Below are 144,179 nucleotides of genomic sequence, written 5' to 3'. Positions count from 1 at the left end.
CATAAAGAACTTGGCTCTTCGTGGGGAAGATATGCGATTTGTTCTAAGTGGCTAGCACAATCTATTACCTCATTGGTGTTGTCTGGTATATACACACAGCAGTCTTTTCCAATGAGAGCACAAGTCCCTCCTTTTGCCGCCAGCTCCATGTCCAATGCCTGACGGTTTTGGAGGGCCATCTGTCGGATTGCCCCTGTTTCTTTGGCCAGGGCTCTTAAACTTTCTCCATTTGCCATTATTTCAACTACTGCTTGTAACCTTAGGAGCCTTTTTGCATGGTGTATTACTCCCCCCTAATGGTATTAAGGAACTGCCAATGGCCTCTTCCCAGGTTAAGGGGCTTATGTTATTTACATACCATTGGGCATCTGTTAAGTCCCTTCTTTTTCGCCTGAAATTGCGGAGGTGTTCTCGAGGGAAGGTTCCTAGCACTCAGAATTGTGGGAAGAGTCAGGCCCAGATCCAGCCCTGTCCCATTACACACCCAACACCAATGACCTTTTCCCTCCACCACACTTATCCATTTAGATGCATTTCTTCCCACCGCTTCCCAAGTGTCATTGCTGTTCCATATTTTGTTAAACGGACGAGGCCCTCCAGTGAGGTCTGGGGACTTGAGTGGGATAGCCAGGACAGGAACACCAGTTTGAGAGTGGGCTAGGATGTGGCTGCAGACCCAGCAATTAGAAATATTAAGGGTCTGAGCTATCCATACCTGCTGCTGGTTAAAAGAATTGTCATCATGGTCTCCCCAAACCGTAAGATACCAGCAGCCGAGGAACAGGCAGAGGCACATGTTGGAGGCAAGGCTCTTCTGGTTCTGACAACCTCAACTGAGGGAACCGCAGTCACGGTTTTACGCCCACCAGGCAGTCGCTACTGCTTTTTTTTTTTTTTTTTTTTTTTTGTCGTCTGCTTCTGGCAACCCTTACGAGAGCACAGATTGTAAGGTATTGCAGACTGTTCCTCTATGTCTTCTTCTGGAATCAAAATTGACTCTGCGTTGTCCTGAGGTGATGATTGGTTCTCTGGGGATGGTGCCTTCTTACACTGTGAAGCATGTATCCACGCTGCGATGCCAGATAGTTTAACAGCCATCTGTGTAGTAAGCAGTACCTGATGAGGACCCTTCCACCGGGGCTCCAAGGCGTGTTTTCGATGATGGCACCATACGTAGACCCAATCACCTGGCTCGAGGTTGTGGCAAGCGTCGGAGGTGGGTTCCGTGGACCAGGCGGCTCGAACCTGTGAATAGAAGTGACTTACAGCTTGCATTAAGTCCCCTTGCAATACTGAAGGAGCGCACTGTGAGTCAAGTTCAAATCTGGAACGGGAGTAATGGTAGTCATAGCTCGCATAGGGCGTCCCATAACAATTTCAAAGGGACTTAATTTATGCCTTTGGGATGGAGTGGATCTCATGTCCATAAGGGCTAATGGTAAGGCTACTGGCCAGCTTAATCCTGTAGAGTTACAAATTTTAGCAAGCTTATTCTTAAGTACACCATTTCGTCTTTCAACTGCACCTGCACTCTGTGGGTGGTAGGGACAGTGCAACAGGTGTTTGATACGCAATATACGGTCCAGGTGTTGAACAAGTTGTCCAGTAAAATGTGTACCCCGATCACTGGACAGAGTAGCAGGAATTCTCTTGGCAGGCATAATATGATTTAACAAACATTTGGCAACAGACAGTGAGTCAGCCTTACGACAAGGAAAGAGAATAAACGTATCATAACAATATAAATTCATATTATTGACACTTAGGCATTTGTACAAAATCAAGTTGCCAATGCAAGAACGGTGCTTGAGGCAGACCCCAGAATCCCTGGGCCACTTTTACAGGTTTACCAGTATTATGGCTTTGGCAAATGGTACAGGCTGCACAGTGGCAGGCTGCAAAACAGCTAAAATGGGGGGCCCACCATCCTGTCTTAGTTACAGCAGAGACCATCCCCTCCTTTCCGACATGCAAAACATCGTGTAGCAGGGCGGCCAGAGACGGGTAGAGTGAAAAGGGGGCTACAAAGGCGCCAGTAGATGAGCGCCAAAAGGAATCTGGATGTAGAGAGGTCAGTGAGGGACCAGGAGGGTAAGAGGAGAGCGGAGAACAAGGGAATCAGACATTTCGACTAGGTGCACTGCAGCAGCCACAGCACGCAGGCAGGGGGGTAAGCCTTGGGCAACAGGGTCTAAAGTGGCAGAGAAATAAGCCACTGGGTGGTTCTTTTCTCCGTGCATCTGAGTGAGAACTCCAAGTGCACACCTAGATTGTTCGTGGCAGAAAAGGGTAAAAGGCTGAGAATAGTCAGGCAGCCCTAAGGCAGGGGCAGAAGCCAAACCCTGTTTGAGGGAAACAAAGGCAGAATTGGCCTAAGGGGGCCACGGCATGGGGTCAGACACAGAGAATCGAGTGAGTTCCTGGAGAGGTTTTGCAAGGGAGGCATATTGGGAAATCCGTTGTCTGCAAAATCCAGCCATGCCTAAAAGCTTCTGGACCTGGCACAGGGAGCGGGGTCGGGGAAAGCTAAGGATAGCTTGGACGCGGGTGGGAGAAAGTGCACAGGAACCCTGGGAGAGGAGAAAGCCAAGGTATGTGACAGAAGCTTGACAGAGTTGTAGTTTAGAGCGAGAAGCTTTGTGACCCTTATTTGCTAGGGCAGTAAGGAGCACTAAAGAGTCAGTTTCAGAGGCAGACAATGTAGGGGAACAGAGGAGTAGATCATCTACATATTGGACTAGTGTGGACCTGGACGGGAAAACAAGGTCAGCAAGGTCTCGGGCTAATGCTTGGGAAAAATATGACAGGCTTTCAGTATACCCCTGGGGCAATGTGGTCCATGTGTATTGTTGCCTTTTGTAAGAAAAGGCAAACAGGAACTGGGAGTCAGGGTGAACCAGGACAGAAAGAAAGCAGAGCACAAATCAACAAGTGTAAAATGAGTTGCATCTGGTGGGATAGAAGCCAGAATCTCTGAGAGAGGCAAGTTTTAATTCTGTCCACCTATGATTTGCCTCTTCCCACCACTGCATGAAACAATCAACCTCTCCTTTTGCCAATTTAGTTTTAGGTTGGCCGAGTTTGTCTTTTAAGACGTCTACTCGGTCTTTGTCCCAAGATCCTAACAGTGGCCACTGAATTTTGAGAATCTCCTGAGTTAGCCTAGACCATTTTTCCAGAAATTTACAGGAGTCCGAACCTTTCCTAAAATACATAAATTGAGCCAGCATTCCTTTACGGAACTGTCCCGACTTAGACGTCTGGTTACCCATACAGGAGGACTTTACACACCAATCACACAAGAAGGAAAGTCGGGTTCGTCAGAGCGATGCCTAGTGCTACACACAAAAGGAGCCCACAGGCTACTGCCTCAATCGCCCTTGCTTTCACAGCAAGGGTTTTACCCAAGGCGCGGTGCAGCTGCGATTGTGCAGATTTCACTCACTCAGACCATGGGGACAGGAACCCTTTGGTCAGTCGATCCCCGGACGGAGACACGCCCAGACTCAAACACACCACAGGGAGGATGGATAGACACAGAGACAAGACAGTCCTCAGCCCGGACAAAACACAGAAATAATTACCTGACCAGATTCCTGATGTCAGATCCCGGGATCCCTACCAGAACAGAGTGGGAATCAACAGGTTCGATGGCGTAGACTTCACTGTGGTCATGCACTCTTCCGTTCTGGTGGAGGACTGTTCGGGCCAAACGCCCAGGTGCCGGCTTGCCACGGCCATCCTAAGAACAGTCAGGAGTCACACGGCCCCAGTGAAGATGGTTGCCATCTCGGTGGAACCTCCAAATTGTCAAAGTCAGATTCAGGACTCACATAATTTGTCAGACCACTCTGTTTATTAGCAAAGCGCTTTGCCAGTGCACCCAGATATGTGAGTCCCTGCAAAAGCTCAAGCTAACTTATTTATACAGACAAGCCAAAGCCAAATTTAACATAAGAGACAAAAGGAAGCAGAAACTGACAAATATACATACATATCTTATTTGCATACTAACGTTTACCAATCTCCTAGCTCAGTAGGAGCTCTAAGTTAATTAGTTTGAGGACCCATTGTCTCACACTCCTTAATGTTTCTCTTCCTGACAACTACATTTCAACAAACCCTTCAAGTAGCATTTCTTTAATGAATTATAATTTCAATATAATTCATTCTACTTTCACAAAGGTGAGTAAATCCGCCAATAAGCGCAAGACCCACCAAGGTAGAGCGGGAACTTCGTCACAGCACATATAACAGTGGAACTGCTGTACTTCTCCACAGAGATTCATGTTCAAGTTAACAGGGTCTGAGTCAACTAGCTTTTGGGAACCTTGTGAATATTGTTTGTCAGATAAGTCCATATCATTTAGAAAAGAAAATCTACTTGATACTTCTTTGTACACTTCATCTCTCCTCTTCATATGAGCTTCAAGTGTATCAATTATAGCGTAGTAAGTAGATATGCGAAATTTGTCTCTAGGATTCAGTGCTGTTTCTATTGCACTGCTATCATTTGCTTGTTTTTTCCTGATTCGCTTGCGGGACTGGGCTTCTTTGTAGTAAGTATCAGGCAAGATATTTTTTTATATGTCTTCAAATCTTTTGAAATCATTCCTCAAAGGGTGTAAGTGGTCTGCTAATGATTGACAGAGGTCTGCACATGTTTTCAAATCCAATTCTTTTTCTTGGAGAGCTTGACTTGTGTGGTAAAAGTGTTGTAAAATTTCATTCCACATGGTCACCATGAATACAAACTCTAGTTCTTGCATCTTGTTTGCAATGTTTTCTGCCTCTCATATAGTGTCCCCCTTTTGTGATTGGTCTTCAGCGATACTTTCTAATGCATCCACAATCTTTGAGTAGGACTCTAGAATTGCACTTGTTGCCACTGCATGTGCCTCCCAGAGAGTATTAGAAAGAGATTTCAACACACAATCATTGCCCAAATATGTTTTAAGAACTGCCCATCAGTGTGTTGAAGCAGAGAAGAATGTATAAAGTAGCTGGACCGTTGAGAAAAACTTACTGCCACCAGACAACAATCAACAGCACTGTGGCCAACAAGATTGGGAGAGTGTGCAGCATATGGTATGAATATGGCATATTTGTTCTGTTCTAAAAGCTTCTTCTGCATTCCTTGATAACGCCCTGACATGTTGGCAGTGTTGTCATAAGATTGACCTCTGCACTTTGAGAAATCTATTTTGTAAACTTGGCACAGATAATGCAGTACTTGATCTGCCATTTCTTCAACAGTGTGGCTTTTCAAATTGAGGAATGTTATAAATCATTCAACTGGTTTTGCATCTGTGGGGGAGACATATCTTAGTACAATACTCAATTGATCAATATGTGAAAGATCAGGTGTAGAGTCGACAGATAAACTGAAGTGCCCAGCAGTACTTATTTCATCCACAATAGCTGAACGAACTTTGTCACTCGTTAGACCAATGAGTTCATCACATATTGTCTTGGCTAAGTATGATGGGTTAGCTTTGCCAGCATTCCCATATTTTGAGATATGGCCTGCTAAAAATGTGTCAAACTGAGCCACAAGCTCCAACAATCCCAAGAAATTTCCATTCTGCAATGATCCAAATGTGTCATTTGATCCCCGGAAAGGCAGACCACGTTCGGCTAATGTTTGAATAACAGCTACAACACGCTGCAAGACTTGTTGCCAGTATTCACACTCCCCTTTAATTTGTTCTTCCAATTTTTGTGTCAATCCAAAGCCCTGTCTTCGATTTAAATATGTCAACATTGAATCTCTGTGAGTAGTGCTATTTTCGTGTTGTTCAATTAAAACAGTATTCCGCCAGTCACTAAATCCATCTGCAGCAAACCGGGATGTTGAAGGTTTATATGCAAAAAGTTTGCAAACAAAACAGTACTGTGAATACAGTAGCCATTCTCAGGTGTACTTCTCACCATTCGCTTTCATGCCGAAAAATATGTTTTGTAGACAATATCTCATTTGTTTGCCATTGATAAAAGTCCGACGTGATTTCTCAAATGGCCCAGTGTGGTGTTGACAGTCATTTGGTCCACGATCTATCCAGTAAGCTACATCATCGGTACTGATATCAACCCACATACTGAGATCTTTTCTCCTATTATTTACAGCATGAGCAGATTCAGTCTCTGACACATCCACACCTTCTAGAACAATGTCTGTTTTACCACCAGGAGTAGATTCATAGATTCATAGATTCATAGATATTTAGGTCAGAAGGGACCATTATGATCATCTAGTCTGACCTCCTGCACAACGCAGGCCACAGAATTTCACCCACCACTCCTACAAAAAAAAACCTCACACCTATATCTGTGCTATTGAAGTCCTCAAATTGTAGTTTAAAGACCTCAAGGAGCAGAGAATCTTCCAGCAAGTGACCCGTGCCCCATGCTACAGAGGAAGGCGAAAAACCTCCAGGGCCTCTTCCAATCTGCCCTGGAGGAAAATTCCTTCCCGACCCCAAATATGGCGATCAGCTAAACCCTGAGCATATGGGCAAGATTCATCAGCCAGATACTACAGAAAATTCTTTCCCAGGTAACTTGGATCTTACCCCATCTAAAACCCATCACAGGCCATTGGGCCTATTTACCGTGAATATTTAATTACCAAAACCATGTTATCCCATCATACCATCTCCTCCATAAACTTATCGAGTTTAATCTTAAAGCAAGATAGATCTTTTGCCCCCACTACTTCCCTCGGAAGCCTATTCCAAAACTTCACTCCTCTGATGGTTAGAAACCTTCGTCTAATTTCTAATCTAAATTTCCTAGTGGCCAGTTTATATCCATTTGTTCTTGTGTCCACATTGGTACTGAGTTTAAATAATTCCTCTCCCTCTCTGGTATTTATCCCTCTGATATATTTATAGAGAGCAATCATATCTCCCCTCAGCCTTCTTTTAGTTAGGCTAAACAAGCCAAGCTCCCTGAGTCTCCTTTCATAAGACAAGTTTTCCATTCCTCGGATCATCCTAGTAGCCCTTCTCTGTACCTGTTCCAGTTTGAATTCATCCTTCTTAAACATGGGAGACCAGAACTGCACACAGTACTCCAGGTGAGGTCTCACCAGTGCCTTATATAACGGTACTAAAACCTCCTTATCCCTACTGGAAATACCTCTCCTGATGCATCCCAAGACGACATTAGCTTTTTTCACAGCCATATCACATTGGCAGCTCATAGTCATCCTATGATCAACCAATACTCCAAGGTCCTTTTCCTCCTCCGTTACTTCTAGTTGATGCGTCCCTAGCTTATAACTAAAATTCTTGTTATTAATCCCTAAATGCATGACCTTACACTTCTCACTATTAAATTTCATCCTATTCCTATTACTCCAGTTTACAAGGTCATCCAGATCCTCCTGTAGGGTATCCCTGTCCTTCTCTAAATTAGCAATACCTCCCAGCTTTGTATCATCTGCAAACTTTAGTAGCACACTCCCACTTTTTGTGCCCAGGTCAGTAATAAAAAGATTAAATAAGATTGGTCCCAAAACCGATCCCTGAGGAACTCCACTGGTAACCTCCCTCCAACTTGACAGTTCACCTTTCAGTAGGACCCGTTGTAGTCTCCCCTTTAACCAATTCCCTATCCACCTTTCAATATTCCTATTGATGCCCATCTTATCCAATTTAACTAATAATTCCCCATGTGGCACCGTATCAAACGCCTTACTAAAATCTAAGTAAATTAGATCCACTGCGTTTCCTTTATCTAAAAAATCTGTTACTTTCTCAAAGAAGGAGATCAGGTTGGTTTGGCACGATCTACCTTTTGTAAAACCATGTTGTATTTTGTCCCATTTACCATTGACTTCAATGTCCTTAACTACCTTCTCCTTCAAAATTTTTTCCAAGACCTTGCATACTACAGATGTCAAACTAACAGGCCTATAATTACTTGGATCACTTTTTTTCCCTTTCTTAAAAATAGGAACTATGTTAGCAATCCTCCAATCATACGGTACAACCCCTGAGTTTACAGATTCATTAAAAATTCTTGCTAATGGGCTTGCAATTTCTTGTGCCAATTCTTTTAATATTCTTGGATGAAGATTATCTGGGCCCCCCGATTTAGTCCCATTAAGCTGTTTGAGTTTCGCTTCTACCTCAGATATGGTGATGTCTACCTCCATATCCTCATTCCCATTTATCATGCTACCATTATCCCTAAGATCCTCTTTAGTCTTATTAAAGACTGAGGCAAAGTATTTGTTTAGATATTGGGCCATGCCTAGATTATCCTTGACCTCCACTCCATCCTCAGTTTTTAGCGGTCCCACTTCTTCTTTCTTTGTTTTCTTCCTATTTATATGACTATAGAACCTTTTACTATTGGTTTTAATTCCCTTTGCAAGGTCCAACTCTACTTGACTTTTAGCCTGTCTCACTTTATCCCTACATATTCTGACCTCAATAAGGTAGCTTGCCTTACTGATCCCTCCCTTCTTCCACTCCCTATATGCTTTCTGCTTTTTCTTAATTACCTCTCTAAGATGCTTGCTCATCCAGCTTGGTCTACAACTCCTGCCTATGAATTTTTTCCCCTTTCTTGGGATGCAGGCTTCCGATAGCTTCTGCAGCTTTAATTTAAAATAATCCCAGGCCTCCTCTACCTTTAAACCCATAAATTCTTCAGTCCAATCCACTTCCCTAACTAATTTCCTTAATTTTTGAAAGTCAGCCCTTTTGAAATCAAAAACCTTAGTTGCAGATTTATTTTTGTTAATCCTTCCATTCAGTTTGAACTGAATTAGCTCATGATCACTTGAGCCAAGATTATCCCCTACAACCATTTCCTCTATGAGGTCCTCATTACTCACCAAGACCAAATCTAAAATAGCATCCCCTCTAGTCGGTTCGGCAACTACTTGCTGAAGGAATCCATCAGCTATCGTATCTAGGAAAATCTGAGCCCTATTATTATTACTAGCACTCGTCCTCCAGTCTATATCTGGGAAGTTAAAGTCTCCCATGATCACACAGTTTCCATTAGTATTTACTTTATTAAAAACATTAAAAAGGGCTCTATCCATATCCAAATTAGATCCCGGCGGTCTATAGCACACCCCAAGCACTATCCCAGGGGAGGCTCTAATAGTTTTCTTCCCCAATTTAATTTTTGCCCAGACAGACTCAGTCATATCCATTTCATCGCTTCTTATTTCTTTACATTCTATCTCATCATTGATATACAGTGCTACTCCACCACCTTTACCTTTATTTCGGTCTTTCCTAAACAGCACATACCCTTCAATACCTGTAGCCCAGTCATGACTACTATTCCACCAGGTCTCTGTTATACCTATAATATCTGGTTTCACTTCCTGCACCAGTAACTCTAGTTCCTCCATTTTGTTACCTAGGCTCCTTGCATTAGTGTACAAACATCTTAATTTTTGCTGTTTAGCCTCACTCACATTCTGTACCCTATTAGGCACGGTTATTTTACTACCTGTATAACCTATTAGACTTGTATCTACACTGCCCTTCCTCCTACCTACAGCTGTATCCACTCTTACTTCATTTTCTTTCCACTCTATGCTTAATTCTGGTGTGGAGATTACCTGGACATCTCCCAACCATCTCCCCCAAATTCCTAGTTTAAAGCTCTCTTAATCAGTTGTGCCAGCCTCCATCCTAGAAGTCTATTTCCTTCCCTACTCAGATGAAGTCCATCCCGAGAGAACTGTCCTCTATCCATGAATGCCTCCCAATGGCCATACATCCCAAAGCCCTCCTTATAGCACCACTGCCTAAGCCATCTATTGATAGTCATAATCTTGTCACAGTAGGATGATCAGTTACAGTCTCTGACACATCCACATGTTCTGGAATGGTGTTTGTTTCACCAATAGAAGAAGGGTCAGTCTCTGAAACACCTACAAGTTTTGGAATGATGTCTGTGCTACTGAGAAAAGGATGTTGCTTCTGATGGATTCGCTTTGAAAAATGATGTCAGCTTTGGAAGATTTTGGAAAATTTCACTAGTTTTTTGTTTCTTTTCTTCCGCCAGTTTAGTTTTTTGTGCTCCACTCAGTTGGTTACATTTCATCCTGCCCCTTATCTCTGTTATCTGAACGTAAAAAAAAAAAATTACACAACGTACACTATTTGTATGTATATGTGTAATTTTATATATATACAGAGAGAGAGAGAGAGAGAGAGAAAACCAAATCAAGTATGTATAACTCAGAAGAATATATCAATAATAAAACAAATTTATTGCAATACATGACAGGATCTGATTTCCTCGCATTATTTCGATCTACGTTAGTAGGACGCCCCCCTGGTTTAGGTGGGGATAAGTAATAAAAAGATAACAGAAAAACGGGGGAAGAGTGTGTAGTGGAGTGTAAGAAAGTCTAACAAAGTTCTGATTTTCCCATGAGGACTACTTCAATGCTTTTTTTGAAATATCAAATATCAAATTTAAAAGAAAATATATTATTTTTTTGGTGCCTCTGCTTTGCTGGTGCCCTAAGCACGTGCTTAGTCTGCCTATTGGGTAATCTAGTCTTGGTGGTGGGGAGGAGGTCTTTAAAAGGGAGGAAAGGAGCTGGAGTGCCCTTAAGCAAGAGAATGCTGCAGGAACTCCTGAAGCCACAGAGGGAACTTCCAGCCAGGAACGCTTCACCCCAACCCTATGGGGAGTGCAGCAAACTCCCAAGGTAAGCCAGAGCACCTTAAGAAGGCCACAAAGGGCAAGGGCCCCTTGTAAATTGTAAGGAGCTGGGGCGTGGGCTGAAGACACCCAGTGTAAATAACTGGGTGTGATTAGGTTCCCCCACCATCTGGGCAAAAAGCCTCAGGGAACTTTTTCACAAGCCCCCTCTTTGATGGGTTATTCCCCACTCTGGCATGCCACCTGATATACTGGGGTCCCACTGAGCTCGCCCATTCCACCAGCCTGGGCTCCCTCACCTGTCCTGCTGAGCCAGGTCCTCAAGCCTCCTCCAGCACCCACACACAGGTAGGAACACACCCAGCTGCAGAAAGACACAGACACTGAGATCAGCTCTATGTGCGAAGACTCAACCTGGGGATTTCCCAGCACCCAAGTGCACCCCCAACCCCCGGAGCGTACACACAGAAAAACGGGGGAAGTCTTGCACTGCACTGAAAACTCAAGCTCATTCCCTCAATGTGGACGAAGATATGCACTAATAGCAAACAGATCAAAGTAGATTACTGAGCAAGCACAGAAACTAAGTTTAATACACTAAAGAAATTGGCTACAAGTAGTAATTTCTCACCCTAAAAGTGGTTTTAAGTAGGTTGCAGAGATTCTTGAAGACAAACTTCTTTTGCTTGTAGCTTAGAATTGCAGATATTCACTTCACAGGCCAAACATTTTCTAGCCTGGGTCGAGCTCTTCCCCAGTTCAGTCTTAGGTGTTTTTAGCAGTCATCTTGGGCAGGGATTCAGAGAAGAACTGATCTGATTAACTCACTCCCCAGCCTTAAATAGGATTTACATATGGCAGGAATTCTTTGTTTCCCAGTTTGACCCCCACCCCCTCCTAGTGGAAAAATACCAGCAGTCCAAGATGGTATCCAGTAGCAGGTAATGTGATCACATGACCCTGCAGTGTCAAAGCAACATCCCAGAAAGCTTCTGAGGAACCTGGGAAATTAGCATCTTCGAAGATCTATTGTTCTTCCTAATGGTTTATTAACTAACTAGCCAGACTGATTGCGTTTTGTCTGGTGGGCGTTCCCCAGGTAAAAACACTTTTGCAATTGATACATAATCAATACTCCTAACTTCAGATACAGAAATGATACATGCATACATATAGGATAATCACATTCAGTAAATCATAACCTTTCCAATGATATCTCACATGACCCATCTTGCATAAAACATATCTTAGTTATACCATATTCATATCATAACAATATCTTGATGGAGAATATGGGGTGAAGTGTCACACCCTCTTATAGGCAAATCTACTTGTCCAATTATCAGTGTATACTAGCGTGTCACCTGCTGTATTTGTAATATGCTAAAAGCAATAAAGAGGAATTCCATCCTCTCCTCCACCTAGGGTATCTTTATAAGCACAAGGAAGAGAAAGGACACTGAGGGATGGGCACTGGAAACAAAATATGCCTGGCTTAATTCCCTTTGGGAAGAATTTCACAACAGCTCTTTAGAACAGATTGCCTATAGACAAATGAGAGAAAAAAAGTTGAGTCTGTCACACCATCTTCAGGTCATGCTGCAAGACATACCTGGAACAAGACTTAAATGAGATCTGTCTTCTGCTGGCCCTCTGCATAGGAGTGAATTTCACCTTGGAGAGTTATTCTCCTCTTTCTCCAGCAATGGGAGAATATCATTCTAAAATATAGAGCTAAATGTGGAAAGTGGCTTTTTCCATACTAACAACTCCAGCCCAACCCTTGCCAAGGGACTCCTCTGTGGTGCTGAGCACCTCAGCTCCTACTGAAATAAAGACAGCTGAGAACACCCTTGAAGATTCAGGTCAATAGAATCTCCCTCTTTGAGGCTAAAGTTTTTATATCTGTGCTTAAGCTGCACACAGAAGCTTACATAATGTGCAATTGCACTGTACATTGTATGCACAATTCTAAATAAAAGGATGGAAAATTGCATGCATGCAATTACCGATTCTGTACATACAACTTGGGTGCCCATTATTGCAAAGTTATCCCTTTCAGTGCAGACCTAAAACTGAAAAAGCTAATTCCCCAAGAGTTTTCCCATAATGTGGGATGTAAATCATCCTTCCTTTTAACAGTTATGAAAACTGGAAAGAGATGAGGAAGATGACAGGTCTGGCATTTCTCTTAATTGGATCCGCTCCTTATGTTCCTGACTGACATATTCAAGTTCCACATTCGCAGCTGGCAGCTCAGACCATCCCTCACGCAGCACAAACTGTGTGGCTTCCCAACCGTCAAGAAGAACATCAGGTTTTATTTTAATTATTTTTGCATATCCGCCTTTTCTCTCTGCTGGGCCATTGCCATGAGTCTTTGCTTTGCTAATCCCAGCTTCCAACCAGTCAGCAGGCCTGTGACATTGGCAAGACCCAGGAAACAGTTTGCTATTCAAAGACTGTTTGACACTTTGTTTCCTGATGACCAGTGATGTCATGAGCACAAAGCAATGAGTGATAAACTGGCTGGCCCTAACCAAAACTGCCTCAACCCAATATTACAACAAATGCTAAGGGGCAGGTATCATGTTGGTATATTCTGAATAAGCCACAGTCTTGTGAGCTCTCATGCCTCATGCTCATTTCAACTCTTTTACTTACCTCAGATCTCAGATTATCATTAAAAAATTCTTTTTGGCTGGTTTAATGATAATTAAATAGCTGATAGAAGGGATTCTTTTGGGAGGATGTGGTCAAATAGAACAGGTTCCCATTGCCTGCCCAAATACAATGGGGATCTGCACAGACTCTGAAACTCCTGCAGGAGCTGTGGAGAGCTTTCCCCTTCTAACAGAAACAACCACATTTCCTCTTGCATTCATACTCTTATGGTGGAGAATTTTGGAAAATTTACCAACTCCATTGACATTCATGTTACTAAAATGACTGACCATGGCTGAGAGGATAGCAGAGCCGGATCATCAGATCTCTCTCACTCGAGACAATCTAGTTGGTGTCACAGGGCCACTGGAAGCACCGAAAGGCAGACTGAGAAATTGGAGACAAGGTGGCAGACCAGTGGGTGGCATAAAGTTATTTGCCTAGTTAGTGTCCCTGAGGGGTTCCTGGAGGAAAGACCATTCTGTCCTATTTTGAGACACAACTGCCTCAGCCCTAGATTTAGACATTTAATAAGTCCATTTCAAGAGCGAGAGGGCCCAGTGTACTTTTGGTTTGAGATGAAGGACAGGAATTGGCCCAGGCCAATCCAATTTCGGAATTACTCTGACAAAACTAAAATATTTCAGCCCTTCATGGGACGCTGAAGCACTATTTTCTTTCAAGACTCTTCTACTACTGAAGCCAGGAAATAACAAGATTTTAACCCTGTTTAGGTAACTGTTTAGATAATGTGAACTATACCCAGCAATCAGAAAACCTTCCTTAAGGTCTTTGCCTGCTCTGACAAAGACAAAAACATTCTGAAGCAGTTTAGCATGTTAGCCTGCTAAATCAACTAGCTGATGCTGGGCCTGAGCCAATGACTATTGAAGTAAATGTATGTCTTTCCATTGGCTTTAATGGACGTTGGGTACATATTACTTCTGGTCATTGCCAACATGCAGGAAAGTACAGTATTTTCTTCTCATGTTCTTTTTTCTTATCCATCCTTCCACTCACCTGTTCCAACCAGTTTGAGAAACAGCCCCTAAAATGTGAGACCTATGGATTTCCCTTTATTTTATTTGTAATTTTAAATGTACTCAACAGTGCGAAATGAACTGCATTCTATTAAATTCTTTTGTAACAGATCTTCAGCTTAATGCTGTAAATGGAATGTTTTACTCAGTATGGGTGTGACCTGCTGCCAGGCAGTTTACTCCTCTTCTTAGGAAATTATTTTAGAAAAGGGATTCTATTAATTTATCTCTGGAAAGAGGGTCAGATTTTCACTGATGTAGTCTGCATGTTGAGGTATTGATGGTATCTGTCATTTTGCATCACACTCATCACTGTGGTATCTGATTGCCAATCTCATCATAGTAGTTAAATATATTCTTTTCTTCGGATACATTTAATTTCTCTGCAGACAATACCAAGGTCTGAAAACTTACGGCTGGTTTCTGCTCCCATCTCTCACATTCAATAGCATCTTACTGCATGAGCAGTCTGAGTGAAGTCAATGAGACTACTCCATGAAGCAAGATGCTACTAACCGTGCCCTTAATGAAGTACATTCAGAACATAAAGCTAATATTTCTTCACTGGATATGAGCTGAGTGAAAAAATATCCAGAAATTCTTTTACTGAGGAATTGCAGGTTCATTTTCTGTTTTCTGTCATCCTATGATGTCAAAGTAACTATGGGTGTTCTTGTAGCCAAAGTTAGGGAAATATGGACAGTAGAAGAATTTTAAAATGTATATGATATAATTTTGCAGATGAAAACCTGCAAGAATATATCTGTGCATTCATCTGTCTGTCTATCTAATTTTCAAATTCCAGAAATCCCAAGTGTATTAACATTTGTTGACCTTATAAAGTTTTTCTTTAAGGTATGATATACCAGAACATTCTCCTTAATCAGGACCCCAGTTTGAGTCTTTTTGTTCTTAAAACTAGTTGGTTTGCTTGTCAAAATATTTCACTCCTTCTGCAGTTAAATATGATGTTACAGAGCTTCTCTTTTATTAGAAACTAAATCAGAAATTAGACTCAAAGGACTCACACTTGGATAGTTGCAGTCTTTGTTACAGAAAAAAAATTATCTCTAGTGATACACTAGGAGCTAAATGAGATACAGGTTTAGAATCAGATGCTGGTCTGCGTCTTTAACTTCCTCTAGGGGTGAAGATCTCTGTGCAGAGGGCCCATAAAAGCCCTATGCGCTACTTATCTCCCACATAAGCTCTCAAAATAGGATTCATGTGGGGAATAGGTTTTGTGCTGTCTCCTTGCGCAGTGGTGAAGTTCACCCCTAGAGCAGGAACCACTAACAGAGACCATGGAGAAGAGAATGTATGCCTCGTGTCATCACTTGGAGTCATGGCCAAAAGTTTTCTATATCTTCCCATTCTCTTTTCTTCTGCTTCCTTTTATGGAGTATAGTGGGAAAGGGACCAAGATAAGAAGTCTCCTGAAATCCAACACCCTCTCTCATAATCCTGATGCTATAACTAGGGCAATACCTTCATTCTCACCCAAAGAAATAAACATGGGAATGGACCAGAATGATCCTCTTCCTAAAATAAGTGATGGGCTTCCCACAAGGTGAGCAAAAAGCAACAAAAAATGAAACAAAATCCCTTGTATACCATTGAACAGTATACCATTGAACAGAATCTATAATCTATCTACCTGTATAACAATGTCAATAATAGGAAGAGCAAAATTTTTATTTACATCGTCCTGTTTTCTAATGTTGTCCCATTTGGGAAACTCCACAAAGAACGCTATCTTCTGGAATTTAGCTTTTAAAAAGGGGGGGAAAGGGTGGTATTAAATGAATCTCCTTTCTACTGGGTGGGGTTTGTCATAGATGCCTGAGCTGGTGCCTGCTTATTTGTTTGCCAATGGCTGATTAATTTCATTTTCTTTCGAGCACTATCATTCAAAACATGACAAATCCCCAGTAGCTGCCCCCTACTGCCTCAGATACTGCCACACTCTCCTCCCGAGGGTTGTGTATCCATCTACTGATGTCATACTAGAGAAGCAATGTGTGCGTTCTCCCTTCTTTCACTGCACTTTTTCTTTAATTAACTCTATACTTAAGTATAATATGTTCTTCCCACTTTTTCCATTTTTCTTCAAACTTATTTTTCAATAACGTATGATTGTTCCATCTCTAACCTCCTTTTCTCCCTCCTACTCCCTCCTGTTCTGCTTATGTTGTGTTCTTTCCCGCTTTCACCCATTTCCTTTCAATCTGTGTCATCTCCCTTGTCCTCTCCAACAAACTTTCCCTCCTTTCTCCTCTTGTCCTTCACATCTCTTCTGCACTTCCTGAATTTTAAGCTAGTTCTCTCTTTTCACCCATCTCTTCAATCTCTGTATTTTCTGTCTCCTCTCCCCACTCCCAAATCTCTCAAAAGCTCTCTTGTCTCTCAAAAGCACTACATCTGCTCACACTCACTGATACCCAGACACACCAAAATTAGTCTTCACTGCCCCAACATACACATATCTATTCACACTCTGTCCTCTCCCACATCACAGTCACTTGAAGGGTGAGTCTTGTGACTAAGCAGGGTATCAGTCCCTGCTGTCCCTTGAAGAACATCTTGGACTGGTGGATAACGGCTTTGCTAGGTGGACCTCATGAAGACATTGGAAGGAGTAGAAGACCTTGAGGCCTTTCTTAAGAAGAAGACACCACCAGTTGGGGTGATGTGGGTTGTTGGAAGAGCCTCTGATGCAGGTTCTGATGCATGAGGAGTCAAGAGTGTAATGGAATGCTAAACTGTATTATACTGTTCAGCCACTAAGTGGAACTGTGTGTAACATACCTTATTTAAGCTAACCTCAGCCATATATGTTAGAGCATTTTAGGATCTTATGAAAGACACATTTCGGGTGTAGCTCTCTGAGAAGGAGGCTCTGTAGTCAGTCCACATCTGATACAAAAGACTGACCTGCTAGTAGCAGCCTTGCAGCCTACTATATACAAGGTGTACATGACATGGTGTCAGAAGTAAACTAGTGCCAGAGGAGAACAGAAACAGAAGGAACAACAACAAAGGTTGCAAACAAAATGAACAAAGGATGATCTCATCAACCTGCCATTCTTGATTGCTCCAGAGAACTTCAGCTTTGACAAACCTTCCCAACTGACAGATTGGAAGCAGTATTTTGCAAGATTTCAAAGTGCTAAATTTCATAAAGGAACTGAAGATATACAGATAGGCTCTTTAGTTTATGCTATGGGGAATCTGGTAGAGAATATCTTTAAATCCTTTGACTTTACTGAAGACAGTCACAAAGATGACTATGAAAGGGTTCTGGCTATGTTTTATACTTTGTATCTCAGAGAAATGTGGTTGATGAAAGAGCATATTTTCACCAGAAAACTCAAGGACCCGGGGAAAATGTTGAAATTTATATCCGAGCTCTGCACACATTGGCTGAAAACTGTGATTTTGGAACAGCAAAACATAAAAATATCAGGGACAGGCTGGTTATTGGGTTAATAGATAAACATCTTTCATGGCAGCTACAGTTATAAACAGACTTACCCCTATAACAAAACAGCCTGAGGTGGTGAGACAGCAAAACATCTTGCCAAACTTGAAAAACAAGAAACTAGCCTAGAAGCTGTTAACAGATACAGCATGAGTGCTACAAGTCATTACCATAAGACCCCTGAGGCAAGGAGAGATAACACCCAGACTAAGAGGGATAAATTCCAGTCAGACACTGAAGTCTTACAGCCTAAATACACAAGATATGGAAAATTTCATAGACCAACAGATGTGTGTTTTGCCAAAGGTGCAAGATTTAATAAATGCATGAAATATGGACATTTTGCTGCTGTTTGCCACACCAAAGCAGATAGGGAGTTGGCAAATATAACAGATAATCAAGAGTCATTTTTTCTGGGATCTATCACATGTGATGACACAGAGCCCGCCTGGAGAGTAAAACTGAATATTCATGGAAAGATTATTGCATTTAAATATGACTCAGGAGCAGATGTCAAAATTATCTCAGAAGGGATTTACAATCACCTTCAACCTGTTCCAGAGCTGAAGTCACCTGACACAGCCCTGACTAGATATGGAGGTGTTCTGAATTGCATGGGCCAGTTCACCATAGAAAAAAATTGCACTCTGAATGCAAAGCTTTTGTCTTTGTATTTGATCAAAGTATCACACACCAACAGTCTTCTCCGCTGCTGCTGACAGCCTAATGAAAGTGGAAAACCTCGATGGAGTATTGGTGATATTGGACTATGAAAGATGATCCAATACAAATAACCTTAAAAGACAATGCTGAACCATACAGTTTACATACACCTCACAGGATTCCTATTTCTTACTTCATGAAGGAGAAACTGAGTTAAAAGAGAATGAAACATAACTGAGAAAATCTCTGAGTCAGCAGCATGGTGTGTACCAATGGTACCAGTTAGAAAGAAAAATGGGAAAATATGAATTTGTGTGGATCTCAAAAGACTTCATTAAGCAGCTGTGAGAAAAAAAATATCCTCCCAACTCCAGATGACTTTCTCCCCAAAGTGAAAGGAGCTACAATATTCTCCAAGTTGGAAGCCTCAAGCACATTCTGTCAAATTCCTTTAGCCAAAGAAAGTGCTAAACTGCCTACATTTATCACACCCTTTAGGAGATTTTGCTTTCAAAGATTTTCTTTTGGGATTACCAGTGCACCTGCGATTTTCCAAAAAAAAAAAAAAAAAAAGATGGTGGGACTGTTAATGAACACAAGTGGTGGTGTTGTTTTCATGGACAATATTTTGATATATGGGTATTCAACTGAAGAACACAACAAAACCCACAACAAATTCCTAAGCCTAATCAATCAGTTCCAACTGAGACTAAAAAAGAAGAGTGCATTTTCCATCTACTCCAAATTGAGTTTTTGGGACAAACAATAAACAAAGATACAATCAATCCTGAGAAAATAAAAGCAATTTCTAAACTAAATTCACAAATGTATGTACTGAGATGCATACTGGGGATGGTACATTACCTACAAGATCGGTCTACAGTGACAACTGCTGAATAAACTGGTAAAGTCCAACACGTCTTGACTATGGGGGCCAAATCAAGAAATTGCCTTCAAAAAGGTAAAAGAAATTATCTCCACATCTCCAGTTCTCAAGTACTATGATGTGGGCAACCTCACAATGGTCAGTATGAGTGCAAGTTGCTATGACCTAGGTGGGGCATTGTTGTAACAACATGGCTCTGAGCAGAAGCCATTTGCGGTTTGCTCTCACACACTTGCAGAAGCAGAAAAACTATGTGCACAGATTGCAAAGAAGTGCATGGCAAACATATGGGCATATGACAACTTTTATCTGTGTGGATTGGATTCATTTATACTTAGACCATAAACCACTTGTAACCCTCATAATCAGAAAATACCTGGATCAAGTGTAACCCACACGCCTAATAGTCAGATATCTCTTTAAGAGACCCATTGGAGGGTGGGTAGGAATGAGTTGTGTCTGAGTCATTATTGCTAGGCAAATGCACAATTAGCTCTCCACACGCACAAATTTCTGGAATTGGGTGTGGTAGTTTTGGGTATGTTCAATAGGTTCCCAGTTGCTGAACTCCGATTCCATGAGGGCAAGTAATCAGAGCAGCTGCTTCGCAAAAGGCTATGTGCACTGTGTGGACTGGGAGATGCTGAGCCCAGAAGCAGAAAGCAGGTTGTTTTCACTAACTCTGAAGCATTTTGCAGCAGGTTAATGTTATTGTTAACCTTCCAACAAGGAAATCCTGGCAGTGTTAATTACAGAAAGGGGAAATTGTGAGGGAAAAATAATTTCTTATATGTTAATTGCTTACTTGAATGTTCTTTGATTTTAGCCAACCTGGTTTAGTTAAATTCTCTCAACTAGTCTGATTCACCAGCTTTTCTCTTATTTAAATGTGATGATGGGCAAAGACTCATTTATTTGGCTATTCTCACTTTTGTATTTTTCTTATAACAGGTTTTTTTTAAATCTATATACTTAATTGAATGGAAAATTTCTACAAGCAAGTGGAGGGAAGCTGTTGCTTTTGACTCAGCAGACTGTATAGATTTGGTGATCAAAGACTAACTGAGACTCAGGTGAACTCAACCTAAGCTTTTGGGAACTCTGAGTTTCTTCTCACTGTGTTTCTGTGTGAACTGACTGGTTTAGCTTTAATTGTTTTTCTTTCTTTATGTTTATGTATAACTGTGAAGATAATGTATCTGGCTTATAAAGTAGCTATGTTATGTTGTAAAAATTAAGGTGTTATTATTTATTATGTTTCTTTATTAAAAGATTGTATAAAAGTTGGTAGTTAAGCATTAAGTTCATTCCTTTTGTTCTTTTGGATTTGATTTGTGGGGAGGTTTATCCTGTGCAATCCTGGCTGAAAATCCTCAGTGACTGAATTCTGGGTCGCCAGGTGGTTTTCTATGGGAGTTGGGTAGTTAGGCATTGGAGAAGGGCAATGAAGTAAACTCCAACGAAAAGTTACACAAGCAACGCTGAGATGACAACATTTATTGATAAAGTTAATGTGATTTAACTCAGTTGCTATGTACATTCCTGGGAAAAATATGGTAGTAGCAGACACTCTGTCAAGAAGCCCAGCATCTCACCCAGCTACCTATGAGTTCAAAGATGATGTAAAGGCATATGTGGATGCTATGGATGCATACAGACCAGTGTCAGAAAAGAGACTACACTCGCTACAAAAAGCAACCTCGCCAGACACGCAACTTCAAGAAGTTCTAAGTTACATTAGGGCCAGTTGGCCCAAGTATCTAAAGGACACCAAGGAAATGACAAGAGGCTACATGGACAATTAAGTGAGTCAAATGGACTCATGATTAAAGGTGATGGCATCGTAATTCCAAAAAACTGAGAGGACAAATACTAAACCTCATCACCTCATCCATGAAGCACATCAAGGATTAACTAAATTCTGTGAATGGGCCAGCCAGTCACTGTGGAGGCCAGACATCAGCGAGTACATAAACAATAAAGTATCTGCATTGGGAACATTGAAGAACTAACAGACCAACACACCACAAAGAACCTTTAATAAAAACACCTCTACCAGACAGACCTTGGAAGAAACTAGCTGTAGCTTTATGCTAATTCAGAAGACATCATTACCTGGCTATAGTGGACTATTTTTCCACTACTTCCACAGTGGACTACTGTGATATGTTATGTCTTTCAAGTACATTATTTCTATGTAGAAATAATGCACTTGAAAGACATGCCATATATCACAGTACATAAGAACATAAGAATGGCCATACTGGGTCAGACCAAAGGTCCACCCAGCCCAGTATCCTGTCTGCCAACAGTGGCCAATGCCAGGTGCCCCAGAGGGAGTGAACCTAACAGGTAATGATCAAGTGATCTCTCTCCCGCCATCCGTCTCCACCCTCTGACAAACAGAGGCTAGGGGCACCATTCCTTACCCATCCTGGATAATAGCCATTAATGGACTTAATCTCCATGATTTTATCTAGTTCTCTTTTAAACCCCGTTATAGTCCTAGCCTTCACAACCTCCTCAGGCAAGGAGTTCCACAGGTTGACTGTGTGCTGTGTGAAGAAGAACTTACTTTTATTTGTTTTAAACCTGCTGCCCATTAATTTCATTTGGTGGCCCCTAGTTCTTATATTATGGGAACAAGTAAATAACTTTTCCTTATTCACTTTCTCCACACCACTCATGATTTTATATACCTCTATCATATCCCCTCTTAGTCTCCTTTTTCCAAGCTGAAAAGTCCGAGTCTCTTTAATCTCTCCTCATATGGGACCCGTTCCAAACCCCTAATCATTTTAGTTGCCCTTCTGTGAACCTTTTTCTAATGCCAGTATATCTTTTTTGAGATGAGGAGACCACATCTATACACAGTATTCAAGATGTGGGAGTACCATGGATTTATATAAGGGCAATAAGATATTCTCTGTCTTATTCTCTATCCCTCTTTAAATGATTCCTAACATCCTGTTTACTTTTTTGACTATCCACGATGACTCCAAGATCTCTTTCCTGATTAGTTGTAACTAAATTAGCCCCCATCATATTGTATGTATAGCTGGGGTTATTTTTTCCAATTATCCACTTTACATTTATCCACATTAAATTTCATTTGCCATTGTGTTGCCCAGTCACTTAGTTTTGTGAGATCTTTTTGAAGTTCTTCACAGTCTGCTTTGGTCTTAACTATCCTGAGCAATTTAGTATTGTCTGCAAACTTTGCCATCTCACTGTTTACCCCTTTCTCCAGATAATTTATGAATAAGTTGAATAGGATTGGTCCTAGGACTGACCCTTGGGGAACACCATGAGTTACCCCTCTCCATTCTGAAAATTTACCATTATTCCTACCCTTTGTTCCCTGTCTTTTAACCATTTCTCAATCCATGAAAGGATCTTCCCTCTTATCCCATGACAACTTAATTTACGTAAGAGCCTTTGGTGAGGGTCCTTGTCAAAAGCTTTCTGGAAATCTAAGTACACTATGGGTATGTCTACACTACAAAATTAGATTGAATTTATAGAAGTCGATTTTTAGAAGGTGCTTTTATACAGTCGATTGTGTGTGTCACCACACTAATGCACTAAGAGCATTAAGTCGGTGGAGTACGACCACAGTACTGAGGCTAGCATTGACTTTCGGAGCATTGTACTGTGGGTAGCTATCCCAGAGTTCCCGCAGTCTCTGCCGCCCGTTGGAATTCTGGATTAAGCTCCCAGTGCCTGATGGGGCAAAAACATTGCCGTGGGTGGTTTTGGGTACCTGTCGTCAGTCGCCCCTCCCTCTGTGAAAGCAATGGCAGACAATCGTTTTGCGCCTTTTTTCCGTGCAGGTGCCATACTGCTTTTAGCAGGTGGTGCAGTAGGACTGCTAACTGTCGTCGTCGTTGTCATCCACGGCTTCCACTGCCACTCTGCTCTCCTGCTCTCCTGATGCTATGAATCCACATTGCAGGTTCTCTATATGACTGTCGTCATCCACTGCTTCTGCTGGCACTCTGCTTTCCTGGTGGTCTCGCAGGGCTGCTTCCTCTGCAACTCTGCTCAGCTACTCTTGTCTCGCCATACCATGGCAAGCATGCAGCCCACTCAGCTGTTGTGTCCTGGCAGCAGACAGTGAAGTAGGTCTGCAAAACTTGTTGTCCAACCACTGCTTCCCCTGCAACCCTGCTCTCCTACAGACACCATACCACAGCAAGCATGGAGCCCCCTCAGATCACCACGGCAGTTATGAGCATTGTAAACACGTTGCACATTATCATGCAGTATATTCAGAACCAGAACCTGAAAAAGCAGGCGAAGAGGCAATGGCAGCGTGGTGATGAGGACATGGACACAGACTTCTCTCAAAGCATGGGCCCCAGCAATTTGGCCATCCTGGTGGCAATGGGGCAGGCTCATGCCATGGAATGCTGATTCTGGGCTCGGGAAACAAGCACAGACTGGTGGGACTGCATAGTGTTGCAGGTCTGGGATGATTCCCAGTGGTTGCGAAACTTTCGCATGCGTAAGGACACTTTCATGGAACTTTGTGACTTGCTTTTCCCTGCCCTGAAGCGCCAGAATACCAAGATGAGAGCAGCCCTCACAGTTGAGAAGCAAGTGGCAATAGCCCTGTGGAGGCTTGCAATGCCAGACAGCTACTGGTCAGTCGGGAATCCATTTGGAGTGGGCAAATCTACTGTGGGGGCTGCTGTGACCCAAGTAGCCAATGCAATCACTGAGCTGCTGCTATCAAGGGTAGTGACTCTGGGAAATGTGCAGGTCATAGTGGATGGCTTTGCTGCAATGGGATTCCCTAACTGTGGTGGAGCAACCGACAGAACCCATATCCCTATCTTGGCACCGGAGCACCAAGCTGGCGAGTACATAAACCAAAAGGGGTACTTTTCAATAGTGCTGCAAGCACTGGTGGATCACAAGGGACGTTTCACCAACATCAATGTGGGATGGGTGGGAAAGGTACATGACACTCGCATCTTCAGGAACTCTGGTCTGTTTCAACAGCTGCAGCAAGGGACTTACTTTCCAGAACAGAAAATAACCGTTGGGGATATTGAAATGCCTATAGTTATCCTCAAGGACCCAACCTACCCCTTAATGCCATGGCTCATGAAGCCATACACAGGCACCCTGGACAGTAGTCAGGAGCTGTTCAACTATAGGCTGAGCAAGTGCAGAATGGTGGTAGAGTGTGCATTTGGACGTTTAAAAGCACGCTGGTGCATTTACTGACTCGGTTAGACCTCAGCGAAAATAATATTCCCATTGTTATTACTGCTTGCTGTGTGCTCCACAATATCTGTGAGAGTAAGGGAGAGATGTTTATGGTGAGGTGGGAAGTTGAGGCAAATTGCCTGGCCACTGATTACGTGCAGCCAGACACCAGGGCAGTTAGAAGAGCACAGGAGGGCGCGGTGCACATCAGAGAAGCTTTGAAAACCAGTTTCATGGCTGACCAGGCTACGGTCTGACAGTTCTGTTTGTTTCTCCATGATGAAAGCCCGCCCCCTTGGTTCACTCTACTTCCCTGTAAGCCAACTGCCCTCCCTCCCTCCTTCGATCATCACTTGCAGAGGCAATAAAGTCATTGTTGTTTCAAATTCAAGCATTCTTTATTAATTCATCACACAAAGAGGGGGATAACTGCCAAGGTAGCCCGGGAGGGATGGGGAAGGAGGGAAGCACTGGGTGGGGTGGTGGATGAGGGGAAGAGGGAAGGACAAGGCCACATATCACTTCAAAACTTATTGAATGCCAGCCTTATGTTGCTTAGGCAGTCCTCTGGGATGGAGTGGTTGGGTGCCCGGAGGACCCCCCTGCGCGTTCTTGGGCATCTGGGTGAGGAGGCTCTGAAACTTGGGGAGGAGGGCAGTCGGTTACACAGGGGCTGCAGTGCCAGTTTGTGCCTTTCCTGCACCCCAACCATATGCCAGAACATATCAGTTTGATCCTCCAGTAGCCTCAGCACTGCCTTCTTTCATCATGTTGCTGCCACCTCTCCTGTTGCTCCAGCCATCTGTCCTCGTGTTCATTTTGTGCTTTCCTGGACTCTGCCATTGTCTGCCTCCACGCATTCTGCTGGGCTCTTTCAGTTTGGATGGACTGCATGAGCTCAGAGAACATTTCATCGCAAGTGTGTTTTTTTCGCCTTCTTATCTGCGCTAGCCTCTGGGATGGAGATGCTAGTCACAGAGTTGAAACATTTGCAGCTGCATGAGGGAAAAAAGGGAGATTAAAATTGAAAAAGACACATTGGCCATTTAAAAGGAGGGGCTGATGTTTTCAGGTTAACATGCAGCACAAACCCAACTAAACCCCCCACACACACCCAATTCTCTGGGATTATCGCTTCACCCCGCTCCCCACCGCATGGCTAACAGCGGGGATGATTTCTTTTCAGCCACATGCAAACAGCCCAGCAGGAACGGCCACCTCTGATGTCCCCTGTCATAAATATAAAGGGAAGGGTAAACCCCTTTGAAATCCCTCCTGGCCAGGGGAAAGCTCCTCTCACCTGTAAAGGGTTAAGAAGCTAAAGGTAACCTCGCTGGCACCTGACCAAAATGACCAATGAGGAGACAAGATACTTTCAAAAGCTGGGAGGAGGGAGAGAAACAAAGGGTCTGTGTCTGTCTGTATGCTGGGTCTTGGCCGGGGATAGACCAGGAATGGAGTCTTAGAACTTTTAGTAAGTAATCTAGCTAGGTATGTGTTAGATTATGATTTCTTTAAATGGCTGAGAAAAGAATTGTGCTGAATAGAATAACTATTTCTGTCTGTGTATCTTTTTTGTAACTTAAGGTTTTGCCTAGAGGGGTTCTCTGTTTTTGAATCTAATTACCCTGTAAGATATCTACCATCCTGATTTTACAGGGGGGATTTCTTTATTTCTATTTACTTCTATTTTTTATTAAAAGTCTTCTTGTAAAAAACTGAATGCTTTTTCATTGTTCTCAGATCCAAGGGTTTGGGTCTGTGGTCACCTATGCAAATTGGTGAGGCTTTTTATCCAACATTTCCCAGGAAAGGGGGGGTGCAAGTGTTGGGAGGATTGTTCATGGTTCTTAAGATCCAAGGGTCTGGGTCTGTAGTCACCTAGGCAAATTGGTGAGGCTTTTTACCAAACCTTGTCCAGGAAGTGGGGTGCAAGGTTTTGGGAAGTATTTTGGGGGGAAGGACGCGTCCAAACAGCTCTTCCCCAGTAACCAGTATTAGTTTGGTGGTGGTAGCGGCCAGTCCAAGGACAACGGGTGGAATATTTTGTACCTTGGGGAAGTTTTGACCTAAGCTGGTAAAGATAAGCTTAGGATGTTTTTCATGCAGGTCCCCACATCTGTACCCTAGAGTTCAGAGTGGGGGAGGAACCTTGACATCCCCTTAGTAAAATTCCCCTATTTCAACCAGGTGACCATAAATGATATCACTCCCCTGAGGATAACACAGAGAGATAAGGAACGGATGTTGCTTGAATGCCAGCAAACACTGGGACCACACGCTGCCATGCTTTCTTATGTAATGATTCCAGACTATGTGCTACTGGCCTGCCATGGTAAAGTGTCCTGCCATGGAGGACGCAATAAGGCTGCCCTCCACAGAAACCTTTTGCAAAGGCTTTGGGAGTACCTCTAGGACAGCTTCACTGAGATGTCCCTGGAGGATTTCTGCCCCACCCCCAGACACGTTAACAGACTTTTCCAGTAGCTGTACTGGCCACGAATGCATCCCAAGTCTTCAAGGCAAATTAATCATTAAACATGCTTGCTTTTAAGCCATGTATTATATTTACAAAGGTACACTCACCAGAGGTGCCTTCTCTGCCTTCAAGGTCCAGGAGCCCAGGTTGGGATGGTATTGGATCCAGGGTGATAAACAGTTCCTGGCTGTCGGGGAGAACATTTTCATCTTCAAACTCCCCCTCCTCTTCCTCATCCCCAAAATCCTCATCCCTGTTGTGTGAGACTCCCCCCTTGCAGGAGTCCACATACAGGGGTGGGGCAGTGGTAGGGACACCCCCTAGAATTGCATGCAGCTCATCATAGAAGTGGCATGTCTGGGGCTCTGACCCCGAGCGGGCATTTGCCTCTTGGGTTTTTTGGTAGGCTTGCCTAAGCTCCTTAAGTTTCACATGGCACTGCTGCGGGTCCCTGTGATAGCCTCTGTCCTTCATGCCCTTGGAGATTTTTTTCAAATATTTTGGCATTTCGTCTTTTGGAATGGAGTTCTGATAGCACGGATTCATCTCCCCTTACAGCAATCAGCTCCAGTACCTCATGTTCGGTCCATGCTGGAGCTCTTTTGCGATTCTGGGACTCCCTGGTCACCTCTGCTGATGAGCTCTGCATGGTCACCTCTGCTGATGAGCTCGCCACACTGGCCAAACAGGAAATGAAATTCAAAAGTTTGCAGGGCTTTTCATGTCTACCTGGCCAGTGCATCCGAGTTGAGAGTGCTGTCCAGAGTGGTCACAATGGAGCACTGTAGGATAGCTCCCGGAGGCCAATACCATCGAATTGTGTCCACAGAAAATACCCAGAAAGTAGACAGTACACAGAAGCCTTAAAGGTGAAGACTGTTATGTCCCCCCTCAGTCATCTCTTCTTTAGATTAATCAAACCGATTTTTTTTTCAATCTTCCCTCATAGGTCATGTTTTCTAGCCCTTTAATCATTTTTGTTTCTCTCCTCTGGACTTTCTCCAATTTGTCCACATTTCCCTAAGTGTGGACTCAGTAGTCGAGCTGGGACCTTATCCGTGCTCAGAAGACTGGAAGAATTACTTCTCATGTCTTGCTTACAACACACCTGCTAATATATCCCAGAATGATGTTCACTTTTTTTGCAACAGTATCAGATTGTTGTTTCTTATTTAGTTTCAGAGTAGCAGCCGTGTTAGCCTGTATTCACAAAAAGAAAAGGAGTACTTGTAGCACCTTAGAGACTGACAAATTTATTAGAGCATAAGCTTTCATGAGCTACAGCTCACTTCATCGGATGCATTCAGTGGAAAATACAGTGGGGAGATTTATATACACAGAGACCATGAAACAATGGGTGTTACCATACACACTGTAAGGAGAGTGATCACTTAAGATGAGTTAATACCAGCAGGAGAGCGGGGGGAGAAAACCTTTTGTATTGATAATCAAGGTGGGCCATTTCCAGCAGTTGACAAGAACATCTGTGGAACAGTGGGCGGGGGAGGGGGGGAACATGGGGAAATAGTTTTACTTTGTGTAATGACCCATCCACTCCCAGTCTCTATTCAAGCCTAAGTTGTATCCAGTTTGTAAATTAATTCCAATTCAGCAGTCTCTCGTTGGAGTCAAGAATTATAACATTCATAAACCAGTCGGAGGACACTTCAATCTCTCTGGTCACTCGACTACAGACCTAAAAGTCGCAATATTACAACAAAAAGACTTCAAAAACAGACTCCAACGAGAGACTGCTGAATTGGAATTAATTTGCAAACTGGATACAATTAACTTAGGCTTGAATAGAGACTGGGAGTGGATGGGTCATTACACGAAGTAAAACTATGTCCTCATGTTTATTTCCCCCCCCCCACTGTTCCACAGACGTTCTTGTCAACTGCTGGAAATGGCCCACCTTGATTATCACTACAAAAGATCCCCACCCCCTACCCCCCGCTCTCCTGCTGGTATTAGCTCATCTTAAGTGATCACTCTCCTTACAGTGTGTATAACACCCATTGTTTCATGTTCTCTGTGTATATAAATCTCCCCACTGTATTTTCCACTGAATGCATCCGATGAAGTGAGCTGTAGCTCACAAAAGCTTATGCACTAATAAATTTGTTAGTCTCTAAGGTGCCACAAGTACTTCTTTTCTTTTTGCTTATTTAGTTTGTGATCCACTGTGACTCCCAGATCCTTTTCTGCAGTGCTCCTTCCTAAGCAGCCATTTTGTATTTATGCAATTGATTATTCCTTCTCAAGTATAATATTTTGCACTGGTCCTTACTGAATTTCATGCTATTTATTTCAGACCATTTCTCCAGTATATCAAGATCATTTTGAATTATATTCCTGTCCTCCAAAGTGCTTGCAACCCCTCCCAGCTTGGTATCTTCTACAAACTTTATAAGTGTGCTCTCTATGCCATTATCCAAATAATCTGTGAATATATTGAATAGAACTGGACCCAGGACAGATCTCTGTGGGACCCCACTCAATATGCCCTTCCAGCTTGACTGTGAACCATTGATAAATATTCTGTCAGTATGGTTTTCCAACTAGTTGTGTTCCCACCTTTATAGTAGGTTTGTCTAGGCAATATTTCTCTAGTTTGTCTATGAGAAGGTTATGTGAGACAGCATCAAAAGCCTTACTAAAGTAGAGATATGACATCTACTGCTTCTCCCCTATCCACAAGGCTTGTTATCTTGTCAAAGAAGTATATTAAGTTGGTCTGACATGATTTGTTCTTGACAAATCCACTTTGACTGTTACTTATCGCCTTATTATCTTCTAGGTGCTTACAAATTGATTGCTTGATTATTTGCGCCATTAACTTTCTAGGTACCAAAGTTAAGCTGACTGGTCTATAATGCCCTGGTTGTCTTTATTCCCCGTTTTTTAATAGATAGGCATTATATTTGCCCTTTTCCAGTCCTCTGGGATCTCTCCTGTACTCCACGATTTCTCAGAGATAATCACTGATGGCTCAGAGATCTCTTCAGCCAGGTCCTGGAGTATTGTAGGATGTTTATTCTAGGCCCTGTCAGCCTGAAGAATCTAACTTGTCTAAGTAATTCTTAACTTGTTCTTTCCCCATTTTAGACTCAGATCCTACCCCATTTACACTGATATTCAGTATGGGGATCTCCAATTACTGATCTCCTCTTTATTACAGCTGATCTCCTCTTTATTCCTCCTACACTAATATACTAAGTATTGTGTGTTGGGGAAGGGGTTGTGCAGCAAAGGAATAGTAGTTGTTTTAAATTACAATACTGCTTTCATTGATCAGTGGGCCCAAAGTGCACAAACTGACTTAAAATGTACCAATCACATGATTTGAAACTACTGTACCAATTAATGAAACATATCCATGGAAACAGAAAGTAAAGCAATTAGCAATTTTTCCCCATTTTTCTTAGGCTTCCTGCCACTTCTAATAGAAAACAGTCAAAGTCAGATAGCAATGGACAGAACCACATATGATATTGTATATGAGACGCTGTAAGACTTATTACAATTAAATACTTATTTGTATTTTGCTTTTAAAATATCACATAATAAAATAGACACGTACAAAGCACTCAAGTAACAACTACAAACCTTATTTTTCATTTTTAATATTAAAAAAGTCTGTTGCAGCTGTCTAACGCCAATCTCATGATAGGTTGGAGTGAAAAAAGCAGGGGAGAACTTTAAAACTTACTGTGCTTGTAACTTTATAGTTAGCAGGAGTGTACTCGCTCATGAGGTAAAAATCAGACTCCATGCCACCCAGTGATTTATTCCTTTTATCTTCATAAATATTTATATTTTATGCAAAAGTGTTACCTATGGCAAAGGATGAAGAAATCATAAAGAGTTTAGCCTTTTCTCCTTATTCAGGAATTGTGTCTAAGCAAAAATGTCAAGATCAAGCTCAAAATAAGAAACAATTGGGCAGCAAAAGTACCCTTTTAAAAGTGGCAGTTATCCTGTCACATACATTTGGATTGTACTGTTTAAAATTGTCAGAGGATGAGAGATACAAAAGAAATAAACTGGATGGTGGTCCTCTATGCATGGGAACAACCGACTCTAAATGTACTGTTCGCTTCCTTCATTTCCTCATTTTATCTCTTCACCTTGTGTTTCTATGAACTATTTTTCTCTTGCATGCTGTGGCAGCCTTAGGAGCTCAGTGGTAAATGCTGATGAGAAAATACTCATTAAAGCTCCAGATTTTGCATAGTAAATCTGGGTCCTCAATGAGGATACACTCAGGTGTGGAGAGAGGGGCCAGGCGTGGGTTGTTACATGATTACCAAGGTTTGTTCTTGCGGTGCCTGTGAATAAACAGCTGTGTCAGCTAACCATTAACCATGTAGTTGTAGTAACAAGTAAAACCTCTAATATTCTGCCATCCATCTAGGTTAGGTTCATGACATATGCACGGAAGTTAGATTAAAAACACAAATAATCTTGCTGACAGGTTGTAGCGTAACACTACTTTATTTAGTAGGATTCAGAATGATAACACGCCAGAACTGAAAACTGAAAACTTGACAAGCAGGCTGTTCCCTTAAGCATAGAGACACAACTGGCCCCACCTTGCTCAAGGCTATCTGCAAACTGACTGCTACTAGCCCCAGGGTGCATGCTGCCCTACAGCGCTCCCTAGTCCGCAAGCAGGACAAGGAAAACCCCTGAAATGTTAAAGTGATCACAGGTTTAACACAGGTTTTAATACACCACAATCTACATATGGGTTTTACCTCTCTAAGTATCCTGTCTTTATAGTTTCCAAAAGAGAGAGAGACTCATTCTATTCCTAATATTTTTTTAAAGAGGTGTGCCATAGTCTGTGTACAGTTTGGTTTACATTTGCAGGTGCAATTACTGAAATTGTGTATGCAAATGAGGTATTTTCATTTGAAAATAGCCAATTTGCATACACAATTGCAATAATTGCACATGAAAATGTATTATACCCAGAAGGTGTCACTAGTTTGGAACCTATGAACATATGACACTGAGAGGTACCACCCACAAGTAGATTGTGGTGTATTGAAAACTGTTAATTCTCAGGGGGTTTCATGTCCTACATGCAGGCAGAGGACTCTGGAGGGAACTGTGTAATCTCAATCTAGCAGCTGCAGTCAGGCTGCAGACAGACAGCCTAGAGTAAGGAGGGGTGAGTTGTGCCTTTATGATTTTTAGAGAGCAGCCTGCTTTGTATCTCTCTGTTTTACATATGCAGTTTGGGTATCTGTGGCCATGACCCTGCAAAGATTTAAGCATGTATTTAACTTAATTTTCTTTAAGGTCCACCACTGATTTCATCATTGTTTCTTTCCCCTGTTGTCTCATTCTTTTAGGGTACGTTTACACAGCAAAGAAAAACCTGCGACTGGCTCATCCCAGCTGACTCAGGCTCGAGGGGCTTGGGCTGTGGGGCTGTTTCATTGCTGTGTAGAACTCCAGGCTCAGCTGGAGGCTGAGCTCTGGGATCCTCCCACCCTACAAGGTCCTAGAGCCTGGGCTCCAGCCCGAGGTCAGAAGTCTACACAGCAATGAAACAGCCCCATAGCCCAAACCCCACAAACTTGAGTCAGCTGGCATGGGCCAGCTGTGGGGTTTTCTTTGCTGTGTAAACATACCTTAAGTGTCTATCTAACTAACACATTTTAAAATCCAAGTGTAGTCAGGGCAAGTTGTATTTTAACACACATTAGCTGGCTGAGGAGACCCGTGCACGAAGGGTTAACACTATAATCAGCTAACACATTAAAATACATCTTGTCCTATCCACACTAGGATTTTAAAATATGATGTCTAATAATTTTTAAAACCACCTTTTTATCCTAGCCTAGACAGCCCCTTCAAATTAGCCATTCCAAAAAGAAGTCTCTCTTTTTCTTCTAGATTTTATTTCACGCCAAAGAAGTTGATAAAAGGCATCATATAAGCATCTACCTTAATAATTTCTCCCATATTCTTCCCATCTGACCTCAGTTCTGAATCATCTATAGCAATTAACAGTGGCTTCCTTCCTTGTCAGTGGATATTGTTTTGAGTTAAAAATGCTGTTTTGCCAGCCCCACAGATTTATCCCCCAGCCTTGTTTTCTCCAGTTCATATACTCCAGTGTATCGTTGGGCAGCTAAAATTTCCCATTACTGCCACTCTGGACCTCTTCCATGTTTTTTCTTTGCTCGGTTATTTCACGGTTCAGTTGGTTTTGGTCACTGGGCCAAAAATATACTGCTGTCATTGGTGTAATTCGAACTTCAATTTACAATGATTCAAGGTAATTGTCAATTTCTCTTACATGGCCCTTTTCAAGAACACAGAAAATCTTCCTTACAACTAAGGTTATACTTCCATCTACATGTTTGTGCTTGTTCCCTTTAATGACTCTCAGGGTACGCCTACACTGCAGCTGGGAGTGTGCTTCCCAGTGCTGGTATACAGACATGCACTAGCTCTGCTTGAGCTAATGCGCTAAAAATAGTAGCGTGGCCAGGTATAGCATGCGCAGTGGGTTGGACTAGCTGCCCGAGACTATACCCAGAGGGTCTGGGTCCAGCAGCACTGGACGTACCCAGTAGTGTGAAATCCTGGCCCCACTGAAGTCAATTGGCGTTTTGCTAGTGATTTAATTAGAGCCAAGCTTTCATCCATATCATTGATTATTGCTGATAAGAGTTACAATATAACATCACTTTTCACCGAAGAAGTACAATGGCCTGAACCTGCAAGGTGCTGATTGCGTCTTATGAGGTGCTGAGCACTATCAGCTCCCGAGGAGGCTTAGCACATTTCAGGAGTTCAGCTTTTCTCAAGGTCAGACCCAAAAGAGTAAGAGCCAGAGTCTGCCACCTTCTCATTAAGTATTACCTTAGTCCATGGATCATTGGGACTACTCACGGAGTAAGGTACTTGGTGTGAGCATGGTTGGCAGAACCCGGGCATAAGTGCCAAATTCTGTCCTCAGGTAACCTCCGTAACCTGCTGATGGCAGAATTTGGCCCTGAAAATTGCCTGCTTTCCATGATTGCGCCACTGCTGTTTTCAGGGCAATGTTGCATTATTTTCAAGCCATGTGGCTGGTCGATTGGGTGCAGTTCTTACCTCTAAAAGGATCAAGAAGGAAATGGCAGGTTGAGAAAGTGTTTACCCTCTCTGCCAAGCAAAACAGATGTCAAATGGGAAAAACACAGAAACATCTATGGCTGCTTGTGCCTGTGTTTGATAGTGTAGGAAGGAAAGAAGGATTACCTGCAAAACGTTAATTGTGTCAGAGGTTTGCTGAAAATAATTGATTGTTTTAATTGTTAGGAACATTATCAGACTGCCTCCTGACAGCTCTTGTGATGATTAACTTTATGCTTCTGTTTGTCGAGGGCTCAGACAGACTTTATCCAGAATCCTAAAGCAACAGCTGAGGAGATTTCACTCATTTAGAACCTACTCTTCCTCCCATTGGCTTCAGTGGTAATGGAATCCAGCCCTTAGAGAATTTTAATAAATAGCCAACGTACATTTTCACCCATTTGATAAAAACACAAATGCTTCAGTATTTTGTTAATGTGATGTCAGGAAATTAACTTCCACAACCCATTCCCTTCCTCCAAGCTGTAGCTCTCTGCAGTCTGCTGGGCTGCTATTATACATAAACAGGCGGTTTATTACTTAGCTAAGTGCCATGAATATGTGGAGTCCTTGGATGTAATTTCACTTCTTCCAAAGCAAATACAAAAACATCCTGTTTAAATCAATGAAACCTAATGAAGAAGAGAACCATGCGCAATGCCCCACCATTCTAGTTGTCTTTCTCCCTAGCCCTGTTCACTGTAGAACTGGTCAGGAATTCTTTGACAAGCATTTTGTAGGAAAATGCTGATTTGTTGAACCCAAAATGTTTCACAGAGACTCTCGGTTTTGAGACTTTATCAAATCACAGGCAGGTTCCCAGTGAAACTTGCCTGGTTTCCTGGAGGGCTGCTGGGGAGCCAAGGTTCCAGCGGCTGCAGCTCCAGGGGTAACCCTGCCATGCAGACTGTCCCAGGGCTGGGGCCCCAGCGCTTCCAGGATCTGTGGCTCTGAAGTGGCTCTGCTGTGTAAACTGCCTTGGGGTTGCCACAGAGCCCTGACAGCCCCAGTTCTAATCAGGGCCTGACTTAGTGGCTTGGTGCCTGGAAGCTCTGGAAACATCAGCTTAAGATGGGACTCAGGGCTTCTAGGCTCCCGGGTGTGGAGCTAGAAGCCCTGGAAGCCCCAGCTCTAATTGGGGTCCAGCTCTGGGTTCTGTGGCAGGAACCCTGGAGGACCTGAGACCCCTGGTTCAAACTTGGGCTGTTAGGGCTTCCAGGTTCCCTGTTGTGGAGCTGGACACATGGGAGCCCTGGCTCTAGGCTCTGGAACAGGCAGCTTAGAAGCCCTGGGAACCCAGGACTTCTAAGCTATTCTATTTATCCTTCTATTTCAAGGAATCCTTGGAAGGAAGCTATCCTTCTATTTCAAGGAATCCCTGTTGAGGTTACAGGGACAAACCATCCCAATGAGTCGAAAGAATAGTAAATATGGCAGGCGACCAGCTTGGCTTAACGGTGAAATCCTAGCGGATCTTAAACATAAAAAAGAAGCTTACAAGAAGTGGAAGGTTGGACATATGACCAGGGAAAAGTATAAAAATATTGCTCAGGCATGTAGGAATGAAATCAGGAGGGCCAAATCGCACCTGGAGCTGCAGCTAGCGAGAGATGTCAAGAGTAACAAGAAGGGTTTCTTCAGGTATGTTGGCAACAAGAAGAAAGCCAAGGAAAGTGTGGGCCCCTTACTGAATGAGGGAGGCAACCTAGTGACAGAGGATGTGGAAAAAGCTAATGTACTCAATGCTTTTTTTGCCTCTGTTTTCACTGACAAGGTCAGCTCCCAGACTGCTGCGCTGGGCATCACAAAATGGGGAAGAGATGGCCAGCCCTCTGTGGAGATAGAGGTGGTTAGGGACTATTTAGAAAAGCTGGACGTGCACAAGTCCATGGGGCCGGACGAGTTGCATCCGAGAGTGCTGAAGAAATTGGCGGCTGTGATTGCAGAACCATTGGCCATTATCTTTGAAAACTCGTGGCGAACCGGGGAAGTCCCGGATGACTGGAAAAAGGCTAATGTAGTGCCAATCTTTAAAAAAGGGAAGAAGGAGGATCCTGGGAACTACAGGCCAGTCAGCCTCACCTCAGTCCCTGGAAAAATCATGGAGCAGGTCCTCAAAGAATCAATCTTGAAGTACTTGCATGAGAGGAAAGTGATCAGGAACAGCCAGCATGGATTCACCAAGGGAAGGTCATGCCTGACTAATCTAATCGCCTTTTATGATGAGATTACTGGTTCTGTGGATGAAGGGAAAGCAGTGGATGTATTGTTTCTTGACTTTAGCAAAGCTTTTGACACGGTCTCCCACAGTATTCTTGTCAGCAAGTTAAGGAAGTATGGGCTGGATGAATGCACTATAGGGTGGGTAGAAAGCTGGCTAGATTGTCGGGCTCAACGGGTAGTGATCAATGGCTCCATGTCTAGTTGGCAGCCGGTGTCAAGTGGAGTGCCCCAGGGGTCGGTCCTGGGGCCAGTTTTGTTCAATATCTTCATAAATGATCTGGAGGATGGTGTGGATTGCACTCTCAGCAAATTTGCGGACGATACTAAACTGGGAGGAGTGGTAGATACGCTGGAGGGGAGGGATAGGATACAGAAGGACCTAGACAAATTGGAGGATTGGGCCAAAAGAAATCTGATGAGGTTCAATAAGGATAAGTGCAGGGTCCTGCACTTAGGACGGAAGAATCCAATGCACCGCTACAGACTAGGGACCGAATGGCTAGGCAGCAGTTCTGCAGAAAAGGACCTAGGGGTGACAGTGGACGAGAAGCTGGATATGAGTCAGCAGTGTGCCCTTGTTGCCAAGAAGGCCAATGGCATTTTGGGATGTATAAGTAGGGGCATAGCGAGCAGATCGAGGGACGTGATCGTCCCCCTCTATTCGACATTGGTGAGGCCTCATCTGGAGTACTGTGTCCAGTTTTGGGCCCCGCACTACAAGAAGGATGTGTTTAAATTGGAGAGAGTCCAGCGAAGGGCAACAAAAATGATTAGGGGTCTAGAACACATGACTTATGAGGAGAGGCTGAGGGAGCTGGGATTGTTTAGCCTGCAGAAGAGAAGAATGAGGGGGGATTTGATAGCTGCTTTCAACTACCTGAAAGGGGGTTCCAAAGAGGATGGCTCTAGACTGTTCTCAATGGTAGCAGATGACAGAACGAGGAGTAATGGCCTCAAGTTGCAGTGGGGGAGGTTTAGATTGGATATTGGGAAAAACTTTTTCACTAAGAGGGTGGTGAAACACTGGAATGCGTTGCCTAGGGAGGTGGTGGAATCTCCTTCCTTGGAAGTTTTTAAGGTCAGGCTTGACAAAGCCCTGGCTGGGATGATTTAACTGGGAATTGGTCCTGCTTCGAGCAGGGGGTTGGACTAGATGACCTTCAGGGGTCCCTTCCAACCCTGATATTCTATGATTCTATGATTCTATGACTGTTGGAGTCTAGGCTCCCAGCTCCACCACCAGAAATTCTGAGTTTCAGCCAGGGTGTCATCTGTGAGACAACAACCTGGTAGTCTTCAGGCACATTTTACTCGTGGCCTTTCCACTATTCCAGGAAACTTTCCTGCATTACTGGTCTACCCAAAATATGACAATTGGGATTTGCTTGCCTTTCTCGGTGAGGATGAAAGCAGAATTTTCCACGGTAGAGAATCCAGCCTTCTGATCTATGCTGCCCCCAACTTCTTCCATAATCAAAATCTTCCACAAATATTACCAGTTGAGAGTAGCGGAAGAAAGGGAGAAGAGACTGCAAAAGATTTAGATACGTTTGAGAAGCACCCAGTCTCTCTGGGGCTCATCCCAAGTGAATTGAACCTCTAAACTTTTTGACATTCACATGTCAATAGTTATTTAGTCCTTTGATGTCTTTAAAATCTTCTGACATGGGAACTATGTACTGTAACACCTTTTTCTCATTTCTCACTAGTTCCCTTGAATGGCTATATGCTCCTCCTTGCTTTACATACTGTTCATTATACAGTACAGGATGCCGCATTTTAAAACCTTGTCAATTGTCAGTCAATGAAGTCTCGTGCGCACAAGAGATTCTGCTTGTTAAATGCTATCAGTTTTAATTGCAATATTTCCCATGTTGGATTTGCTTAAAACACTGACTTTGTAGTCAAGCACATGTTTGCCAGTTAAATATTCATGCTGCATTTCTGTGGCTCATCATTCCGTATATTACATGTCACTGTGACAAGTCAGCCTGCAAATTTCTTTTTTATTCTGGCTTTAAAAAAGAACCAGAAAAATAATTCTGTGACACTTTATTCCCAGAAGAGATGTGCAGGTACTAAAATAACCACTACCTGTGTCAGTCAGCAATACTTCCTGCCATATTATGATATTGTTGGGAACACTGGGGCATGGCCACTAGGTAACTCGAGGGGATGGAAGACCACGAGTGTCGATGAAGCCCCCTTGCACTAGGCCCCGGTGTCCTTGGCCCCCCCTCCTGCCTGGAGGCACTCGCAGCAGCTCTGCGTACTAGGCCCAAGTGTCCTTGGCCCCCCTGCCTGGAGGCACACACAGCAGTTATGCTGAGAATCTGCAACAGTATGTTGCAGAGTCAGACTGCCTGAAACTAAGCAAGGCCAAACAGGGGAGATATGGAAGAACAATGCTGAATAAAGCAGCTTTATGTATAGTTTAACAAATGATACAGAGAATCAGGGAACTAGCTGGGAACTGGATTGGCTGGCTATATGGATACTTGGGGCAGCTTGCTACTGGATAAGTATGCTGGGGAAAAGGATGTATAAAAGCCTGTGTAACTTCCTGCTCTGTTGTGCAGGATTTGAGATTTTATTCTCCCTGTACCTTTTTGCAGCTGCAAATAAACTTTTCTGCTTCTCCACCCCGTTGTGATTATTGGGTGCAGCACACCGGGTAACGAACCAACTCAAGCTGTTGTTCAGCCTCTCGGCAGTGGGTGCCGGCAACAGCTTTTGGCGTCCCTGGGTGGGCGACGAGGCTGCAATTTAGCCTTGCCCGGACCCCTCCTGGAGGTCGAGGATTGCGGCGAGAACCGACGCCCAGCGCGCACCGGTGAGTTCATCGGGGGCCTCGGAGGAGACGCGATTTGATCGACCCCAGAGGGCACAACGGTGCAATGCACTCATATAGTGGAGAAGCTGTTGTGGACGGCGGTGAAGAACCGGTCCCTTAGACATGGGGGAGGAGCAGCTGCAGGCCACGGTGAAGAACCAGTCCCTTGGATAAGGTAGGAACCTTTTAAAATCCGGATTATATGCTCTGTTGGAACCTGGGGACACCCAGAGTTACCCTGTAGGTATGGGACAGGGACAGAGCTCAGAGGTTAGGGCACGGTGTATGCCCCTAGAGTGCATTCTAGCAAACTGGAAGGTATTTGGTGCGGATCCGATGACTAAGAGCCAATTAAAACGATTCTGTACAGTTGACTGGCCTCAATATCAACTAGAGGACCAGGAGTGGTGGCCACCAGGAGGGTCAATTAATTACAACACGATCCTTCAGTTACTCCTGTTCTGTCAGAGAACAAGGAAAGGGAATGAACATATGTATGCGCATTTGTTTCTGACTTTATGTACTCGACCAGATATTTTACAGCACTGTAATCTGACTCCGACTGGTTCGGTAGCAGCTAATGTTAGTCCCCAGACCCCCAACCCCCACTGTAATGGCAGAGCCGGTGTCCCCTTCGGCCCCCACACTCCCACCGTATAAGGGTAGGATGCCTCGGGTTACAGAGATTGCCCCCTCGGTGGGACTCTATCCTTTGCTTACCGAGACTGTTGTGGCTTGCCCAGGGGCAGATGGACGTCAGGCTACCACTATGCAAGTTTACACCCATGTGCCATTCAATCCAATAGACTTAGCAGCTTTTAAAACACAGGCTGGGGAATTCTCAACGAACGCAAGCAGGTTTATTTCAGTCTTTGAGGGGTGCCTCAGTAGTCACAAGCCGATTGAGATGACTGTAATATCCTCCTGAGAACCCTGTTGTCTGAGGTGGAGAGGGATCAGGTTACAGCTAAGGCAAGGGGAGCGTCAGCTTTCAAGAGAAAGAAAGGAATCTATCTGTCAAGTTCCTCTCCAAATAATTGTAAGCGGCTCAGGGCATTTCTGGGTATGGCAGGCTTTTGCAGGATATGGATCCCAGAGTTTGGACTGTGGGCTAAACCCCTGTACGACTGTGTAAAAGGAGCAGATCATGACCCCTTCTACTGGACCCCAGAGGCTGATAGGGCATTTAAAATCCTGAAAAGAAAATTAATGGAAGCCCCAGCTCTGAACCTGCTGGATCTCTCTAAGCCGTTTCAGTTGTATGTATATGAACGAAGGGGGCTGGTCCTAGGAGTGCTCACACAGCTGTTAGGAGCATGGAGACGTCCCGTGGCTTATTTTTCTAAGCAATTGGATCAGGTTGCAAAGGGTTGGCCGGCATGTTTACGGGCGGTCGCAGCTACTGCCCTATTGCTTGAGGAAGCCGAGAAGCTAACATTGGGAGGGGTTATGCAAATCTATACTCCCCATACAGTCCGAGCCTTATTGGATGCAAAGGGAGGGCTTTGGCTCACCCAGGCTCGGATTGCTCGGTACCAGGCTAAGCTGTTAGAGAACTCTGAAGTCACCTTACAGCCTTGCCCCTCCCTTAACCCAGCCACCCTCTTGCCAGAAACAGAGGAACAGAAACATGACTGTTTAGAGATCATAGATGTCCAGTACTCCAGCTGTCCGGATTTAAAGGATGTACCCCTCCCAAATGCAGATTATGAGTGGTACACTGATGGTAGCAGTACTGTAATAGATGGACAAAGGAAGGCGGGTTATGCTGTTGTGACCCTCCATGACACTGTGGAAGCTGAAGGTTTGCCTGCTGGGACCTCTGCCCAGCTTGCCGAACGAATAGCCCTGACCCGTGCACTTGAACTGTCAAAAGGAAAGCGGGTCAACATTTTTACTGATTCAAAGTATGCTTTTGGTGTGCTGCATGCTCATGCTGGCCTATGGAAGCAAAGGGGAATGCTGACAGCCCAAGGCTCCCCAGTCAAGTACGGGCCCCAAATCCTCCGGCTCCTAGAAGCCGTACAACTCCCCTCAGAAGTGGCGGTGGTACATTGTAAAGCCCATCAAAGGGAGGATCAAGATGTGGCCAGAGGTAATGCTTGGGCAGATAGAGAGGCTAAGCATGCTGCCACCCTGCCATCCCCTCAAACTGAGAATGCCCATATGCATGCCCTTATCCCATCAGTAGGGGAGCTTCCAACCCCTCAGTACTCTGGGGAGGAGAGACAGCTAACTGACAAACTCAGTCTCCGGGAAAAGGAGGGATGGCTCCATTCCCCAGAAGGAAAGGTCCTCTTACCAAAGGGCCCAATCCGGCCAGTGCTTCAGAAACTACATCAAACCACTCATGCTGGCAGGGAAGCACTTATCCAGCTAATGGGAAAATACTTTATCACTTCCGGACTCCGACCCCTGGCTGCCCAGGTATAAGCGGACTGCTTAGTCTGCCAAAAGAATAACCCCCGACCGGGACATCCTGTGCCACCAGCTGCCCTAGAACCCACTCCGGGCCCCGGACAAGTGTGGCATATAGACTTTACTAAGTTTCCCCGGACCCAAGGGTTCAAATATCTCCTTGTCATAGTGGATCGGTTCAGCGGATGGCCAGAAGCCTTCCCATGCCGTAACTGCACTGCCAGAACAGTGGCCCTCAAGTTTGTTAAGGAGCTCATTCCTCGCTTTGGACTCCCCCTGTGGATGGAATCTGACAATGGGACACACTTCACGTCAAAAATCATTCAAAGCATCTCACATGCCTTACAGATCCCCTGGAAACTCCATACGCCCTGGAGACCGCAAGCCAGTGGTGTAGTGGAGCGTACCAATCAGATCCTTAAACGGCATCTCTCAAAAGTGTGCCAAGAAGCCTCACTGCGATGGCCTGATGCTTTGCCCCTCATCCTACTCCATATCCGCGTTCTCCCAAAGGGTAGATTAGGGCTCAGTCCCTTTGAAATTATGTTTGGAAGGGCATGGCCTATGAATGGCACCCCGGTTCTGTCAGGGGAATGGGAGTTGGGTAATGTTTTTTTGTCACAGTATATGTGTTCCCTGTCTGCTGTTCTCTTGTCTCTTCACAGGTATACCAAGGATTCCCAGCCTCTCCCCTTGAACTCTCCTGTTCACTCCTTACAGCCCGGTGACTCTGTGCTTCTTTGCACCTGGAAAGTCGAGCCTCTCCAGGAAAAGTGGAAAGGACCCTATACCGTCCTGCTGATCTCCCATACAGCGGCAAAGATCGAGGGACACAAGAACTGGATCCATCACTCTCGTCTGAAGGCAGTAACCGCCCCCTCGTCAGCAGAACAGTGGACCATCCAACCTGCTGACTCCTCATCTAGTGAGATCTCGGGCTAAAGCTACTGTTTAAAAGACACAAATAGCGGGCACCTTAATGCTAAAATGGGCCCACCCGGGTACTGGAGACCCTGGGTTGGGAAGACTCTGGTAACAATTAATTGGGTAACATTGTTATTCTCTGTATTGGTATTTCCACACTGTGCATATCGGGAGCATAACTCCTTAGTTTTGCTTGCGCACCATGTTGCTAATTTAACAAACCAGACTGATTGCTGGGTATGTGCTCCAACTCCACTATCCCCCAAAACGGGAATGCCCCTTGACATGCTGCCCTTGACCCTAGCAGAATTAGCCACCACCAAAGAGCAGGAAAGAACGGACTCGCCGTTCTGGAACAAGATCTCTTTACAGCAAGCCACCTATCAGGACCAGGAGTATTCAGTTGCAGTACTCACTGAGGGAGTATTATGTTTTACCTGAAACCAATCTGATCACTATGGGCATCCTGTGGGAAAGAGCTCCTGTGTTATTACACAGTGGGCTGATGGGTATTAAATAAAGACCAACAGGGGAGGCCAACAGTGTGGGTGTAATGGTTCCTCCCCTTTTAGGGAAACTCTTACAAATAATCTTACCACAAAAAAAAAGGGGGTTGGAAATGTAACTTGCTGTCCAGTTAATATCTCCAATGTAGCAAGCCAATGGTGGGTTTGTAGTGATCCCTATGGCGAGTGTAATTTGAACAGCACAATTAGAAACGCCCCCACTTGTACCCAATCAAAAAAATAAGATGCTCCCATAGAGGCATATAAATTGTTTAAAAAAGCAGCCAAAGCAGCCTTAAATATCCCAGGAATCCCCTTAAGAAACAGTCCTTACTGGGCCCTACAAAGTCACTATTTTGTATGTGGCCGAAAGGCTTACAAGGTGCTGCCAGCCAACTGGACAGGTAGCTGTTATATAGCTCATGGAGTTCCTCATCTTTCTATAACTGCCACACTGCCCAAAGGAAAGATTAAAAATGCCCGAGACACCTCTGTTGAGTCACGAGAAAAGACCCTGCAGCGACTGACTACGGCATTAGAGGGCAATATGAAGAATCCCCTCACAACCGAGAAGCTGGTAGGGTGCTCTGTACTGGGAATAGCGCCACTGTTTTCCGGGCCAGCCATGGCATGCATAGGCTGCTATATTGTAAGGCTGCAGATGGTACTTAAGAAGGTGGCCTTAAAGTTAAAAAACTCGGTTAGTAATTTAGGGTCAGCAGTAAAAACTTTAAATAAAGAGGTACAGCAGCTCAGGACGTTTTCCCTCCAAAACAGGCTGGCTTTGGACAATCTCTTGGCATCCCAAGGAGGGGTTTGTGCCCTCGTCAGGCCCCGATGTTGTGTATATGTAAATGATAGCAGTTATGAAATCTATAAAAAGGTGGTACAGGCTGAGGCCCATGCCCGAGCCGGAGCACAGGTTGCCTATACTGCCCCAGAAAACGATTGGTTGCAAACCTTGTTTTCAGGCTGGGGTTTGTCGTCTTGGCTTGGTGGTTTATTTAGCCTGCTATTGAAAATTCTCTTTCCTGTATTGCTTGTATTACTGGTATTATGCTGTGCAGTATCATGTGTCAGGGCCCTTTTGCAAAAGTTAATAAGTCATTCTCTTCAGGGCTATCACAAAGTGCTTATGCAAAGTCATATTGTAAAGAAATAAGTAGCCCAAGTGAGAAAACTCAGAGTCAAGGCTGTTGAGTGTTCTCAAAGGGGGGAGTTGTTGGGAACACTGGGGCATGGCCACTAGGTAACTCGAGGGGATGGAAGACCACGAGTGTCGATGAAGCCCCCTTGCACTAGGCCCCGGTGTCCTTGGCCCCCCCTCCTGCCTGGAGGCATTCGCAGCAGCTCTGCGTACTAGGCCCAAGTGTCCTTGGCCCCCCTGCCTGGAGGCACACACAGCAGTTATGCTGAGAATCTGCAACAGTATGTTGCAGAGTCAGACTGCCTGAAACTAAGCAAGGCCAAACAGGGGAGATATGGAAGAACAATGCTGAATAAAGCAGCTTTATGTATAGTTTAACAAATGATACAGAGAATCAGGGAACTAGCTGGGAACTGGATTGGCTGGCTATATGGATACTTGGGGCAGCTTGCTACTGGATAAGTATGCTGGGAAAAAGGATGTATAAAAGCCTGTGTAACTTCCTGCTCTGTTGTGCAGGATTTGAGATTTTATTCTCCCTGTACCTTTTTGCAGCTGCAAATAAACTTTTCTGCTTCTCCACCCCGTTGTGATTATTGGGTGCAGCACACCGGGTAACGAACCAACTCAAGCTGTTGTTCAGCCTCTCGGCACTGGGTGCCGGCAACAATATCACTGCCAGAGGTTGATATTTCTTAGACAATTACATTAAAGAGTCAGTGAGTTACAATATCTGGAAGTACAATTTTTGGAGCTAATGGAAAATACAGTGATTATTAGTGAACCTCACCCCTCTATCTTTCACATTCACACAAAGGTGCAGTAATTGCTGTTATAGGGCCTGATTCTTGGCTGGTGTAAATCAGCATCGTTCCATTAACTTCCTTAACTTGAGGTTGCAGCAATTTGTACCATCTAACATCTGGGCCATAATGTTTACATTTAACTGTTTGAAAGTACTCAGCATTACCACAGTATTATAGATATCTTCAGTATTATGGGTAAATTATGATTTAATTGGGGATTGGCCCTGCTTTGAGCAGGGGGTTGGACTAGATGACCTCCTGAGGTCCCTTCCAACCCTGATAGTCTCTGATTCTATGATAAGCTGAGTAGTATAACCAGTCGTATCACTAATCACTTTCAGATATTAAATGTCAGCGATTAATGGCAATAACTCCCCAGTAAGTGGAAGTGTATTTATCAAAGTATCTTCCCTCCCCAAGCAGGCTAGGTGCCACCATGTTCAGAGCTGCACACTTCTTCACGGGAGACAAAACAAATGGAATTTAAACAGGTCTGGCTCTATTTGCCACCTTGGATGCTCCTCCAGGCTGCTGATGGAGCTGAATTGTTCACACTATGTCCCACCATCCCACCATCAACCTCAGCCTGGTCCAGTCCACACAAGAGATCCACTTCCTGGACACTACAGTGCTAATAAACAATGGTCACATAAACACCACCCTATACCGGAAACCTACTGACCGCTATTCCTACCTGCATGCCTCCAGCTTTCACCCTGACCACACCACACGATCCATCGTCTACAGCCAAACTCTGCGATACAACCGCGTTTGCTCCAACCCCTCAGACAGAGACAAACACCTACAAGATCTCTGTCAAGCTTTCTTACAACTACAGTACCCACCTGCGGAAGTAAAGAAACAGATTGATAGAGCCAGAAGAGTTCCCAGAAGTTACCTACTACAGGACAGGCCTAACAAAGAAAATAACAGAACGCCACTAGCCGTCACCTTCAGCCCCCAACTAAAACCCCTCCAACGCATTATTAAGGATCTACAACCTATCCTAAAGGATGACCCAACATTCTCACAAATCTTGGGAGACAGGCCAGTCCTTGCCTACAGACAGCCACCCAACCTGAAGCAAATACTCACCAACAACCACATACCACACAACAGAACCACTAACCCAGGAACTTATCCTTGCAACAAAGCCCGTTGCCAATTGTGCCCACATATCTATTCAGGGTACACCATCACAGGGCCTAATAACATCAGCCACACTATCAGAGGCTCGTTCACCTGCACATCCACCAATGTGATTTATGCCATCATGTGCCAGCAATGCCCCTCTGCCATGTACATTGGTCAAACTGGACAGTCTCTACGTAAAAGAATAAATGGACACAAATCAGATGTCAAGAATTATAACATTCATAAACCAGTCAGAGAACACTTCAATCTCTCTGGTCACGCAATCACAGACATGAAGGTCGCTATCTTAAAACAAAAAAACTTCAAATCCAGACTCCAGCGAGAAACTGCTGAATTGGAATTCATTTGCAAATTGGATACTATTAATTTAGGCTTAAATAGAGACTGGGAGTGGCTAAGTCATTATACAAGGTAGCCTATTTCCTCTTGTTTTTTCCTACCCCCCCCCCCAGGTGTTCTGGTTTAACTTGGATTTAAACTTGGAGAGTGGTCAGTTTGGACGAGCTATTACCAGCAGGAGAGTGAGTCTGTGTGTGTATGGGGGTGGGTTTTTGGAGGGGGGTGAGGGAGTGAGAGAACCTGGATTTGTGCAGGAAATGGCCTAACTTCATTATCATGCACATTGTGTAAAGAGTTGTCACTTTGGATGGGCTATCACCAGCAGGAGAGTGAATTTGTGTGGGGGGGTGGAGGGTGAGAAAACCTGGATTTGTGCTGGAAATGGCCTAACCTGACGATTACTTTAGATAAGCTATTACCAGCAGGACAGTGGGGTGGGAGGAGGTATTGTTTCATATTCTCTGTGTATATATAAAGTCTGCTGCAGTTTCCACAGTATGCATCTGATGAAGTGAGCTATAGCTCACGAAAGCTCATGCTCAAATAAATTGGTTAGTCTCTAAGGTGCCACAAGTACTCCATTTCTTTTTGCGAATACAGACTAACACGGCTGTTACTCTGAAACCTGTCACTATGTAGGTGGTGATGTGTAAGTGGTTTGGGTCTTGGCTCTGCTGGGGTCTTGGAAAATTATCCATTGCTGACAACCGCTGCAGCTGCACCAGTGCTGAATACAGTTTAACTGACAGCATAGACCAGAACAAGCCATGCTCAGCACCATCTCAGAAGATGTCATTAAAGCTTGGTTTTAACCTGGGTTGAAACCTTCACTTTTAACAATAAGAAAAGGAGGACTTGTGGCACCTTAGAGACTAACCAATTTATTTGAGCATAAGCTTTCGTGAGCATCTGATGAAGTGAGCTGTAGCTCATGAAAGCTTATGCTCAAGTAAATTGGTTAGTCTCTAAGGTGCCACAAGTACTCCTTTTCTTTTTGCGAATACAGACTAACACGGCTGTTACTCTGAAACCTGTCACTTTTAACAATAATTTCTGAAATGGTGCTTTGTCCTGGTCTAGGTTGCCAGTTAAATTTTATTCATCATGGGATAGCTACACTTGCTACTAACTATCGTTAACAATGTCAAATAGTTTTCTTGGTGCAGACAAAACTTCTAAGACTCTGTCACTCCTTATGTAATACAATAAATGTGCCCCAGGAACAGCTGAGGTCAAATGAGATGTGTTTCCTCACAGTCCCTAGGTTTGAATGTTTGGGTGGCAGGATGTAGGGCCCTTCACCGTGGTATGCAACTGTTCCTGTAGTCCACAGAAGTCTTGAGTTTGCTGTCTCTTTTCTCAGGCTTTTGCCTGATAAGGAGTGGAGTCTGATTTTGTAGTGGGTAAGTGGATTTAATTGTTCAAAAAATGTTTTTAGAATTTTTTACAGCAGCCAGAAACTTGGGTCATGGATGCTTTTGTAGACTGAAAAAGTAACATATGACTTGCTACATCAAGATGTGTAGCTGCTGAATGCAAGTTACTGCTGTCTAGGACAGCACTAATTTGAAATGTTTCTTGTACAAAGTTATTCAGCTATGCAAAAGGATGACAAAGTGCAATTTCCCTCCCTTGACTTATCACACCTTCCCATGCTATGCCCTGACTCTGCCTTTCTGCATATCTATTCTAGGTGTTTGGATGTGATCATATTATGTAGCCACTTTGTTCTAGAATTTGAGCTTTCCTTGTAATAACTTGTGATTGTTGTTTTTTGGATCTGTGGCATTCTAGGCATGATCTTCAAATTGCTGATAAGATTCCTAATGGAAAAGTCTCATCACATGGGATATGTAAAACAAGACTGAACTAGATTAAAAAACAAGACTAGAAAATATATAGTTGGTATCATTTCTGCACTGGCACAAAGATGGGCTAGAGATGAGCTAATAAATATTTTTCATCTCTAATTTCTATTATTAAAGACCCAGTCACATGACCAGTGAAGTCAATGGAAGGGTTTCTATTGACTTTAATTAATCTGTATTACCAGTTCACTCCCATTATTAAATCTAGACACATGTGGGCTAGGATGCTGCAGCAATGTGTTTGTTAACTTTTAAAGAGTACAAGTTCAAAACCACTTTTTATTATCAAGATAAACCTAACCAATCTACTCTCCTCTTTTCTTACGTCAAAGGACGAAGATTCAAGACAACTGTAACATTCTTTGTGTCAGACACAGAGAAAAATCAGACACATGGAAATCAATAATTACACCAGGGATTAATTTGACTTTTTGTCTTTTATCTCTTGCTAGATACATTCATGAAAGCTTATGCTCAAATAAATTTGTTAGTCTCTAAGGTGCCACAAGTCCTCCTTTTCTTTTTGCAAATACAGATTAACACGGCTGCTACTCTGAAACCTTTCTTATCTCTGTCATTTCAGAATCATTTGAAGACCAGAATACTATACGTGTGGTGTTTCAGTTTTCACGTTAAGGAATGCTTCTCACTTAAACAGCTGAAATATATACATACTTTTGATCTTTCTGTAGTGAAACCATCATGGATCTTAAATGTTTAATCTTTCAATCACAAATATCAGCAAAAAACAAATAAAAAAAATCCTAGCAGAACTTCTTGAAACTGGGAAGAACAGAACTCTCAACAAAGTCCCCTTAAGCAGATCTAACCTATCTGTGCACCACCTAGCTAGATATTAAAAAACAATCTTAGATGGATAACTCAGGTGGCAGGATCTTCAGGGCAGGATCTGCTTCAGGTTTACCCTTCCATCCCCTTACCTCATGAGCCTCATTCTCAGTTTTAAAACAATGTAATTTTTCTGTGTTTATGTCCTCCCTGTTAGATGCTTAGTTCCTACAGCAATCCTGCTTCTAAACTCCAGAGAGAAAAGGCGAATACAGTAGATTCTGCTTAATAGCAACCTCTTGGATCCTAACGAAAAGTTTCTATTACCTGGAAGTTGCCAATATGTAGAAGGTACTGTTTTCAGGGGGGGAAACAGAGAAAAATGAGCATGGAACAATGATACATTGTACAGACCAGTAGTTGTGAAACTGTTTTATTAATCTTCAGTACTAAAGAAAAACAAATATGACACACAGTAATGGATACATTATAGTGTACCACAATGCTTAGAGCTAATTTAGGAAATTCTACAGTACTGTATAAAGAAAAAAACGCTTTTAAAACTCCCCAAAGAAAACTTACAAAACACTTGCAATGCAATATGTCGGTATGCTGAATGGTACTTTCCTTACATTAGTGCTCCTTATAAGTCACATAAATTAAAGCAGCACACGATTTTACAACAAATTAAAAAAATAAAACTAAAAAATGTTTAATAACAAAATTTGTCCAGTGTTGTCTACTTTTTACATTTAGTCACTTCCTCCTGTAAATCCTTCTCAATTTTGTGTGCAGCCTCGGAACTGTTCTCAAAGCCATGACTCTGGCATATCCTGCGAAAAATGCCCACCACACATAGCTGCTCTGTGAGACAAAGCTCTTCAGGTTCGTCATCAGATGCACTATCCTCTTGTGCTTCTTCAGCCAATTGGTGCTTTATAGCTGCTACTGTCTCCAGAAGTTCGGTATCAGAAAGCTCACCTTCCATCTCCAAATGACTGTCAGACTCAACAGCAGACTCAAATTCCTCTGCAGTTAGATTTTTCAGGCATCAGTCAGCACATTAATGCCCACACCAGGGCATCATTTTCTACTGATGACATACTCCATCTTTCTGAAGCTGTTTGGAATAGTCTGTGGGAGAACAGCAATCCATGACACTCCTTAGCAAGATGAAGTGTGTCACTCAGAGCAGTTTTTCTGGCAACATTCACCACTTGGCGGTGTGGGTCAGCATCTAGAGAGGCAATAATGTGCTCATTCAGACAAGCACAGTAGTGGCCTTTGAAGTTTTTAACAGCACCCATGTCCATTGGCTGCATGATTTAGGTTGTGTTCTGAGGCAAGAATTTTAACACAGTATGTGATAGCTCTACCTTAGCAGAATGAGCTGAGCAATTAAGAGGCACATGTGTTGGTCTTGTAGCTAAAGCTCCCTGTTCCAGTTCTTAAACCACTCTTTGAAACAGCAAACTTGTTACCCATGCATTGGCTGAGTTGCTGTGGATCTCAGGCAGCTTTGAGGGGGAAACAATGAGGGCACTTGCTCTTTCCGATCACTATAAGAGGCCGTTTGTCCATCTCTTCTGTGTTTGCACAACATAGCAGTGTGATACAGTCCACAGCTTTTTTCCCTCCTGCAAACACTTCTTTTAGCATGCCAAGGCCTCCGTCAGGAAAGCCCCAGTGGAAGACACCATCTGGTAAGCACTGAAGATGTCACTGAAGCAGCTACTGGAAGTTCAGCGTCTTGTTTCTCGACATGCTTCTTACACTGAACCATGTTGCACTGTGCTTTCCACTGACTGAGTCAGCCCAGCTGAAGGGTTAAAGTCCTTCCCCTGCTCTGCCGCCAGCTGACTCACTTTCTGTTTCAGCATCAGCCTGGAGAGTTGAGGACCTTGGCCAAGCCTAAGTTGAAACTGAAGCCACAGGGTTTCACCAATATTAGCTGTCTTTCCCTCACACTGGGGCTTGCAACCTTGGTTTGTGCTGTCCCTGTTCATCTGTAAAATGTTATGGCTGATCTTCTGAATGTGCGCAACAGACTTTGAAACACCAAAACCTCTCAGCTACTCTCACTTGCTTAGCACTGCACTCACATAGGGCCTTCAGGGCCCGAACTTTATCAGCAAGAGTGAGGCCCACGCATTTGGAAGCCATGGCACAAAGTCATGGCTCAGCTGCACATGCTCAGATGCAGGAAACTGATTACAGGTGGGACATCCCCTCTAAATCATCACTATTAAGAAGCATGCCTGTTGCTAAGATTCAAATTCCATTAACATTGATGTTAATGGGGTGGGATTGGTTCCTGGCAATATGTTGCCATTATTGCTATTATCAGGACTGTTATTCAGGGGAATCTAATGTTTTCATACTCTGAGCTCAGCTTTGCTGCTGCTTTCGCCCACCTGCCACACGTGTTGTCTGCAGTGAGGGAAAGACAGTAAAATTTAGCAATCACATCTTAGCAAAATTCACTATCTAGTGCTGACATTAAACAAGCCTGGAGTCTGGAACATGACAAAGTACAACGCTGCTTAGCTCAGTGAGGGAAAGACACTTCTTGTATACAGCAAGAGCTGTGTGAAACTTTCATAACAATGCCAGAAATCAGGCAGGCCCCTTCTGGTTTTAGGGTTTGATACAAACTCAAGACACTTGGGGAACCTACCACAAGTTAGAATTGAGTCTGGGGCAATTTGTGGTTAGAATGGAAACTATGCAAAACCATTCTAGTGGTTTTGGCATGGAATCAATCCGTGGTTTCGTATCAGCTGAGTGTTGAGATGTTGGATTAATTCAAACCCAGGACTCACACTGAGATTCAGGGAGTGCCGAGCCAGAACTCATCACATTCAAAGGAGACCCTGTGTGAACTGAGCTTCCCTCATTTCTTCTCAAACAGGAAGTGGTAATCTACTGGAGGAGGGAGTCCAAGGGAACGCAAAGAGCTAATTAAATAAAACAATGTGCTCCCAGCTGGAGATCTCAGAAGCTGAGAGAAAGAAAAGCAGTAACTTGATTTAATGATTTATGGCTAGATTAGGTGGCTGGTGTGGTGGGAAGAGAGAGAGAATAAAGAGCCTCTCCCCTTTGTACCTGCTGCCAAAGAACTGGGCAGAATTGCAGCCCCTGTTCTCAGGGGTGCACAGGAATTTTACTGTCCTATGGGAGTATGGCATCCCAAAGGGAGCATGAAGGGGAAGAGATTGGGCAGTGATAGGGCATTTCCCTCTGCACTACCTGATAGCGCTGGCCAGGCATATAGGGGTGGGAATATTATACCCCTTATAGGTGCAACAATTTGTGTGCCCCACTGCCTCCCAGAATCACTCAGTGTATATTCTGCTCACAGAGGCAAAAATGCTTCTAGTGCTTCCTCTGGGGCAATGTTCCTCTGCCCCCCGCCTCTCTTCTCTCACATACTGTTTGGTGTGTGTAGAAATAGTGTGATGTAGCCCTTGATGACTGAAATCCTAACGAGCTGACATTGGTTTCTGATGCAGGTTAAAACCCAAAGGCACGGAAAAGAAGAAGGAACAGGCGAATTCATAAATTGCTAGTGGGTAGAACCTGACTGGAGAATTGTATATGAATTTAGAAAGCCATTTTAGAACCACTCGTATCTGTTTGGGGTTTGGGATGTATCCATCTAGATTTGCACATGTGTTGCCTGGGGTTCGTTTTGAAGTGTGATTTAAATAACAATGTCATTGTTCAAATTATTAGAATGTCTAGCTTTACAGTACGTCTTGATAAGTGTCATTGATAGTCATCAAAACAAATCATCATAAGCTTAATTGACCTTAATAGGATCAGTATTAAGATTCATGTTTGGACAAAATATGTCTCCCAGAATAGTGGAACAGCATTATCTAATTCTAGCACTTGATATTTGCAATGATACTTGAATTATAGAACAGATTTTTTTGCTACATCTATATCTCTCCCAGCTTGCTCTTTAATTGACCAGTTAGGGTGAAATTCATACCTGTGCAAATACCCATACAAGGCTTAGGCACCTCTGCCGCTGCATATTGAGGTTGTATATTGAAGATTAATAGATTTTCAGTATTGCATAGAATTTGTGCTGGCCCTTTGCACAGAGAGGAATTTCATCCATTTGTGACAGCAATCCTTACACTCGCACCATGCCAGTTCTTGTGGGAGTCTGAACTAATCACACAAGAAAGGGTTGCAGGCTTCAGTTCTAAGAGTGGACTGCCTTCAGCATTTTATATTGTAAAATAAAAGTAAATTGTGCTGATCGTTTGCATAGGGGTGAATTTCACCCTGTTTACATAAAAAATAGCTTAATTCAGGTACAAAGGTTTAGGCTAATGAAATTTAAACCCCTTAAATCAGGATTTATAAAGGGAAGCCTGACTAATGACTAAGCACAATGCTGTATTTATTGGTTAATTTGTTTGTTTGCCAGTTTTAGACACTCTCATCTCCTCTTGAAATTGAATTTTTCCCCCTTTCTCATTCTGCTGCAATTTAGCAGACATTTCAGAAGAGTTTTCTTTACAGAACATCACCCAAGCGCAAGAGTCCAAGTGTGCTATTGATCGTGGCATATCCTGCTCTCCTGAAAGCCAGCAGGGGACCTGTTTTCCAAGTAGTGTTTCTAAGTTTTGGCAGAAGTATGTTATACTAAGTCCCTAACAATCCAGTTCAGAGAAATATTTACCAGACTTACTATCCAACTGGCTGCTCTAAGTGAATATTAGTATAAGCAGGGTCTAAATGAACTAAATGAGCTCTCCCGTGACAGCTAGCTGGGAGGGGGAGAGACTTCCAGGGAAAACTGTATTTACATGAACACATCCAGTCTGCTTAGATATCCAGCAGATAGAACAGTGTTGGTCAAAATAGTCAACTTTGGCTGCTGGTGGGTTACAAATCACTTTAGTACTGAATGCAGGGGTAGTGAAATGCTGTTACCAATGTTGTTGGCATTATTGTCTGAATACAGGGAAGCAGGACTGTGCTTAACCTGTCCCAAATGAGGCGGTCACCCTCAGCTCAAAGGATCTCATTAAGCCAGGGGCTCGAATGCCAGAGCCCTGTGAAAGTAAGAGAGGTGAGGACCTTCCTCAAGAGTTCCCTGGTCTTTGTTATTTTAAATACTTATTCAGAGCTAAAATCAGTTGTGGTGGGACTGCGTTTCTACCCAACCTGCTAAGTGCTAAAAATCACTCAGAGCTGAAATCACTTGTGGTAGGCCCATGTGTCTGCACAGCCTGCTAAGAGCTAAAAATCACTAAGGCTATGTCTATACTATGAAATTAGGTCAAATTTATAGAAGTCAGTTTTGTAGAAAGTGTTTTTACACAGTTGATTGTGTGTGTCCCCACACAAATGCTCTAATTGCATTTAGTCGGTGGAGTGCGTCCACAGTACCGAGGCAACTGTCAACTTCTAGAGCATTGCACTCTGGGTAGCTATCCCACAGTTCCCGCAGTCTCTGCTGCCCATTTGAATTCTGGGTAGAAATCCCAATGCCTGATGGGGAAAAAACATTGTCGTGGGTGATTCTGGGTACATATCGTCAGCCCCCCCCCCCCCATGAAAGCAATGGCAGACAATCGTTTCGCACCTTTTTTCCTGGGTTACTCATGCAGACGCCATACCACAGCAAGCATGGAGTCCACTCAGCTCACTGTCACCATATGTCTCCTGGGTGCTGGCAGACGCAGTACTGCATTGCTACACAGCAGCAGCTCATTGCGTTTTGGCAGTAGATAGTGCAGTATGACTGGTAGCCGTCGTCGCCATGCTCCAGGGGGCTCTTTTAGCCGATCTCGGTGAGGTCGTTCAGGTGCACCTGGGCAAATATGGGAGTGACTCAGCCAGGTCATTTCCCTTTTAAGTTTCATCTCATGGAGATTCAGTCCCGCTGGCAGTCGTACTGCACTGTCTGCTAATGAGCAGCCAAGAGACGACGATGGCCAGCAGTCATACTGCACAGTCTGCTACCAGCAAGATGTATAACAATAGATGAAGTGGATCAAAACAAGATATAGATGAGATTTGTTTTGTATTCATTTTCTCCTCCCTCCCTCCATGAAATCAACGGCCTGCTAAACCCAGGGTTTTGAGTTCTATCCTTAAGGGGGCCATTCTGTTTCTCCTTGATGAAAAGCCACCCATATTGTTGATTTTAATTCCCTGTAAGCCATGTTGTCAGTCACCCCTCCCTCCATCTGAGCAACGGCAGACAATCATTTTGCGCCTTTTTTCAGCGCAGACGCCATAGCACTGGGAACATGGAGCCTGCTCAGATCACCATGGCAATTATGAGCACTATAAACACTAACTGCATTATCCAGCAGGATATGCAGAACCATAACCTGCAAGAAAAGCAAAACCAGGCGAGGAGGAGGCGACTGCAGCGCGGTAATGAGAGTGATGAAGACATGGATATAGACTTCTCACAAAGTACAAGCCCCTGCAATGTGGGCATCATGGTATCAATTGGGCAGGTTCATGCTGTGGAACGCCGATACTGGGCCCAGGAAACAAGCACAGACTAGTGGGACCGCATAGTGTTGCAGGTCTGGGACGATTCCCAGTGGCTGCAAAACTTTTGCATGCATAAGGGCAATTTCATGGAACTTTGTGACTTGCTTTCCCCTTCCCTGAAGTGCAAGAATACCAAGATGAGAGAAACCCTCACACCTGAGAGGCAAGTGGCGATAGCCCTGTGGAAGCTTGCAACGCCAGACAGCTACCGGTCAGTTGGGAATCCATTTGGAGCGGGCAAATCTACTGTGGGGGTTGCATTGGCTACTGCATCACAGCAATCACTGAGCTGCTGATATCAAGGGTAGTGACTCTGGGAAATGTGCAGGTCATCTTGAATGGCTTTGCTGCAATTGGATTCCCTAACTGTGGTGGGGTGATAGACGGAACCCATATCCCTATCTTGGCACAGGAGCACCAAGGCAGTGAGTACATAAGTACAAGAGTACTTATGTACTTGGCACAGGAGCACAAGGCAGTGAGTACCCCGCAAGGGGTACTTTTCAATGGTTCTGCAAGCACTGGTGGATCACAAGGGATGTTCCACCAACATCAACGTGGGATGGCTGGGAAAGGTACATGACGCTTGCATCTTCAGGAACTCTGGTCTGTTTCAACAGCTGCAGCAAGGGACTTACTTTCCAGAACAGAAAATAACCACTGGGGATGTTGAAATGCCTATAGTTATCCTTGGTGACCCAGCCTATCCCTTAATACCATGGCTCATGAAGCCATACACAGGCACCCTGGACAGTAGTCAGGAGCTGTTCAACTATAGGCTGAGCAAGTGCAAAATGGTGGTAGAATGTGCATTTGGGCATTTAAAAGCATGCTGGTGCAGTTTACTGACTCGGTTAGATCTCAGCGAAACCAATATTCCCATTGTTATTACTGCTTGCTGTGCGCACCACAATATCTGTGAGAGTAAGGGGGAGACGTTTATGGTGGGGTGGGAGGTTAAGGCAAATCACCTGGCCACTGATTACATGCAGCCAGACACCAGGGCAGTTAGAAGAGTACAGGAGGGCATGGTGCGCATCAGAGAAGCTTTAAAAACCAGTTTCAGGAATGGCCAGGCTACGGTGTGAAAGTTCTGTTTTTTTCTCCTTGATGGAACACCACCCCCATCCCCGGGTTCACTTTACTTTCCTGTAAGCTAAGCACCCTCCCCACCCCCCTTTGATCACCGCTTGCAGAGGCAATAAAGTCATTGTTGCTTCACATTCATGCATTCTTTATTTATTCATCACACAAACAGGGGGATAACTGCCAAGATAGCCCAGGAGGGGTGGTGGAGGAGGGAAGGACAAGGCCACACAGCACTTTAAAACTTTAAAACTTATTGATATCCAGCCTTCTGTTGCTTGGGCAATCCTCTGGGGTGTAGTGGCTGGGTGGACAGAAGCCACCCCCCGCATTCTTGAGCGTCTGGGTGAGGAGGCTTTGGAACTTGGGGAGGAGGGTGGTTGGTTACACAGGGGCTGTAGCAGCAGTCTGTGCTCCTGCTGTCTTTCCTGCAGATCAGCCATATACTGGAGCATATGAGTTTGATCCTCCAGGAGCCTGAGCATTGACTCCTGCCTTCTTTCAGCAAGCTGACGCCACCTACCATCTTCAGCCCGCCACCTCTCCTTGCGGTCAGATTGTGTTTTCCTGCACTCTGAGATTGTCTGCCGCCACATATTTTGCTGTGCTTTATCAGTGTGGGAGGACAGCATAAGCTCAGAGAACATTTCATCGCGCGTGCATTTTTTTCGCCTTCTAGTTTTCGCTAGCCTCTGGGACGGAGAAACATATGTAGCTGGTGGAGGGGGAAAAACGGGAGAGTGGTAGTTAAAAAGACACATTTTAGAGAACAATGGGTAGACTCTTTCACAGTAAATCTTGCTGTTAACATTACATAGCACATGTGCTTTCATTGCAAGGTTGCATTTTGCCTCTTATTGAGGGTATGCCGGTTTGGTGTGAGAGATCACACACGCAGGGCAGAGCAACAGAATTCGGCTTGCAGGCAGCCATGATAAGCCACAGTCTTTTGGCTTCTTTAACCTTCATAACCTGTGGGAATGGTTTCAAACAGCAGCGCCCTCATTTCCCATACCAAGTAGCCGTTGGCTTGGCCATTAAAAATGTGTTGGGAATGTAAAAGGAGGGGCTGCGGTTTCCAGGTTCACGTGCAGCAGAAACCCAACTACCCCCCTACACACACACACACACACACACACACACAATTCTCTGGGATGATGGCTTGGCTTCACACCCTGCCCCTCCCACCTCACCCCCCAGCCTGGCTAACAGCGGGGAAGATTTCTGTTCAGCCACATGCAAACAACCCAGCAGGCACAGGTACCTCTGAATGTCCGCTTACTAAAACCACCCTATTTCAGCCAGGTGACCATGAATGATAGACCTCTCCTGAGGGTAACACAGAGAGATAAAGAACAGATGTTGTTTGAATGCCAGCAAACACCGGGACCATACGCTGCAATGCTTTGTTCTGCAATGCTTCCTGACTACGCGCTACTAGCCTGGTGTGGGAAAGTGTCCTACCAGGGAGGATGGAATAAGGCTGCCCTCCCCAGAAACCTTTTGCAAAGGCTTTGGGAGTACATCCAGGAGAGCTTAATGGAGATGTCCCTGGGGGATTTCCGCTCCATCCCCAGACACTTTAATAGACTTTTCCAGTAGCTGAACTGGCCGCGAATACCAGGGCAGCTTAATCATTAAACACGCTTGCTTTTAAACCATGTATAATATTTACAAAGGTACACTCAACAGAGGTCCCTTTTCCACCTTCAGGGTCCAGGAGCCCGCCTTGGGTGGGTTCAGGGGCTACTGGGTCCAGGTCCAGGGTGATAAACAGATCCTGACTGTTGGGGAAACCGGTTTCTCTGCTTCCTTGCTGTGAGCTATCTACAACCTCCTCCTCATCATCATCATCTTCCTCGCCCCCAAAACCCACTTCCGTGTTGCCTCCCACTCCTGGGACAGAGTCAAAGCACAGGGTTGGGGTAGTGGTGGCTGCACTCCCTAGAATTGCATGCAGCTCCTCATAGAAGCGGCACGTCTGGGGCTCTGAACCGGAGCGGCCATTTGCCTCTCTGGTTTTTTGGTAGGTTTGCCCGAGCTCCTTAATTTTCACGCGGCACTGCTGCGGGTTCCTGTTATAGCCTCTGTCCTTCACACCATTGGAGATTTTTTCAAATATTTTGGCATTTCGTCTTTTTGACAGAGTTCTGCCAGCATGGATTCATCTCCCCATACAGTGCTCAGATCCCATACCTCCTGTTCGGTCCATGCTGGAGCTCATCGGCGACTCTGACACTGCAGGGTCTCCTGTGATGATGAGCTCTGCATGGTGACCTGTGCAGGTGAGCTCGCCACACTGGCCAAACAGGAAATGAGATTCAAAAGTTTGCGGGCCTTTTCCTGTCTACCTGGCCAGTGCATCTGAGTTGAGAGTGCTGACCAGAGCGGTCACAACTGAGCACTCTGGGATAGCTCCCGGAGGCCAATACCATCGAATTGCGTCCACAGTACCCCAAATTTGACCCGGCAAGGCTGATTTCAATGCTAATCCCCTTGTTGGGGGGGTGGAGTAAAGAAATAGATTTTAAGAGCCCTTTAAGTCAAAAAAAAAGAGCTTCATCATGTGGCCAGGTGCAGGGTTAAATCGAGATAACGCTGCTAAATTTGACCTAAACTCGTAGTGTAGACCTAAGGCCTAAGAGACTGACCTGCAGAGGTCAGAGCAGAGACAGGTGGCAGCAGATGGTGACTAACAGGCAGCTAGCAAGAGTGGTGAGCAGGCAGCTGGCAGGCGTGGCTGGCGAGAAAAAGCAAGAGGCCCGGCCTGTGAGAGTGAGCAGGCGGCTGGCAGACACAGCAGGCAGGAGTGGAACCGTGACTGGTGGGGAAGCCATGCGGCAAGGAGCAGGGGCTGGCAGGGTGGCCATCCAGAACAAGCACTTAGATGGCGGAGCAAGCAAGGTGCTTTCTTCCCCAGGTGGGAGGTGAACTCACACATATGAACCTTTGAATCCAGAGTCCTCACTGACCAAGGACAACCACTGCGAGTGGGGTATGGTGAGCGAACAGAGAGGGGCACAGAAAAGGAACTGTTGGTTGTAGGACAGAAGAATATGAAGGAGAAGACACTGCCCCATGCACTCTGGGTGTCCTGCTCACAGTTTTATGATTATGAATCCCACTTGCAGTATTTTTCCTAATTAGTGTCAGGTGACTTCCCTCCTTTCATTAAAAGTTTATTTTCTGCACTCAGACTCTGTGCTTGCAAGTGGGGCAGTATGGCCTCTCAGAGGCACCCAGGGGTGGGGGCTTGAGCCGGTTCTGTGTTATATTGTTGGAAAGAAACCCCTAGATATTGAACCCAGCCCTGGTTGCCGCCGGCTCCACCTGGCTGAAGGGTTACATTAGCATGAATTGCACTGACATTGAAAATTGATTGTTTTGCTTTTTATGCAAACATTATTAGTGAATGACTTTATATTATTTTTTATTTAAAGAGATATCGAAAAAGAGAGGAACCATGGTCAAAACGTTTCATAGGCATTTAATGCAAGATGGGAATCCCTGTGATCATCTGTTCTGACCTCCTGAACAACACAGGCCATAGGATGATTCCTGAATGTAGCCCTGCAACTGGTGGTTACACTTATGCTAGTCTGTGTACATCACTGGTGGGCAGTCTGCGGCCCATCAGCATAATCCGCTGGCGGGCCGCCAGACAGTTTGTTTATGTTTGCATGACCGCCCACAGCTCCCAGTGGCCGCGGTTCATTGTTCCCAGCCAATGGGAGCTGCGGGAAGTAGCGTGCGCTGCAGGGACATGCTGGCTACCGCTTCTTGCAGCTCCCCTTGACCGGGAACAGTGAACTGTGGCCACTGGGAGCTGCAGGTGGCCGTGCAAATGTAAATAAATGTAAATACGGCCCGCCAGCAGATTACCCTGAGGGCCCGTATGCGGCCCACAGGCTGCAGGTTGCACACTACTGGTGTACACTGTGTAATTCAGGATTAGCTATCTGTGTATGTATGATGTCTTGTCTAAATCCTGCAAAACATGTTAATGATTCTTGTGTGTGTAATCTTTTTTTCACAGTAGGATTCCTGTTGGTTTCTTTATTGCAGGCAATAAGGTTCAAGATCTCAGCATTCTTAACAATCTTACAACGATCTTAATAATTCTCAGACTCTATGGACCTGGTATAAAACTTGTTGTTCAAACACAATGGGAGCACTTCAATAGAAAAGATGACACATGTCAAGGCTGCAAAATCAGGCCCTTTATGCTGTGGTTGTAAATGTAGGTGCAATCGCCCATGGCATCTGTATTTGAGTTAACTAAATTCTAGGGTATTTCCAGGTTCTGGCAGAAGATTTTCAAAAAGAGAGCTAATCCCCTTAATAGTTGCTGAGTAGCTTAAGTCAGGAGTCTGTTAACATCTTGTTAATTTCCCATTACTTTGAAAGATGCAGCTTTCTTTTTAAAATATTATTTTTTCTTCCCGTGGGTTGAACCACATTTTCCATGGGTCATGTAATAAGCAACCTTTCCCTAGCTCTGTAAAGCTAGTTTGTTGTTATCTGCTCAGGCTATATACACAGTGGAAGTTAGGGCTGTTTTATGAATATGTTCCTGTGCTGCCCCCGTATGGTTTAAAACTTCAGTTCAGTGCTTCCTTTGGGAACATGTAAATATGCTGAAGAAAGAAATTTACCTCAGTATAACTGAAAACCTGAAATAATCTCTCTCTCTCTCTCTCTCTCTCTGCTTCTAAAGACAATAGACCTATTTCTTCACTGCCCTGCATTGTGTGTATTCACTTATACCTGTGCAAAGTAAATGCAACATAGATCTGAATGGTAGCATTTGACATCTGGTAGTATTTTACAGCCACTTTGCACTAGTGTAAATAGCGACATAAGATGCAAAGCAGTGGAGAATCTGGTCTGTAAGATGCCTTTGTAGCGTTGTTGAGAAAAAAAATAACTTTACTGACATATAACCTGCTACAAAAGAAGCTAATCAGGACTATTGTAGACCAGCTGGGTATTTGATCATGTGAGGCTTTATCCATCTTTTCATACCATCTAAAACAATGCATCACTATTTTACTTTGGCTTTCCAGTCTCGCACAGCTGAGTGTCAGAGTGTTGTGTATCACAGAAGAGGCTTATGAAGGTTTACCCTCAGCTCCTATCTATGTCTGGCATCCAGTTGTTTTTTTCCCAAAAATCTGCCCTAAGAAACATCTGCGGGACACGGATGGATTCCTTTTGGCGCACTCTGCAAGAGAAGAATTTGGCTTATAGCTGGTATTTTCAAAAGAAGCCTTAGGGAGTTATGGGATTCGGATACCTAACTTCCTGAGGCTTCTTTGAGAATCCCAGCCACAATGTGTGTCTTCTTTATTAGGGACTATTTGAGCTGTGCTGCAAAGACACAAGTTCTACCCTGAGACAGGCACCTATGTATCTCTCAAAAGCAGCGTAACTGGGATCTGATAAAATTACAGCATCCTACCCTCTCTGCTGACTGCCAGCAAAGGTACTAATTAGCCTAGCTTCTCTAATGAGGGGTCCTTCCTTTGTACAGTATACGTATTGCAATGGCAATAGGATTTCAGTGGGACTGCTAGGTACATGTCTGAAGAACAAGAGGAGACTGGCAAAGTGCTGCATCACCACCAGGCTCTGGCCTGCTACAATGCTTCTGTCATGTACTAAATTCAAAGTAGCACTGAGCAAGGACTGGAACTGTGCTGCATTATTCCTAGCAGCATATGTGGTCTTCCTCACTGACCATTTGAGGCCTGAAACGGTACACAAAACAGTGCTGCTACTGCCATTCAATAGAGACTCCTCTTAAAGTGACGGAGGTACTGCTTGGCTCCCCACAAACCAATGCTAGAGAAAAGCATTTTTCGGTGGAGTAAAGGCAGTGGTTTAATATTACAGTGGCATGTGCATCACACGTAAGATGCAAGGGCATTCATAAGACATGAGTTCCATCAAGAGTGCTGGTATGGAATTAAAATAACATCTTAGAAATTAGATGTCAGAGACTTCTAGATGTGTACAGCTATATTAAACACAACTGGACTTGGTACTTACTGTTTTTAACACTACCTACATTATTTAAATAGGAGGGGAGTATGGGCAAAATTCTCATCTGAGATCCAGATTGTTATTCTGCTCTCCTTACAAGTGTAGGTCTCCCACTGCCATCAGAGCAGAACAGCCGTTGATTTCCACAGGCTGGTTGTGAGTGCTGAATTTTGCTCTAGATGCTGTTCCCCTCAGAACACAGTTTCAGTCTGACTTGTGGCTGTACAGGAACTGACATAGGGGAGTTAAGGCCTGCTCCTGAGATTTGCTGACCACTCTCAACCACCACTGAAGGAGCAGGCCCTTAAATAGCACATCAAACATGGCCTCTTTTGGGTGAGGTATAGGATCTGTTCTGCTGCCACTGTCACTCAGAGGAAACATACCTCCCTATTGCTACAGTCAGAACCTTTGGTCTCTTACCAAGGCTAGATAATAAATGGATTTTGCATCCCCCCTCAAAAAATGATCAATTACCTGTGAGGAGTTCATGCCTATAAAAAGGGATGATTTATCTTTCTCTGTTGACTAAGACAAGTAATTGTTAATGTACCAGGTTCTCTCTGCACCAGATAAAGTATTATACAATCATGAGTAAAATATCAGGAAATAAAACTTAAAGGGCTGTTTAATGATCAAGAGAAAAGTGACTTTTGTCCTCAGTAAATTATTGCACATCTTGGAAATGTATGACTCAACTATTTAGCCAATTTTATTTTCTTTATGGTACAATGAATATTAGTGCTAGAGCAGTTTCAAAAGGTGCAGAGTTTAGCTTTCATTGAGCTATGCAGCAAAAAGTTCAGATGATTATCCTGCATCTTGAGAATGCACAACTCGTCTGCAAAGCTCAGAAAAAAATAAATAAATAAAGCTTTCACCTTGCATTGGGTAGTTTGCAAAGTTTGCTTCAGATCCTCACTAGTACATAGGTGCCCAAAGATGAAAAGTATATGAACAATTTACTATAACAATGTTTTATAATCGCAAATGGGGTTTAGTTTCAGTAAAGAGAGAGGTTTTCATTTTATCTGACTGCATTTGCCTAGCCATGGTTAATGGTTAAAAATAAACTACAGTATTCTGAGTTTTATTAACTGTCATTCAGCACTTGGATGGGAGAGACTTACATTTCAAACACACTATTATCTTTGCCCGTTCACAGAAAGCTTCCTCTCATTACTGAGCATTCCATTAATATGACTGGACAAAAAATGCATTAAGGCCCCACTTCAGCAATACATTCAAGCATGTGTTTAACTTTAAGCATGGGCTTAAGTCCCTGCATATTCATGAGCTTTGCTGAACAAGGACCAAAGTAAAAAGAACAGAACAGGAGGACTTGTGGCACCTTAGAGACTAACAAATTTATTAGAGCATAAGCTTCATGCGCTACAGTTCACTTCATCGGATGCATGAGCTGTAGCTCACGAAAGCTTATGCTCTAATAAATTTCTTAGTCTCTAAGGTGCCACAAGTACTCTCTTTTTGCGGATACAGACTAACACGGCTGCTACTCTGATACCACTCTTCAGTATCTCTATTATAAAGTATAATGGGTTTGGATCATTACTGTAGAAACGTCAGTGCATTGTATAATGACAAGATATTATAAAATGGCATAGCTAAGATTTTCAAAACTGGACGCCTAAAGTTAGGCTTCTAGAACCTATAAAAGCGTCCTGACTTTCAAACGTCACAGTTTTGAAAATCTTGTAGAGCTGTTAGAAAATCAGAATTTCTATCCCACAGGGAATTCTGATATATTTTGACATTTGTTTTCATCCACAATCAAGATGAAAAATCAAAATACCAATTTTTCCCTCAAAAACAAACATTTTCAATTTAGAAATGTTGAAATATCTCCTTTAGAGTCATGTTGACATTAAATTGTGTCTGCCTAAGCTGCTGCATTGCCTAATGGGGAGTTGTAGTATGGCTATCTCCTGACCCAGCTCTTCCTAGGGGCCCAGGCTTTCCAGACCAGACAGACTTTCATAGATTATCTAGTTCAACCCCCTGCTCAAAGCAGGACCAATCCCCAATTTTGCCCCAGAACCCTAAATGGCCCCCTCAAATATTGAACTCACAACCCTGGGTTTAGCAGGCCAATGCTCAAACCACTGAGCTATCCCTCACCTGTGATGCACTGTGTTCCTGAGTCTCCCATGATCATTTTGGGGGCTCAGGTAGATGGCAGACTGCAGTGCATTATGGGAGATATAGCCTAGCCAAGGAGCTTGGCCCATAAAAAGGAAAGGGAACATGAGGCACCCAACTTACAATTCCCAGGAGGCACCACAGCACCTCAAGAAGATGCAGATTAATGTCAAACTGAACCAAAATTCAGCTCAACAAATGTAACTGTTTCAGTATGGGTTGATCCAACCTCAAATGAAATATTTTGTTTTGATTTTCTGGATGGAAGATTAAACAGTCTACAAAATTTGTACTTCCCAAAGAACAAATCACATTTCCCATATTTAAAAAAAAGTTAATGGAAATATCCAACCAGCTCTACTATTCTATGTGGACACAAAGGTTCAGTTGTACTTACACATGCAAATATCTCAAAGAACAGCATCCAGAGACAACTTTCAAGTATGCTACATAGAGCAAGTGACTATTGGAGCTTACCACTTATCTCAATAAAAAGTCCTCATTAAAAAAAAAGTGATAATGCAACTATATCAAAGAAACTCCTCATTCAATCTCTCTGAAAGCTTTGGTTAAAAATTGCTGGAATCTTGTGCTGGCTGTGAACTGACCATAATTATTGCTTTATTGAACCAAAGAGGCTTCAAAATTGAAATATGATGTCACCGTATATCTACGGTTAGATCTTGCCATATCAATATTGAACGCAGAGGTAATTATGAGGAGCAAAGAGCAATGCACTGATTATTCGCTTCAGTAGTTTTTCCAAGGAGGAGAAAGCCATTTGGATGATGACATTTTTACTTTGTTTTCTTGAGCAGAGGTTTGCCCTACAATTAGGAAAAGCTTTTAAGCCTAAAATGTTTTCTGCATATAACTGATTTTGTGCTGCATTTTGGGTCAGTGGCTATTGGGCTTTGTTTGGTTTCTGAAGTGAACTATATTGCAGCAAATAAAAAAAGTACTTGGAAATATATCACGCTATGCATCGCTATAGCTAGAAAAAGGCCTGAGAAATATTAGATGAGTGTGTCACCCCTAATTTATTTCGCCAAAGAGACTAAAAGAGGTAGGCAACATCAGCAAATGAGAGAATCCGTTCACAGAAACATACATAGAATCCTTCTCTCTCTGCAAAAATAGCATCTGGGGATTAAGAGGCTTCATTTTTGTGCAAAACCAAGAGAAAACAACATTGAGAGGAAATCAGGATCCTGCAAGTAGCAGCCTAAGCTCTGTTATCTCCTGGCTAGGGATGCATGACTTATCCTCAATCTCAGAACACACACACAGTGATCAAAACAAGTCACCAGAGAAAAACAAAATCTGCAACATGAGGAAGAAGCAGCTTTGTACATGTGTCTGGCAGGAAATCCATTGAGCAAAAACAGACTCCAACTCATTGGCTGGGCAGTACCAGTCTTCTGTCAGGAAAAACAACAACCTGTTCCTCAACAAGAGGTAATGCTAGCTGGACTCTGACTCAGAACAATTGCAGCCTAGCCACAAACACATGCATATGTTTTCCATAGGAGAGTTGTTATAAACAAGGAAAACAACGTAACTAAATTTAAATCAAGAAAAATGAAGTAGTGAGACAAATGTGGTTTTGCATTCAAGACAGAACAGCAATGTTCTTAATGCCCCACACCTTACATCAGAAATGATAGCTTGGACAACACTTCATTAACACTTCCAAACACAGGAGAGAAAAGAAATGAAGCCCCAAAGAGTAGACACAATGGAGAAGAGAGACTTCTGCAGGCTAGGAAAACATATCTTTAATTCACCTGTGTTGGTAACTCTTATATTCCATTCAAAACTACTCCATTGTACGGTAGTAACTGGGGCTGGGAAGTAAGCATTGTACATTTACAGATATTAGGGTTGGGAATAGGGCTGATCCAATAGTTTTTTGTGACGTTATCTGATGAAGTTAGCCCTTGTTTCCTTTCATTAGGGGTTCACTAACTCATTCTTATTGCTGAGAACATATCAGCTAAATAGTTCATTGAAGTAAATTTCATCCTCTGGGATGTTTGTGAATAATTCACATTACTTATTTACTATTTGTTGATTATTTCAAGTGTCTGATTGCTTCTGCTGCCTAATTAAAAAAAAACAAAAACACCAAACCACCACAGGAGAACACCACATGATTAGTTAATAGCAAATAGCTAATGACAGACCACTTTGTGCTAGGGGAGTTTACCCCTGCCTGAAACTCTGAGTAAACCCCACGTGAGAAAACTGCAGCTTTGCCTGTCTATACTGAAGGTTGCACTGGTGCTATTACACTCAGAACTATAATCGGTGCAAATAACCAGTGTAGACTTTGCAGTGGTTTATGATAGTTGAAAGTCTGTTTGGGTTTTTGCCTGGAGATGTTGGCAGGTATGTAATAATGAACAGAGAGTATTCTTGTTTGTACACAAATACGTTTGTATCTTAATATAGATGGAGCCTGGAAGATTGTGTGTGATTGGTTATGGAACCATATCTGGAAAAAATAGAGTTTTCTCTTCTTTAAATGTGACACAGCTCCTAGATCAGAGTCATGTGAGAGACCAGGTGGGTGAGGTAATATCTTTTACTGGACCAGTTTCTATTGGTGGAAGAAACCCCTGGGCAAAGTCCAGCAAAAGAGACACCTGGATATTGTCAAGCTTACAAAACTTGAAGGCTTGTCTCTTTCACCAACAGAAGTTGGTCCAATAAGAGATATGACCTCACCTACCTTGTCTTTCTATTACCCTGGGACCAACACAGCTGCAACAATGCCATCATGATCCGACATTTGGATGATTACATTACTGTAATTACATAACATATTCCAAAATGCAAGCATGGTGTAGACTCAGTTTTCAACCTACCTGCTTTCTGTCCACATCACCGTGCAAGTGTAACTTGTACTGAGGGCTAAGCCATTTAGCGCTCTAATACGGGTGTGTAAATCCAAGATTCTAAAGAACCCCAAATTTGGGGTTCAAAATTTCCAAGTTGCTTGGAGCCCAAAAACAACTGGACACAAAATCCAAATCCATCTCTACTGGCCATGTATGCTACAGTTTTTAATCTGCATCTTAACCTAGAAGCCAGTGATTTAAAAGTGTGGGTAGAGGCCATTTCTGATTTGAATATTGTTTTCATAGAATATCAGGATTGGAAGGGACCTCAGGAGGTCATCTAGTCCAACCCCCTGCTCAAAGCAGGACCAATCCCCAATTTTTGCCCCAAATCCCTAAATGGCCCCCTCAAGGATTGAACTCACAACCCTGGGTTTAGCAGGCCAATGCTCAAACCACTGAGCTATCCCTCCCCCTGATGGTTTTGTACCATCAGGGTCTGTGATGCAGACAAATGACAGAAATACAGATTCATTGTGGAAGTAAAACAAGGGACAATTCTACCTTCTTTCACAATGTTTATTACAATGATCATTTTAGCATATATATTGGACAGTAAGAAGAGTACAATGTACAGAAATAGCAAAGGGAGTGATTTTTCTCTTTTCCTTACTTGAGCTGCACTTTGGTTTTCACCCAGCTGAAAAAAATCCACACCTTTCCAAACTCCACAAGCCCAGAAATGCAACAGATGATGGCTCCAGCACCAGCTCAGCTTCTGTAAAACCCAACATATCCTGACACCTGCAGCCTGGAGAGTTAAAGAACTTTGTCACGGTGACTCCTTCAAACCCATCCCCATTTGGTCTGGGAGTTGCAGGATTAAATTTCAAGCCAGTCAGCCCATTTCTTCTCCATAATTAACCTCCAACATGGATCTCTTGAGCAAGGAAAGACCAATATTAATTGTAGGTTGTGGCCCCTTTCAAAATTAACTTTTGAGTTGTTTATATGCCAGTCTGCTGTGACATAAAATAAGCAAGAGTGAACCTGCAAAGTATTGTTGAGAACTTTGGATTTCTGCAAGTGCTCACAGGTACTGTAGTAAAGGGCACTTGCTACATGCCGAGTGGGGCAAGCCAGAACCAATTAGCTGTCTTCATTGCTCCTCTGAGTAACACAGCCGCTGTATGTGGTGTTTTGGGTAGCTCTTTCACAATTCATTTAAACTGTGAAAATACAAAGGGGCTTATCATGGGGCGCAGACTCACCGGCAGTGCCTCCTGCTAGTCATCTGAGGGAATTAGCTCACCAGCCCTCCGGAGCACCCTCTTCAGGCTGGCGTCTGGCCTTACTGCTGGCTCCCGTGTCCCTCCCAGGTCCCCGGTGCCCTTTTCACTGGGTGCTGCCTCCTGGCAGTACCCCACAGCTCTGGGTCTCCCCCTCCCAGGGGAACCCCCACTATCCCTACCTCACCTCAGTCGTATGCTCCTACCAGTCACCAGCTAGCCCCCGCGCCCTGGGGCAGGCTGCAGTATGAGCCACTCATCACCGGCAAGGTTGGGTTTGGACCTGCTGCCTCTGTCTAACCTTGGGCTGTCCCCTGCAACCCCAGTACCTGTTGGGCCTAATGCTAGGCCACAGCCTGGGGCTTTCCTGGCTGGAGCTCCCCAACCCTGCTCTAATCTAGGTACTCTGCTTAGGTCCCTGCAGCCAGGTCCTTCCCTCTCAGGAGAGAGAGAGAGTGCTCTTCTGCGCAGGGCTTCCCTGGCTTTTATAAGGCCCGCTGGGTCTGTTTGGGGCATGGCCCTCAGCTGCTCTGCCAATCAGCCCAGCTTTTTCCCTGCCCCAGTCCTCTCCCAGGGCTATTTTAAACCCCTCTGGGCCTAAACGGGTGTCCACCCTGCTAGAGGGCTTCATTTTTATTATTATGTTTGATGTTAGCAAATGTCTCAGGAGCAGCAGCTGAGTTAACGTACGAATGAACAAGTTTTCTGTACTAAGAAAAAAAAAACCTAATTGCCACAGATGCATTAGAGGCAAGTTTCTTTCTGCACTGCATAATTCCAGTGTTATGCATATTTCTTACTTTTAATTATAGTGTAGTATGTGTGTCTATAGACAGCTGTACACACATGTATTTTAAACCATTCAAAGATCAAACAATCTGATTGGCTGAGACAGGGTCATGTGAATAAATATAGTTTAGTACTGTTCTACTAAGCCCTTCCCCTCTGTTTGCCTCCATTAAAATAAATAATAAAATTGTTGCCTCTATTGACTTCACTAACTCAGTTCCTCGAACATTTTCTCTCCTTCACTGAGGCTAGTAACCAGCACCAGAGGTTCTTGACCATCACTTGAAGAAGGAGGAGCTTCAAAGGGTCCTGGAGCAGAGAGCCAGCTCTAGGATTGCATTATGTGGGTCGCGGGAAGTGGGTATTTTGGGGCCCCTGGAGCCCCAGCCTCCCCCTCCACCAGACTCCCCCAAAGCTCCTGCTTCAGACCCCCACAGCCTGAGTTTCCCAGAGTCCCTGCCTTCCCCCCCCATCCCCAATCCAACTCTCTGGGAGCGTCTGGTTCCCCTCCCCCTGCCCACAGTCCAGCTCTCCCAGAGCCCCTGCCTCCCCAGCAGATTCTTGCCCTCCCAGCTTGTGAGCCCCAGGCCTTTGATTAATGGAGCCATCCTGCTTCCCGGACCCAGCCGGTGCCCAGCATAGAGAGAAGCTGCGGCTGCAGTTTCGGCAGCTGGCAGAAGATGAGGGCTTGGCCGCATGCCACACGCAAAACACGAAGCAACTGGCACGCTTCACGTGGGACAATGCACAGCAGAGTGGGACCACCCAGCCAGCATCCTGCACATGCAGCAGAGAGGGACCCGAGTGCTGGCCAGGCTGCAGCACACTTCCTCCCAGCCATGTTCAGCAGTCAGGACCTGAAGTTCAGTTTTTAATAGGGGGTGGGGGGCAAAGGTCATCCCCATCCCCTATCTCCAGTGCCTATGCATTTGGCATCCTTGAAGATTTTTTTGTGGGGAGGGATGAGGGGACAAATGTCCCCTTGGTAACCCCAGCAGTGTTGGAACATATCTGAGCCCTGATGGTAGCAACTCAGCAATGGAAAGAAGCTTTAAACAGGCATAACTGTAAGGGTGAGAGACGCAAAATGAAGGTAGTTTAAAAGAAAAAATTGCAGAAAGTCGAAGAGGAAAGGCCTAGAAAGGGAGGCCTTGTTGAAGGTGGGAGAGGAAAGGAGAGAATAGATCCTCTCCTGCTCAGTTTTTGTTTGATTGTTTGTTTTAAGTTTTAAAATACATTTTAGGAGACCTATTGAATAGGAGCTTCAGAATCTATTTGTATAATATACCATATGGGGGTATGCTTGAGAGTCTGTCCAAAGAAATGTTTGGTTCTCTGTCATTTGTTGCAAGGCAGCTACACCTGCCGTGCTTGTTACGTGTACTAACTGATGGATTTAAACCAGCCACTCTACCCTCAGTGTCCATGTGGCACCAGGGCTCAATTTTAATCACTATCAGATACAATGAGAAAAACAGAATCCTTCTATGATAATTTTTCTGAGTCAGTGACCAGAACCAACTATAGTTGAATATTAGTTACATAAAGCTTAAATTCCTCTTCTCACAATGCACAGTCAACCTGTGGAACTCTTTGCCAGAGGATGTTGTGAAGGCCAAGACTATGACAGCGTTCAAAAAAAGAACTAGCTAAGTTCATGGAGGATAGGTCCATCAATGGCTATTAGCCAAGGTGGGCAGGGATGGTGTCCCTAGCCTCTGTTTTGCCAGAAGCTGGGAATGAGCGACAGGAGATGGATCACTTGACGATTACCTGTTTTGTTCATTCCCTCTGAAGCATCTGGCATTGGCCGCTGTCGGAAGACAGGATACTGGGCTAGATGGACCTTTGGTGTGACCCAGTATGGCTGTTCTTATGTTCTCTGTATGTATCTTTACCAAACTGCAAACTCCATTTCAATGTGGGGCTAGTTGCCTACTCTCTGAGTTTTACCTGCATCTTGGACTGAAATTCCAAGGTAAAGTGACAATAGATGGTCATTGCATCAGTATGGTCCTCTATTCCAATGCAAACATTCTAGTCAATCAGATAGTTCCTACTCAAAGAAATGGCTAGTGGGAGAGGCTGTTTGGCAATGATGTCACCTGGTAGGTGTCTCTGATCACCTAAGGAGGTTAAGCAGGAGGTCCTCTGATAGAGGGACTGGAAGGTTATAAAAGGGCAGAAGCTGCTCTATTTGGAATTCTTCAGCCATTTTTCACTAGTGCATGCAGAGAGGAGCTGCATGAGACAGGGGAAACCCTGCCTGAACACAGATGGTTTTCCAAAGGAAGCCTGATGCTTTTCCAAAGACATAGCACCATCTTTCTTAGATGCCGGGGGGTGCTCGACCTCCGCTCCACCCCAGCCCCAACCCCCAGCCCCACTCCACCCCTTCCCCCAAGTCGCCACCTCTGCCCACCCCTGCCCCTGCCCCTGCCCCCACTCCCTCTCCACCTCCTTCTACTCCCTCCCCTGAGCGTGCCCCGCCCTTGCTCTGCCCCTTCCCCACCAGTGCCTCCCACATGCCGCAGAACAGCTAATCACAGCAGGCAGGAAGCACTGAGAGGGAGGAGGAGGTGCTGATCAGCGGAGCCGCCGGGAGGCACTGGGGGGAAGGGGAGGGATCTTCCGGTGGGTGCTCCAGCACCGGAGCACCCACGGAATCGGTACCTATGGTCAAGAGCATTGCATTTAGGATGTTTGCTGTTTTCTAAATGATCTATACTCTCTGTGCTTTATCTGTTAGTAAAGAACAAGGGTGTTAGAATCCTGTGCAAAGTGTTTCTGTGCTATATGCAACACCTACCACGTGGCCCATTAAAAAGGAAAACCAGAGAATCACACCTTTGGGTGGAGTTCTGGGAAAGGGTATGTTTCAGCTACAGTGGGATTCTTAGGGTTCAGCACTGGTTCCAGGGCCTGGGCAAGGGATCATAAGGTTGCAGCTCTCCTGATGGGATGCTAGATAGAGAATCTGACACCCCAGAGTGGTGCCTCGGGGCCCAAAGACCAGGGCAATGCCTAGATGCTGTTCAGACTCCAGAGGGAGGTGAGGAGGCTTTAGACACCTGGGGATTCAACGGCTGAATCCCACACAGAAATCTGGTGAGCTGCCAGTGGTAGAACCTGACCCAATTAGTGACAACAGGCAAACGAGACTGACAGAAACTTATCAACTCCTTTCCCACCATTTTTCTATAAATACCATGACGCCTGCTATATGAGCAAGTTTGCATGAAAGTGCTATTGATGCTAGAGAACCCATCTGTTGCTCATTCACAGCACATACTGCCAGTGGACCCAAAATGCCACCCTCCTGTCTTTCCACAGTCTTCCGGCACACTGGATTGATAAACCTTTCCAAGGAACGTTTGTGGTTCTGCACTAACTCTGAAACGCCTTTAGATTGTACTGCTCCTGACTTTGTCTAAAATAGGGGTCTCAAACTCAAATGACCACATGAGGACTAGTACATTGGCCTCAGGGCTGCACCACTGACCCCTCCCCCCCCTGCCCCCGCTCCACCCCTTCCATGCGGCCCCACCTGGCCCCTTACCTGCCCCCATTCCAACCCCTTCCCCAAAATCCCCACCCCAACTCCGCCCCCTCCCTGCTCCCAGGGGGTGCAGGGTGTGGCAAGAGGCTCAGGGCAGAGGGTTGGGGTGCAGGAGGGGTGTGGAGTGCAGCAGGGGGCTCAGGGCAGGGGGTCGGGGTGCGGCAGGGAGTTCAGGGCAGGAAGTCGGGGTGCAGGAGGGGGCTCAGGGCAGGGGGTTTGGTTGCAGGAGGGGTTCGGGGTGGGGGTCAGGCTCCCTGCCTGCCTGTCTTGCCTCCGTACCGCTCCGGGAAGCGGCTGGGATCGGGGTGGGCCACAGGGATCTGTGTGTTGCCCTGGCCGCTCCTCCAGGTACCTCCCCTGAAGCTCCCATTGGCCGGGAACGGGGAACTGCGGCCAATGAGAGCTTCGGAGGAGGTACCGGGAGGAGCGGCCAGCGCAACACAAAGACCCCTGTGCCCCACCCTCTACCCCAGGTTCCGGCCGCTTCCTAGAGCGGTGCGGGGGCAGGGCAGGCAGGGAGCCTGCCCTGCCCCGGTGCGCGCCGGGCCGGAACCTCTCTAGGTAAAAGCTAGGGGGAGCAGGGTGACACAAGGTTTTCCTGGTTTGTCTTCTTTAGTCCCTCATTTTTATTGTCATCTTTGCTCTTCCTGGCTTTTGGTTTAATTTTGCTATCACTTGTGTCTCTCTCTGCTTCTTTTGGGCCTGATCCTGCTGAACAACATATGGCAAGTATTCAGCGCCTTCCACTACTGCTGACTTTCATTGACGCTGAAGGAGCAGTCAACCTTCCACGAAGCACATAGGTTCAAGAATGACCAGTGATTTTGGATGCTTCTATTTTTGGATGCCCAACCTGAGACCCCTATGTGCAGTGGTCACTATGACAAAGACAATCTATTGTTTAAAGGCTTGAGCTGTGCAATTCAAAATAAAGCATGGTCGTAATCCATTTTGTATGTCAAAAGCCAAACTCACCTAGAAAGTGGAATTTTAGTGGAGGAGCTTTGTGATATCCATGCAATGTATGGATGCCGGATTTGCGCAATATTGCAAGGGTTCCGTATTTTATATGGGTATACTATGGAATCCTCTTACACAATGAAGTTATTTATTTCAGAAGACACCTTCTCCATGAGGGGAGGTTCAATATAACCAGGATTGCAGTTTGCACATGGCCATGAATTGAAACACTTGTGACTTTTGTTTTACTTTGAGATCTTAGATGACAGATTTGATGTAAATGCAAGATATTACTGTCACACCTCTACTTTCATAAAGAAGTTTCTACTTTTTTAAAAAAAAATAACCTTTTATGTCACAGTCTAGAATAGTGGTGGGCAACCTGCAGCCCATGAAGGTAATGTGCTGGTGGGCTGTGAGACAGTGTTTACATGGACCATCCACAGGCATGGCCGCCCGCAACTCCCAGTGGTGATGGTTCGCCATTCCCAGCCAACAGGAGCTGCGGGAAGCAGTGGGCCGCACATCCCTGCTGCCCGCGCCACTTCCCGCAGCTCCCATTGGCTAGCAACATTGAATTGCGGCCACTGGGAGCTGTGGACGGTCAATGTAAATACTGTTTTGTGGCCTGCCGGCAGATTACCCTGACAGGCCACGTGCGGCCCGCAGTTTTCCCACCACATGTCTAGAACATTCTGTTTCCTGAAAGTGCAATTCATCTCTGTGCAACACAGGACTCTGTACCACTTACATCCTACTTAATCCCTCAAACTATGGCTTAAGTGGAACTGAGGTGGTGCATAGCCCTTGCTCTGGTGCTCTGAGTACTCCATCTGAGTGGGAGAATGCTTTCCCTCCCCACACACTAAATATGTTACTAGTCAGAGCTACTTTAATTGAGAGCAGCTGTCAGTTACTGCAGAGCACTTGTAAATTAGGCCTGGTCTACCCTAGAAAATTAAGTCAGCTTAACTACGTTGCTCAGGGGGTGTAAAAAATCCACACCCCTGAGTGGCATAGTTAAACTGACCTAACCTCCAAAGTAGACAGTGCTAGGTCAACGGAAGAACTGGATTATGTAAACCAACTGGAGAATCCCTCCTGTCAGCATAGGTAGTGTTTACATGGGCACAGCTATGTCGTTGTAGCCTTTCAGGTGTAGACAAGCCCTGAAATATCTAGTGAAAGGAAATACAAATCCATTAGGGAGCATTTTGGGGGAGTGTGTATGTGATGGGATGAAGGTAAAGCATAAATAAAATACTAAATGACTTCCAGTTCTCAATATGTATCTCAGAAAATGCCATTAAAGCAAAAAAGTATATATTAGTCCAAGATAGCTACTTTAGGCACACCAAAGTGCAGATTCTTCTTGAAATGACTGCAAAGTAGTTGTTATGGTAATATGGCAATATTTCTGATTTACATAGTTGTCCATAGTGTATAAATGCTTTAAAAGGATTCCAGTTCTGTACAAATTTACAACAGAATTGAATATAGGTACTTATATATAACTTCCAAAATCTTATCTGAAAGGTTAATGAGACTTTTCAGGACCTGCATATTAAGAAGTTACCACTGTAACAAACAGAAGTGCATTCTTTTTAGTATCCTTTTTAGCCCTCTCAGCAGAGAAGAGCTCCATTCCGATGTCATTCTGCATTGCAAATTTGGTTCATGTGACAGTGGGTGTAATGCTGTATGTCTAGCAGTGCCTTAGGAACTGGGGTTACTTTTAGCATAATAATTAATTTACTGTGATTTTCAAGTGTTACCAAGATATTTTATACCCTTCAGAGGAATTACCCCAGAATAGGAAATGCACTAATCATGACTTTCCTAAATGCCTAGACAAGGTATACAGCAAGGGAAGCAACTTCTTGCAAGCCTGAACTTGTTAGATGGAGTTTGTAAATAAGAATTCACACAGTGTTTCTTAGTAAGAGGGAGGGTGAAGTCCTAAAACAAATTAATAACATGAAAGTTAAGGGGTGATTTGATTGTAGTCTTTAAGTACCTACATGAGGAACAAAATTTGATAATGGGCTTTTCAATCTAGCAGAGAAAAATATAACATGATTCAGTGTCTGGAAGTTGAAGCTAGACACATTCACACTGGAAATAAGGTATAAATATTTAACAGCAAGGGTAATTAACTATTGCAACAATTTACTGTGGGTCATTTAAAATCACAGTCAATTTTAAAATCAATATTGGATGTTTTTCTAACAAATATGCTCTCTGGGTTATTTTGAGGAAGTTCTCTGGTGTGTGTTATACAGGAGGTTAGACTAGATGACCACAGTGGTCCCTTCTGGTCTTTGAGTCGCTAAATCTAGGATAGTAGGATCCTTGTGTTCATGGCTGTGACATAGAATTGAGACTCAGGAAAAAAGTTCATTGTGTTAGAAAGTTGTGAAGAAAGGGCTAAAGAATTTACATAGGAACTTCTGATTCTGACCTTGTCAATGTCATCAAATTAGGTACAAATTCATGGATTTTTCTTTTGTGTGTGGGTGGGGGGGGCGGCTAGGGCTCAAACCCAGTTGTGATGGGTGTAAACATCAAGGAGGGAGGAGAATTGTTTCAGGCTCATAAATGATACAGTTAGAAGTAATGGGATGAAATTAAGCCATCAAAAATTTAGGATGAATATCGGGGGGGGGGGGGCGGGGGGGGATGGGACCACTAATGGTAAGATCTATGAGTGAGAAATAATCTGCCAGAGGAAATGGTGGAAACCCTGTTGCCTAAGCCTTGGTCTACACTAGGAGTTGAGGTCGAATTTAGCAGCGTTAAATCAATTTAACCTTGTATCTGTCCACACGACAAAACCCTTTTTTTTGACTTAAAGGGCTCTTAAAATCGATTTCCTTACTCCACACCCAACAAGGGGATTAGCACTGAAATCCACCTTGCTGGGTCAAATTTGGGGTACTGTGGACACAATTAGATGGTATTAGCCTCCAGGAACTATCCCAGAGTGCTCCATTGTGACCGCTCTGGACAGCACTCTCAACTCAGATGCACTGGCCAGGTAGACAAGAAAAGGCCCGCGAACTTTTGAATTTCAATTTCCTGTTTGGCCAGTGTGACAAGCTGCAGGTGACCATGCAGAGCTCATCAGCAGAGGTGACTATGATGGAGTCCCAGAATCGCAAAAGAGCTCCATCATGGACTGAACAGGAGGTACGGGATCTGATCGCTGTATGGGGAGAGGAATCCGTGCTATCAGAACTATGTTCCAGTTTTCAAAATGCCAAAACATTTGTCAAAATCTCCCAGGGCATGAAGGACAGAGGCCATAACAGGGACCCGAAGCAGTGCCACATGAAACTTAAGGAGCTGAAGCAAGCCTACCAGAAAACCAGAGAGGCAAACGGCCACTCTGGGTCAGAGCCCAAAACATGCCGCTTCTATGATGAGCTGCATGCCATTTTAGGGGGTTCAGCCACCACTACCCCAGCAGTGTTGTTTCACTCCTTCACTGGAGATGGAGGCAACACGGAAGCAGGTTTTGGGGACAAGGAAGATGATGATGATGAGGTTGTAGCTCATAGCAAGCAAGCGGAGAAACCGGTTTTCCCAACAGCCAGGAACTGTTTCTCACCCTGGACCTGAAGCCAGTACCCCCCGAACCCACCCAAGGCTGCCTCCCGGACCTGCCAGGCAGAGAAGGGACTTCTGGTGAGTGTACCTTTTAAAATACTATACATGGTTTAAAAGCAAGCATGTTTAATGATTAATTTGCCCTGGCATTCGCGGCTCTCCTGGATGTACTTCCAAAGCCTTTCCAAAAGGTTTCTGGGGAGGGGAGCCTTATTCTGTCCACCATGGTAGGACACTTTACCACTCCCGGCCAGTAGCACGTACTCGGGAATCATTGTAGAACAAAGCATTGCAGTGTATTTTTTCTGGAGTTCAAACAACATCTGTTCTTTATCTCTCTGTGTTATCCTTAGGAGATTCATGGTCACCTGGTTGAAATAGGGTGCTTTTCTTAAGGGGACATTCAGAGGTGCCCGTTCCTGCTAGGCTGTTTGCCTGTAGCGGAACAGAAATGTTCCCCACTGTTAGCCACGGGGAGGGGGGAGGGATGAGGGGCTAACCACGCAGTGGGGGGAGGCAAATTGCGACCTTGGAACGAAAGCACATGTGCTATGTATGTAATGTTAACAGCTAGGTTTACCGTGAAAGAGTGTACCCATTGTTCTATAAAATGTATCTTTTTAAATACCACTGTCCCTTTTTTTCCCTCCACCAGCTGCATGTGTTTCAAGGTTCACAGGATCTTCTCCTTCCCAGAGGCTTGCGAAGATTAGAAGGTGAAAAAAACACACTCACGATGAAATGTTCTCTGAGCTCATGCGGTCCTCCCACACTGACAGAGCACAGACTAATGCGTGGAGGCAGACAATGTCAGAGTGCAGGAAAGCACAAAATGACCAGGAGGAGAGGTGGCAGGCTGAAGAGAGGGCTGAAGCTGAAAGGTGGCGGCAGTGTGATGAGAGGAGGCAGGATTCAATGCTGAGGCTGCTAGAGGATCAAACTAATATGCTCCAGCGTATGGTTGAGCTGCAGGAAAGGCAGCAGGAGCACAGACTGCCACTACAGCCCCTGTGTAACCAACCACCCTCCTCCCCAAGTTCCAGAGCCTCCTTACCCAGACACCCAAGAATGCGGTGGGTGGGCCTCCAGCCACCCAGCCACTCCACCCCAGAGGATTGCCCAAGCAACAGAAGGCTGGTATTCAGTAAGTTTTAAAGTGCTGTGTGGCCTTGTCCTTCCCTCCTCCACCACCCCTCCTGGTGTTTCTCTCCTTCACCACCCTTGCTGGGCTAGCTTGGTAGTTATCCCCCTATTTCAGTGATGAATTAATAAAGAATGTATGAATGTGAAGCAACAATGACTTTATTGCCTCTGCAAGCGGTGATCGAAGGAAGGAGGGGATAGTGCTTAGCTTACAGGGAAGTAGAGTGAACCAAGGGGTGGGGGGTTTCATCAAGGAGAAACAAACAGAACTTTCACACCATAGCCTGGCCAGTCATGAAACTGGTTTTCAAAGCTTCTCTGATGTGCACCGTGGCCTCCTGTGCTCTTCTAACCGCCCTGGTGTCTGGCCGTGCGTAACCAGCAGCCAGGCAATTTGCCTCAACCTCCCACCCTGCCCTAAATGTCTCCCCCTTACTCTCACAGATATTGTGGAGTGCACAGCAAGCAGTAATAACTGTGGGAATATTGGTTTTGCTGAGGTCTAACCGAGTCAGTAAACTGCGCCAGCGCACTTTTAAACGTCCAAATGCACATTCTACCACCATTCTACACTTGCTGAGCCTGTAGCTGAACAGCTCCTGACTACTGTCCAGGCTGCCTGTGTATGGCTTCATGAGCCATGTCATTAAGGGGTAGGCTGGGTCCCCAAAGATTACTATAGGCATTTCAACATCCCCAACAGTTATTTTCTGGTCTGGGAATAAAGTCCCTTCCTGCAGCTTTTGAAACAGAGTTCCTGAAGGTGCGATTGTCATGTACCTTTCCCAGCCATCCCACATTGATGTTGGTGAAACGTCCCTTGTGATCCACCAGTGCTTGCAGCACTATTGAAAAGTACCCCTTGTGGTTTATATACTCGCTGGCTTGGTGCTCTGGTGCCAAGATAGGGATATGGGTTCCATCTATGGCTCCATCACAGTTAGGGAATCCCATTGCAGCAAAGCCATCCACTATGACCTGCATATTTCCCAGGGTCACTACCCTTGATATCAGCAGATCTTTGATTGTGTTGGCTACTTGCATCACAGCAGCCCCCACAGTAGATTTGCCCACTCCAAATTGATTCCTGACTGACCGGTAGCTGTCTGGTGTTGCAAGCTTCCACAGGGCTATTGCCACCCGCATCTCAACTGTGAGGGCTGCTCTCATCTTGGTATTCTTGCACTTCAGGGCAGGGGAAAGCAAGTCACAAAGTTCCATGAAAGTGCCCTTACGCATGCGAAAGTTTTGCAGCCACTGGGGATCGTCCAGACCTGCAACACTATGCGGTCCCACCAGTCTGTGCTTGTTTCCCGAGCCCACAATCGGCGTTCCACCGCATGAACCTGCCCCATTAGCACCATGATGCCCACATTGCCAAGGCCCATGCTTTGAGAGAAGTCTGTGTCCATGTTCTCATCACTCTCGTCACTGCACTGACGTCGCCTACTCGCCCGGTTTCACTTTGCCAGGTTCTGGTGCTGCATATACTGCTGCATAATGTATGTGGTGTTTAATGTGCTCCTAATTGCCAAAGTGATCTGAGCGGGCTCCATGCTTGCCCTGGTATGGCGTCTGCACAGAAAAAAGGCGCGGAACGATTGTCTGCCATTGCTCTGACAGAGGGAGGGGCGGCTGACAACATGGCTTACAGGGAATTAAAATCAACAAAGGGGGTGGCTTTGCAAGAAACAGAATGGCCCCCTCAAGGATAGAACTGAAAACCTCAGGGATAGAACTCAAAACTGGGTTTAGCAGGCCGTTGATTTCACGGAGGGAGGGAGGAGAAAATGAATACAAAACAAATCTGGTCTATTCCTTGTTTTGAGCCCCTTCATTTATCTTTATACATCTTGCTGGCAGCAGACTGTGCAGTACGACCGCTAGCCATTGTCATCTCCTGGGTGCTCGGCAGAAGACGGTGCAGTATGACTGCTGGCTATCATCTTCTGCTGGCTGCAGATTAAAAGACAGTGCACTGCTGGTAGGATTGAATCTCCATGAAACGAAACTTAAAAGGGAAATGACTTGGGTGAATGACTCCCATGTTTTCCCAGGTGCCCCTGACCTCATCGAGGTCAGTTAAAAAAGCACCCTGGACTACATCGACATCAGCTACCAGTCATACTGCACTATCTGCTGCCAAAAGGCAATAAACTGCTGGCGTGTAGCAATGCAGTACCGCGTCTGCCAGCACCCAGGAGACATACGGTGACGGTTAGCTGAGCGGGCTCCATGCTTGCCGTGGTATGGCGTCTGCACAGGTAACTCAAGAAAAAAAGGCACAAAACGATTGTCTGCCCTTGCTTTCACAGAGGGAGGGAGGGAAAGGGGGCCTGACGATATGTACCCAGAACCACCCGCAACAATGTTTTAGCCCCATCAGGCACTGAGATTTTTACCCAGAATTCAAATGGGCAGTGGAGATTGCGGGAACTGTGGGATAGCTACCCATAGTGCAATGCTCTGGAAGTCGATGGTTGCCTCGGTACTGTGGACGCACTCCGCCGACTACATGCACTTAGAGCATTTGTGTGGGTCACACACAATTGACTGTATAAAAACGCTTTCTACAAAACCAACTTCTATAAATTCTACCTAATTTCTTAGTGTAGACATACCCTAAGTAATTGACAAAGCATGAGAGTATATACTGCAGAGAACAACTCTGTGCTGACTGGCAGAGAGGCATGGATTAGGTGACCTAACAGGTTTTTCTATCTTTTATTTATGTGGTATAATTCAGAATTCAGCCCTTTGGCTGTTTACCAATCCATAATGAAAACATGTTTTATTTAACACTACTTCTAGTTCCAATATTCAGGACAGAAATGGCTGAAAGTGTGATTGAGACAATCTGCTTTCAAAGGGGGTGAGTAGAGCTAGGCAGACCACAAACATTTCTGAGATATAGAAAAATATTCCCATCGCAAATCAGGAGGAAAAGTCAATCACAAAAATTTTCTTCTTTTTCTTTTCTTTATTTTAAATTGTATAAATTTACAAACAAAAAAGTAGTTCCAACTCTGAAAAAAATCTGAAACTGTCTGGGTCAAAAGTGTCAACATGTAATTTCAGAACTTTTCCCCCCTAAACTTTTGAGTCAAGAGGTTTTTAAAACCTACCCTGTTTCATGAACAGTTTCCGTTTAAAAAATGCAGCATTTTTTGGCGAAAGAAAGAAAGGAAGGGGGTGGAGGTCGTCAATGAAAAATTCCCAACCGCTCTCATTGTGAGATAGGTGAGTTTATGCTGCAATTCGTGCAGAGCATTTGCCACCAGTGTAGCATGGCATTACAGCCTGTATGGATGCTACACTTGCAGGCTGAACCTGATTAGGGTGGGAGGCAAAATGAGCATTTGTTGATGGTAATATTGACCTAAAGTGAAAAGGAAAGGTGACACTTCCATGACCCTTCTTTGGATGACTGATCCCAAAATCCCTGGCTCAAGTAGGCAAGAATTCCTTTTCAGTTAGTACCTCATATCCACATGGAATACAGGAATACACACACTTAACTGCCCCTTATCAACAGTCCAGAACAGGACAAAGAAAATAAATGGATGGAAATATCATGTGAGGTAATGCCTAGTTGAATCAGCAATTATTGTAAAGTCAGGATTATTTAAGAAACCCACTTTCTTGTGAAGAAAGAGTAATCTCATTTTAAATCTGTCCAATACTGATAGTTACATAGGGCATGGTGTCAATAGTCTGAAAAATGACAGACAAGGCAGAAAGACAGATAAATGAATTGTCAGACTTTCTTCAAAGTCTAGGTTGTTATAATGACAGCCTTGTGCAAATTATTAGTCAGACAGAAGATGACACAACAATGAAAGTCAGGATGTGAAGGATCCAGTGAAGTTTGGCTGTTGTCTGGTTTAATGGGAAATTAATTCAATAAAAGCAATTCCTCTTTAAAAAAAAAAAAGATACTTGTGAAGACTGGGTCATGAAAAATGTTGTAAAGCGAAGTAAAATGTAAAGACTTCCAGCCCCCTTAGAAAGAAGTGAGGGAGACAGAGCTGCAGAAGATGAACCAATGGGCAATGTTCATGGTTCTTTAACCTTCCTTTTCAGGGGAAAGGAAATATTCAGAATTTATCCGTGTGTGTATGTGTATGTAATGTGTAATGGGATTTAGGCACCTAAATACCTTTGAGGACCTGGGCCTCTGTTCCATCTAGTTATGTATATGTCCGATCTCTCACATTTTATCACTGTCCTCAAGATTAGTTATGCTCTAGTGCTCACAGATGCCAGGCCAATCATGGAACACAGATCCTGGTAAAAGATATGTCCCTGCCCCAATGACCTTTCAAACTAAAGGCCTGATCTTACTAGGCAATCCACACAGGAGCTGGGTAGCTACTTGGACCCTTATAGCCACATGAGATTCTATTGGAGAGGTATTCAATACCTTTGAAAAAGAGCACACTTTTATTTAGTTATCTAATACTACCTACCCCAGTGGGAGGGGTTCTCCCATCGGTTTAGATAGTCTACCTCTCTGGGAGGCGGTAGCTAGGTCGATGGAAGAATTCTTCCATCAACCTAGCACTGCCTACACCAGGGGTGAGGTCAACTTAATTACGTCGCTCAGGGAGGTGGATTTTTCACACCCCTGAGTGAAGTAGCTGAACTGACCTAACTTTTTAGTGTAGACCAGGCTTCAGTATTTCTCTTCTGCGTTCAATGCCTTATGCGGGCCACCTAGCAGTAGAAGTTTCTACAGATCTGTTAGAGGCAAGGTTGGAAAACATGACAGAAAAACAACAAAAAAAGTCTATGAAGTCTCAGCAAAACATTAAGCTCACACAGAGAGATCACGAAGGAGACATCAGCTCCATAAATCCCAAGCTGAAACCGGACACTGAAGAAAATGTAAGTTTATACTGCTGCTAAAAAAGAAATATGATCTCCTTCGGGGGCACAAAACCAAACTTCAGATCATGACTAGCAGAAAGAGGGTGTAAACTGAAACACTTTGCAGGACCTGGACAGCGTGAATAACATGTCTAAAAAGAGATAAACAAGCCATGCCAGTGAAAATGTAAGTAGACAGACCTCATCAATTGCAGCAAAAAGGCAGCTAGCCAGCAGGCAGTGTGAAAACATTCAGATGAGCTGAAGGAGAAGGAAGGGAAGCGTCTCAGGTCACACTAGCCATCCTGAGAAACACAGTAATTTCTGTTGCATGTTTGTGAAAGGCAACATTCTTTCATTCAGAGTTTAAGGACCATTATATCATCTTGTCTGACCTCCTCTATATCATAGGCCATTACATTTCACCTAATTATCCCTGTATTGAGCCAAGTAATTTGTGCTGGACTAAAGCATATCTCCCCAAAAGGCATCCAGCCTCTAGTTGAAAAATCAAGAGATGGAGAATCCACCACATCCCTTGGAATGTCGGTCCACTTATTAATTGCCCTCACTGTTAAAAAATTGCTAATTTGAATTTGTCCAGCTTCAGTTTCCAGCCATGGACTGAAGCTGCCTTTAAATATATGAAACACTGCAGCAAGCATGGACCAATTTTTCAAAAAGACGTGGTGCAGTTTCACATGTTCCCAACTTGTGCGTGTGCAAACTCCAATACACATGCACACCTTCATCAGCCACAGTTACATTAGGTTAGATTAGCTTTTTTTTTTTTTTAAGAATGATATAAACTGTCTTGCTGTAGGGCATACGCCAAGGACTAAGATCCTGACCCAGCAAAGCACCCGAGCATGTGTTTAACTTTAAGCATGTAAGGCGTCCCACTGAAGTCAATAGGAATATTTACATGCATGAAGTACAGTCCGTGCTTAAATGCTATGCTGGATCAGAGTAGACCTGACTGGGATTAGGGGGAAGTTCCCCTATGGTCAGTTTAGGCCATAAATATTTACTATGGGGCTTAAGAACATAATGGCCATACTGGGTCAGACCAATGATCCATCTAGCCCACTATCCCGTCTTCTGACAGTAGCTGGTGCCAGATGCTTCACAGGGAATGAACAGAACTGGGCAATTATTGAGTGATCCATCCCCTGTAGTCCAGTTCCCATTTTCTGGCAGTCAGAGGGTTAGGGACACCCAGAGCATGGGGTTGCGTCCCTGACCATCTTGGCTAATAGCCACTGATAAACCTATCCTCCATGAACTTATCTCATTTTTTGGAATGCAGGTATACTTCTTGCACTGTCCCCTGAAGCATATAGAATTAGCCATCATCAGAGATGGGATATTGTAATTCGCGGGGTCACTCTTTGCCCCAAGCCCCTTGGTGCCAGTAGCGGGCCACGTTTCGAAGGCAAGCACTGCAGGTGCTTCAGCATTTAGGCCTTGTAGGCGCCAGCCCTGCTGGGTCCCAGTAACCACTCCGACACACGGCTAAGGGAAAGATTTTTACTAGGGCTCGTAGGCAGAGCCATCCCCTGGGTATGGCACATCGGGGCGACTGCTCCGAGCCCCACACTTCGGCTGCCGGTGTGACTGGCTGGCACTGGGTGCGGTCGGTCCCAAAAGTGACAGGTCAGTCCCAGAAGTGACAGGTTCATCACTTCTGCACCAGGCCCTGCTGGTAGGAAAGTGGAAATGTTGCAAATACCGTAGGTACAGAGACTTATGCAGTTACAGTTCAAGGTGAGCAACAGTGCTTCTGTTTGGGTCCAATCGACAGTCAGGGTCTTCAGGCCTAGTGCCTGGGGTGCTCTCTCCAGTCCGGTCTCTATTCAAGCACATAAGCATTTGTGAGTTTCCAAGCTAGGCTCAGTTATTGTTTCTCACTGGGCACCTTTGCACTGGTTCTCTGCCCAGCCACTGCTGTTCCCCCTTAAGTCCCACACAGACCTTCACCCAGCTGTGATGTCTAACAGTGAAAGCCTGTTCCGCACATGGCTCTGTCCACAATTCCTGGGGTTTCTCTGCAGCGTCTTCCTACTGTTGGGGATACTGGGGCATGGCCACTAGGTAACTCGAGGGGATGGAAGACCACGAGTGTTGATGAAGCCCCCTCACACTAGGCCCAGGTGTCCTTGGCCCCCCCCCCCCACCTGGAGGCACTCACAGCAGCTATGTGTACTAAGCTCAAGTGTCCTTGGCCCCCCCCCCACCTGGAGGCACTCACAGCAGTAATGCTGAGGATCTGGAACAATATGTTGCAGAGTCAGACTGCCTGACACTAAACAAGGCCAAACAGGGCAGATATGGAAGAACAATGCTGAATAAAGCAGCTTTATGTATGGTTTAACAAATGATACAAAAGACAAGGGAACTAGCTAGTAACTGGATTGGCTGGCTATATGGATACTTACGGCAGCTTGCTATTGGATAAGTATGCTGAAGAAAGGATGTATAAAAGCCTGTGTAACTTCCTGCTCTGTGTGCAGGATTTGAGAGTCTATTCTCCCTATACCTTTTTGCAGCTGCAAATAAACTTTTCTGCTTCTCCACCCCGTTGTGATTATTGGGTGAAGCATACCGGCTAGCGAACCAACCCCTGCTGTTGTTTTGCCTCTCGGCACTGGGTGCCGGCAACACTACCATGCAGCTCCCACTCCCAAATAGAGCCACTTCCTGGGTCAGGACCTTTCCCCTTACCTGGTGAGAGGATAGGGAAGTGCAATGGGGAGGGGTCTGATGGGAAACAGTCCTTGTTTTGCAGCTCTATCACAATATTAAACTAGGTTACTCACTGGTCTGATCAAGCATGGCAGTCCCTATGTGTAAGGCAGAACTCTACAACCTTGTGAAGCACAGAAAGCAATGAGACATGCCTTAGTGTGTTATAGACGGATGAATGTTTATATCACATCAAATCTACTAGTGTTGCCAACCCTCCAGGATTAGCCTGGAGTCTCCAGGAATTAAAATTTAATTTTTCATTAAAGAATTGTCAAATGATTGAATCTCCAGGAATATGTCCAAGCAAAATTGGCAACCCTAAAGTCTACTGACAAAGAAATTACTGCATTGGATTGAGATGACAGTATGCTAAAGACAGACATGAGGGAGTAAGTTTAAAAGCTAATATTGCTGTCAAAATCTATGAGAGAGATGTGAAAGTCGAGTTATTGAACACAGAGAATTTTCTGTATGGGAAGAGGGAGAGCTCAAAATCAGTCAATAAAAAAGGGAACAAGACAATTTAGAGTAAACGTTTCAACTTCAGTGAGTGGCTGTGAGGATAAAATGATTATACACAGCTGTCATCCACTGTATCTACAGGGGGTGTGAAAATTCCCAGTCCTTGTAGAAAAACAACAAAACCATTTCTTTTTCGTAACCTTTCTGCCAGGTGCAGCCAGCAGCAACAAGGGCCAGGCTGAGTATCTAGCGGTTCCTTTTCAACACCACCACAAAACCGTCTTGAGACCCCACCCAGTGACTTGGGACAATTACATATCCCTGGGCATCTCTAAGAGGCAATACTTCCCGGCTCGCAAGAACAGAGTCTGAGTGTAGCAAAAACTTTTTAATAAAAGGAGGGAATTAACTCATCATTAATTTGGGAATACACTGCAATTAGGGTACGTAAACATAAACCATGAGCAAAAGACCCACCCCCAAGTAAGTTGCGCAGTGTCCTTTTCCCCTCAGGGTCTTAGGTCCAGCAACCTAAAAGTCCCTTTAATGTGCCTGTCCCTTCTCTGCGCCCCACTCACAGTTGTTGTCTTTTGCCAGTGCAGCCCCAGAGTTCAGAGGTTCATCCACAGAGTTCACCTCCCACCCTGTATCCCCTCTTCTGCCAGCTATTTGGAGACTTCCTGGTAGAGTTGCTGGTTACAGGTAATTCTCCCCAAATTATGGGTCTTCCTCACCTCACACAAGAACTTCACCAGAAGGCAGGAGTTCGCTTCAGGCCAGCTGACAGCACCCTAAGAGGATGATTTCTCAGACAACACACCTGTTCAAATGCTGCGGAAGCACAGCAGAAATATAGCGGGCAAATGTGGGGTTTAAATGTCAAACCAGGGTAGAGGACTTATGCTGCAGGAAAATAAGAGGAGACAGAGAAAGCTAGAAAATATAGTCCTGTGGAACTGTGGGAAGGCATTGAAGGTCTATCAGCACTTGGGCATGATTCTAACTGCAAAGCAGGTGAATTGCCAGTCCAGGCTGAAGAGAAATCCAGGCTCAAACCTATACCTTCAGTTGTTTCTGCTAGCACAGGCTTAAAGCACCCTGTGGTTAAAGACTATGTGGACATCAGCAGAGTTGGGGGCAATACCCAAGTGCCTGGGGCTAATTCTGTGGTGATGACATATCCTAAAGGAAGGAAGGAATCCTGCTAAACTTTAATCTTCTGAATAAAAATATGTTGTCCCTCGTTTTAGGTCTTTGTTACATATTGTGTCCCACATTTGGGCATTAGTAGGTTGAGAGGTGAGAAGTGTGGAGATCTGCCAGTATTGTTTCTATGCTGAGGGAGCCAGTAGAGGCACAAAATGGACCAGCACTAACTCAGAGATGGGGGATTTTAACTCTTCCATTTCCTGCCCCCCTCTCACATTTGTACACTCCCCACCAAATGGAACAGAAAGTAGAGCACCAGTGTAGACAGCCAAAAAGTAGCTATGCAGATTCTTAAATCTGTTTTCAACCTACACATGGTCTATAAATAGGTATGAGTCACAAACCCCCGAGGAGCAGTTGCAGAGGGAAAAAAACTGAGTAAGAATAAATGCCATTTGAAAATCTTCTGTGTAAAACGAATGCATGTTTGTGGAAATCAAAGTCACTGAATCCAACACACTATAAGCAGAAATACCCTATTGATTCTGAAACTAAAATCCTCCATCTTAAACAAGCACATTTCGATTTAAGCCACGTGTAGCCTGAATCAAGGCCTTTTTTTAAGCTGACAGCATACTTTCCTCCCAGTCTACACACTTTCACTGAAACCAGTATACTCATTGGGTTAACTACACTTACCCAGATGTATGGTTTGCTGTACAGTACACTTATGAGAAAATCACTGTGAAGTGTTGCAGCATGGTCTAGTAGACTGAGCGCTGGCTGAGAACCAGGAACTCCTGATCACTACTGTGAGCATTGCTAATAACTCACTTGTATTGATTTAAGCAAGTTACAGAGGGCTCGATTTTCAAAAACACATTGGCACAATATGTGCCTAATTTGCCCAGGCAGTTACCAGGATTCCATGCACAAATGGCTAGTCAGACATTGTCTGACCTGTGACTTGCATTAACAACAGCTAGAACAGCTCCTCATCCTGAGTGGGATCCAGGCCTTGCAAGCAACCGGCAGTTTAATTTACTGAGTTGGTGAGCTAAGAGCACATCCACACAGGAGGAACAGACAAGTTCTCCCACAGTACATTACAAATGAATCCACAGAGTAGTGCAGCACTAAGAATCACAGGATATCCTGCCAGAAGTCCATCCCAGCACACAGGCTAGTACAGCACCCAGCGTGGACGCAGCCATATAGGTCTGGCATGGGTAGGTCTTTGCACTGGGGATGCTCCACCTGGACTAGGCAAGCCTGGGCTCTTTTTGTACAGAAGACATATCCTTAGTGTAAACAGTTTTTTGTATAATCTTGGTTACTTTTGATGTAAATAGTTTTCATTACTAAAAATGGGGGAAACCAAATTTGTGCGGATTGTAGATAACTTTGGGACTAAAATGAATGACCTTGAAATGAGGCACATTTGAAAAGTATGCAGCTCTCTAACAGAGCCATTATACAAATAGAATTGTATTGTCATTTGTCTTGGGCCATTTATGGCAAAGTGTACATGTGGCTGTTATTTCTGCACATGATTCCAACTGCTATGGTTAGGGCATTACCTAGTAAGTAAGTAATCTTTAGATGTAGTCTAGATTAATATAAAAAAAAAAAGCTGGCAAAGTAAAGGTTTTGGGATTTCTACTTTAACAACTATGCTTAGATTGACACCAGTGGGCTGCTGTTCTTCAAAACCTGTAGAAAATCAGGGTAAACTGGTCATCTCACCTTGCTGTGTAGTTATCCATGCACATTCCAGTCCTTACAACACTAATAATTGATTAGCTAGATAGATGAAACAAGAAAATCAAAACCAATAAACTCACCAGAACTTATTGAGGGGATGACAAACATCCCCTCAAAACTAGAATATCAAGTTGGCAGTAATATGCTAATATTGCATGCCAACATTTGGGTTTAAATGCAAAACAGAATCCTGGCTGTCAGACAGCAATTCTAGTAATTACATTTCATTAATTTTTTCCTCTGATAAAGAAGAAAATGAACACTGCACTGTTTCTAAACAGGGTTTGCAAATGTGTGAGCCAAAGGGGAAGTTTTTGGGTTTGTCCTATGATAATAAACAAGATATGTGGGAACCTGCGTGATAGTCTGGTTCTCAACTGATGGCAACTGTGCTTTGGTGATACCTCAATCATCATGCTTTGTGTTCCCAAAAACAAAATCAAGCATGTCTTTGCTTTGGGATTTGCTACGGAGGATTTTACAGTTTCCAGGTTTCCCCTGCTCATATGTGATTAACTTTTCCCCTTTAAATAATTTGTACCTTGATTTTCAGACTCTGAGCAAAATAAAATCAAATCCTGCAAATCCCAGGTAGCAGGACACTCACCTCTCATCAGTGCCTCCTGTTGGCTGAGTGTGATGCTGCAACCTCTTTTTTCCCCACTCCTGGTGCCCTCTGTACGTTGTTGGCCTCACTAAGTGGGTCTTGAGTGGCTCAGGCCTCCAAGTGTCACAGTCAACAGATAATTGGATGAACCCCTTCTGGAGTAACAAAGTTCAACAAATAGTTCTCCCTCACCAGGGTCTTCAGTCCCATCTCTGTACCTGTTTAAATTCCAGACCCTTTCTTGGGCTTTTAGTAAAGAGCCTTATCCTCTTCTTGAGACTGAGGCCATTTCCCCACAGGCTTGTGGGGGGAACCGGGCCTACCCACTACTCCAGGTCCCAGCCCAGGAACCCTACACACAGCAGCCCCATACTACTTCCCTCAGTTTGCTGCTGGTATTCCCTGGGTCTTTTCCCAGGTAGCCCCTTTCTCTTCACCCTGACCTCAGTGCAGAAGTTTTCAAATCCTCTTCCTCCTCACTGAATGCCAGTATCACTAAAACCCTTCTTCTGGGTTTCTTATTGCAGTCCTGTGACTTGCAATAAGCACCCTTCCTTACTCCTCTAGTCCCAACCAGGAACTGACCTGCTCAGGCCCAGTAGCTCCTTTTAATTAAGCCTGCTGGGTTCTGATTGGCTGCTTCCCTGCAGCCTTTCTTGGCAAGCCTGAAGAACCCACCTCCACGGCTCCTTTCCTGAGGCAGGGTGTAGTAGGACAGCAAGGCCTCCGGCAGGGGCCTCAAAGGGCCTGCTACACCCCATCACACCCCAGATTCATCAAAACCACAAAACACACTCTTTATAGGAACAAGCTGGAACCTAGCTCTCAGCATTACCCAACAGCACCAAGCATTATGAAGTTATTCAGCCGTAAGCATAGCCCGAGCACTTAGTGAAGCAGCTCCATCGTTTGCCCAAATACGGGTAAGAGCATTCAGTGAACCAGCCCCCAGCATTGCCAGGAGTGTGCTCAGCACTATACAAAATCCAAAGGAGAGATGGGCTCATCCCTCAACTAGTTTAGGGCCAAATTCTCTTCTGGTGTAACTGGGTGCACCTCCATTGATTTCAGTGGCGCTATGTCCATTTACACCAACAAAGAATTTGGCTTTAAGAATCCCAAGAGGACCATACAATTGGCTTATAGGAGCTGGCCATGCCAGAATAAGAGGTGAGTGCTACATGACACTGGGCCAAAGCCGAGTTTGCTCCACAGAACACCCAAAGAACGAGTCAAGAAAAGACAACTATTAAGTGACAGGTGTGAATGTGAGGGAATTTGGCTGAGAGGACAAATGGGAATCAGCTACTTCAATATGAAGCACATTGCAAATTCACTTCGTCCATTAATCACAGAAACACTCCTGATCTTAAAGTATTTGGACGAAAAAATAAATCTGATAAAAAGTGGTTTAAAAAAAAAAAGGATACAGAGATTGGAGGTTATAGTAGATTATGGCTTCAGTGACTACTGTGAATTTGATCTGTCACCCTGTAACATGTTAGAAGAATAAGAGCAGCCATGCACAGGAATAGCCAAGGCCAGGGGGTGGCAGAGAAAACAGAGCATCATTGGAGATGTATGGTATGCACAGGTGGAAGTTATCCATGAAAAATGACAGACTATCCTGGTATAGCATGGCCCCACCCACTTGACATTAATCTCCAGTGAATAGTCTGGAAAGATTCCCATTGACTTCACTGGGCTCTGGATCAGCCCTACATCATAAGCAGGCTTGGGAGAATTAGCTTTTTATTTTTAAATCATCGCAATGGCTAATATCTTTGTTATTTTTAAGCATTTTTTTCAATTTTTTAATCAGTTTACCTATTCACAGTTGCAGGAAATTATGGGGAATCAGACAATGAGGGGGGGTCAGACAGTAATTATTTAATGACTGTAGGTGCTGAGGTTCAAAAAGTTAAAAGATTTATCACTGTTAAAACACAAAGTGTTAATGTCACATGTCAAAGCATACAAAGTATCCGTGATTCAAACTCTAGTTCCCAAGCAGCATTTTTCTTACTTTGCTTATCTATACATTTCAATCACCCTCGATGGAAATATTTGTTCATTGGTTTGTGTGTGTACGGTGGAATCGATGTTTACTGACAAAAATCTAATCCTTCCTAGCCTGCATATCATAGAATCATAGACTATCAGGGTTGGAAGGGACCTCAGGAGGTCATCTAGTCCAACCCCCTGCCCAAAGCAGGACCAATCCCTGCTAGGTATAACAATACCTAGCTCTTATGCAGCACTGTTCATCAGTAGATCGCAAAGCACTTTATACAGGAGGTCAGTATCATTATGCTCATTTTACAGATGGGGAAACTGAGGTGCTGAGAATTGAAGTTACTTGTCCAATGTCACCCAGCAGGCAAGTGGCCAAGTCAGGACTAGAACCCAGGTCTCCTGAATCCCATCTAGTGCAATATCCACTGAGCCAGACTACCTCACATGTTTATTATTAAGGAATGCATGCAAAGGCAGTGCAAGCCACCTCAACTCCCACTGTGAGTAAAAGTTGCTAAAAAACCATAGTACTTATGTGAGGGACTAAGAAAGATTTCTTGGTTTTGTAGTCACTGCCTAAGCCACTAGCCCACCGGCTCCCGCAGAGAAGCTACTTAACCCCTGTACCTTAGCTAGTGTATGTGAAATATATGGCTACTGATAAGCAAACAGCTTGGACAACTGACACTTGTCTATGAGAAGTGAAACCTGAGAGGATATTAGTTTTCAAATTTTTTTTTCTTTTTCATTCTTATGGTCTAAAACCAGCTTTGTTTTTAAACTGAAATTGAGGATGGTTCATGACAGCTAGAACAGCAAGTGGCCAAAGATCATTTCTTTTTAAAGGGAGGTGACTAATTCTCTCCTTTCACACTTGAAAGCTATTTCAATATCAAACAGAGTAACTTTGAGCGACTGCATTACCCTTTGAGCACTTGAACCCTGAGATCTCCTCTCTTTTCATTTCAGGCAAAGGTCTCTTTATACCTCATGCACAACTTTTATATCATGCTTCTTAGGAGTTTCTGAAACAATCTTGCCCATTTGTATTATAGGGATTAATCTAGTTGCAAATACAGATGTACCAATTCTCATTTATTCTGCTGACGGAAATGCAATAGTATTTCACAGAGATGTGTGAAAATAAAACATGTCACCGAAAGGAAAATGGGAGACACTTGCCATTTTGGCAGTGTTGCAAAAAGGGACAATATCAGATCAAGTTTTGTAAAATATGAAGGAAGTTGAGTAGACTTTGTTTAAACATACAAAGCTCCAGCCCCACTCTGCCTGCTTAGCAGTATTATGGCAAAACAAACAAACCTAAAGCCTGTTTAACTGGCCCTTTGAAGCTTCTTCCTATACAGCCACCATCAGAGCATCCTCTTCCTGCTCCCTCCATGGCCCTCTTAGTCAAGTTGCATTTCCAGGAGACATGGGACATAGTCAGGGAATCTCTATATCCCAGCAATCCCTGGGTGCCAGAGTGGCCTCTAGGGGTTGTGAGTACCCAGCATGTTACAGTAGCCAATAGACTGCTTTAGTTTACACCAGGGAATGGCCTGTGGTCAGAAGGCCTCAGGAACTGAGAGCCACATAGTTGACTTGAAGCCACCTTTGCTCCTGCCATCCACCCGTCTCGTATCAAGCACAGCTTGGCTGGACCAGAAGATCTGGCCATTCCAATTAAGTCAGTTAAATTCCATTGCTGCTTAAAAAAAAGTGTGTAATGATAGGGAATGAGTCCCCAAAAGTCTAGTTTGTAGGGAGTGTATTGGAGACGGAGATTCAGTGAGACAGAAATCCACGAAAATCATGGAGAGAGAGAAAGAAGAGTGGGGCACAGGACCATTGATCTATCTTAGTGTCTACCTTTCTGCCACCAACCCCTCTCCACTGGAGAATTGGATCAATCGATCTAAAAACCAGGGTGTCTGACTGGTAGAGGAAGTGAATGAGGCTTCTGTGGTGGCTTTTTGCTTGGGGGAGGGACACTGGCTGTCAACCAGCTGATCCTGTCCTATGCTCTGGCATTGGTCCAACACTCTGAGCCTGCCCCGGATACCCTGGCCAACCTCCAGAAGAAGATCCTGGAGTTCTTTTGGCTGGGGAAGCACTAGTTCTCTGTACCTGTCCAGAGCATGCCTCTGATTTTCATTTGCAGCCAGGTCCACATTGCACCTTCAGGCCCTGCAGAGACTCCTTATGGTGCTCACTGTCCAGCATGGAGCATGCTGGCACATGCCTTCCTCTGCCACCTCCAAGAGCTCTGATACAAACAGCAGCAGTTTTATCTCCACCTGAGAAGTCTCCCCTAAGACTCTGAGGTGCCAGTTTTTCATCAGGACCTCCTTAGGACCTGGAAGCTAGTCTCAGTGACCAGGTCCATAGCAGCCATTCCCCAGCAGGGGGAAGACCTCCTGGATGAACCCATGCCACACAACCCACATCTTCATGTGCAGGTGGTAGAGTCCCCCTTGGTGCACAGGACGATGGCCCTGGCTCATGTCACCAGACTCAGAGACCTCCTAAACTATGGTCAGAGGGACTGGGTGGACCCTGGGTGGGGCTCAGCCAGTGTATAGGGTTGCCCATCCTGTGAATCCCCTGTTGTGTGCTCCATAAGGTGTGGGCAGCCTTCCCCCTGCTTCTTTTGAGTGGGTCCTGCAGGAGGGTGCTTCTTGCTCATCTCTGGGCCTCCAGACCTTGTCATTGGGCCCTTACCCCATGAGTCCCCTGGCCTCCTTAATACACAGCCTGAGCAGGCTGAACACGCTCCAGCTGGTCAGCCTTCAAACCATACCTAGAGAACATCCTTGCACTCTTGAGGACCATACCATCCACTTTCCCACCTTCATGTCCCATCCAGACACCAAGTGACCTGCTGCCACCTGTGGAGAGTAGGGAACCCTGGTGGACTAGCCTGTGCTCTGCCCTCGTCCCACAGTCCAGCTGAGATATTAGCTGGTGGCTCTTTCACAGAGCCATAAGCACAGGTGTGTGGCTGGAGTGGTTTACAGAGTCCGTCATCACCTGTCCCTTCTGCAGTGAGAGGGAGACCCTGGCACATATCTATGTAGAGTGCGTCAGGCTGCAGCTCCTCCCACTAAATTCTGGCTGCACTTTTCCCCTTACTTGCTTATTCTTGCACACCTCCTCAGTGGCCCCCTGAAATCATGAGGCCTGCTCACCAGCCGCCTCCTTGAGCTGGCCGAGAAGGCTATCCACCAGACCAGGAAGAGGAAGCTCACCAGGGAGTAGGGTGGCTGTGGGAGGAGTGTTCTGTGACTGTGAGGCCTGTTTCCATCCCATCATCACATCGCATCTCTTGGCAGACTTCCTCTGGAGATTATCCACTGAGGGGACTCTTTGGACTTCATTGAGGAGCAGTAGACATGGTCCAGGAGTCGCTGCTCGCTGTCCCCATCTGGAACCCTGATCTTCAATCTCTGACATTCACTCCTGTTCTTGCATCTGTTGTCCCCTGAATTCAGTTGTGGCCTGGGGTTTGTAGTTCCTTTCCCTCAGTTAAGAGGGTGAGCCTTTAGTTTTGGGATGGCCTAAGCCCAATTGTCCCAGTACCCTCTAAAGGTACACACTTTCAAACTTCAGGAACAGATGAAGTAGAGCTCTTCCTGACAACAATCTCCTTTGTTCCACAGCCTTGCCTTATTCATCGCCAGAGCAGATCTATCATGTGCAGTGAATGAGGCAGAAAAATAGTGTGTGATCATGTAATGAAAGACTGCATCATAATGCAGTAGCACGATGGGGCCCAATTAAGGTTGCACAGGCAACCTTAATTCTGGCATTTCCTAACTTTTGAGTGCTTGACTGTGCAGCCTTAAGGATGCTTTGTTAATGTAGGTTTTTGTGAGTAATTTCCTAAGTTTTTAAAGAAGCAAACTAATAAAACATAAAATCCATCACATGGCATCATTTTGACATCCACATGGGTCATCAGCAGAGTTAGGAGCTTTAGATTCACAGCACAGACCTCTACCATTTTCATCAATAGTTAGTGCTGAGCACTTCTTATAAACACTTTGTGTAAGCCCCAAGTAGTCTAGGGAAATGTGTATATTTTCAGCTACATCATACTCTAAGACTTGTAAAGAAACAAGAGGAAATATATTCATATGTTACTAATGGAAATCAATAGATGCTCTCAAGTTAAAGGACAGACTGTCTACCTACAAAACAACAATGTGGTACTTAAAGTAACCCTGCAGTGACAGAGGGGCTAAATGGGCCTATAAATGTCAAAAGCAGATAAACACTGCATTTGGCTTAAAAGCAGCTTCTCTGTAAACCATATGGCCATGAGTAGAGTACTGCTAATAATAGCTCTCAAAGTGAGGTATGTTCAGAATAGAAGTCAACATCCTTCAAGGCCAAAAAACTGTGGCCTAAAGGAGCTGAATTAGACTGACAATGGTCTTGAAGCTAATAGTTATGTAAATGGAATAGAAATGGCAATGTGAATAAAAATAGCGTCAGTGAAGAAATGAGGAGTTAATGCACTCCTGCTAGCCCATCTCCTACGCTCTGCCTTGTGTTAAGTAGCACCCTCACCACAAGTTAAGCCCGTTGGGTCAGTGGGTGAATGTTGCCCGTAGCTTCAGCTCTGTAGCCTCCTGCAGGCCATCTACCTACCACTGGGTCTTCCATGGCTCATCCCTCCAGCCAAGTGACATCCTTCCAGGATCACAAAAAAGTCCAAATAAGTCTTCCACCCCACTCAGGCGCCAATGAAGTGTTCTAACTGGGCCTACCTCAGGGCTTCCTCCCTCAGAGCCTAACCTGCTCCTGCAGAGTTCATCCTCTGTCACTTCTTGTGTAACAGGTTTTCCCTCCACTGCCTCCCCTCCCTAGGATCTCCAGCAGCTTCCCCTAGGGCTCTCCCTACTCATTCTATGCCCTGGCTCAAGCCTTTCCCTCCCAAACCTACCCTCCTCCTAGGGGTTCCCTCCCGCAGGAGAGTCCAGGCTTTTCTGCAATCTCCCCCCGCTGTACAGAGCTCCTTCAGTCTGCTTAGGTCCCAGGTGACTAACAGCCCATCACCTAACTCTTCCCCCTGTGGCCAGAAGCAATCAGTTACCCCACAGGTGTGGAGCATTCCACTAGTTGGTTTTTTTTTTTTCTTTCTCTAGCAGGTAACAATGATTCATCCCATCACACCTAGGTAATACAGACATTTCAGAGCAGCAAGTGATAGGGACTGCATTACAGAGACATAGGGAATGTCTACCCTTTAATGAGAAGTGTGATTGCAGCATGCACAGACATACCTGAGCTGGCTTTCACCTAACTAGCGCAAGTACTAACAGCAATGAATCCATGGCAGCACAAGTTTCAGTGCGGGTTATACGAGCCCACCCGGGACACTGGGTACTCTGCTTACTGAGGCAGCTAGCTTATGCTGAAGTCCGTGCTGCTGCATTTTCTCTGCTACTTGTAGTCGCACTAGCTAGATCAAAGCCAGCTTGACTATGTCTACGCATGCTGCAGTCACGCCTCCAATGGCAGCATAGACATACCCTTAATGGAATGGGGTAAGCTAAGGGTAAAATAGCAGCTTTAATGGAGAGCCTGCCAGTACTGTGAAACTGTTTCATATTTTATTTCCTTTTACATTTTTTAACAGCAGCAGACTTTTGAACGAAGAAGCCGCCCCTAATAATACATGAAGTATCATATGAGACCTAATATAATGTATGAATGGAATAATTACAGAAAATCACACTATACAAAGTAGCCACTGCACTCAGCCATTTCAAATGCATAAAAATGCCAACAGGGGCATAAGTCTTCATTACAGAGTAATGACGTGCTAAACTACATTGCAAAAGCACATGCAATCCAGTCATTGACAGGCTTATTCCAACTTGCCTTTAAGGAGTGTTGAGAAATCTTTTTTTTAAGTCTATACACCAAAAGCAGCGGGCAAGAGTAATGAAACTGAACAGGCAATTGTTGGAACCCACTGATAGTGCACCAGAATGCAGTGTGCTGATGATTACAGGAGGTTTCACATTTCATTGCTTATCTCTGGAGAGAGGTTGCTAATAAGAATGTAATGGATGGATTGAGAGAGATCGAATGCGAACACTGACTCATTAAGTTCTTCTGTGAGAATCTGTTCTTACAAACATTTCACTTCAAGGTTAAAGCAGGAAGAAATACCAGACCTGCTCAACAATCCATCACTCTGTTGGAAGTTTCATCTAGTGGTCAGAAGAGTGGAGTGGAAGTACCCTTTTTCCGCTCTGCCTCACTTTGTAACTTGGGGCAAATCTCTTAACCTCTCTCTGTCACATATAAAATGGGATAATAATACACACCTACCTCAGCAGGGTGTGGTGGTGTCCTATGAACTAATGCACTAGCGGGTGGCATTTAGCTGTTGTCTGGAGTAGGGACATCGTAGAGTGCAATGCCCCAGATGGAACTCCAGAAAGGCATGCAAGCAGAGTATGTGCATGCTGTCCTGTCCCTTGGGTTGCTAGAGAGAAGTCTTTGCGTCCCCTTGAGCTCAAGAACTATTAACATTCCCTTGTGGGGGGATGTATAATGGAGTGGAAAAGGCTCCTTGCACCTTCCTCTTGCTGAGTATCCACGCTAGATCCACAGACAAGCTGGCCTTCATGCACTTGGAAGTGCTTACATGAGAGTTGATACAGAAAAGTATTGTGCATATGAACAAGTAAACTGTGCCAGTGTAGCTGAGATCAATAGCTCCAATGCTTATTTCAAAGCTGAAAATTCACCTCATTGTTGTATAAAATAATCATCTTAGCTATTCAGAGAGAACTTGGATACTCAGATGAAGGTATGAAATGAAAACCGGAGTCTTGCATAAAACACAAAGAGGGAAGCAAATATATTAACAATAATACACTTCTTGGTGTTTTCAGACACCTCTTTGGCTCAGACCAAATTAGCTGCAGAAAGAGAAGAGATGAGCATTTGCTGAGGTTTTAGATACTATTACCAGGAAGAAAAAACAGCAGCAGGAGAGGACCTAGCACATGACCCCACTGCAGTGTGCTGGACTGAGGCTCTCCAGGGCTGAGACTACAGAGCCCAAAGTCACTCGCAACCCCCTCCTCAACTCCATTGACTTCATCTTATGATCGGGATGCTGAGGAGGGGCAAGATGAGGAGGCAGCAAGAACCAAAAACCCAGAGGAAGCGCCAGGCGACTCACAGAAAGAAGAGCACGTGATTCTGTGCCTCTACCTGGTAGACCCCATTGAGGAAGCCCCCTCTGAGGAGCCTCAGGAGGACCCTGAGCTGCAACGGGAACCAGAATCTGAGGCTGGTAAATTAAAATACACTCCCTGGAAATATGCCCTCTTGCTCTGGTAATACATGCCTGAAGCTGAAAATTCTTTATGTATTTGCTGATAATTAAGTGAGATTACAGACAAAGGAAACAAAAGTAACAGTGAGGATACCTGACACCGAGCGTGCCTAAGGACTCCCCCACACTCACCAGTTACCACTGGCAACCATCCTGGCTGAGGAGCAATCATGCACAGCACCTGCGAAGAGCTGTGAGATACAATGTCAGACAGAATTGTGAGAGAGGGATGTGTGAAGTCCCTCTTATAACCTTACAGAACTCTCTTTTAATTACTGTAATAATGCTTAAGCCGCTCCCCATAAACCAAACCAAAACAGAGCAGTTATCATGAAACAAAACCATTGTTCAGTGATGACATTACAGAGCATTAATTGTCTTCACCACACAAAAACCAGGGCCAAAGGTGTTATCCTCCCCCAGTTGTCTGCTTGCAGTTAGTACATTAACTACAGGGGATCAAACCCACTGAGGCATCTCACAATACAAGTATGCGACAATGCTCTGTTGAGCTTGTCAAGCAACACCATAGGTAACGTCTCTTGGCACAGTCCCAATTCACCTTCTGGCTCCCTGCTGTTCCATTATGTGCAAGCACACTGCATCATGAATTTCCCTGGCCTGCTGGGAACCAGAAGCTGTGTGGACACAGGTGGGGTCAGGTTGCTTGTAAAGACTTTGGAAAGCGCTTCTGTCCTGTGCCCACTCACTGTGGAACTATTCCGCTTTAGCCTCACATACGTTAGGCAAAGCACAGCATACCCTTGTATACTTTCATGAGTCATAGCAGGGGCCATTACCCATTTTCCGGCATCCACAGGAAAGTCCATCAGGTGGGGATAAGCTTCATCCATGGCCCATTGTGTTCGTTGATGGGCCATTAACTTGAATAGTCCATTTATAGTGTGCTGGCTCGACTGAATGTAAACTACCTTGTGGGTGCTACCCAGGAACAAACACATTTGAAATACAGGTACATAGTCAATATTCATAACTTCGAATACTAAAATGATACATGCCTACAAACAGGATAGTCATATTCAGCAAACCATAACTTTTCTGTTGACACCTTACATGACATACTTTGTAGAAGATTTGTTGCAATTATAGAACAGTAGCAACAAAGATCTACATGGTCATATTTTAATCATACAATGTCACAACCCAATCGCCTGAGCAACCTGGCATCATGGACCTTTTCCATGTGTCCAACATTTCTGTTCGTGCATTGACCCCTGTGGTCCATTAAATCTTGGAGAACCAGTGAATAGCAACCTTTGGGTTCACATATTCACTGACCACTTTCAGTGGGAAAGTATAGGGATGTGTGTGCTGTCGATGGCCCCCTGCACAGTTTGGAAAGCCCATGCTCTGAAAACCTGCTATAAAATTTCAGGCACTTGGGTAATGCCAACCACCTGTGGGTAAATTACAGTATTGATGGTCTGGCAATCACCGTCCCAACACTTGACTTCCCCAGCTCTGAATTTGTTGGCAACAGACCGGTAGCTGTCAAGTGTTGCCAGCTTCCAAAAGGCAAAAGCCACCCGCTTCTGCATTGTTATGGGTTTCCAAAATTGAGTGGTTTGGCACTGGAGGGTTGGTGCAAGTTCCATCCATAACTCAGTTTAGGTCTGCTTCCTCATTCTGAATTTCTGCAGCCATTGGTCATCATCGCAGGTTTCTAGGATGATGTGGTCCCACCACAGCGTGCTCATTCGCTGGGACCAGAGGCGGTCCACCCATGGACATATCACTGCAATACTGGCATTCAGAACCTCTGTTCCATGGGTCCCAAGTGGATTTTCATTCCCCCCTCTAGGTCAGCCATCTTTGCCATCTGACAGCTCTCTGGACCAATTCTGTCCTGTGTCTATTACTGCACCACATGAACATTAGTCCTATGAGCAGGAGCAGAACCACATCTTCATGGACTTGCTCCAGGACTCCAACACAGTTTGAAAGAAGAGAAAGAGAAGTGGGAGCTGCCATCATCACATGCATGGAGGCAACACACAGTTCCAGCAATATGCAGTAAGGTGGTTCCTAGAATGTCTCTGGTGTCACACAGGACCCTGAGATACCGCCCCTGAAATTTTATCTTGAACATCGTGTCCTGAAAAGGGGCAATGTGGACACATGTATATGCCTGTGCACAGCATAAACACATGCTCAGCACGGCATACGAGGACACTCTTGCAAGTGTAGCCTTAGCCTGAGGATGAAAAGCATATGGGGGCAAAGAGCTAACTAACTCTGAAGCCATGAAAAAGTATGTGGCAGTGCAGAGCAATGTGTAAAAACTGATAAGAGAAAAAAGCAATTCTGACTGAGCAGCATGATGATTAGCGGTGGAAGCAATCCCTGAGTCTCATTTGGATGTCAAACCTTATTACAGGCTTCCTGTCAAATATAGTGCAATACTGCATAATGCCAGCACCTGGAAACTCTGTAGACCATTGAGGAGTGAGTCCCCCATGGCCTTGTTGGAAAATTGAAAATCAGAGTCTGAGTTTTAAAAGGTCTCTAGGGGGGTTGCTTAGGCTCCAGATAGCATCTTTAAAATAAAACAAAGCTTTTAAGTGTTCATCTGTGGCCAGAAAGAACTCAAAATGTCATTTGCAAAGCTCGGGGAACAATGGAGCACTGCAAAGTTCCTGCAGTTTTTCTTCAGGATAGACCCACTTTTAAAGTGACAGTGGTTGTACCATCAAGCAGCAAAGTCAAGATTCAGCATAGGAGATGAAAAAATGGTGAATGGGGGATTTTTCATGTGACAATTTTTCATAGCGGAATGCCGGATTTCCTCGGATAGAAGACATTTTAGCTCTTACTATAAAGAAAACTTCTACCTTAATAACCGGACACAAAAGATCCATACCATGTGTGTGTAGGAAAAGTGTCTGGATGCACACACAGACACACAGATAATATTTGCATATGTGAGCAGAAAGGCATGACAACATTTGTGCACCAACTGTAACGCTCACCTAACTCTGGGTGTTCCAGGGCATTACGTTCATTTGCCTAAAATTTTCAAGCCCGTATAGCTTTACAAACAAGCCGAGTAAGGTGCCTAATCTTAATTGTGCACAGTCAGCAATGAGTGCGGCTGGAGCAGGGTTGTAAATCACTACTAAAGGAAGACTGAAAAGCTGCTCCAAGACAGGAGCTACAGCTACCACAGCTGGGGCTGGCAGCTGCAAGCACAGGGAGAAATGCTGAATTTGTTTGTGCCTAAACAAAAGAGAAAGAAAAGGCAGACGTCAGTATCAGGAGAACAGAATAAATATGCAATTGTGACCGAATGCACTTCTGTATTCACGCTCTACACACTGTTGTAATCATCTTTCTACAAAATATGCCTTGTGAGGTATCATTTAAAAACTAACAATTCACCGGTCACTAATATCCTGGTGAAATGTATATCGCAACCTTATCTGTAAAGTTATTAACATAAGATGAAATTATGATGGAAATGTGATTACCAGACAAGTCTGGGGAATATACAAACCTGTTTCGCAAAGACAAAGGATGTGCTGATGCCTCTAATCAGGTGTCATCAAAGTTGATGGGCAACCACCCGTCAAGTAGCCTTCTTTGGCAACTTCCCCACTTGCCCACCCCTAGGACCAGTCCTGCTTCCAGTCATGCTGCAAAACCCATCTGTTCTTGAGGAGGACATGGGCTGAGATGGAGATATTTATGGGTACTTCTATTTTTCATTTGTGATTTTTTAATTAAAGGAACAGGCGCCTAGAGCACAGGATGAGCACCTGTAATAATGTTTTAGAAATGTGAAGAAATAAGAATTAAATAAAACATAGGCAAATTATCTGTACTGTATAAAGCAGTGGTGCCCAAACCTTTCCTCTCGTGCCCCCCTTACCCGCTCCCAGTAATGGTACGTGTCCGCACCCCCACGGGCTGGGACTGGAGTCGTGACTGGCCCAGGGCCTGAGGCTGGGAATGGAATGGCAGCCAGGAAGTGGGGTCTGGGAGGGCCGGGTCCAACGGCCAAGAGCAGGGGCCAGAGAGGAGCTGGGAGCAGAGCAGGGCTGTGTTGCACTCCCTCCCCCTGCTGCCCCATGGGGGCTGGCCCAGGACCTGCTGAACCCCCACCCCCACCCCCGGATGTTCCTCTGCACCCCCCTAGGGGGATGTGCCCCACAGGTTGGGCACTACTGGTAAAAACCATTTCCAGTATGAGATACTGGTAGTCCCAACTTTCTTGTGAAGTCACTACCCTCTCAGCAACTTGTCACAGGCTGGATAACATCTCAAGCTGGATAGTGGTTGGGATGGAATTCAAAACAAGCTTTTCTTATGAAGTCCCTAACCAATTTACTGACACTTATTTTTTAGAATTTCAGTTAAAAGGACCATCTTGTTAGAGCATCACTATTCTGAGAGCCAGGATTTATTAAATCCTAGTTGCCCTAGTTGAAGGTGAAAGGTTGATAAATTGAGCTGTCACATAGCAGCTTCATGATATATACTGACATAGAAGATAACCGAGAAGAACAATCACAAAGTTAAACACATGCAATTAAAAAAAATCTAAAAATAATACACATGAAGTGTGGGGAGGGGGATTCTGAATCTCCATAAGGACTTTATTAATTTTCCTAGCTCAAGGAGTAAGACGCACAGCAATCCCCAAGTCTTTGGGGACTTAATTCCAAGAGACTCATTTACAGCATGCCTAGTGCTGCACTCTTCCTCTTACATGAACATGGCCTGATCAATCAATCAATACAGCTTAATGTAATTTCTGTCCTTGTGTAAAACAGTTTCTTCTTCCAAGAGGACTATTCTTTCTCCCAGAGAGCTTCCTCTTCCTTCCAGATAGCCTCACCTTGTTCCCTATAGCCTTTTCCTTCTCCCTGACAGCCCCAAACTTTTTGCAGCAGTTACCATCTCCATCTTGGAAGAACATTTGCTTCTCACTAAAAACCTAGTTCTCCTACCAAGAAGGCATCTTCCTTTTCATAAAAGCATCTTCTGCCTCCTGGAAGGCTCCTTCATCATTCTTAAAAGCTCTTTGCTCCTCCCAGAAAGCCTTGTATTCCTGGAAAGCTTTGATATTGTCCTGGAGAGGTTTCATTTCCTCCCAGAAGCTCTTTTTCATCTCACAAAAAGCTTTGATCTTTTCCAGGAAAGCTGGCTGTAGACTTTTCCCAGAAACTTTTCATTTTTTCATGGAAAATGTTCATTCTTTCCTGGAAAATGTTCATCTGCTCCTGGAAAGCCTTAATCTCCCCCTGGAAGGACATCATTTCCTCATGCATCTTCTTGTTGGCCTGTTTCTTGCAGGAGACAGAAGCCAGCAGAAGCCAGAAGTAGCCTATCTTTCTCTCCTACTTGTAGATAAATATCTTTATACTTATCTGGGCAATGCATGGAGTCATAAACCAAATTTGCCTAGTTCAGTCTTGGGGTCTAGCAATTAGAAAGAAGACATGAAAGTTATTTGTGAAGAAAGGAACTCCTGCATACAAATTTGCAGAAAGATTTTTCCACTAGAAACACATTATATATACAGGATAGTGGTAGCCTAGGTAGATATGGTGGGGTGGAGTTTACAGAGATGCTCACTCAGGGCCACTAGCTAGATGTCACAGAACACAAATCAAACACACACAGCTTTAGTTATGAATTTCAGAGGAAAGAACGCAACTTCATTAGACATTTAAAACATCAGGAATAAATCTAAGTTGTCCCACAAATATGGTACATTTTGAATTAAAATCTGTATAAAGCAAAGTAATTCTATAGTAAGCAAGTAAGTTTATATTATTATTCATTCGCTCTTTATAAAAAAACCACTGTGGCTGGATCTTCATATATCAATTTCTATGCACCAAACGTGACTGTATGTTTACAATATAAACTCCAATTCTTACTCTGTCCTTTAATGTGACTCTAAAACAATGTAAATAAAGATTGCTTTTCTTTTGACATTTTATGTCTTTAGCTTCAAAATGCATAATATCATTAAAATGTAGTAAATATATTTAGGCAACATCAAAACTATAACATTTGTGACAAATTAAAGGGAGAAAAACTCTCTCAGACCTACACAAGTGATGACCTAGAAATAATCTAGAGGACATCTGATATACCTTAGTGACAGGTGTTAAGTAGCTGCCTTTCAGGTCATTTCACAAAGTGTAACATCAGTGGCACTATAAAGCCTGACTTCTCTAGTGGTGGTGATAAGGGCGCCAATCCAGGAAAGAATTTAAGAGTATGTTGATTTCATGCAAACAAGTAGGCCCAAGCACGTGCTTAAGTGCTTTGCTGGACTGGGGCTTAGGGTGGGATGAATATGTATGAAGGGGAGCAAGCTCAAGATGGGCAGGCCAGAGTGTCTTTTTGATCACTCATCTTTGTTCCTGGTGCTGAATGAAAGGCTTCTTTCAATGGCAGCCTGGGACTGGCTCCAGAGCTAAAATGGAAGCTTTGACCACAATCCCTGGTGAGTCACTCTAGGCCTGATCCAAAACCCATTGAAGTCAATAGGAATCGTTCCTTTGAATTTAAAGGATTTTGCTTCAAGACCTCAGTTTGCATTTTGGGTTAAGACTCCTTGGTAAGGACTATTACATTACTGAGGCCGAGATTATTCTGATTTACATTTTTTTGTATTTATTTCAATTTTTAAGCAAAATTTTAACATTTTCAGCTTTGTAATTAGATACATTAAATGAAACACTCCTGATTAAACAAACTTAATTACTTTTATATTTCCATAAATAAAACAATGAGCTAATTTTTCATCACCACTCACCCTCTGGAGTCATTACAATTTATGTCAGCCCGGTGTTTTTGAATGATGACGTTGCCACAGTCAGTAAGAAAACATACTTAATAGCAATTTAATCAAGATAACTTTGGAAAATGTAGAAAATCCTGGAACAAAGTTTTATTATCAGATGAAACACAAATTATTATATTCTACTCGGATGGCTTATATATGTGTCAAAGAAAGAGATGCCATAAGAGATAAGATCCTTGTTCCTGCTGTTCACAGGGATGACTAAAGATGTCAACAAGATCTCTTTCAGTCATGGCATTGGGCTTATTTTTTAACTTTGGTGCAGCCTTGAGCAATGGGCAGTGCTTATATGCAGTAGTTCCCGACACAGTACTCACTTACTTTTGTGCGCATGGACTCAAATTAGCCCATGAGTCGAGAGTCTTAGGCTATGTCTAAACTGGCACCCATACTCGGTTACTGGACCATGTACATGCTTGCTCATGCTCCCCATACCAGCACCAAGAGTCCACATTATGCTGTGCTAGACATGGGTATAACATTGTGTACACATGTATACCCACATCCACACTGTCACTGTTTTTACGTGAAGTTAGAGTACCTTTTAGGGTACTCAATAGCCAAGGGTCCTGTGCATTGCAGGGAGACACTCTAGGATTTACTTTGCTTTGTGTTGTTGGTACTGTCCCCTGCCTTCACCCATTTGCCAAAGTCAGTTCCTAATCATGTGCTCCTCACTGTTATTCCCTGCCAAACTGAATGGAAGTCATGGAGTGATGGGATGATGATCTTGTTCTGATCCTGCTCCTTATTGTGGAACAAATGGTTATGTACTGAAATGACCAATTAGTGAGATGCTGGATGAAATTTGGGCAGAACATTAAAGACAGCTGAGCTGGAGGGTCAATGACAATTCATTCAGCTCAGGTGCTACAGATATGGTGAAAGCCAGTATTGCCATGGTATGCCCTTGGGTGGAACATTGCTCCTAGTAACAACATGGTGGGATCACATTAATGTGGTGGGATCACATTATTTTGGAAAACTGGGATCACCAATAGTGATTTCAGAACTTCCAAATGAGGCAACTGACCTTCATAGAGCCATGTGAGGAGCTTGCACCAAACCTCCAGCACCAGAACACTCAATTCAGGAAAGCCACACTGGTGAAGAAGAGGGTGGCTATTGCCTTTTCAAAGCTGGCAACACCAGACAGCCATATGTCTCTTGCAAACCACTTTGAGCTTGCAAAGTCCACTGTCAGGACTATGGTTATGCAAGTTTGCGAGGCAATTAACACTGTGACTTACCCATGGGTGGTCACATGGGCTGAGCATGCTCAGTAACACTGCTGAAGCCGGCTACCGTCACTCCACCCCCCAACTATCGGCAGGCTCGTGTCACCGACCGCCAATGCATTCCCAGTGCCGAACTTTCCCCAAACGCATGTTCTGAACTGTCCAGCCCTCTCCTGGGCCGTTCTGATACTAGAGGTCCATTACCCCATGAGAGGTCAATATGCAGCAGTTTGCTACTTTAATTGGAGTTACCAAACAGTTCAGTTTAAACACAACACTAGATTAATTTTGATTTAAAAAATAAAACAAGTTTATTTAACTACAAAGAGATAGATTTGAAGTGAGTACAAGTATAAGATATTAACAGCAGAAATGGTTACAAGAGAAATAACAATGGAACACTCTCTAGTACCTAAAATTTAACAAACTAGACTTGGTTCAAGGTAAAATCCTTGCCACAGGTTCCCAGGAACACTGCTGACCAAATGAGGCTCAAGTGCTTTATACTTTCCTGGCACTGGGCCAGAGACAGCTAAATGCCCACCTGCTTCTGCCTCCATGAAATTTCCTGATACCAGTGTACATTCCTGAAGCTCCAGGCAAAGTCATACTCCAACCACACATTGATCAGCACTCAGATGTGGACAGCAAGCCAGGCAGCTGCTCTCAGATCAGGATCCATGTTCACCTGTACTGATCAAAATAGCACAGTGGAAAACTGTTCTGAAGTGATCTGATGTGGTTAGCTCAGCTCACTACAACCAGTGAAAATGGGGGGACAGGCACCTTTACAGATTAGGGTAAGGGGTCAGTGCATTTTGGCGAATGCGGGTGGAGAACTACTGAAACTCAACACTTGGTACACACCTCTTATCTCTGTCCACACAGCACACTGGCATGGGTAAAGGGTCATGTGACAGCCTGAGGCACGTACTTACAGATACACCAGAGGTGTGCTAGCTTACTCGCCCTGTACTTGCCTTCAGCCACATGCTGCTGGGGTTTAGGTGAGGACAATAGGAACAATAGAGGGGTTATGGTGCAACCAAGTGCACAGATACATGTACAGTCACTAGTGTAGAAATACCCTTACTCTCTCTCACTCCCCAGCACAGGCATGTCGGCGAAGTCGTAATCTAGCCCAGAAGGAGCAATGCTGTATATGAAGTGATAGGAACATCATAAATGGAACCTGATGAAATTCGGAATTGCTATCCTGCTGGAAATTTCAAGATTTTTAAATCTGGTTTCATCCCAAACTAGGATGAACAGTCAAAAGCTCTGAATTTTTTGCCAAATGAAATATTCAGAAAATATTTAGTTTTGATCTTATTTAAACGTTTTGACTTTAATAATATAATATAATTAATATAACATTTGACATGATAAAGTTGAAATTAACCATTTCAAAAATTTTCTGGGAAAATTTTGACAAAATTGATACATTCCCACAAAACCTATTGCTTTCATTGAATCGGAATTTTCTGACAGAAAACTGTTCCATCAGAAATTTTTCTACAAGCTAATCAGAAATCATCTGAAGGGAAGAGAATGTATTTGTCACAAGCAATTAATGGCCTGGGCCAACTGTATCTCAGCAACCACCTAATGGTCTAAGACCATGGTTAATAACTCTACTCCTCAGGCACAAATGAGCTTTCTAAGATAAAGCTCAGCTATGCAACAGACAGAGCTTTCTTGGGAGGGTGGTCTAAGACTGTGGAGCAAACACCAGGAGAATTAAGGACCATCACAAATCTCACCATCTTTCACTCTGAGTGAAAGCACACTTCTTTGACCTGCCTTCTCTAACAAAGACATAGTAGCATGTACATTAAAAAAAAAAAAGGACCAAAAAAAGACCCTCCCAAAACCAAATACTGCTGCACACAAGCCACACATGAAAGATGTTAGCCACATGGCTTAATGCACTATTGGAAGGTGCTCAGATACTGTGGTGGTGAGTGTGGCAATATGAACCTAAACGGAATAGAACAGGAGAATAAAACTCAGCATTTGGGTTTACTCATCTCTCTGCTTTCCCCTCTTGCCAGTCTTTCCTCCGTTTTGTTAATTTCGTACTTTATCAGGCTGAATTCTAGACTGAATCTTCCATCCCTGGCATTAAAATGTATTTACATATTTAATTCAAAACTGACCACCTTTGCTGTTGCCTTATGGATGCTGTTACCATGGAAACTAACACCTGGATCTTATCTAAAGCTGTGAAGGTTCTAAAAGAAAATGAGCCCTAATTCTTCCACGGCATAATGCTGGGCCCTTGAAGGCTTAAAATGCATATAAGACCTGTGTGCTCTGAGACAAATTACAGCTCCAGCCTCTCTCAACAGGGGAAGGGTGGTGGGAGCAAGCCAGAAGCTCCTACATGAAAGGGGGGGGAAACAGGAACATGCACACAAATAACAGAATGTTGGGGGATTGCAAATGGAGAGGGGTCAATCAGCCTGCCTTCCTGCCTAGAAGTTTCAAAACATTTTCTCCCCTATATTATTGTTTTTGTTGAAGGGGGACAGAAGATGGGTGAGAGGGGTCCAGGAGGAGACAAGGAATCAGGTGGTGGCCCAAGTAGAGGAAAGAATAGAGATCCAAACACAGAGAAAGGGGTGTGGATGAAAAGAGTGAGTATGAGAGAGAGTTTGTGGTTGAGGTCAGGAGTCGGGGGGCAAGGAGGATGATAAGAGATAGAGGGGACCAAGGAGGAAGAGAAAAGATTGATGGAGTCTATTAGAGTGGAGCAAAAGAAGGGGGCAAAGGGAGAAAAGTGGGAAGGCCAAGAGGCAAGGGGTAAGAGAACCTGAAAGAGGGGGTAAGAGATTTGGAGGCCAGCGGTGGCATTCTGTGACAGTTGTAGTAAGGTATGCAACAACTCCTTTGCATGCCTTTGGCTGTCCAAAATGGCATCCTCCATGCAGGCTGACCTCACACGTATGGTGCATGCAAGGTCATGTTGCACAGAGCTTTGTTCTATAATGGCATCCTCCATAGGGGCCACATGGAATCATTCATGGGCTGCCAGTTGGACAACGCACAACCAGTCAGGCTTGCAAAGCATGCCTTGAGTCAGGAACTCAGCTGGCTCTGGACTTGGTCACCTGCAACCCAATGAGTTTGTTTGGGCCCAATAAACTTTCACTGAGTGACTGTGCTCCCTGATTGAACAGAAGGGACAACAGCTCACCATTTTAGCCTTGTAGCAACAGCAGCACCATGGCTGCTCAGTGCATTCCGTGCCTACAGCTGCACCAGACCTGCTTCCTATACTGGCCGTTGCTCCAACCCAGGCCTGCTCCCTCTCCAGCCATAGTCCCGACCTTCTGCTGAACTCCTGGCTCTGACCACTGGCTTGTCTCCTGCCCACAGCTCCAGTTCTACCTTTTGGTTCTGTTCTGGCTCCTGACTCCTGGCTGTAACCGCTGGTTTGTCTCCTAACCAGAACCCCAGTTGTGCTTTTTGGTTTTCATAGACTCATAGACTTTAAGTCCAGAAGGGACCATCATAGTTAAGACTAAAATTTTGTCATGGCTATTTTAGTAAATAGCTTGCCCACGGACAGGTCATGGGCAATAAACAAAAATTCACTGAAGCCATGACCTGTCTGTGACTTTTACTGCTGCGGCTCCATGGCTTCCCCCGCCACCATGGTGGCTGGGAGCTGTAGGCCTGGTTCCCCCTCCACCCACGACAGTTGGGAGCTGTAGGTTGACCATATTTCCCAAAGAGAAAATGGGACACACCCAGCTGCTCACCATAGGTGTCCTCCTCCACCGCGCAAAGTGGTCGTTTGTCACTGGAACCCTGAGGAGGGCCCCCTCAGGAGTCTATCACCTGTCGCTAGAACATTGCAAGGGGCCCCCGTCACCTGTCGCTGGAATCCTGCCAGGTCCCCGCTGGCTGCCAGCTCCAGCATCCCGCAGCCCCTGGGGCTGAAGCAGAGAACGCCACAGGGGTCTCTGGAAATCACAAATTCCGTGACTTCCATGACCTCCGTGACATAAATGTAGCCTTAATCATAATCATCTAGTCTGACCTGCACATTGCTGCCACAGAACCTCACCCACCCACTCCTGTAGTAGGTCCATCATCTCTGGGTGAGTTAGAGAAGGCCTCAAATTTTGATTTAAAGACTTCAAGTTACAGTGAATCCACCATTTACTCTAGTTCAAACCAGCAAGTGAAGAATGCCCCACACTGCCGAGGAAGGCGAAAAATCCCCAGGGTCTCTGCCAATCTGAGCTGAGGGAAAATCTTTCCCAACACAAAATATGATGATCAGTTAGACCCTGATCATATAGGCAAGAGCCACCAGCCAGACACCTGGGAGAGTATTCTCTGTAGTAACTCAGAGCCCACCCCATCTTGTGTCCCATCTCTGGCCGTTGGAGATATTTGCTAATAGCAGACACAGATGGGCCATATGCCATTGTAGGCAGATTCATCATACCATCCCCTCCATAAACTTATCAAGCTCAGTGTTAAAAATAATTTATTTTTGCCCCCACTGCTCCCCTTGGAAGGCTGTTCCAGAACTTCACTCCTCTGATAGTTAGAAACTTTCATCTAATTTCAAGCCTAAACTTACTGATAGTTTATATCCATTTGTCCTTGTGCCAACATTGGCCCTTGACTTAAATACCTCCTCTCCCTCCCTGGTCATACTGCTGATGTATTTATATGGAGTAATCATATGTCCCCTCATCCTTCATTTTGTTAGGTTAAACAAGTCAAGCTCCTTACGTCTCCTCTTGTAAGGCAGGTTCTCCATTCCTCTGATCCTCCTAGTAGCCCTTCTCTGCATATGTTCCAATATGAATTCATCTTTCTTAAACATGGAAGACCAGAACTGCACAAGTATTCCAGATAAGGTCTCACCAGTGCCTTCTATAATGGTAATAACACCTCCCCTGCTCTATTTGAAATACCCCATCTTGGAATTGCATTAGCCTTTTTCACAACCACATCACATTGGCAGCTCATAGTTCTGTTCTGCCTCCTGACTTCTGGCTCCAGCCATTGGCTTGTCTCCTGACCATGCCTCTGGATCTGCCCTCTGGTTCTGAACCAACCACTAGGCAGACTCCTGTTCTAACCACTAGGTAACACCACCTACACCTCAGTGTGTGACCGTTTGAGCAGCCCAAAAGATAAGAGGGGACTTTGCCCCATGGCATGGAGCTCCCCTCCAGAAGGGCTCCAGCAGAGCCCAACCCACCTTCTTGGACATTGTTGCGGTCCTCCAGGGACTGCAGACTCAGATCACCACACTACATGACCAGATGGCCGTCCTCCAAGCCCAGGTACAAGCCCAGGCAACATCCTTGGTACCCACATCTCTCACATCCATGAACCCAAGCTGCTCCAACTCAATGAGTTCAACAGAGATTGTGCCAAGTTTCATGGGTTCCTTAATCAATGTTGTCTCTAGTTCATGTTACAGTCACAGTCGCACCCCACAGGTCGGTTCTGAATGGGCTTAGCACTTAGTCTGCCCATTGGAGAGGCCCTGAAGTGGACATCCGCACTCCTGGAGGGATTCAATCCTCTCCTCACATGCTTCAAGAACTTCGTACAGGCAATAGTGGGCATCTTTGACAGCCCTAATCAAGAACATACCGCAGAAGCTGCTCTCCACACACTCTGGCATGGTCCCAAGTCCACCACCAAATGTACAGCAGAATTGTAATGCCTAGCCACAGACTCCGACTAGAATGAGGCCATGCAGTGTCACCACTTCAGGCAGAGACTCAACGACTCTATAAAAGATTAACTAGCACGGATGGAACCTCCACCTAGCCTGGGAGACTTAATTGTACTTTATTGATCTATGTATTAGGATTGATGATCAGCTAGCAGAATGAGCCCAAGAAAATCGACACACCATCTGACCCTTGCCAGCCAAAACTCTTCCATTTCCCAGGGCCCAAGTTGCCCTAGTAGACCCTGAACTGATGCAACTTGACCAAGCCTGGTCCCATCTCCCTGCCAACAAAAAGAATTGTCATTTGGCATTGGGGTTGTGCCTGTATTGTGGGATGCCTGGGCCCATTGCAGCAGGTTGCCCAGCCAAAGTTCAACCCACCCCAAGGTTGGGAAACACCAAAGCCCAACACCAGTAGGGGGCCTCAGATTGGGTCAGTGCTCCACTCCTCCCTACAGCGAATAACACTGCCGCCTATCATCCAGAATCTTGGCAACCTATAGCCACCAGACTACCCTGCTTCATCTCCCTCTCTGACTCTGGCATTCTGCCATGCCCAATGTTCACTTAGAAGCATTGGTCAACTCATACACATCTGGCAAACTCATTCTCCAACTCACTCATGATCCCCAAATCAGCCAGTACTTTTCTGTTCCCTGCCAATGAGCATGGCTGCCCAGCTCCAGCCAATGGTCAAGTGTATTCTGTGGCACACTCTAGCCCCCAAAGGATCCAGACTTGTGAACTGAAGAGTTGTCCACAGTGCCCAGAAATCCTGCCAAGCGCCTAGAAAATAGCAAGGTTTTCAACAAAGAGAAGATGGATACTTTACCTCCTCACTGCAGTTATGGTTGTCCAATTGACCTTCAACCAGGAACAAAGGTCCTTTTCAGACATATTTATCCCCTATCTGAATACAAACTGCAGGCCCTTCAGGAGTACCTTGAGGAAAATCTGCAGAAGGGGTTCACCTGCCCTTCAGCTCCCCAGCTGGAGCATCTATTTTCTTCACGGCTAAGAAGGATGGCTCCCTCCGACCTTGTATCAATTATCGAACCCTAAGCAAGATCACGGTCTGCAGTCAATACCCTCTTTCTCTCACAAATAAACTATTGGAAAGACTCCATTTGACTCAAGTCTTAATGAAGCTAGCTTTGTGTGGAGCACACAAAGGGGGATGAGAGGGGGATGAATGAAAGATAGCATTTTGAATACTTGGTCATGCTGTTTGGTCTATGTAATGCTCCCACTACGTTCCAGCATTTCACGAGTAATGTCTTCAGAGATATCTTCTACCAGTGTATGATCACCTACTTAAGACAATATTCTTATTTTTTCAGACTCAAGAACTCCATGACCAACACATGCATACTGTTCTTGATTGGCTTTGCCAAAATGAACTCTGCATGAAGCCTGAGAAATGTGAATTTGACTAGAATAATGTCAAGGTTCCTTCCCCGCTCTGAACTCTACGGTACAGATGTGGGGACCTGCATGAAGGACCCCCTAAGCTTATTCTTAGCAGCTTAGGTTAAAAACTTCCCCAGGTACAAACTTTGCCTTGTCCTTGAACAGTATGCTGCCACCATCAAGCGTTTTAAACAAAGAACAGGGAAAGAGACCACTTGGAGACATCTTTCCCCAAAATATCTACTCCAAGCCATACACCTCCTTTCCTGGGGAAGACTTGATAATAATCCTCACCAATTGGTACAAGTGATTACAGACCCAAACCCTTGGATCTTAAGAAAAATCAAAAACCAATCAGGTTCTTAAAAGAAGAATTTTAATTAAAGAAAAGGTAAAAGAATCACCTCTCTAAAATCAGGATGGTGAATACCTTACAGGGTAATCATATTCAAAACATAGAGAATCCCTCTAGTGCATCCCTCTAATCCCAAAGTGCATTAGGCAAAACCTTAAGTTATAAAAAGACACAAAAACAGGAATACACATTCCCTTCAGCACAGCTTATTTTACAAGCCATTAAACAAAAGAAAATCTCACACATTTTCTAGCTAGATTACTTACTAACTTTACAGGAGTTGTAAGGCTTGCATTCCTGATCTGTTCCCGGCAAAAGCATCACACAGACGGACCAAACCTTTTGTTCCCCTGCCTCCGCTTCAGATTTGAAAGAATCTTGTCCCCTCATTGGCCATTTTGGGTCAGGTGCCAGTGTGGTTACCTTAGCTTCTTAACCCTTTACAGGTGAAAGGATTTTGCCTCTGGCCAGGAGGGATTTTATAGCAGTGTATACAGAAAGGTGATTACCCTTTCCTTTATATTTATGACAAATACCATAGAGTTTCTGGGCTGTCATCTCTCCAATGAGACTCACCATGGACCCCTGCAAGTTTACAGCCATCACTGAGTGGAAGGTATCCTCACATATGTGTGAAGTGCAGCAGATCCTCAGGTTTGCAAATTTTTACTGGATTCTCTAACCTGGTAGCTCATACAATATTCCTCCTCAAGAAGAGGACTGTCAGAAATATAGAGGGAAGAGTGGCATAAAATCCCTACTTGGCAGCTGTACTGAATTGCCTTACCTGTAAGGGGTTAAACAGTTCAAATAACCTAGTTGGCACCTGACCAGAAGGACCAATGGGGAAAGAAGATACTTTCAAATCTTGAGGGAGGGAAGGATTTGTTTTGTTCTCTTTTGTTGTTCCCTCTCCGGATGGAGGGAGAAGCCAAGCAGGTACAATATCTCCTGAAAATATACCTGGAATAATCCATCTAAAGCCACAGAAATTGTAAGCAGAATAAGGAAATGCATTAGATTATCTTTTGTTTTGGCTTGTGAATTTTTCTATGCTACAGAGGTAGTTTTATTCCTGTTTTTGTAGCCGTAAAGCTGAGCCCAGAGGCGAAACCTCTGTGTTTTAAATCTTTTTATTACCCTGTAAGTTACCTTCCATCTCGATTTTGCAGGTGTGAGTCTTTTATTTTTTTTTCTTTATAAATAAAGTTCTTCTTTTAAGAACCTGACTGATTTCAGTGTCCTGAAGACAAAGGATCTGGTCTGTGCTCACCTAGCTAAGGCAATTGGTTGGTATATTATTCTCAAGCCTCCCCAGGAAAGGGGGTGAAGGGGTTTGGGGGAATCTGGGTGCGGGGTAGGAATTCCATGTGACCCTTCCCTGAATTTTTGTGTAAATCACTTGCTGGTGGCAGCAATACCATCCAAGGACAAAGAAAGGAATTTGTGCCTTGGGGAAGTTTTAACCTAAGCTGGTAGAATATAAGATTTGGGGGTCTTTCATGTGGGTCCCCACAGCTGTACAGCAGAGTTCAGAGTGCGCGGGGAACCCTGACAAGGACTAAGTTCACCTGGTCCATGGACACACAGGTGGCTTTTGGCAGCTTAAAAAAGGGTTTTTTTCTGCCCCCATTTTGACCTATCTGGTCGTCACAAAGGCTTTTGTAGTTGAAACCAATGCCTTGGACTTTGCAATAGGCATGGCTGTCTTGTAATTTACAGGCCCTCACCAGTTGCTTCATCCCTGCACTTTTTTCTCTCAGAAACTGATTCACACTGAGAGAAATTATGCTGTATGAGACAAAAAGTTCTTGGCCATCAAGGCCAGCTTAAAAGAGTGGTGCTACCTCCTTGAGAGGCCCGCACCCCTGTCCAAGTCTGGACAGATCACAAAAATTTGGAGCATCTGCTGACAACATGACAACTCAACCAACATCAGATTCACTGGGCCCTTTTCCTCTCCTGATTTGACTTTATGGTTATATACCCTCCAGGGACTAAGAATGGGAAGGCAAATGCTTTTTCCCACAAGGACAAGTACTGAGAAGGAGAGGAGAAAGCTCGCACTACCATTCTTAAATCCTCCCACTTAGTCTGCGGAACCATCATTGGTCACATGATGCCCACTATCCATTCTTTGCTTCCAAGCAACCCATTTGTGGCCCCAATCTGCCAGACTCAAAGAACAGCCAGTGCTTCTCTAGATTCAAGGTTTCATCTGCAACAAGACCTCTTTTATCACGGGGATCATCTCTACAATTGCAAGGGGAGTTCCTGGTTTCAGATGATAAGGTTGTGCCATTACTTGCCCGTGGCAGGACATTTTGGCCAATTTGGAACCTGATTGCTAGATACTTCTGGTGTCTGACCCTAAAACTGATGTCAAAAACTATGTTAGATCATGAGACCTCTGCAGCCACATGAAGAGACTGTGAGCAAGGCCTGTGGGCCTCCATCAGCCCCTCTCCACACCTCTACATGTTTGGTCCCCACCCTCTTAATGGATGTTATTGTGGAGTTACCCCACTCCCAAGGGCACTCAGTCACCCTGACTGTAGTGGACCTCCTGACCAAGATGGCCCATTTTATTCCCTGCCACACCATGCCCTGCATGTGAAACTGTGCAAGCTTTCCTGGAGACTGTCTTTTGTTACCACAGCATGCTGACACACAATTTCAGATCAAGGCCCTCAATTCGTTTCTTGATTCTGGCAGGAATTTCTCTGCCTTCTTGGCACCAAGTCCCTCACCTCAACAACCTATTATCCACAGATAGACGGCCACACTGAAAGTGTGTCCTAGACCCTGGAGCAGTATATTTGCTGTTATTTGAATTTCCATGAGAATGATTGGCTCCCACTGCTGTGGTTTTTGCCAAATTTGCATGCTATGCTTTGACCCACTCTTTAACGCAACAGACCCCGTTCTTCACACATTTTAGTTTTCAACCCCAATTTCCCAATTCCAGATCTGCTGCCTGAAGTGTCTGCTAGCCCAGCATCCATGGTCCTCCACCTCCAGCAAACACACCAGGAACTCAAAGAGCATTAATTTTCCTCTAAAGAAAATTATAAACCTTATAATTATAAACTGAAAGCCACAGGCCACCCCTGACATTGCAATAACAGATAAGGTTTGGCTGTCAGCTTGGATTCTGAGAAAGAACCATCTTTTGGCCAACCTTGACCACCACCAACAGCTGGGTTCTTTTCAGATTATCAAAGAAATAAACCAAGTAGCCTTCAAGCTTCAACTACCAGAATCCCTCAAGATTCACCCCGTCTTTCATGTTCCTCTCTTCAAGCTGTTCATCAACAAGCCCTTCCCCAACTGGATAGACCCTCCACTACCCCCCAGTAATTGTCAAATGGGCAGGAGGAATACAAAGTGCCTTAGGTCTTTGATTCCTGAAGGATCGGGGGAAGGTGCAGTATCTGATCAACCAGAAGGCATACAGTCCAGAAGAGAGGTCCTGGGAACCAGAAAAAAAAATGTTCACACTCCTGATCTCCTGCAGGAATTTCACCAAAAATACTGTGAGAAGCCAGGACTAAGGTCTCCTAGGAGAAGCCCTCAGGGGGAGTGGTACTGTCAGGATCTCAGCTGACTCTGAGCTCAGACACCTAGAAATCCAATGAGCCCAGCTAGGCCCAATAAATCCTCACTAAGTGCCTGTGCTCCCTTATTGGACAGAAGGGCCAACAGATCACCATGTAAGCCTTGGAGAAACAACTGCACAGTGGCTGCTCAATGCATTTCACACCTGCAGTTGCATGAGATGTGTTTTCTGTACTGGCCCTTATGTCAACTCAGGTCTGTTCCCTTTTCAGCTCTAATCCCTATCTTCCTCTGAATTCCTGACTCCTGTCTTCAAAAATTGGCTTATCCCCTCACCCCACACCTCTGGTTCTGTCTCCTGATTCTTTTCCAACCACTTGGTGAGACTTCTGTTCCAACCACTAGGATGCACAGCCTACATCTTAGTGTGTGACACCTTGCATACATAGATGGCACACCACTGGAGGCCAGTGGGAAAAAAATAAGGGGAGCGAAAAAGATGGAGGAAGACTGAGACAAGGAGAAGAAGCATTAAAAATCAGTGTTTATAACCTACTTAGGAATACTCAAGCAAGCAAAAGAGATGGGGGCATGGCACTATATGTCAAAATGTCATTACCTGTTTCCAAGTCACTGACAGCTCGGAAGCAAATGATCTTGTATGCTTATGGATCAATGTTCTAATAGGTAAAACATAGATGAGGTACTAGTTGGTGTCTGCTAAAGTTTTCAATAAATATTTCCATTCTGTATTTGGGAAAAAGCCAGATGATGTACTCATATCTGATGATGACCATGGTGAAATTCTTTCCATTCCAACAGTAACTAAGGAGGATGTTAAACAGCAGCTACTAAAGTTAGATATTTTTAAATCAGCAGGTTATATATAGTAGGTGTGTAGGCTCATAGTAATGTAGACATTAATTATAAAGTTTAATTTTCCATATTTTAAATGAGTTTACGTTAATGGAATATAACAAGTAGCTTTTGAAGCAGTTTGGCTTTGAGCATTGATAGAGTGAAATAACCTATCACACAGTTCCCCAGTTTCCCAGACTGTTCTATACTGGCTTACTGTGGTCATGAGGTCTCATAGGCCTTAAGAAAGTGTATGCATGAGATGAAGAGCAGATCCCCTTTGTATTTTTAATTAACTTCTTCCTCTTTCTGTTTCCTTAACAGAATGTCTGTGCAGTGACACCTGGCAGGAAAGACTTGTCCTAAGCTTTTTAGGCAGGGGTGGTAGCAGTAATAATGTGTGGGTATAAGCTCATAGTGCAAGTTACCATTTGGCATTGATTAAGCCGGGTTCAAAGCAAAGCTTATCACAGATCACTAGAGGTCACCTTGTGTATGTAAAGATTCCAACCTTAACCCATTGTTGCCATAGGGGAAAGTATAAGCTGCTAAATAAACTGCATAGAGATAGAAAGACATGGCAAGCCATTCAATCATTGGTGTTAACTTTATGATTTGATTACTGATTGTTCTCATGCAATGATTTGCCCATTTGTTGGTCTCAAATTGTTTTCTTTTAGTTAACCAATTTTAATTTGTATTATTATTAACTTCGTGATTTGACTAACTTGATTTACATGGTAACCTCAATCTAATTTTCATATTGTTTAGTACTTTAGGAAGTATAATAAATTAACTAACATTATAATTGCTTATGCTCTTGATTAAAAGCCAATAAACCACACCAAATTTGTTTTCCCTGATCAAATGATGATGAGGTAAAAGGGACTTTAATTAAACATTAATAAAGCATTTGACTCAGGTCCTGAAAAAACCCTACTGTTACTACAATAGGCTCCAGTTCAACCATAGGGATTGGATTTGAAACGGGAATTAATTCAGGGAATTTCTATGGCCTGTGTTATACAAGAGGTCAGACTAGATGATCACAATGCTCCCTTCTGGCCATAAAATGCCTGAATCTATGAAAAATAAGAAAGTGGGGGAGGGAGAGAGAGAGGGGCACGGATATAAAGATGAGGGATGCAGATGAAAGAGAGAAGAGATGGGGTTTAGTTCAGATGCAGCCTATAGCAGAAGAGACATAAGCTGTGTCCTCTCATGGAACTTTATTTTTGTTCTGGTTTTCCCCCTTATATCAAATTAAAGTAATTCCAACAGAAAGTATATGATTTAAAAGAAGAGAGAAAGAGAGAGCACACACTTCCATTCTATTTTTCAAAGAGTAGGTTCTTAAAGCCAGTGCCCTAGCCAAATTCTCACTCAGATAATTGCATTGTCTGTCTGCTGTTACAAATGTACTCTTCTAGTCCCAGATGGTGTGAATTGTTAAATGGCTGTTTACACCAAATGCAGCAGCAGTTCAGCAGTGGGTAAAGTGATCTGTCTATTTAGTTTGTCTATCATTTTGTAAAATGCTGTGGGCCCCTCTGGGATGAAAGGTTTCAGAGTAGCAGCCGTGTTAGTCTGTATTCGCAAAAAGAAAAGGAGCACTTCATCTGATGAAGTGAGCTCTAGCTCACGAAAGCTTATGCTCAAATAAACTGGTTAGTCTCTAAGGTGCCACAAGTACTCCTTTTCTTTTTCTGGGATGAAAGTCATTAAATAAATGTAAGGCTGTTATTATTAGGGTACCATTTCTTTCTCAATGTTCTCCCTAATTTTCCATGGATTCCTTTGCTTCATTAAAATGTCCTATTCACCTTCTTAACAATGTTCTGACTTCAATTTCTAACCCTGTTTATCTCTTCTTATCATCATTCTACTTATATTCATAGGTTATATCTTCCTGATCTTAAACTATTATTTTATCAAAACTAAATTCTGTCCTACTATGTTCTGCAATAATTAATGAATTGTAGGTTAGAACAGATGCATTCTCATTCTGTAAGTAGCCAAATGATCCCACCACACCCATCTCCAGCAACCCACCTCGCCCCAGTGACCAGTCAGCTGGGCAATGTTTTAAATGTAATGAGCTGGGGTATGTGAAGGCCAACTGCCCCAAGAACCCCAACAGACTACAGTTCATTACATAAGAGTCACACCAAAGGTCCTCAGGCCCAGATGCCTCCCAGGTACCCTCAGAGTGAAAAGAAACTGTAAGTGTGGGCGGGAAGAAGGTTATCGCATGGAGGGACACTGGAGCACAAGAGTCAGCTATCCACCAATCCTTACTGGACCCCAACTTAATCAACCCAGAGATCCAAGTGACAATTCAACACTTCAAGTCAAACTCTTTTGACTTGCCTACAGTCAAGTTGCCTGTCCAGTACAAGGGCTGGTCAGGAATGTGACTTTTTCAGTCTATGATGATTATCTCTTTCCCATGCTGCTGGGGAAGACTTGGCCTACCATGTGAAACTAGCCAAGAGGGTGGGAATGGTCACCCGCAGCCAGGCTAAGCAAGCTGTCGCACTTAGCTCTGTTCCTGAGCCTTCAACAAGGGCCCAGTCTGTGTTACCAGAGACCCAGACTGAGGTGGTGGAACCGGACCCCATGCCAACATCTGCGACAGCATTAGTGGATCCAGTCACAGAGACCCAGCCAGTCCCAAAACCGGAACTGGTGGAGCAACCAGTACCAGAACCATTGCCAACACTGAGTCCAGCACTTGCAACCTTGTCTACAGCTCCAACACCAGGGGCACCACCGAGCCTGCACTGGCAGCAGCAGCAGCAGATAACCCTACACAAGAGGCTCAGCCAGAGCCTGAAATACCACATAGTGCACCAGCAGAGGGCAGTTCACAGTCAACGGAAACAGCCCCATCACCTGCATCGCTTCCAGAGGGACCAAGCCCAGGTCCACAATCCAGTGAAGAACTGATGTCTCCAGCATCAAGGGAACAGTTCCAGACCGAACAGGAAGCAGATGAAAGCCTCCAGAGAGCTTGGACGGCAGCATGGAGCAACCCACCGCCTCCCAGCTCTTCTAATCGAGGAATTGTATTTGTTGTAGAAAGACGGCACCAGGAAGACTGGCATTTGGTAGTTCCAACTAAGTACTGGGTAAAGCTCTTGAGCTTAGCCCACGATCATCCTAGTGGCCATGCTGGGGTGAACAGGACCAAAGACCATTTGGGGATGTCCTTCCACTGGGAGGGAATGGGCAAGGATATTTCTACCTATGTCCAGTCTTGTGAGGTGTGCCAAAGAGTGGGAAAACCCCAAGACTTGTTCAAAGCCCCTCTCCGACCACTCCCCATCATTGAGGTTCCATTTCAGCGAGTAGCTGTGGATATTCTGGGTCCTTTTCTGAAAAAGACACCCAGAGGAAAGCAGTACATACTGACTTTCACGGATTTTGCCACCTGATAGCCAGAAGCAGTAACTCTAAGCAACACCAGAGCTAAAAGTATGTGTCAGGCATTAACAGACATTTTTGCCAGGGTAAGTTGGCCCTCCGACATCCTTACAGATTTGGGAACTAATTTCTTGGCAGGAACCATGAAAAGCCTTTGGGAAGCTCATGGGGTAAATCACTTGGTTGCCACCCCTTACCACCATCAAACAAATGGCCTAGTGGAGAAGTTTAATGGGACTTTGAGGGCCATGATACGTAAATTCGTAAATGAGCACTCCAATGATTGGGACCTAGTGTTGCAGCAGTTGCTCTTTGCCTACAGAGCTGTACCACATCCCAGTTTAGGGTTTTCACCATTTGAACTTGTGTACGGCCGTGAGGTTAAGGGGCCATTACAGTTGGTGAAGCACCAATGGGAGGGGTTTACACCTTCTCCAGAACTAACATTCTGGACTTTGTAAACAACCTACAAAACACCATTTGAACCTCTTTAGTCCTTGCTAGAGAAAACCTAAAAGATGCTCAGGAAGAGCAAAAGGCCCGATATGATAAACATGCCAGAGAATGTTCCTTTAAAGTGGGGGACCAGGTCATGGTCTTAAAGGCGCTTCAGGCCCATAAAATGGAAGTGTCATGGGAAGGGCCATTTATGGTCCAGGAGCGCCTGGGAGCTGTTAACTATCTCATAGCATCCCCCACCTCATACCTAAAGCCTAAGGTGTACCATGTTAATTCTCTAAAGCCCTTTTATTCCAGAGAATTAAGGGTTTGTCAGTTTACAGTCCAGGGAGGAGATGACGCTGAGTGGCCTGAAGGTATCTACTATGAAGGAAAAAGTGACAGTGAAGTGGAAGAGGTGAACCTCTCAATGACCCTTGGACGTATGCAGCGACAGCAGATCAAGAAGCTGTGCACTAGCTTCGTGCAGATGTTCTCAGCCACCCTAGGACAGACTGAACGGGCATACCACTCCATTAACATAGGTAATGCTCACCCAATTAGAGCCCAACCATACCGAGTGTCTCCTCAAACCAAAACTGCTATAGGACGGGAGATCCAGGACATGCTACGGATGGGTGTAATCCACCCCTCTAACAGTGCATGGGCATCTCCAGTGGTTCTAGTTCCCAAACTAGATGGGGAGATATGCTTTTGCGTGGACTACTGTAAGCTAAATGCTGTAACTCGCCCAGACAACTATCGAATGCCACACACCGATGAGCTACTGGAGAAACTGGGATGTGCCCAATTCATCTTTACCTTAGACTTAACCAAGGGGTACTAGCAAGTACCGCTGGATGAATCTGCCAAAGAAAGGTCAGCCTTCATCACCCATGTAGGACTGTATGAATTTAATGTGCTCCCTTTCGGGCTGTGAAATGCACTCGCCACTTTCCAAAAACTTGTAGATAGTCTCCTAGCAGGATTGGGAGAATCTGCAGTCGCCTACCTTGACGATGTGGCCATCTTTTCTGATTCATGGGCAGAACACCTGGAGTATCTGCAAAAAGTCTTTGCGTGCATAAGGGAGGCAAGGCTAACTGTTAAGGCTAAGAAGTGTCAAATAGGCCTAAACAGAGTGACTTACGTTGGATACCAGGTGGGTCAAGGAACTATCAACCCCCTACAGGCCAAAGCGAATGCTATCCAAAAGTGGCCTGTCCCAAAGTCAAAGAAACAGGTCCAATCCTTCTTAGGCTTTGCCGGATATTACAGGCGATTTGTACCGCACTACAGCCAAATTGCCGCCCCACTGACAGACCTAACCAAAAAGAAACAGCCAAATGCAGTTCAGTGGACTGAAGAGTGTCAGAAGGCCTTTAACCAGCTTAAAGCAACACTCATGTCTGACCCTGTGCTAAGGGCCCCAGACTTTGACAAACCTTTCCTAGTAACCACAGATGGGTTTGAGCGTGGTGTGGGAGCAGTTTTAATGCAGGAGGGACCAGATCAAGAATTCCATCCTGTCGTGTTTCTCAGCAAGAAACTGTCTGAGAGGGAAAGTCACTAGTCAATCAGCAAAAAGGAATGTTACGCCATTGTATATGCTCTGGAAAAGCTACACCCATACGTTTGCGGACAGCGTTTCCACCTGCAAACAGACCATGCTGCGCTGAAGTGGCTTCATACCATCAAGGACAATAACAAAAAATTCTTCGGTGGAGTTTAGCTCTCCAAGATTTTGATTTCATACAACACATCTCAGGAGCTTCTAACAAAGTGGCGGATGCACTCTCCCGTGAAAGTTTCCCAGAATCAACTGGTTCAAATTATCCTTGAAATGTGGAAAATATTGTTAGTTTTTATATAATCAGTAGTATATCTAGAGGTGCATGTGTCTTCTTAACTCTGTTTTCTCCTAGAGCTCCAGGAAGAAATCACAGCCAGTGTGGTACAGACTGTCCAGAACCCTCTGTGATTTGGGTGGTGGTGGTGGGGGTCATAACCATACAGCTAAGGGGAGCCTAGAATTCCTCCTTACCTGTAAGGGGTTAAGAAGCTCAAATAACCTGGTTGGCACCTGACTAAAAGGACCAATGAGGAAAGAAGATACTTTCAAATCTTGGGGTGGGGGGGAAGGCTTTGTTTTGGTATGTTTTCCTGGGAAGCAGAGAAGCATCAGGTCAGAAAACTCCTTCTCCTATAAACCATCCTAAAAGTCTCTCATATTACAAATTGAAAGTAAAAGCCAGGCAAGGCGTGTTAGATTATCTTTTGTTCTGCTTGTGAATTTTTTCTTTGCTGGAGGGAGGTTTATTCCTGTTTTTTATAACTTTGAAACTAAGCCTAGAGGAAGTTCTGCTGTGTTTTTGAATCTTTTGTTACCCTTTAAAGTTATTTTCCATCCTGATTTTACAGAAGTGATTTTTACCTTTTTTTTTTTAATAAAATCCTTCTTTTAAATAAAATCTGTACCCTAGAGTTCAGAGTGGGGAGGAAACCCTGACAGCCCCAAAGTTCTTTAATGGGCCTTCATAAAGCATGACCTAAATACTTCCATCATAATCTTCTTACAATATTTGATGCTTTAGGTAGGTTTGCTCTACTTATAATTTCCAATGTTGCAAGAAACTCTTTTTCAGTGGACTCTGAAAATCTGTAGGCATTTACTTTGGAACGAAGAGCTAGCCATTATTACAATCTTCCCTCTTCAATCTATATATTGTGACAGGGTCAGGCCAGATGGCTACAGGAGAATGATCCTATTCCTAAAGGATCCCCCACAGCCTAAGAGGGGGATCCACAGGACCTGGAGACCAAATAAATCAGGGGGACAACTAATGAAATAACAGGGACAGGAGTGTGGTCAAAGGGTCAAACGAAGGGAACCAGACGGGGAAACCAAGCAGAGAACCCTGGACAGCGCCCACTGCTCCTCAAAAGGTGTCAAGGGAGTCAGTGGACACCGCCCAGAGGAACTCTGCCCGGATACGTGAATGGACCGAGGATCGGAAATAGGCCCCACAGTCACTGGAGACTCCATCGCCCAACCTCCTCACTTTGGTTTTATAGATGGCTATTTTAGCTAGGGCCAGGAGGACGTTCACCAGGAGATCCCTTGACTTTGTGGGGCCACGGATAGGGAGTACATAGATAAGAAGGTGAGGGGAAAAGTGCAACCAAAATCATAACAGGAGAGTGATAGAAGCTAGATATATTAGCTTCAGATTAAGCAGGTCCCTTTTCCCTGAGTAAAATAATGTGCTGTTCCAGAACAATCAGGAAGTTGCTGGAACCAATTAAGGCAGGCTAATTAGGACACCTAGAGCCAATTAAGAAGCTACCAGAGTCAATTAGGACAGGCAGGCTAATCAGGGCACCTGGGTTTAAAAAGGACCTCATGAGGTGTGTGTGAGGAGCTCGGAGCAAGAGGCACAAGAAGTGGAGAATGAGTAGGCATACTGCTGGGGGACTGCAAAGTACAAGCGTTACCAGACATCAGGAGGAAGGTCCTGTGGTGAGGATAAAGAAGGTGTTGGGAGGAGGCCACGGGGAAGTAGCCCAGGGAGTTGTAGCTGTCACGCAGCTGTTACAAGAGACACTGTAGATAGTTGCAGTCCACAGGGCCCTGGGCTGGAACCCGGAGTAGAGGGTGGGCCCGGGTTCCCCCCATCCCCCTCAACTCCCTATCTGAGACAAGAGAAGGTGACCTGGACTGTGGGTCCCACCAGAGGGGAAGGTCCCTGACCTATCCCCTGACTCACTAGGTGGGTCAGCAGAGACTGCGGGTATTGTTCTCCTCCCTTTCCCCATGCTGGCCAGTGATGAGGTTAGCTGAGTGAACGGCAGGTTTGAGCCACTAGCAAAAGTGGCCAAACTGAGGGCTGCCATGAATCTCTGAGGCGAGCAAATCCGCCAATAAGCATAGGACACACCAAGGCAGAGGAGGAACTTTGTCACAATATCTAAATTGTTTTTAATGAATGCTTCATTCACCTACATCATACATGTCTGTATTTATTTAATGAGAGTTTATGTTCTAGGAAGCATAGGCTAGAATCCTTAGACAGGATGTCTGAACCTAGAAATTATTTGTTTGCACATTTGGGGCTTTTTCTAACCTTCCCTACTTGACACTCTGGGTATCCTAAGGGACGTGGCTGTGATGTGTGATCGCAGTTAGGGATTAGATGCAGTATGGGTAGCTCCATCACCAGACTTGGAGCTTCCATTTCAGAGTGGCCCACCAGAAACACCTGGTTGTACAACATCCTTTCTTCTTTCCTTCCACCGGCCCTGATCAGGGTTGAAGACCATTCTCAAAGAGGAGTTATCAACGGTTCACTGTCAAACTGCGAGTGGGGTCCCGCTGGGGTCTGTCCTGGGTACAGTACTATTCAGTATTTTCATTAACAACTTGTATGAGAGGAGGGTATGCACATAACATTTGCAAATGACACCAAGCTGGGGGTGGAGTGTCGCAAACACTTCTAAGGACAGGATTAGAATTCAAAATGATCTTGATAGATTGGAGAATTGGTCTGAAATCAACAAGATGAAATTCAATAAAGAAAAGTGCAAAGTTCTATGCTTAAGAAGGAAAAGTCAAATGCACTAATACAAAGTGGGAAATAACTGGCGAGACAGTAGTACTGCTGAAAAGGATCTGGAGCTATAGGGAATCACAAACTGAATGAGTCTGCAGGGTGATGCTGTTGCAAAAAGGGTAAATATCATTCTAGGTTGTATTAACAGGACCGCTTAAATTGAGGTAAGTTACGTCACTCAGAGGTGTGAAAATATCACCCCCCTGAGCGATGTAAATTACATCGACTTAAAGTGGTGTCCCCTGCTGACATAGCCCCTGCTTCTCATTGAGGGGGAGAGATTACGTCGAGGGGAGAGCGCTATCTCGTCGACGTAATGCGGCTTCACCTGATGCGATAAAACAGCACCATTGCATCGATGCAGCGGCACCGATTTAGCACAGTAATGTAGACAAGTGCTAAGAAAGATGTAACAAACTGGAGAAAATCCAGAGGAGAGCTACAAAATTGATAAGAGGTTTAGAAAAAATGTCCTGAAAGGCTGAAAGAATTGGACACGTTTAGGCTATGGAAGAAAAGGCTGAGGGGGGGACATGATAACAGTCTTCAAATATGTTAAAGCTTGTTATAAAGAAGGTGTTCTCCATGCCCACAGAAGGTAGAACAAGAAGTAACCCACTTAGTGGTGACGAGGGAGATTTCAATTGAATATTAGGTAAAACTTTCTAACTATAAGGATAGTTAAGCACCGGAAGATGTTACCTTGAGAGATTGTTGAATCCCTGTCCTTGTAGGTTTAAGAAACTCCTGTCAGGGATGGTCTCGGCATACTTAATCCTGCTTCAGTCTTGGGGGATGGACTAGATGACCTCTTGAAGTCCCTTCAGCCCTACAAAAGAATTTTAAACAGGAATATAAGAAGTACTGCTGTGCCCAAGCCTTAGACACCTGGTCCAAACCTCACCAAAGTCACCTTTCACTTCAACCAGCTTTGGATCAGGCCCAAACTGAATAAAGACTATCAATTAATCTCAGTATACTGTGTATGCAAAACATGCTTCAAGAAGTAGGAATATCTGTACCTTTCCAAAGCCCCATCGCTAGACATACATATTCAAAAATATTGCTTTCTATCTTCCATAATTACTAATAGTGCAGTTTGTCAAACACACTCATAAAAATGCATTTCTCATAATTGTTTAAGTAGGAATGCTTGATGAAAGAAGTACTGTCTAGTGGTTAGAGCAAAGATCAAAGTGTCAGCACTTCAGTTTTTCTACTTATTTGTCATATGACCTTGAATATTTCACTTAACCTCTCTCTGCCACAATTGATACAGTTGTAAAATGTGGATAAGAATACTTACTCACCTAACAAAGGGGAAGTGAAAATTAATCAATGCTTTAAATGATTTCAGAGCTTTGGAAATTTAAAGAAATTACTCATTTCTTAGAAGTTTCCCCAAACTTTATTTCAATATTAATATTTTCTCCAACCTTTACCTTTACTAAGAATGTCAATGCAGATTCATAATATAAAGTGTGGCACATAAATAACTGCTATTCACAACTTTAATAAGAAGCAAAAATGATTGTATCAAGACTAATTATTCCTCTGAAGTAATCTGTTCTGAAAATGAAAGAGGCAGACATTTTTGATTTTCTGCAAACTCTTTCCAAAAACTAAAACTATGTTTAAACTAGATTTCATTTACAATAGTAAAAAGCCCTTTCTTACCAGATGAAAAATGTATGTGTTAATGAAAAAAGATATTGTTCCTTCTGTTGAATTATCTCTGCCAGTGGCACTGATGAAATTTAATGAAAGTAATTACATGTAAAGGCATATGAGAGCTGAGTAAAATTAAGTAAGACAGTGTGATGAGGAACAATAATATATAGATGCCTGTCAAGAGCCAGTGTTATGGACATTTCAGCAGCATCTTCTAAATGTCCTTAACACAGATTGCACAATAGATCCATGCACTTCATGAACAAAGCACCAGAACTGTCCTGAACTGGTGGTGTATGTTCACTGGGTTTACATCATCTGGGTTTTCTTGTGAAGTTAAGGACTGAATGAACCTAGATTCCCATTTCCTTGATGAGCCAAAGCATCTGAGTTTCCCCTGATTTTATGCGGATACCCTGAAAAATCTTAAATCCCCTGCTCCCCATAAATGCCACCTAACTATCCCCTTCACTTCCTTCCCACACTTTCACCTCAATGCTATTAGCATGACATTTTGATAATAATTTTCTTTCAAGAGTGCTTCACACACTTTCATTAATTAGTTATGCCTCACAATGCCCCTCTGAGGGAGGTAAGCATTATTTATTCTATTTTACAGATGGTGAAAGTGAAGTACAGAGCGATTAAGGCCCGGCTACAAAAAACGACTTAAGCATCACAAAGCCTAACTTTTAGGGTGCCTAGAAAATCACTGGAACAACAACGGGATCCACAAACCCTGACTTAGACATTTAGGCTCCCTATACAATGAATGGGAAGATATGAACCTAAGAATGGGATCCACAAAAGCCAGTATGCTAGGCACAGAGCCACCTAAACTAGCCAACAGGGGATGCTGGTAAGAGGGATGGGTTCTGAATCCTACCCCCTCACATAGTTAGTTGCCTAAGTACAGGCAGCAGGTACTCTCAAAGTCAGTATACTCAGCCTCCAGGGAACAGCTTGCACTGTGTCACTCTACATCAGTTTCAGCATCACATGGATGGAGTCCAGGGTGAGTCGCAGGTTGTCTTACTCAGCTAGAATTGCTATGACTCTGAGGTCGGCAGAGTTCACCAAGTGAGATTCTTTGACCTGTGTTATGCAGAAGGTTAGATGGGATGATCATAATAATCTCTTCTTAAAAATCTATGAATCTTCAATGCCATCCCATAATCCCCCAGAACCTCCTCCAAAGGTGGCCTTTCCTAGCATCTACCAAGCCTTCATTGCCAAGCAATGGTCCTGGCTGGCAGCCACCAACCCATCTGTATTGCCCTTGCACAATCATGCAATCCCCAGCTGCATGTTCTTTCCACTTCAAGCAACTTCTTTGGGTCTAGATCCCACAGTTTAATAATGGCTGCTGAAAGAGCAACTCCCACACTGTGGTGTTTTGGGACTTATGGCAGATTATCTCGTATAATCACTGGGCTACTGCCCAGAAGACCTTTAATTTTTGGCAACTGGTTGCCAAGATTCATCTTTGATTGATGGATGAGCCTTTTTATAATGTAAATATTGGTAATACAATCGCTGCGCATAAACCAAGAGATACAGCAGTTTATGTACTTCACTTAATGTATATTAGTCTTCAAAAAGATTTTTGGAAGTAAAATTGGTGAAAGACAATCTCTATAATTCCCCCACCCCATTTTTTTAAACCCAGGAAGGATACTTCCATTGAAAAGATATTAGCATACATATTTCTTGGAACCAAAGTGCCAGATTATATTCCAAATATTTCCAAATAGAGAAGACCTTGGTTCAATGTATCAATGGAGTACTATTAGGGGAGGAAATATTGCCATATTTATTCAAATTCTACAAATACATTAAGTACGTTTGCTTCCCTAGCATTGATACTTCTTAGATGTTAATCATGTAAGGATATCCATGTATGCCAACATTTCTTGTAGTCTGTGGCTACATCTGCACTACACTAATGGCGGTGTATAGTGGGCATGTATACACAGAAGGGAAAAAGCAGGCTGCATCCACATCAGGGTGTGTAGCTACATGTCAGTGAAAGGCTCCAGCAGCAGGGAGCTGCTGAAGTCTCCTCACCTCTGCGTAAGACTCTAGCAATGAGGAGGCAGTGGGGAAAGGCTCAGCCTTTCCCTGCCACCAGAGCCTTTCCCCACTGCAATGGGGAAGGGCTCCAACAGCAGGGAGGCAGTGGGACACTACACTGCTAAAAATAGCAGTATAGGCAGGGAGGGAGGGCTTGGGCATGTAGAGAGCCATGTAGAGTATGTACATACCCACACCCTTCAGGCATGTCTTTACTTGCCTAAGCCATGCCTCAAGGCCTACATTGCTATTTATACCCTTGCTAAGGGAGGGGCTATGTCTTTATGTACACTATATGCCACTGAAAGAAGTGTGCAGTGTGGATGTGCCTTACATATACATGTCAAATCAACGAGTTATAATTAGAGAGGTACTAACATTTGAAAATATCCAACTTAGCACACAGTATCATAGTAAAGAACATGAAGACAATACTGCTTGGTTTGTGTTCTGGATTTTATCTCCAAGTGCTAGATTCTCTGTTTATACACCTGGGTTTTCCACCAGTGTAGCGCCATTTACTTCAATGGAGTTAATCCTGATTTACACCACTATGACAGGAAAATCACACCCTAGAAGAATATTACTTTCTGTATAAAACAAATGCTGGGCCTAATTCTGGAATTGCACTGGCAGAAACCCATTGTAACAGTGGAGAAAGCAGCCCATTATCTTCAATTCTCCTTATTTTTTTCTCTCCAGACATTCTTTAAAAAATTAGCATCTAGATGCGAGTTATTTAAAGGCATACAGCCACACCCCCAGCTGTGAAGACAGTGGAGCAACACTAATTTACAACAGCTGTGGATCTTATCCAAAAGCTGTATTGTCCCTTAGGCAAACATTATGGGCCAGAATTACTCACACAGAGTAGTATCTTACACCACAAGTACCTCTGTGGACTTTAATGGGAGACTACCCATGGTGTAAAGAACTATTCAATTTCAGTAATAGTATCAGTCTGGCCCTAAAGGATGATCATAATGGTGGAAATGACCTATTAGACCAACAACTGTTCCCCTACAAAGAGAGGACATATCAGATATTATGATGATTGTGCACTTTATCTCAGCAAAAAGGCAGCAAAAGAGCGTACATTTCTAATTATTCACCAATTAGCTAGGAAGGTCCCAACAGACCAACAACTATCAGGTCAAATAAACTTTGTATCTCCTCCATTGCCCAAGCCTGACATTTCTATTCTTGCCTGATGGTACTAGTGGCATCACAACACAAGCTTGCTGCGACCACTGCAGGGAAGCTCTTGAGGAGAAATTTATTATTATCGATTATTTTTAAATATTAAATAGCCCAGAAAACCTGTTTCTATGGAAATTCCCCTATAAGGGGACAGAAAACCATGCAAGGATCCTTGTGCGGTTTTCCTAGGATTTGCCATTGCATGAGTCAATCAAACTCATTCCATAGATATTGAGTGATCCTCAGCAAGCTAGGATCTCCATGCTAATTACAGGACCTCCAACCCAGTCCCTTCTCTGGATCCCTGCCAGTATAGCTGAGTGACTTCAGGCCAACTACAGCTTTCGTCAGTTCCTTGGCAATAAACATGGCCTACATGTCAGCAGGGGGCTGACAGCACAGTAAAAGTTACACAGCTTGAGGCAGTTAACTTTCCTGAAGTTGCAGAATCTCTGTAACAACTTTCCCAGGGGAAAATGAAATATAGTCATCTTCCTTTGCTGGCTTTCTTCCGCCTCATAGGAAGGTTCCTGGACGTGCTGCTTAGCACTGTTGACAACTCTCACAATTTTACTGCTAATTTTGTGATAGATATATGGTGCTTTTCTTAAGGCCCCAGCTCCTGAATTTATTTGATTACATGAAAATCTCAGTTTTCATTTAAAAAAAAGTTTCTAGTAGGGCTGTCAATTAATCACAGTTAACTCATGTGATTAACTCAAAACAAATTAACTCAATTAAAAAAAATTAATTGTGATCAATCACAGTGTTATACAATAACAGAATACCAATTTAAATTTATTATAAATATTTTGGATATTTTTCTACATTTTCAAATATATTGATTTCAATTACAACTCAGAATACAAGTGTATAGTGCTCACTTTATATTATTTTTTATTACAAATATTTGCACTGTAAAAACAAAACAAAGTATTTTTCAATTCACCTCATAGATTTTTTTTTTGTTACATAACTGCACTCCAAAACAAAACAATGTAAAACTTTAGTGCCTACAAGTCCACTCAGTCCTACTTCTTGTTCAGCCAATTGCTAAGACAAACAAGTTTGTTTACATTTACTGGAGATAATGCTACCCACTTTTTATTTACAAAGTCACCTTATTTTTGAGTAAAGTTATGTAAAAAAAAAAAAAAGATTCTACATTTGTAAGTTGTACTTTCACGATAAAGAGATTGCACTACAGTACTTGTATGAGGTGAACTGAAAATGAGGTGAACTGAAAGTATTTTTCAGTTCACCTCATACAAGTACTGTAGTGCAATCTCTTTATCGTGAAAGTACAACTTACAAATGTAGAATCTTTTTTTTTTTTTTACATAACTTTACTCAAAAATAAGGTGACTTTGTAAATAAAAAGTGGGTAGCATTATCTCCAGTAAATGTAAACAAACTTGTTTGTCTTAGCAATTGGCTGAACAAGAAGTAGGACTGAGTGGACTTGTAGGCACTAAAGTTTTACATTGTTTTGTTTTGGAGTGCAGTTATGTAACAAAAAAAAAATCTATGAGGTGAATTGAAAAATACTTTGTTTTGTTTTTACAGTGCAAATATTTGTAATAAAAAATAATATAAAGTGAGCACTATACACTTGTATTCTGTGTTGTAATTGAAATCAATATATTTGAAAATGTAGAAAACATCCAAAAATATTTAAAATAAATGGTACTCATTGTTTAACAGTGCGATTAAAACTGTAATTAATCGCCTTTTTTTAATCTAGTGATTAATTGCGATTAATTTTTTAAGCGTTTGATACCCCTACTTTCTAGTCCTTGTGATTGTGGAGAAAATCTTGAAAATGTGAGCCCTAAAGTCTACAGCACCAGAAGGCAACTAGGGCCCCCAAGTTGCCCCAAATTTATAATTTCAGACAATCTCATGATTTCTGAGGACCTGATTCATGATTTTTGAACAGTGGTGGCTAGCAATACTGTTACAACCTTCAATTGACACCCTCTATGTAAGCTCAAATGCTCTCACCAACAGAAGTTGGTCCAATAAAATATACTACCTCACTCACCTTGTCTCTCTCCTATCTTGGGACCAACATGGCTATAACAACATGGCATCTCTCTTCCATGTGGCAGTTTATTCCCATCAGCTCCCACAGAGTTACTGAACCAGCTTCCACTTGGCTAGAGTCCCCTACTTGGATGGTTCTATGGGGCATGATTTAGCCACTGATTTCTAAGACAGGTTTCAGAGTAGTAGCCGTGTTAGTCTGTATCCGCAAAAAGAAAAGGAGGACTTGTGGCACCTTAGAGACTAACAAATTTATTTGAGCATAAGCTTTCATGAGCTACACTTCACATCACTTCATCGGATGCATGCAGTGGAAAATACAGTGGGGAGATTTATATACACAGAGAACATGAAACAATGGGTGTTACCATACACACTGTAACGAGAGTGATCAGGTAAAGTGAGCTATTACCAGGAGAGCGGGGGTAAAAAAACAAAAAAAACAAAACCTTTTGTAGTGATAATCAAGGTGGGCCATTTCCAGCAGTTGACAAGAACGTGTGAGGAACAGTGGGGGGGAATAAACATGGGGAAATAGTTTTACTTTGTGTAGTGACACATCCACTCCCAGTCTCTATTCAAGCCTAAGTTAATTGTATCCAGTTTGTAAATTAATTCCAATTCAGCAGTCTCTCATTGGAGTCTGTTGTTGAAGTTTTTTGTTGAAGAATTGCCACTTTTAGGTCTGTAATCGAGTGACCAAAGAGATTGAAGTGTTCTCCGACTGGTTTTTGAATGTTATAATTCTTGATTTGTGTTCATTTATTCTTTTACGTAGAGACTGTCCAGTTTGGCCAATGTACATGGCAGAAGGGCATTGCTGGCACATGATGGCCTATATCACATTGGTAGATGTGCAGGTGAATGAGCCTCTGCTAGTGTGGCTGATGTGATTAGGCCCTATGATGGTGTCCCCTGAATAGATATGTGCTGTATCTTTTCAGGGGACACCATCATAGGGCCTAATCACATCTATTCTGGGGACACCATCATAGGGCCTAATCACATCAGCCACACTATCAGAGGCTGTGTTAACTTAAAAAGAAAAAAGAGTGAGAGACTTATGACAAACAATGGTTTTACAACCTCAGTAAAGAATAGATTCTTTTAGCTTTCTTACATTCTGTTCTAAATCACAGCACTACTGAAGGCAGATAAAAATATAATATTGTAAACTTCACCAGTACAGCAGAACAATCGAAATGTGAGTAACCTTCTTTTGCTGAAATAACACATTTACAGTCAAGCTATGGGTTTTCTTAGAATCATAGTACCGTAGGACTGGAAGGGACCTTGAGAGGTCATCTAGCCCAGTCCCCTGCACACATGGCAGGACTAAATATTAACTATTCTAGACCATCCCTGACGGGGTTTGTCTAACCTGCTCTTAAAAATCTCCAATGACAGAGATTCCACAACTTCCCTAGGCAATTTATTCCAGTGCTTAACCACCCTGACAGTTAGGAAGTTTTTCCTAATGTACACTTAAACCGCCCTTGCTGCAATTTAAGCCCATTACATAAGAACATAAGAATGGCCATACTGGATCAGACCAGAGGTCCATCTAGCCCAGTATCCTGTCTTCCGAGAGTGGCCAATGCCAGGTGCTTCAGAGGGAATGAACAGAACAGTTAATCATCAAGTGATCTATCCCCTGTCACGCATTCCCAGCTTCTGGCAAACAGAGGCTACAGAAACCATCCCTGCCCATCCTGGCTAATAGCCATTGATTGACCTATCCTCCATGAATTTATCTAGTTATTTTTTTGAACCCTTCACAACATCCCCTGGCAAAGAGCTCCGCTGTCTGTTGTGTGAAGAAATATTTCCTTTTGTTTGTTTTAAATCTGCTGCCTATTAATTTCATGTGGTGACCCCTAGTTCTTGTGTTATGAGAAGGAGTAACTAACACTTTCTTATTTACTTTCTCCACAACAGTCATGATTTTATAGACCTCTATCATATCCCCCCTTAGTCATCTCTTTTCCAAGCTGAAAAGTCCCAGTCTTTCCTCATTCAGAAGCTATTTCATACCCCTAATCATTTTTGTTGCCCTTTTCTGAACCTTTTCCAATGCCGATATTTCTTTAACTCCCACCACTGTATTACTGACACGCTTTCTAGATAAATTAGATTGCATGACAAAGTTCCTAGCTGACTTCATTGAGTCTTCTTCTCTTCTCCCTTTCCAGGATACAGGAGGATCTGCTTGTGTATTTATTTATCTCAACCACTTTCTGTGTAGTTTTCATAAAATCATAGTTATGTAGGGCTGGAAGGGATCTTGATAAGTCAACAAGTCCAGCCCCCTGCACTGACAAAGGGCCAAGTAAACCTACACCATCCCTAACAGATGTTTGTCCAACCTGTCCTTAAAATTCTCCAGTGATGGGGATTCCATGACTCCTTTGGAAGCCTAGTCCAGTACTTAACTATCCTTATAGTCAGAAAGTTTTTTCCTAATATCTAACCTAATACCTACCCTAAATTAAGACCATTACTTCTTGTCTCACCTTCAGTGGACATGGAGAACAATTGATCACAGTCCTCTTTTTAACAGCCTATAACATATTTGCAGACTAACAGGTTCCCCCTCAGTCTTTTTTTTCCCCAAGACTAAACATACAAAAAAATTTAACTTTTCCTCATAGGTCATCTTTCTTAAAGCATGGTGCCCTGAGTGGGACACAGTACTCCAGCTGAGGCTTCTCCAGTGCCAAGAAGAGTGGGACAATTCTTGCGTATGACACTCCTGTTAATACACCCCTGAATGATATTAGTCTTGGTCACAACTCCATCACGTTGACTCATATTTAATTAGTGATCCACTATAACCCCCAGATCCTTTTCAGCAGTTCTACTACCTAGCCAGTAATTCCCCATTTTGTAGTTGTGCATTTGATTTCCTTCCTAACTTAAGTACTTTGCACTTATCTTTACTGAATTTCATCTTCTTGAATTCAGACCAATTCTCTAATTTGTTACAGTCATTTTGAGTTCTAATCATCCTCTAAAAAGTGCTTGCAATCCCAACAAGAATTGTATAGTGATCTACACAAATTTGTATGTAGATCAGCATAACAAACACATAAACCAATATCTTGCCCTTTTAATTGAACCCAAATTCAGAACTGAATATAAACCAAAGAATTCAACAGAAGAGCATAAGTAGTGCCAACAAAAGGGTTTCTTGCTAGCACAATGGCTAGTTTTTCACCTGAATGACCTTCCTTCTTTTCCTGGACACCTGCTGAGCAATATGTAATTTAAATAAGAAAGTATCAGGGAGATGCTTTAAAATTTCAAATGAGTATTACAACAACACTTATGAATAATTTTCTACAAAGAGATCAGATGAATGGCACAAAGAATAAATGGAAAGGCTGACATTTTAATAGAAGACATTCTCTTCCGGATCACAGCTGTGGCTTTGGAATTATAGCTCCTATAGGCGCCAACTCCATGGGTGCTCTGGGGCTCAAGCACCCACTGAAAAAAACAGAGGGTGCTCAGCACCCACGAGTCACAGTCATAGGCAGTGTGAGACTCTTGCGTTTGGGGAGGCTGAGCAGGAGCGCCGGAAGCTCTCTAGAAATGGGGGGGCCACTGGCTCCCAGACCAGCACCCCACCCCGCACTGTAGCCCCGCTCCTACATGGTCTCCTCCGCCTGAGGCCCTGCCAGCACTCCACTCCCGCTTCACCCCAAGGCCCAACTTCTGCTCTACCTCTTCCTCCTAGGCCCCACCCCTACTGAGCCTCTTCCTGTCCCGCTCCACCTCTTCCCCCGATGCCCCCTCCCGCCATTGCTCTCCCCCCTCTACCCCATGTCCTCTTCCCCACCCACTAAGATATGATAGACACATTCAATAACCCCACTCCTCTCCACCCTTCCCCTGAGCCCCTCCCCACCTGCCACTTGCTCCTCTCCGCCCCCTCCCCCAAGGCTCCTTCCCCACCCACTACAATACCAATGATAGACACACATTCAATACCAAGAATATGAAAGAAGCTTATACATATGCTGAAAATAGCCTCCCACACACAGAGCACACCTCTTCAAAAGCACCGTCCGGCAAAAACAAAAGTCAGCACCTGTGATAGCTTGAAATAGAAACTGAAATGGTATTGAATTGACTGTTTCCAATAGCCCAGAGGCCTGGGTTTTATAGTCAGACTTAGTCTATCCCTAAGCAATTTCTTTTTCTTTATATTTTCTTTGCGTACACAACGCTCTTGAGAACCTGCAATACAGACGGGAGGAAGCCTAATCAACAGCATTCGTCACATAAAGGGTGCTTTCTGTCTTTAAGCGGGAAGTCTCTCTTCCTTGTCAAAGGGGCATTTCATATCGCTTTCTGACAGCAGATTAATAGAACAGGTCTCATCCAGGCTATTTCCTTCAGCTGAAGATTTGTACTGATCACACCTGTTTCTTTCATTAGATTTTCCCCCACTATAAATACAAGTCTTCACTGTGCTTTTAAAACCCAGAGCCACAAAGGTAGATAGGCACCTAAACCGCAAACTTAACTGCCTATGTTTCGGGTATAGGCACCTAAGTTCCAGTTTTGGCTCCACCGCAATCCACAAACCTCCCACTGACCCTTATAGGCTTCTAAATTTACTTGATGCTTAAGTTTTCAAGATAGTTGCTCCCTAGGTGCCTATGATTCTGCCTCTGAGCATGCATAACGCTGTTGCCCCACCTAAGCCCCAGGGCAATTCATAAATCGGGGCAAGACAGGCACACAAGTGCCTAAATTGCACGCAGGGCCCAATTTGATAGGCATGCTCAGAGGCTGCCTGCTGGATCAGGTCCCACTCACAATCCAGCAGGAGAAGGTGACCACCTTATAATTTTTATCCCAGTGGTTAGAGCATTTACCTGGTAGGTGGGAGACCTAGGTTCAATTTGAGCCTCTGCCAGAGAGGAGTGAAAGTTCTGAACAGGGGGTCTCCGACCTCTCAGGAGAGTGCTCTAACCACTAAGCTATGGGATCGTCTGATCCTTCAGGCTCTCCTGTTGAAGCTGTTCCACTGTGGATAAATAAGAAGAGAGTGGTTGGAGCAGGGAGACTAGACCCACAGTCTCCCACCTCTCGGTGGCTGCCCTAACCACTGAGTAACAGTGCAGCATCAATTCCACTGCAGATAAATAATTAATAGACTCCTTGGGCCATTTTGTGTGGAGTAAGGCAGGTGTCTCACCCACTGCCACTAGAAAACCCTTTGGTGCCTAAGGTACCTAACTCCAGGTGGCTGGTTCCCATTCGTTTGCAAGCAGAGGTAGAGGCTCAGGGCTTAGCACATGCCCCTCTCACTGGTATTTCCCATTGGCTAGTTTAGGCTGTTTGTCGTTACACTGTGCCTATGGCCTTTTTGCCATTAAGCATTTTGTGTGCTGGTGCTCACCCTAAAGGCAATTTAAATTGATTTTTCACAAAAGAATTTTTTTATTGTATTAAAATTCTATTCTATCACTCACTCAACTCTCCCAGAACGTATTGTAGCACCAGAGTGTGTCAAGCTGAAGTTATTTTTCAGTATACTTAATGAAGTTGCAGCAAACGCTCTGTATTTCTTTATGAATTCCCATTTTCCAGCCACTGCATGATTATTGATTCTGCAAAACCCTGTGCATTCGTTTATGCGTTTGGATTAAGAAAAAGGCTTTTCACTTCATTTGAAGGTAACTAAAAAATGTTCTCAAAGGCAAATGCCACATTTATTAAGATAAATTACTTTGCGCCCTCAGGGACATAAAACTAATACTGTAACATTTCATTGCAAAAGGTTACAACACAAGGCTGTCGTCCCATCATCATTTAAGATTATTCCTGATACTTCATCATACCTTGGGCTAATTCACCCAACAAGAATTAATTTTCTAGTCAGCAAAATAAACTGAAACATGAAATGTGCTATGCTGAGATCGATCAGAGAGTTTAACGATTCCTTATCTCTTAACTTATCCAGAAAAGAAGATAAAAATATCTGGGTTGTGTGGTAAGAATGAAACCAGAGTATCTCCCATGGCAAGTATGCCATTGGACAGTTGGAGGAATACACTAAATGGGCCAAACCAAAAGAATCCATATGTTGAACACTACTGAAGAGAGAAAACTTATGGGACTGAACCCTGGTCTGCACTACAAATTTATGTCAGTATAATTACGTCACTCAGGAATATGTCTCCTGAGTGACACAGTTGTACCGACCTAACTCCTGATGTCGACAGGGCTTCTCCCATCAAAGGATTCAAATTCACCCTGGGCTATCACTTAAGTTACCAAAACCAAGCCACATTCTAATTTCTTCTGCAAAGATTTGCCTTGCAAGATGTTGGAAATTCTCAAACCTGTCAGTGCTCCGAGAGTGGATTACTGATCTTTCAAATTGCAACACAAGCAAAAAAAAAAAAAAAAATAGTATGTATGAATGGCACTAAAACCATGGGGAAATGTGGGATTCTTGGAATGACTAAATATTGTATTCCGTATTTAGCTGCGTATAAAACGAACATTCTTGGGATACAAATCTCCTTCTCGTGCTGTATGTGTAGGAAGAGACACAGTAACACAATAAAGCACAACCTTTGTCACTTCCCACCCTTTTTTTATTCTTGATTCTCCAATTTTCCTTTTAATTCTTGCATCAGCCCTCAAACCAGTTCAAATGGAAATTTCAGTTTGAGGTTCAATATATTTATGAACCCCTGCCCATACTTACTAGCTTAGGGTGAATGTGTTTGTACACCTGGGAAACCTAGCTGCCCCCAAACCAGTCCCACTTATTCCCACAATACACTCCGAGGGCTTCTGAGAAGACATCTAAAAGGGAGACGGGGGACACTCAGAGCATTTGGGGGGATTATAATGGTGAATTTATTAAGTGAATTTAGCCTGTTCTTCTTTGGCAAGTTGTCCAATTACCTGATTATGATTTTCTTGAATGTATTTCTTATTCAAAATTTATTACATAATTTCTAAGACTGACTCATGATATGAACACTGATTGCAGACATTTTCTAGAAGATTCAAGTTGCCAATGTGAATCCACATATTCACAAATTCAAAATCTGCTTTAGGGCACCTATGGCCAGGTCCTCAGTTGGTGCAAATCAGTGCAGCTTTGCTAAAGTCTATGGAGCTCTGCTCGCTCAGTCTCTAATATTCACTTAAAATTCACTACATCTGTGAACATTCTGGCCAGTCAAATCACTCGCTAGAATCTTTGCAGAAAGACAATGCAGCAAAAGTGAATCCATGTTTTAGTTGAATAAATATGGAAAAATGATGGAGATGTTTGCCCAACAATAAGTATAACAAGGCTTCTAGTGGACGGAGGGAGCGGAGTGGGCGGGTTGGGAATACCCAGAGGTGCTGGAACAATTTTCATAGTGGGGGTGCTGAGAGCCACTGAACCAAACTGTAAACCCTGTATGTAATGGAAACCACTTCAAGCCAGGGGATGCAGCAGCACCCTTAGCACCCTTAGTTCCAGCACCTCTGGGAATACCCTTGGAGGCTTGAGTTTGTCCCAAACTCAAGCTGGAACTGGTTCATTTCCAACCCTTTCAAACCAAATTGCAGCATTAAATGAGTGTGTAATCCCTGTAGGGTTCATGCAAGACTACGAAATATCCTTCTTAGCATCATAAAGATAAAGCCATTCCATTTCATACCATGCATAGTATGGTATCATGGGGACTTCTTTAATGACACTGGCTGTCCTTTGTAAAGCTCTTTAAGATCTATGGATGGAAAAAGCTATGTAAGTGCTTAATACATTTTACAAGGTGCCATGGGCTCATCCCTCAGTCTCCCACTCATGTGTGCTTTCCTTCATTAAGGTCAAGTATTTTTTTCCTGTTGAGATGACACTTCCATAAACAGTATTTTACATGACAACCAGCTCCACATGACTCAGATGAAGCTTGATTTGCATGAGTAGAGAGTTATACTGAAATCTAACGTGAACGTGTTTTCAAAGTTTGAAACATTCCTCACTGACAGCAGGTAACCAATACGTTCATCATGCCAGTTCTAACTTTGTACAAATCATTTCTCAAACCAAGCCACTACAATTCAAGTCAAATTCCATTCTAAGGGTATGTCTATATTTATGGCTAGATTGGCACTACTGTGATCAATGCAGCAGTGTCGATTTAGTGGGTCTGGTGAAGACTCACTAAGTTGAGGGCCGAGTGTTCTCCTGTCAACTCTGGTACTCCAGCTCCTCGAGAAGCATAAGGTAAGTCGGTGGGAGAGCATCTCCCATTGACACAGTGCGGTGTAGACACTGCTGTAAGTCGACCTAAGTTATATTGACGTCAGTTACTTAACTAATTTATGTAACTGAAGTAGCGTAACTTAGGTAGACTTACAGCTGTAGTGTAGACCAGCTCTCATTTATACCAGTACAGCACCAGTGAAGTCAAGTAGGTTGCACATATGTGACCAAAAGCAGGATTGTTCTCTCTCTGCCTTTCCCTATCAGTTACAGAATCTCA

The sequence above is a fragment of the Eretmochelys imbricata genome, chromosome 1, assembly GCF_965152235.1.
Source record: "Eretmochelys imbricata isolate rEreImb1 chromosome 1, rEreImb1.hap1, whole genome shotgun sequence".
NCBI classification, from domain to species: Eukaryota; Metazoa; Chordata; order Testudines; family Cheloniidae; genus Eretmochelys; species Eretmochelys imbricata.
The sequence above is the reverse complement of the archived record's forward strand: the minus strand, read 5'-3'. Positions refer to the sequence as shown.